The 144,179-nt window shown below is 46.4% G+C and overlaps 1 protein-coding gene and 1 long non-coding RNA gene across 2 annotated transcripts; one reads left to right on the forward strand and one right to left on the reverse strand.

Moving 5' to 3' along the window:
- The first annotated feature begins 776 nt into the window (after positions 1–776).
- On the forward strand, positions 777–99,756 carry LOC135520888 (protein naked cuticle homolog 2-like). The gene is made up of 10 exons (XM_064946713.1): positions 777–1,037; positions 1,163–1,189; positions 1,318–1,409; positions 85,169–85,229; positions 86,867–87,006; positions 90,661–90,756; positions 91,690–91,843; positions 95,484–95,553; positions 95,700–95,818; positions 97,912–99,756. The coding sequence occupies exons 1-10, from the start codon at positions 1,013–1,015 to the stop codon at positions 98,643–98,645; spliced, it is 1,518 nt and encodes a 505-aa protein (XP_064802785.1). The 5' UTR covers positions 777–1,012; the 3' UTR covers positions 98,646–99,756.
- Positions 6,661–8,103, reverse strand: LOC135520887 (uncharacterized). Its single transcript, XR_010452461.1, has 2 exons — positions 7,090–8,103; positions 6,661–6,991 (listed from the first exon to the last, which is right to left on the reverse strand). It is a non-coding gene; the product is annotated as an uncharacterized LOC135520887 (long non-coding RNA).
- Positions 99,757–144,179: the final 44,423 nt, after the last annotated feature.

Consider the following 144,179-nt stretch of genomic DNA (forward strand, 5'->3'; position numbering starts at 1 on the left):
AGATGTTGAGGATAGAGTGTGACACAAAGGCTAACATTACATTCTGACAGATATCATACTCTCTTTGTATATTATACTCCCAAATGAATAAGGGAAAGTTAGTTATCACTATCTTTGTTTGATACTAGCAGGCTTTGATATGGAAACATTAGGAAATTGTCAAGTTACAAGAGCTCACCTATGCTGATTCAACAGTATGGAACAAACATGGCCTAATATCTAAATATGCTGTCGTTTGCATTATTTCGTTTTTTTTGTCTGCTATTTCTTACATTATTAGGCCAGAATTTGTTTGGTGTTATTACGTACTCACCAGCACTACCAGCATTACGCCTGTCCTACTGTATCTAAGTCTATGTCGCTCTGACATTTCTCGCCCACTATTCATATATTCTTAATTCCGTCCATTTACTTTAGATTTGTGTTTGTTGTGAAATTGTTAGATATTACTCTTAGATATTACAGGTCTGTTAGAGCTAGAAACACAAGCATTTCGCTACACCCGCAATAACATCTGCAAAACAGGTGTCATTAAAAAACTAAAAATGTATTTGTTTTTTGTTGTGATACTGGAACAAAATCACCAGAAAAAGTAAATACCTGTTTGAAATCAGTCCAACAGGGGACGGTATTTAGCAGACACTTTGAGGGTGTACCTACAGCCATGCCTACGACTTAGATTGAGTTGAGCGCCTCCTGCTCTGCGCTACACTACCGCCAGACGGACACACATTCTTCCATTCAGTCAGTCAGTTGGCTTGTCTGACGCCAAAGTGCAAGTCGGCTATAGTCTCCCTCTCTCGGGATTTGTTTTGAGAGAAAGAGCGTTGTTTCTGTACAGCAAAAGAAAACGTGTGTATATTGGTTATTTTGAATGCGCTTGGAGAAAGTTACATTTGACATTTTTCTTGCAAAAACGCGGACACAATGTGACAATGTTGACCAGCAGACTGGGTTATCCATGACGGATTGGTAAAGAGCTGTTCATTAATCAAGGAAAAGGGACGTAGAAATGGGGAAACTTCAGTCCAAACATGGTAAGATATATCTCTTATAAACATTTGTATATGAGTATTCCATACTGATTGATCATTGATGAATATTTTGTTCACATTGTAACGAATTTCTCATTTGAATTTCCATATTGTGCTGTGATCTAAAGCGGGCAAACGTAGAGAGAACCCCGAAGGTGAGGATAACCCTCTATCATCCTTTAGAAATAACGCATTAAAGCTTGTTTTAAACCTTACATTATCTTATTATCTAGACACAAGTTAATATCATTGATATTCATTATAATTCCCTCCCGATTTGTAGGAGACAGTTTTGTTGTGAACGCTTTCCTCCGAAGAGCGATGGGGGACTGTGAGATATACAGCTCCTCAGATCACAGACTGAACAACATTCAGGTAAGAAACGAAACACTTGTATTTTTAAATGTTTTCCTATGTGCTTTCGTGGATAAAATGATACAAAAGTAATAATAATTATAAGACCGTGGCTAATAATTATAATGATTTGGATACTGAAAATAATGCTAATAATAATAATAGTTTGATAATAGTCTATTATAATTCAAATACATGACTCTTTAACACAGGTTGAGAAGCTTGTATATTAGATGGTCTATAGATGGTCTACAAATGGGATCAGTTGTGATTAGAAGTTCCTCTAATGCTGCCCCAGGCGGACAAATCAATGAACTCCTTCATGATCCAGACATCATTTTGGGGACTGGAGCTCCATAAAATGCAATTTATTGAAATTAAAGATTTAATGATCGAAATTAAGATTTGTATCCAAAATCTCGAGGTTGTTTTCTAGCATTTATTTTGTATGTTTGCAAGTCATGTTTTTCCCCTCCTAGAAACGTGTACAGATTTGGTAAAGCCTGGCCTAAGAGTTGGTGACTGAAGGGGAAGGTTTGCCCATACTTCATTTAGACAAGGACACAGACTGGGGTGTGGTGTCAGTCTGTCTGGCAGGTCCAGGTTGTCAGAAGGACAGTGTTGTGTCATACCTGTCCCTCTGCCTGTAGATGAAGTGCTCTCTCTACCACACACTAGCAGAACTAAACTAAACACTAGCAGAACTAAACTAAACACTAGCAGAACTAAACTAAACACTAGCAGAACTAAACTAAACACTAGCAGAACTAAACTAAACACTAGCAGAACTAAACTAAACACTAGCAGAACTAAACTAAACACTAGCAGAACTAAACTAAACACTAGCAGAACTAAACTAAACACTAGCAGAACTAAACACTAGCAGAACTAAACTAAACACTAGCAGAACTAAACTAAACACTAGCAGAACTAAACTAAACACTAGCAGAACTAAACTAAACACTAGCAGAACTAAACTAAACACTAGCAGAACTAAACTAAACACTAGCAGAACTAAACTAAACACTAGCAGAACTAAACTAATCACTAGCAGAACTAAACTAAACACTAGCAGAACTAAACTAAACACTAGCAGAACTAAACTAAACACTAGCAGAACTAAACTAAACACTAGCAGAACTAAACTAAACACTAGCAGAACTAAACTAAACACTAGCAGAACTAAACTAAACACTAGCAGAACTAAACTAAACACTAGCAGAACTAAACTAAACACTAGCAGAACTAAACTAAACACTAGCAGAACTAAACACTAGCAGAACTAAACACTAGCAGAACTAAACTAAACACTAGCAGAACTAAACTAAACACTAGCAGAACTAAACTAAACACTAGCAGAACTAAACTAAACACTAGCAGAACTAAACTAAACACTAGCAGAACTAAACTAAACACTAGCAGAACTAAACTAAACACTAGCAGAACTAAACTAAACACTAGCAGAACTAAACTAAACACTAGCAGAACTAAACTAATCACTAGCAGAACTAAACTCACTGTGATCTGCAGTAATTAAGTAAACATTCAAAGGTCTTTGCAAAGACATGTTGATGTGCATGAAGTTGCAGATTTTAGTTGTTGTTGTTTCTGTCATATCTGGCACTGGGACAACAGTGCTGTGGTTATTCCCCTGGCTGGGATGCACACTGGGGAGGTAACAGACTGGCTGGGCTACACACTGGGGAGGTAACAGACTGGCTGGGCTACACACTGGGGAGGTAACAGACTGGCTGGGCTACACACTGGGGAGGTAACAGACTGGCTGGGCTGCACACTGGGGAGGTAACAGACTGGCTGGGCTACACACTGGGGAGGTAACAGACTGGCTGGGCTACACACTGGGGATGTAACAGACTGGCTGGGCTACACACTGGGGAGGTAACAGACTGGCTGGGCTACACACTGGGGAGGTAACAGACTGGCTGGGATGCACACTGGGGAGGTAACAGACTGGCTGGGATGCACACTGTGGAGGTAACAGACTGGCTGGGCTGCACACTGGGGAGGTAACAGACTGGCTGGGCTGCACACTGGGGAGGTAACAGACTGGCTGGGCTACACACTGGGGAGGTAACAGACTGGCTGGGCTACACACTGGGGAGGTAACAGACTGGCTGGGCTGCACGCTGGGGAGGTAACAGACTGGCTGGGCTGCACGCTGGGGAGGTAACAGACTGGCTGGGATGCACACTGGGGAGGTAACAGACTGGCTGGGCTACACACTGGGGAGGTAACAGACTGGCTGGGCTGCACGCTGGGGAGGTAACAGACTGGCTGGGCTGCACGCTGGGGAGGTAACAGACTGGCTGGGATGCACACTGGGGAGGTAACAGACTGGCTGGGCTGCACACTGGGGAGGTAACAGACTGGCTGGGATGCACACTGGGGAGGTAACAGACTGGCTGGGCTACACACTGGGGAGGTAACAGACTGGCTGGGCTACACACTGGGGAGGTAACAGACTGGCTGGGCTACACACTGGGGAGGTAACAGACTGGCTGGGCTGCACGCTGGGGAGGTAACAGACTGGCTGGGCTACACACTGGGGAGGTAACAGACTGGCTGGGCTACACACTGGGGAGGTAACAGACTGGCTGGGCTACACACTGGGGAGGTAACAGACTGGCTGGGCTACACACTGGGGAGGTAACAGACTGGCTGGGATGCACACTGGGGAGGTAACAGACTGGCTGGGCTACACACTGGGGAGGTAACAGACTGGCTGGGCTACACACTGGGGAGGTAACAGACTGGCTGGGATGCACACTGGGGAGGTAACAGACTGGCTGGGCTGCACGCTGGGGAGGTAACAGACTGGCTGGGCTGCACACTGGGGAGGTAACAGACTGGCTGGGATGCACACTGGGGAGGTAACAGACTGGCTGGGCTACACACTGGGGAGGTAACAGACTGGCTGGGCTACACACTGGGGAGGTAACAGACTGGCTGGGATGCACACTGGGGAGGTAACAGACTGGCTGGGCTGCACACTGGGGAGGTAACAGACTGGCTGGGATGCACACTGGGGAGGTAACAGACTGGCTGGGCTACACACTGGGGAGGTAACAGACTGGCTGGGCTACACACTGGGGAGGTAACAGACTGGCTGGGATGCACACTGGGGAGGTAACAGACTGGCTGGGCTACACACTGGGGAGGTAACAGACTGGCTGGGATGCACACTGGGGAGGTAACAGACTGGCTGGGCTGCACACTGGGGAGGTAACAGACTGGCTGGGCTGCACACTGGGGAGGTAACAGACTGGCTGGGATGCACACTGGGGAGGTAACAGACTGGCTGGGATGCACACTGGGGAGGTAACAGACTGGCTGGGCTGCACACTGGGGAGGTAACAGACTGGCTGGGCTGCACGCTGGGGAGGTAACAGACTGGCTGGGCTACACACTGGGGAGGTAACAGACTGGCTGGGCTACACACTGGGGAGGTAACAGACTGGCTGGGCTACACACTGGGGAGGTAACAGACTGGCTGGGCTGCACACTGGGGAGGTAACAGACTGGCTGGGCTACACACTGGGGAGGTAGCAGACTGGCTGGGCTACACACTGGGGAGGTAACAGACTGGCTGGGCTACACACTGGGGAGGTAACAGACTGGCTGGGCTACACACTGGGGAGGTAACAGACTGGCTGGGCTGCATATTGAAGGGGTTATAACAGCCTTGCTGGGCTGCATATTAGACAGGTTATAACAGCCTGACTGGGCTGTATATATTGAAGAGGTTATAACATCCTGGCTGGGCTACATATTGAAGAGGTTATAACAGCCTCGCTGGGCTGCATATTAGACAGGTTATAACAGCCTGACTGGGCTGTATATATTGAAGAGGTTATAACATCCTGGCTGGGCTACATATTGAAGGGGTTATAACAGCCTGGCTGGACTGCATATTAGACAGGTTATAACAGCCTGACTGGGCTGTATATATTGAAGAGGTTATAACATCCTGGCTGGGCTACATATTGAAGAGGTTATAACATCCTGGCTGGGCTACATATTGAAGAGGTTATAACAGCCTCGCTGGGCTACATGCTGGGGAGGCTATAACAGCCTTAAATGGGAAATCTGCAGTTGTTACTTCCATTTTTGGACAGGTAAATGAATGATATGCACCCATTGATTATTGAAGAATATAACTTATAAATGCCTCATGAGCTTAGTTCAACTGTCGTACCCCATCAAAATATAATGGATGGTCAGTCCTTGCATCCATAGCTCTGTCTATGAATTTGAGAGTGGTTAAATTTCTCCAACTCCATTCTTCAGATTTTTAGCAAAACCGTGGCGGGGAGTACATTTTGTTCTAGTTTCAACTGCTGATTGCCGCTTTAAGCCCTCCGGGGAGCTTTGGCTGTGTCTTATTCTCAATGCCTTCTATTATAGTCAGCCTGGCTCCCAGCGGGCAGCCTCCTCTCTCTCTCTCTCTCCATGGCATAATATTACATCACTTCAATTAGCATGTCATGTTGAGGGGTGCGACGGGGCAAAGAGCCTTCATACCAGGGTCCCGGTCTAAAGTAGTGCACTATATAGGGAATAGGGACCCAGTCTAAAGTAGTGCACTCTATAGGCAATAGGGCCCCAGTCTAAAGTAGTGCACTATATAGGGAATAGGGCCCGGTCTAAAGTAGTGCACTATATAGGGAATAGGGCCCCGGTCTAAAGTAGTGCACTCTATAGGGAATAGGGCCCCGGTCTAAAGTAGTGCACTCTATAGGGAATGGGGCTCTGGTCTAAAGTAGTGCACTATATAGGGAATGGGACTCTGGTCAAAAGTAGTGCACTCTATAGGGAATAGGGCCCCAGTCTAAAGTAGTGCACTATATAGGGAATAGGGCCCCGGTCAAAAGTAGTGCACTATATAGGGAATAGGGCCCCGGTCAAAAGTAGTGCACTATATAGGGAATGGGTCCCCGATCAAAAGTAGTGCACTATATAGGGAATGTGGCTCTGGTCTAAAGTAGTGCACTATATAGGGAATAGGGCTCTGGTCAAAAGTAGTGCACTATATAGGGAATGGGGCTCTGGTCAAAAGTAGTGCACTATATAGGGAATAGGGCTCTGGTCTAAAGTAGTGCACTATATAGGGAATAGGGCTCTGGTCTAAAGTAGTGCACTATATAGGGAAAGGGGCTCTGGTCAAAAGTAGTGCACTATATAGGGAATAGGGCTCTGGTCTAAAGTAGTGCACTATATAGGGAATAGGTGTTACAACACAGAGGCGGATGCAAGATGCAAGCAACGATGGTTTTAATGAATGTAGTTCACAGCAGCAACATGACAGACAGACTGTACTCAGAAGGAATCCGACCCAGGAACTCGGGCGCATCTTCCGATCATAACGTGCTGAGAAAACCAGGGGAGTGTGTCCAGATGAGTAGGAAGGAGCACAGCAGATAATCCACACAAGAGAAGAGCACGGACACACGACACAACCTCAGAGAAGAAACAACGATCTGACAACAAGAAACACTGGTAACAGAACATATAAAGGGAAGATAAGTGGTTCCAGCTGGCGCAGACAATCAGGCCGAGATTGGGAAACCACGCCCACACAAACACTGGAGAGAGAGAGAGAGAGAGACGGAGGCAGTGGATTCATGAACCGTGACAATACCCCCCCCTAGGAACGCCTCTTGGCGTTCCCAGGCGAATTTACCTGTCGATTGAAATCATCGATAAGGGAGTGATCCAGAATGTCCCTAGCAGGTACCCAGCTTCTCTCCTCCGGGCCGTAACCCTCCCAGTCCACCAGGTACTGGAATCCGCGTCCCCTCCTTCTAGAGTCCAAAATACGATTGACAGAAAAGGTGGTCTCCCCATCAACAAGTCGTGGCGGCGGGGGAACCGGGACCGGCGGGTTAATGCGTGCCTGAAACACAGGTTTTATTTTAGACACATGAAAGGTAGGATGAATTCTCCTATACGCCGGAGGAAGCTTGAGCCGGACCGCCACCGGACTAATGATCCTGGTGACTCTGAACGGGCCGATAAATTTGGGGGCAAGCTTGTTCGAAACGGATCGGAGTGGAATGTTCTTAGTAGAAAGCCACACTCTTTGGCCAACGACGTATACCGGAGGCTTCGACCGGTGGCGATCGGCCTTAGCCTTGGTGCGCGCCCCCACCCGGAGAAGAGTCTCACGGGCTCTGCTCCATGCGTGACGGCACCTCTGGATGAAAGCGTGAGCGGAGGGAACAGTGACCTCGGACTCCGTACTGGGAAAGATAGGTGGCTGGTAACCTAAACTACACTCAAACGGAGAGAGACCCGTGGCTGCCACTGGCAACGAATTGTGAGCGTACTCAACCATAGAGAGTTGTTGACTCCAGGAAGAGGGATTCTTAGAAACCAAACATCGCAACACTCTCTCCAAATCTTGGTTGGCCCTCTCCGTTTGACCGTTGCTCTGGGGATGAAACCCTGAAGACAGGCTGACACTCGCTCCCAGTAACCTACAAAACTCTTGCCAAAACTTGGACACAAATTGGGGCCCCCGGTCAGAAACTACGTCCATCGGCAGGCCATGTAAGCGAAAGACGTGATCCACGACAGTTACCGCTGTCTCCTTGGCAGATGGTAATTTAGGCAAGGGAATAAAATGAGCCGCCTTCGAGAACCGGTCCACCACGGTCAAAACAACCGTCTTGCCCTGGGAGGGCGGGAGGCCGGTAACAAAATCTAACGCGATGTGGGACCAGGGTCTCGAAGGGACCGACAGCGGTTGGAGTAACCCATCTGGGGGTCGATTAGAAGTCTTCCCAGTGGCACAAACCGAGCAGGCCAAGACAAAACTGTGAATGTCACGAGCCATCAATGGCCACCAAAAGCGTTGCTTAACCAAAAAGCTAGTGCGGCTGACTCCTGGATGACACGCTACGTTGGAGCAGTGCCCCCACCGAATAACATCGGACCGACACCCCTCCGGCACAAACAACCGATTAGGTGGGCAACCGGGCGGAGGCGTGACCCCCTCTAAGGCCGTTTTGACCCTCGATTCAACCTCCCATGTGAGTGTGGAGACCACTAGGGTCCCGGGTAGGATGCACTCGGGAGTGGATGGGCGTTCGGAATGGTCAAAAATGCGAGAAAGGGAATCGGGTTTGACATTCTTGGAACCCGGGCGATACGAGAGAGAGAAGTCAAAACGTCCGAAAAGAGTGCCCACCGCGCCTGCCTGGAGTTGAGTCGCTTGGCGGTTCTGATATACTCCAAATTCTTGTGATCGGTCCAAACTATAAAAGGTACCCCCCGAACCCTCTAACCAATGGCGCCACTCCTCCAGTGCTAACTTCACTGCCAACAACTCTCTGTTGCCAATGTCGTAGTTGCGTTCCGCAGGTGATAACCGATGGGAAAGGAACGCGCAAGGGTGTATCTTGTCGTCAGAAGAGGAACGTTGGGAAAGTACCGCACCTACCCCCACCTCTGAAGCGTCCACCTCCACCACGAACTGACGCGAGGGATCGGGAGCTATGAGGATAGGAGCCGAAACAAAGCGGCTCTTGAGTTTGGCGAATGCAGCCTCGGCTGTATCGGACCACCTGAACGTCACTCTGGGAGAGGTTAAGGCGGTAAGAGGAGCGACTATCTGGCTAAAGTTGCGAACGAAACGCCGGTAGAAATTGGCGAATCCCAGAAACCTCTGTAGGGCCTTACGGGAATCTGGGCTTGGCCAATCCACCACAGCCTTAACCTTGTCGGGATCCATGCGAATACCTTCAGTCGAGACGATGTAACCTAGGAATGGAACGGATTGTGCATGAAAAATGCATTTCTCCGCCTTGACAAAAAGTCCATTCTCCAGCAACCTCTGAAGCACTCGTCTGACGTGTTGAGCGTGTTCCTGGAGAGAAGAAAAAAATCAGTATGTCATCCAGGTAAACATATATGAACTGATCAATCATATCTCTCAGCACGTCATTGACGAGTGCCTGGAAAACCGCTGGGGAGTTGGATAGCCCAAAGGCATGACCAAATATTCGAAGTGCCCTCTGGGGGTGTTAAACGCGGTCTTCCATTCGTCCCCCTCCCTTATGCGAACCAAATGATATGCATTACGTAAATCCAACTTAGTGAACACGGATGCTCCCTGTAACCTTTCAAAGGCGGAGGACATCAACGGTAAGGGATAGGTATTCTTCACTGTGATGTTATTCAACCCACGGTAATCAATGCAAGGACGCAGAGATCCGTCCTTCTTCCCCACAAAGAAGAACCCCGCCCCCGCTGGAGAAGAGGAAGGACGAATGAATTTAGATGCCAGAGAACCAGAGATGTATCTCTCCATAGCCTCCCTCTCAGGAACAGAAAGTGAATATAACTTGCCTTTAGGCGGAGACTCACCTGGCAATAATTCTATTGCACAGTCATAGGGACGATGCGGAGGAAGGGAAGCAGCACGGGACTTACTGAACACCTCCTTCAGGTCGAGGTATTCAACGGGCACGTTAGACAAATCCACTGCCTCCTCTAGAAACACAGAATCAGACACAGACGAACAAGCAGACACTAAACAGGACTCAAGACACTTGTTACTCCACATGGATATAGAGTTATGACCCCAGTCAACTCTGGGGTTGTGTTGGGTGAGCCAAGGGTGGCCGAGAACTAATGGTGCAAGGGGTGAGTCCATGAGTAGGAATGATAGTGTCTCAGTGTGATTGCCAGAAGTGATGAGTGTGATAGGTTCAGTGGTGTGAGAAATGTTGGGGAGTTCTTGACCATTGAGAGCGTTGACGGATATCTTGTGCGTGAGTGAGGTGATAGGGATCTGGAGTTTGTGAGCGAGCTTGAAGTCCATGAAATTACCCTCTGCTCCTGAGTCCAGTAAGGCTTGGGTGTCGTGCGTGTGGGTGGCCCATCTTAGTCTTACCGGGAGGAGAGTAGATGATGAGGTCTTCTCTGTGGTGACACCACCCGATAGTAGCCTCATGTTTACTACCGGGCCTGATCTTTTACCGGGCAGGAGTGGATAAAGTGGCCCGCTCTACCACAGTAGAGACAGAGTCCTTGGGATCTCCGCCTCTCCCTCTCTTCCCGGGAGAGGCGAGCTCTCCCCAGCTGCATGGGTTCGTGAGCGGAGGCTGAACTGGCCGTGTTCCCGACGCTGGCATGCCAGCCCTCCGTGTCGTTATACGGTCTGTTAGGGCATGCTCGGCGGCCAATACGACTCAGACGAGCGTCGACCCTCAGGGCTAGTTCCACTAGTCCATTTAAACTCCTGGGAAGGTCCAGAACATAAATCTCCTTCTGGATCCGGTCCTCCAGCCCATGCAGGAACATGTCCCACTGCGCCTCCTCGTTCCACTGACACTCAGCGGCCAGAGTGCGGAATTGGATGGAGTATTCCGATACTGAATGGTCTCCTTGGCGAAGGTCAGCGAGTAGTCTGGCCGTCTCCCTACCCGCCACGGCCCGATCGAAGACCCTTCTCATCTCCTCGGAGAGTGTCTGGAAAGAGGTGCAGCATGGGTCCTGGTTCGCCCACACCGCCGTTCCCCAGAGAGACGCTTTGCCTGATAGCAGTGTGAGTACGAATGCTACCTTAGACTGTTCACGGTTGAAGGTCCGTGGCTGCAACGAGAAATGCATGGAACATCTCGTAAGAAAGGCTCTGCAATAGTCAGGATCACCTGAATAACCCTCTGGTGTCGGTAGCCGTGGCTCTAGCTGGGAATCCGGCTCTGGCGGGGCGGGTTGAACTGCCGGTGTAGGTGGCGCAGCGGAACCCCTCAGATGTTGCAATTGTTGGGTCAGCTGGGATACCTGCGTCGAAAGAGCTTGTACTGCACGACCTGTGCTGGAGATGTTCTCCTCTTGTTGATCCATTCTCGTGATACTGCGGGAAAGGAATTCGGTCAGACTCGTTGAACTCGCTGCATCCATGGTCTGGTCAGATCGTTCTGTTACAACACAGAGGCGGATGCAAGATGCAAGCAACGATGGTTTTAATGAATGTAGTTCACAGCAGCAACATGACAGACAGACTGTACTCAGAAGGAATCCGACCCAGGAACTCGGGCGCATCTTCCGATCATAACGTGCTGAGAAAACCAGGGAGTGTGTCCAGATGAGTAGGAAGGAGCACAGCAGATAATCCACACAAGAGAAGAGCACGGACACACGACACAACCTCAGAGAAGAAACAACGATCTGACAACAAGAAACACTGGTAACAGAACATATAAAGGGAAGATAAGTGGTTCCAGCTGGCGCAGACAATCAGGCCGAGATTGGGAAACCACGCCCACACAAACACTGGAGAGAGAGAGAGAGAGAGAGACGGAGGCAGTGGATTCATGAACCGTGACAATAGGGCTCTGGTCTAAAGTAGTGCACTCTATAGGGAATGGGGCTCTGGTCTAAAGTAGTGCACTATATAGGGAATAGGGCTCCGGTCTAAAGTAGTGCACTATATAGGGAATGGGGCTCTGGTCTAAAGTAGTGCACTATATAGGGAATAGGGCTCTGGTCTAAAGTAGTGCACTCTATAGGGAATGGGGCTCTGGTCTAAAGTAGTGCACTATATAGGGAATAGGGCTCCGGTCTAAAGTAGTGCACTATATAGGGAATGGGGCTCTGGTCTAAAGTAGTGCACTATATAGGGAATAGGGCTCTGGTCTAAAGTAGTGCACTATATAGGGAATAGGGCTCTGGTCTAAAGTAGTGCACTATATAGGGAATGGGGCTCTGGTCTAACATAGTGCACTATATAGGGAATAGGGCTCCGGTCTAAAGTAGTGCACTATATAGGGAATGGGGCTCTGGTCTAAAGTAGTGCACTATATAGGGAATAGGGCTCTGGTCTAAAGTAGTGCATAGGGTGCCATTTGGAACGGAACCATTCAGACAGGAGTTATGAGCAGTTGGTTCAGTCAGAGGTAGTGACGTGGGTCCCGGTAAGGTGGGTGGCTGTACGGCTGTCATGTCTGTAGTACTGCAGGAGTTCTGGATCAGAGGGTAATTACCGCCCACTCAGGGCAAATTAAAAGACAACTTTCCTCCACTTCACAGAAATTCCTGCTCACACTCCCCCCTGAGGGTGAAAACCACCACAGACAGACAGACGCACACACACACACACACACACACACATGTTTTACCCCTACATACAGTACATAGCTACCTCAATTACCTCGTACCCATGCACATCGACCCAGTACTGATACTCCCTGTATATAGCCATGATATTTTCTACTCCCTGTATATAGCCATGTTATTTTCTACTTCCTGTATATAGATAGCCATGTTATTTTTATTGAAAATAAGAATTTGTTCTTAACTGACTTGCCTAGTTAATAAAGGTAAAATAAAAAATAAATAAAGTGAGCATTTCACTGTTAGTCTCCACCTGTTGTCTACCAAATATATGATATGAGTGGGACCAGCCCACCTCCTAAAGCCTAAGAACATCCCAGCATAAGCTGTGTGTGTGTGTGTGTGTGTGTGTGTGTGTGTGTGTGTGTGTGTCAGTGTGAGTGTGTTGGTAAAGTCCAGTGTGGGTGTCAGTGTAAGTGTGTGGGTGTGGGTGTCAGTGTAAGTGAGTGTGTGGGTAAAGTCCAGTGTGTGTGTGTGCACGGAGTCAGTGCAAGAGAGGGACCTAAAAATGGGTCAATACAGGTAGTCCAGGTAGCCATTTGATTAGCTATTTATCCGTCTTGTTTAGAAGTCTTATGGTTTGGGGGTAGAAGCTGTTCAGGATCCTGTTGGTTCCAGTCTTGGTGTGTTGGTACCGCCTGGCGTGCAGTAGCAGAGAGAACAGTCTGTGGCTTGGGGGTAGAAGCTGTTCAGGATCCTGTTGGTTCCAGTCTTGGTGTGTTGGTACCGCCTGGCGTGCGGTAGCAGAGAGAACAGTCTGTGGCTTGGGGGTAGAAGCTGTTCAGAATCCTGTTGGTTCCAGTCTTGGTGTGTTGGTACCGCCTGGCGTGCAGTAGCAGAGAGAACAGTCTGTGGCTTGGGGGTAGAAGCTGTTCAGAATCCTGTTGGTTCCAGTCTTGGTGTGTTGGTACCGCCTGGCGTGCGGTAGCAGAGAGAACAGTCTGTGGCTTGGGGGTAGAAGCTGTTCAGGATCCTGTTGGTTCCAGTCTTGGTGTGTTGGTACCGCCTGGCGTGCGGTAGCAGAGAGAACAGTCTGTGGCTTGGGTGGCTGGAGTCTTTGACAATTTTCTGGGGCCTACCCCATGTAGCACCTTGCAGTCGAATGCCAAGCAGTTGCCATACCAAGTGGTGATGCAGCCAGTCAAGATGCTCTCGATGGTGCAACTGTAGAACTATTTGAGGATCTGCGGGCCAATGCCAAATCTTTACAGCCTCCTGAGGGGGAAGAGGCGTTGCCGTGCCTTCTTCACGACTGTGTGGGTGTGTTTGGACCATGATATGTCCTTAGTGATGTGGACACAGAGGAACTTGAAGCTCTCGACTCGCTCCACTACAGCCCTGTTGATGTTAATGGAGGCGTGCTCGTAACTCCGTTTCCTGTAGTCCACAATGAGATCCTTTTGACTTTCTGACATTGAGAGAGAGGTTGTTGTCCTGGCACCACACTACTGTAAAGTTTCTGACCTTTTAATCTCATCTAGCCAAGACTTGTTTTTCCTGTTGACTTTGAATTTGCTCTATGTAGGGAGTGGATGAATTGTGTGGATACAGAGGGATTAAATGCAATTTGGTTAGTGCGTAGGTATTGCATAGTACGTCATAGCTTGGTTAGTCTGGACATAGATCCATAGATCTCACACCTGCATATCGATGCTGCACTAAATTGTTTAATTTCTCAACGTTGCTCTTTTTAAAGGGGATAGAGTGCCATCTTCCAGTATCTTTTTGGTTTTTATATTTTTTGGTTGTACAACTGTCTTGAGTTACTTTATTCATACATCTAATTGAATTTGATCAGGGCCTCAAATTCAACTGGTTTTCATAGGTAGGTGCTGTTGTACAACTGTCTTGAGTTACTTTATTCATAAATCTAATTGAATTTGATCAGGGCCTCAAATTCAACTGGTTTTCATAGGTAGGTGCTGTTGTACAACTGTCTTGAGTTACTTTATTCATAAATCTAATTGAATTTGATCAGGGCCTCAAATTCAACTGGTTTTCATAGGTAGGTGCTGTTGTACAACTGTCTTGAGTTACTTTATTCATAAATCTAATTGAATTTGATCAGGGCCTCAAATTCAACTGGTTTTCATAGGTAGGTGCTGTTGTACAACTGTCTTGAGTTACTTTATTCATAAATCTAATTGAATGTGATTAGGGCCTCAAAATCAACTGGTTTTCATAGGTAGGTGCTGTTGTACAACTGTCTTGAGTTACTTTATTCATAAATCTAATTGAATTTGATCAGGGCCTTTCATAGGTAGGTGCTGTGCCTGTCACCTCATATGCTGCACCACTGTTCCATAGAACAAGGAAAGAAGTAACTAACTCACCTCCTGTTTAAATGAAGGACAGCATTAGACATGAGTAGTACTCTGCATCCCCTTTGAAATGTATATTTGCTGAAATAAGAATATGATCTCACCTGGGGTTCCCCTTTATGTGGTGTTATTGTACTTCAAATACCCAACCTTTCTCTAGACTCTGTAGGATTAATACCCAACCTTTCTCTAGACTGTAGGATTAATACCCAACCTTTCTCTAGGCTGTAGGATTAATACCCAACCTTTCTCTAGACTGTAGGATTAATACCCAACCTTTCTCTAGGCTGTAGGATTAATACCCAACCTTTCTCTAGACTCTGTAGGATTAATACCCAACCTTTCACTAGACTCTGTAGGATTAATACCCAACCTTTCACTAGACTGTAGGATTAATACCCAACCTTTCTCTAGGCTGTAGGATTAATACCCAACCTTTCTCTAGACTCTGTAGGATTAATACCCAACCTTTCTCTAGGCTGTAGGATTAATACCCAACCTTTCTCTAGGCTGTAGGATTAATACCCAACCTTTCACTAGACTGTAGGATTAATACCCAACCTTTCTCTAGGCTGTAGGATTAATTCCCAACCTTTCTCTAGACTCTGTAGGATTAATTCCCAACCTTTCTCTAGGCTGTAGGATTAATACCCAACCTTTCACTAGACTCTGTAGGATTAATACCCAACCTTTCTCTAGGCTGTAGGATTAATACCCAACCTTTCTCTAGACTGTAGTATTAATACCCAACCTTTCACTAGACTCTAGTATTATTACCCAACATTTCACTAGGCTCTGTAGGATGTGTTGGTAGAGTACAGGGAAAATAGTCACATTGGAAGGTTGGAGCTCACACACTGTTTACATTAGTTACGCAATGACTCCTCTCACATTTTTGGGTGATGCTGTGTGGTTTTGTCTTTATTTGTAAGTAGTGACAAAACAACAAAATAGAATCAGAGGTCTTGAAGGTTGGGCAACATTCCTTCCTGCTCTTGCTCCCTCTCCCCTCAGACCCCTCTCCCTCCATCCCCCAGGAGAGAGGGAGTTGAGGAATTGAGAAAGAGAGGGAATAGAGGGATTGAGAAAGAGAGGGAATAGAGGGATTGAGAAAGAGAGGGATTGAGGAAGAGAGGGAGTAGAGGGACTGAGAAAGAGAGGGATTAGAGAGGGTTGAGAAAGAGAGGGGGTAGAGGGATTGAGGAAGAGAGGGAGTAGAGGGATTGAGAAAGGGAGGGAGTAGAGGGATTGAGGAAGAGAGGGAGTAGAGGGATTGAGAAAGAGAGGGAGTAGAGGGATTGAGGAAGAGAGGGAGTAGAGGGATTGAGAAAGAGAGGGAGTAGAGGGATTGAGGAAGAGAGGGAGTAGAGGGATTGAGGAAGAGAGGGAGTAGAGGGATTGAGGAAGAGAGGGAGTAGAGGGATTGAGGAAGAGAGGGAGTAGAGGGATTGAGGAAGAGAGGGAGTAGAGGGATTGAGGAAGAGAGGGAGTAGAGGGATTGAGGAAGAGAGGGAGTAGAGGGATTGAGAAAGAGAGGGAGTAGAGGGATTGAGAAAGAGAGGGTAGAGGGGTGAGGGCTCCCTGGCTCCAGTGATATCAAAACCCTTTCATAACTCTGCTCAACTCTTTGAAGTTGAGGCCAGACAGCTAAGGAATCCCCCCCTCCCGCCCTAACCTCCTAGCCTCCTAGCCTCTCTGAAAATGGGGAGGGGAGAGGGGAAGGGGAGAGCCAAACAACAAGCATTTGGCTAGTTAGCTAGCGTCAACAAACCTGGCTAGCTAGCTAGCTTCTACAAACCTGGCTAGCTAGCTTCTACAAACCTGGCTAGCTAGATAGTTGGCTTCCTCAAACCCATTCTGGAACCATGCGCCTTTTGTCTGTCTGTCTGTCTGTCTGTCTGTCTGTCTGTCTGTCTGTCTGTCTGTCTGTCCCCCATAATAATAACAACTAATCAACCTGGTCAATCCAGTCTGACTGAACTATATGATCAAACTGTATATCTGGCCATGCTTCTGTTGAATCAGTGGATGGGTAGAAGAGGTGATTAGAAGGGAGGATGGTTCAGTGTTTATCCAACCATGCCTTTATTCATCTTGATCATTTGTACAGATGCTTGACTATGTGCGTATTCTTTCTACGTCTGCAAGAAGAGAGGACGTCTCTATTGAATCCCTAAGGTTCTCTTTCCGGGTTGTTCAGTGTGCTCTCATTGACCGTTTAGGCCTGATTATTTTATTTTAACGTTTGACCACAACCACTGTAGCCATTGTAAGAAACTTGCACAACTAAGATTGTTAATGCTATAGATCATTTGTATTTTGTTCATCAAACATACTTGGCTGAACCAGTAGTACAGTGATATGTAGTTCGTGAGGACAAACTGTATTCACAAGAGATAGGTATTCAGATTCAAAAACAGGAACTAGTATCTTTAATAATACTCTTGGTGGTTAAATATAGTAAATGAATGACTTGTGATGTATCCATAAATAGTAAACAAGCTATTCATTTAGGTTTTACGACGGCAACACAAACACACGGGGCTAAGTGTTGATTCTGTAGTAGGGTACATGTCAGGGAGGGTTTTAGCTGGCTGGCTCTCAGCCCTAGAAACATAGTCCTCCTCTCCTCCCCAGGCTTCAGTGGAGGGGAAGAAAGAGGATTGTGATGCAGCATGATGATCTGACCCATCTGGGAAACGCAGGCAGACGATATCGTGACGCTTCTTTGCAGGCGTTCAAGACAAGTCCTACATTTCTAGGTACCTGGCATAACAGGGAAATAGCACTGGCCAGATCAAAGTGACAGGTGAATTTGAGAGCCAAGATAAGAGCAGTGACTGTGAGTGAGTACAGTAGACTGCCATTCAAAGTTACCCTCCCCACACTCTTTTTGTCTGTGTCCCAAATGGCACCCTATTCCCTTCATAGAGCACTACTTTTGACCAGAGCCCTATGGAAACATGTAGTTATCCAGCTAGGTCTCTGTACATTCACCAGCCCTGTAGTTATCTAGCTAGGTGTCTATACATTCACCAACCCTGTAGTTATCTAGCTAGGTGTCTATACATTCACCAACCCTGTAGTTATCTAGCTCGGTCTCTGTACAGTCAGTAACCCTGTAGTTATCTAGCTAGGTCTCTGTACAGTCAGAAACCCTGTAGTTATCTAGCTCGGTCTCTGTACAGTCAGTAACCCTGTAGTTATCTAGCTCGGTCTCTGTACAGTCAGTAACCCTGTAGTTATCCAGCTAGGTCTCTGTACAGTCAGTAACCCTGTAGTTATCTAGCTAGGTCTCTGTACAGTCAGTAACCCTGTAGTTACCCAGCTAGGTCTCTGTACAGTCAGTAACACTGTAGTTATCTAGCTAGGTCTCTGTACAGTCAGTAACCCTGTAGTTATCCAGCTAGGTCTCTGTACAGTCAGTAACCCTGTAGTTATCTAGCTAGGTCTCTGTACAGTCAGTAACCCTGTAGTTATCTAGCTAGGTCTCTGTACAGTCAGTAACCCTGTAGTTATCCAGCTAGGTCTCTGTACAGTCAGTAACCCTGTAGTTATCCAGCTAGGTCTCTGTACAGTCAGTAACCCTGTAGTTATCTAGCTAGGTCTCTGTACAGTCAGTAACCCTGTAGTTATCCAGCTAGGTCTCTGTACAGTCAGTAACCCTGTAGTTATCTAGCTCGGTCTCTGTACAGTCAGTAACCCTGTAGTTATCCAGCTAGGTCTCTGTACAGTCAGTAACCCTGTAGTTATCTAGCTAGGTCTCTGAACAGTCAGTAACCCTGTAGTTATCTAGCTCGGTCTCTGTACAGTCAGTAACCCTGTAGTTACCCAGCTAGGTCTCTGTACAGTCAGTAACCCTGTAGTTATCTAGCTAGGTCTCTGTACAGTCAGTAACCCTGTAGTTATCCAGCTAGGTCTCTGTACAGTCAGTAACCCTGTAGTTATCTAGCTAGGTCTCTGTACAGTCAGTAACCCTGTAGTTATCCAGCTAGGTCTCTGTACAGTCAGTAACCCTGTAGTTATCTAGCTAGGTCTCTGTACAGTCAGTAACCCTGTAGTTATCCAGCTAGGTCTCTGTACAGTCAGTAACCCTGTAGTTATCTAGCTAGGTCTCTGTACAGTCAGTAACCCTGTAGTTATCCAGCTAGGTCTCTGTACAGTCAGTAACCCTGTAGTTATCTAGCTAGGTCTCTGTACAGTCAGTAACCCTGTAGTTATCCAGCTAGGTCTCTGTACAGTCAGTAACCCTGTAGTTATCCAGCTAGGTCTCTGTACAGTCAGTAACCCTGTAGTTATCTAGCTCGGTCTCTGTACAGTCAGTAACCCTGTAGTTATCTAGCTAGGTCTCTGTACAGTCAGTAACCCTGTAGTTATCCAGCTAGGTCTCTGTACAGTCAGTAACCCTGTAGTTATCTAGCTCGGTCTCTGTACAGTCAGTAACCCTGTAGTTATCTAGCTCGGTCTCTGTACAGTCAGTAACCCTGTAGTTATCTAGCTAGGTCTCTGTACAGTCAGTAACCCTGTAGTTATCTAGCTAGGTCTCTGTACAGTCAGTAACCCTGTAGTTATCCAGCTAGGTCTCTGTACAGTCAGTAACCCTGTAGTTATCCAGCTAGGTCTCTGTACAGTCAGTAACCCTGTAGTTATCTAGCTCGGTCTCTGTACAGTCAGTAACCCTGTAGTTATCTAGCTCGGTCTCTGTACAGTCAGTAACCCTGTAGTTATCTAGCTCGGTCTCTGTACAGTCAGTAACCCTGTAGTTATCCAGCTAGGTCTCTGTACAGTCAGTAACCCTGTAGTTATCTAGCTAGGTCTCTGTACAGTCAGTAACCCTGTAGTTATCTAGCTCGGTCTCTGTACAGTCAGTAACCCTGTAGTTATCTAGCTCGGTCTCTGTACAGTCAGTAACCCTGTAGTTATCTAGCTCGGTCTCTGTACAGTCAGTAACCCTGTAGTTATCCAGCTAGGTCTCTGTACAGTCAGTAACCCTGTAGTTATCTAGCTAGGTCTCTGTACAGTCAGTAACCCTGTAGTTATCCAGCTAGGTCTCTGTACAGTCAGTAACCCTGTAGTTATCCAGCTAGGTCTCTGTACAGTCAGTAACCCTGTAGTTATCCAGCTAGGTCTCTGTACAGTCAGTAACCCTGTAGTTATCTAGCTAGGTCTCTGTACAGTCAGTAACCCTGTAGTTATCCAGCTAGGTCTCTGTACTATCAGTAACCCTGTAGTTATCCAGCTAGGTCTCTGTACAGTCAGTAACCCTGTAGTTATCTAGCTAGGTCTCTGTACAGTCAGTAACCCTGTAGTTATCCAGCTAGGTCTCTGTACAGTCAGTAACCCTGTAGTTATCCAGCTCGGTCTCTGTACAGTCAGTAACCCTGTAGTTATCTAGCTAGGTCTCTGTACAGTCAGTAACCCTGTAGTTATCTAGCTAGGTCTCTGTACAGTCAGTAACCCTGTAGTTATCTAGCTAGGTCTCTGTACAGTCAGTAACCCTGTAGTTATCCAGCTAGGTCTCTGTACAGTCAGTAACCCTCTAGTTATCTAGCTAGGTCTCTGTACAGTCAGTAACCCTGTAGTTATCCAGCTAGGTCTCTGTACAGTCAGTAACCCTGTAGTTATCTAGCTCGGTCTCTGAACAGTCAGTAACCCTGTAGTTATCCAGCTAGGTCTCTGTACAGTCAGTAACCCTGTAGTTATCTAGCTAGGTCTCTGTACAGTCAGTAACCCTGTAGTTATCCAGCTAGGTCTCTGTACAGTCAGTAACCCTGTAGTTATCCAGCTAGGTCTCTGTACAGTCAGTAACCCTGTAGTTATCCAGCTAGGTCTCTGTACAGTCAGTAACCCTGTAGTTATCTAGCTAGGTCTCTGTACAGTCAGTAACCCTGTAGTTATCCAGCTAGGTCTCTGTACAGTCAGTAACCCTGTAGTTATCCAGCTAGGTCTCTGTACAGTCAGTAACCCTGTAGTTATCTAGCTAGGTCTCTGTACAGTCAGTAACCCTGTAGTTATTATTTTTTTAGTTATCCAGCTAGGTCTCTGTACAGTCAGTAACCCTGTAGTTATCCAGCTCGGTCTCTGTACAGTCAGTAACCCTGTAGTTATCTAGCTAGGTCTCTGTACAGTCAGTAACCCTGTAGTTATCTAGCTAGGTCTCTGTACAGTCAGTAACCCTGTAGTTATCTAGCTAGGTCTCTGTACAGTCAGTAACCCTGTAGTTATCCAGCTAGGTCTCTGTACAGTCAGTAACCCTCTAGTTATCTAGCTAGGTCTCTGTACAGTCAGTAACCCTGTAGTTATCCAGCTAGGTCTCTGTACAGTCAGTAACCCTGTAGTTATCTAGCTAGGTCTCTGTACAGTCAGTAACCCTGTAGTTATCCAGCTAGGTCTCTGTACAGTCAGTAACCCTGTAGTTATCCAGCTAGGTCTCTGTACAGTCAGTAACCCTCTAGTTATCCAGCTAGGTCTCTGTACAGTCAGTAACCCTGTAGTTATCCAGCTAGGTCTCTGTACATTCAGTAACCCTGTAGTTATCCAGCTAGGTCTCTGTACAGTCAGTAACCCTGTAGTTATCCAGCTAGGTCTCTGTACAGTCAGTAACCCTGTAGTTATCCAGCTAGGTCTCTGTACAGTCAGTAACCCTGTAGTTATCCAGCTAGGTCTCTGTACAGTCAGTAACCCTGTAGTTATCCAGCTAGGTGTCTGTACAGTCAGTAACCCTGTAGTTATCTAGCTAGGTCTCTGTACAGTCAGTAACCCTGTAGTTATCCAGCTAGGTCTCTGTACAGTCAGTAACCCTGTAGTTATCCAGCTAGGTCTCTGTACAGTCAGTAACCCTGTAGTTATCTAGCTAGGTCTCTGTACAGTCAGTAACCCTGTAGTTATCTAGCTCGGTCTCTGAACAGTCAGTAACCCTGTAGTTATCTAGCTAGGTCTCTGTACAGTCAGTAACCCTGTAGTTATCTAGCTAGGTCTCTGTACAGTCAGTAACCCTGTAGTTATCCAGCTAGGTCTCTGTACAGTCAGTAACCCTGTAGTTATCCAGCTAGGTCTCTGTACAGTCAGTAACCCTGTAGTTATCCAGCTAGGTCTCTGTACAGTCAGTAACCCTGTAGTTATCTAGCTAGGTCTCTGTACAGTCAGTAACCCTGTAGTTATCTAGCTAGGTCTCTGTACAGTCAGTAACCCTGTAGTTATCCAGCTAGGTCTCTGTACAGTCAGTAACCCTGTAGTTATCCAGCTAGGTCTCTGTACAGTCAGTAACCCTGTAGTTATCTAGCTAGGTCTCTGTACAGTCAGTAACCCTGTAGTTATCCAGCTAGGTCTCTGTACAGTCAGTAACCCTGTAGTTATCTAGCTAGGTCTCTGTACAGTCAGTAACCCTGTAGTTATCTAGCTCGGTCTCTGTACAGTCAGTAACCCTGTAGTTATCTAGCTAGGTCTCTGTACAGTCAGTAACCCTGTAGTTATCTAGCTAGGTCTCTGTACAGTCAGTAACCCTGTAGTTATCTAGCTAGGTCTCTGTACAGTCAGTAACCCTGTAGTTATCTAGCTCGGTCTCTGTACATTCAGTAACCCTGTAGTTATCTAGCTAGGTCTCTGTACAGTCAGTAACCCTGTAGTTATCCAGCTAGGTCTCTGTACAGTCAGTAACCCTGTAGTTATCTAGCTAGGTCTCTGTACAGTCAGTAACCCTCTAGTTATCCAGCTAGGTCTCTGTACAGTCAGTAACCCTGTAGTTATCTAGCTAGGTGTCTGTACAGTCAGTAACCCTGTAGTTATCCAGCTAGGTCTCTGTACAGTCAGTAACCCTGTAGTTATCCAGCTAGGTCTCTGTACAGTCAGTAACCCTGTAGTTATCTAGCTAGGTCTCTGTACAGTCAGTAACCCTGTAGTTATCTAGCTAGGTCTCTGTACAGTCAGTAACCCTGTAGTTATCCAGCTAGGTCTCTGTACAGTCAGTAACCCTGTAGTTATCTAGCTAGGTCTCTGTACAGTCAGTAACCCTGTAGTTATCCAGCTAGGTCTCTGTACAGTCAGTAACCCTGTAGTTATCCAGCTAGGTCTCTGTACAGTCAGTAACCCTGTAGTTATCTAGCTCGGTCTCTGTACAGTCAGTAACCCTGTAGTTATCTAGCTAGGTCTCTGTACAGTCAGTAACCCTGTAGTTATCTAGCTAGGTCTCTGTACAGTCAGTAACCCTGTAGTTATCCAGCTAGGTCTCTGTACAGTCAGTAACCCTGTAGTTATCTAGCTAGGTCTCTGTACAGTCAGTAACCCTGTAGTTATCCAGCTAGGTCTCTGTACAGTCAGTAACCCTGTAGTTATCCAGCTAGGTCTCTGTACAGTCAGTAACCCTGTAGTTATCTAGCTCGGTCTCTGTACAGTCAGTAACCCTGTAGTTATCTAGCTCGGTCTCTGTACAGTCAGTAACCCTGTAGTTATCTAGCTAGGTCTCTGTACAGTCAGTAACCCTGTAGTTATCTAGCTAGGTCTCTGTACAGTCAGTAACCCTGTAGTTATCCAGCTAGGTCTCTGTACAGTCAGTAACCCTGTAGTTATCCAGCTAGGTCTCTGTACAGTCAGTAACCCTGTAGTTATCTAGCTCGGTCTCTGTACAGTCAGTAACCCTGTAGTTATCTAGCTAGGTCTCTGTACAGTCAGTAACCCTGTAGTTATCTAGCTAGGTCTCTGTACAGTCAGTAACCCTGTAGTTATCCAGCTAGGTCTCTGTACAGTCAGTAACCCTGTAGTTATCTAGCTAGGTCTCTGTACAGTCAGTAACCCTGTAGTTATCCAGCTAGGTCTCTGTACAGTCAGTAACCCTGTAGTTATCCAGCTAGGTCTCTGTACAGTCAGTAACCCTGTAGTTATCTAGCTCGGTCTCTGTACAGTCAGTAACCCTGTAGTTATCTAGCTAGGTCTCTGTACAGTCAGTAACCCTGTAGTTATCCAGCTAGGTCTCTGTACAGTCAGTAACCCTGTAGTTATCTAGCTCGGTCTCTGTACAGTCAGTAACCCTGTAGTTATCTAGCTCGGTCTCTGTACAGTCAGTAACCCTGTAGTTATCTAGCTAGGTCTCTGTACAGTCAGTAACCCTGTAGTTATCTAGCTAGGTCTCTGTACAGTCAGTAACCCTGTAGTTATCCAGCTAGGTCTCTGTACAGTCAGTAACCCTGTAGTTATCCAGCTAGGTCTCTGTACAGTCAGTAACCCTGTAGTTATCTAGCTCGGTCTCTGTACAGTCAGTAACCCTGTAGTTATCTAGCTCGGTCTCTGTACAGTCAGTAACCCTGTAGTTATCTAGCTCGGTCTCTGTACAGTCAGTAACCCTGTAGTTATCCAGCTAGGTCTCTGTACAGTCAGTAACCCTGTAGTTATCTAGCTAGGTCTCTGTACAGTCAGTAACCCTGTAGTTATCTAGCTCGGTCTCTGTACAGTCAGTAACCCTGTAGTTATCTAGCTCGGTCTCTGTACAGTCAGTAACCCTGTAGTTATCTAGCTCGGTCTCTGTACAGTCAGTAACCCTGTAGTTATCCAGCTAGGTCTCTGTACAGTCAGTAACCCTGTAGTTATCTAGCTAGGTCTCTGTACAGTCAGTAACCCTGTAGTTATCCAGCTAGGTCTCTGTACAGTCAGTAACCCTGTAGTTATCCAGCTAGGTCTCTGTACAGTCAGTAACCCTGTAGTTATCCAGCTAGGTCTCTGTACAGTCAGTAACCCTGTAGTTATCTAGCTAGGTCTCTGTACAGTCAGTAACCCTGTAGTTATCCAGCTAGGTCTCTGTACTATCAGTAACCCTGTAGTTATCCAGCTAGGTCTCTGTACAGTCAGTAACCCTGTAGTTATCTAGCTAGGTCTCTGTACAGTCAGTAACCCTGTAGTTATCCAGCTAGGTCTCTGTACAGTCAGTAACCCTGTAGTTATCCAGCTCGGTCTCTGTACAGTCAGTAACCCTGTAGTTATCTAGCTAGGTCTCTGTACAGTCAGTAACCCTGTAGTTATCTAGCTAGGTCTCTGTACAGTCAGTAACCCTGTAGTTATCTAGCTAGGTCTCTGTACAGTCAGTAACCCTGTAGTTATCCAGCTAGGTCTCTGTACAGTCAGTAACCCTCTAGTTATCTAGCTAGGTCTCTGTACAGTCAGTAACCCTGTAGTTATCCAGCTAGGTCTCTGTACAGTCAGTAACCCTGTAGTTATCTAGCTCGGTCTCTGAACAGTCAGTAACCCTGTAGTTATCCAGCTAGGTCTCTGTACAGTCAGTAACCCTGTAGTTATCTAGCTAGGTCTCTGTACAGTCAGTAACCCTGTAGTTATCCAGCTAGGTCTCTGTACAGTCAGTAACCCTGTAGTTATCCAGCTAGGTCTCTGTACAGTCAGTAACCCTGTAGTTATCCAGCTAGGTCTCTGTACAGTCAGTAACCCTGTAGTTATCTAGCTAGGTCTCTGTACAGTCAGTAACCCTGTAGTTATCCAGCTAGGTCTCTGTACAGTCAGTAACCCTGTAGTTATCCAGCTAGGTCTCTGTACAGTCAGTAACCCTGTAGTTATCTAGCTAGGTCTCTGTACAGTCAGTAACCCTGTAGTTATCCAGCTAGGTCTCTGTACAGTCAGTAACCCTGTAGTTATCCAGCTCGGTCTCTGTACAGTCAGTAACCCTGTAGTTATCTAGCTAGGTCTCTGTACAGTCAGTAACCCTGTAGTTATCTAGCTAGGTCTCTGTACAGTCAGTAACCCTGTAGTTATCTAGCTAGGTCTCTGTACAGTCAGTAACCCTGTAGTTATCCAGCTAGGTCTCTGTACAGTCAGTAACCCTCTAGTTATCCAGCTAGGTCTCTGTACAGTCAGTAACCCTGTAGTTATCCAGCTAGGTCTCTGTACAGTCAGTAACCCTGTAGTTATCCAGCTAGGTCTCTGTACAGTCAGTAACCCTGTAGTTATCCAGCTAGGTCTCTGTACAGTCAGTAACCCTGTAGTTATCCAGCTAGGTCTCTGTACAGTCAGTAACCCTGTAGTTATCCAGCTAGGTCTCTGTACAGTCAGTAACCCTGTAGTTATCTAGCTAGGTGTCTGTACAGTCAGTAACCCTGTAGTTATCTAGCTAGGTCTCTGTACAGTCAGTAACCCTGTAGTTATCCAGCTAGGTCTCTGTACAGTCAGTAACCCTGTAGTTATCCAGCTAGGTCTCTGTACAGTCAGTAACCCTGTAGTTATCTAGCTAGGTCTCTGTACAGTCAGTAACCCTGTAGTTATCTAGCTCGGTCTCTGAACAGTCAGTAACCCTGTAGTTATCTAGCTAGGTCTCTGTACAGTCAGTAACCCTGTAGTTATCTAGCTAGGTCTCTGTACAGTCAGTAACCCTGTAGTTATCCAGCTAGGTCTCTGTACAGTCAGTAACCCTGTAGTTATCCAGCTAGGTCTCTGTACAGTCAGTAACCCTGTAGTTATCCAGCTAGGTCTCTGTACAGTCAGTAACCCTGTAGTTATCTAGCTAGGTCTCTGTACAGTCAGTAACCCTGTAGTTATCTAGCTAGGTCTCTGTACAGTCAGTAACCCTGTAGTTATCCAGCTAGGTCTCTGTACAGTCAGTAACCCTGTAGTTATCCAGCTAGGTCTCTGTACAGTCAGTAACCCTGTAGTTATCTAGCTAGGTCTCTGTACAGTCAGTAACCCTGTAGTTATCTAGCTCGGTCTCTGTACAGTCAGTAACCCTGTAGTTATCTAGCTAGGTCTCTGTACAGTCAGTAACCCTGTAGTTATCTAGCTAGTTCTCTGTACAGTCAGTAACCCTGTAGTTATCTAGCTAGGTCTCTGTACAGTCAGTAACCCTGTAGTTATCTAGCTCGGTCTCTGTACATTCAGTAACCCTGTAGTTATCTAGCTAGGTCTCTGTACAGTCAGTAACCCTGTAGTTATCCAGCTAGGTCTCTGTACAGTCAGTAACCCTGTAGTTATCTAGCTAGGTCTCTGTACAGTCAGTAACCCTCTAGTTATCCAGCTAGGTCTCTGTACAGTCAGTAACCCTGTAGTTATCTAGCTAGGTGTCTGTACAGTCAGTAACCCTGTAGTTATCCAGCTAGGTCTCTGTACAGTCAGTAACCCTGTAGTTATCCAGCTAGGTCTCTGTACAGTCAGTAACCCTGTAGTTATCTAGCTAGGTCTCTGTACAGTCAGTAACCCTGTAGTTATCTAGCTAGGTGTCTGTACATTCACTGGGCGGTGGGACAGAGAGCTCTGTGAAGGTTCACTGTACCTTATTCACTCCTGGAAACATCAACAGTGTCAACACACACACACTCACACACGCACACAAGCACGCACAGACACACACAGACTTTTGGACTACTTCTTAGGGATATGCTCGTATGCCAAAATAACAACAGACTTATTCATCTTTCCAACATGTTCTTTGTGCCAGACTTCCCAGAGCTCGAGCCCCATTAAGAGGCAGCATGTCAACACTGAGCTCTTACCCCATTCAAGATGAGCTATCCAGGGGCCTCCCGAGTGGTGCAGCAGTCTAAGGCACCGCATCGTAGGTCTTGAGGCGTCACTACAGCCCCGGTTTGATTCCAGGCAGGTGTCACAGCCAGCCGTGACTGGGAGACCCAATTGGCCCAGCGTCGTCCAGGGTAGCAGAGGGTTTGGCGCTCTAGCGACTCCTTGTAGCGGGCCGGGCGCCTACAAACTGACTTTGGTTGCCAGTTGGACAGTGTTTTCTTCAACACATTGGTGCAACTGGCTTCCAGGTTAAGCGAGAAGTGTGTCAAGAAGCAGTGCGGCTTCGCAAGGTCGTGTTTACGGAGGACGCATGGCTCTCGATGTTCGCCTCTCCCGAGTCCGTAGGGGAGTTGCAGTGATGAGACAAGACTGCAACTACCAATTGGATATGACAAAATAAAATAAAAATGTTCTATGCAGAAATCGCTCCGCCATTTCCTGGTTGCGAAAATTCGAATTGTTCAACTGATTTCAGTTTATGTGACAAAACAAGCAAGTATAGTGTAGAGAATCATTGTACCCTCTAAACCATCTAAACCAAAATCTGAACCGAAGTAAAGGATGCAAAAAAGGTAAGACCAGGAAGCATAGAAATAGCGCACATAGAACAGATCTGCCGCTTCTTTGGCTTTGCTTTCAATGAGAATGACAGATCTATAACACACATTTCTATGTGAATTTGGTCAGGTCGCCCAAAAAGGAACATATTTCACCTTTAAGAGGCATTGTGTCAACACTGAGCTCTAACCGCCTTAAAAGGCTTTGTGTCAACACTGAGCTCTAACCACTTTAAAAGGCAGTGTGTCAACACTGAGCTCTAACCACTTTAAGAGGCAGTGTGTCAACACTGAGCTCTAACCACTTTAAGAGGCAGTGTGTCAACACTGAGCTCTATTCACTTTAAGAGGCAGTGTGTCAACACTGAGCTCTAACCACCTTAAAAGGCAGTGTGTCAAGACTTTGAAGCCACAAACAAAGACCATTATTACTCAACTTGAAAGGTGGAGAATGACTACATCCCAAATGACACCTTATTCCCTTTATAGTGCACTACTTTTGACGACGGCCCATTGATTTTCACAAGGCTCTGGTCAAAAGTAGAGCACTAAACACGGAATAGGGTGCCATTTGGGATGCAAACAGTTAGGGATTACTTTCAGTTTTCAGGATGTGCCAATATGGGAAAAGGAACATACCTAAATGTTAAGAGCTTGACAGACTTTTTTTCTCTCATTGAAGATGTACTGTAATTATAGGATAGGACACAGTACAAGATTGAGAGTGTGGTTTGTTCTTTGTAATTGAATTAGGAATAAGTCTATGGGTTAACTTTGATTTATTTTTTTTGTTGGTTTTCAAAAGTCTACAAGTGGTACAAGTCTGTTTTTATGTGCAGGTTACCTGGTCAGGTATAAATACTGCTCTGTTGTTTGAGAATCTTAAATAATATGTGTTTCCCTTTTGGCTTCAACGATGTGCCCTCTTTAAAATGTTCTATGGGGAAGTTTCCCGGACACAGATTAGGCCAGTGGAGTCTGCTGAGGAGAGGACGGCTCATAATAACGGCTGTAACAGAGGAAATGGAATGGCAACAAACACCTGGAAACCATGGAAACCATGTGTTGTATGTATTTGATACCATTTCACTGATTTTTCTCCAGCCAATACCACAAGCCCGTCCTCCACAATTAAGGTGCCACCAACTTCCTGTGGATTATGCCTCGTCCTCGACTAAAAAGTATGTAAAAACAAAAAAAAAAGCATGTTGAGGACGAGGCTGAATCTGTGTCAGAGAAACCAGACAAAGTGTCACAAAGGTGGTTGTTACCAGACAAAGTGTCACAAAGGTGGTTGTTACCAGACAAAGTGTCACAAAGGTGGTTGTTACCAGACAAAGTGTCACAAAGGTGGTTGTTACCAGACAAAGTGTCACAAAGGTGGTTGTTACCAGACAAAGTGTCACAAAGGTGGTTGTTATTACGACTGAGATGCAGCTGCAGAAGAAGCCTTTCCCTTCAGTGAATGAAGATCCGTTTTTTCACCGTTCGCGCTCAAGAAAGGGGATGTTTTGTTTGGACGCTCTTGTCTTCAGGAATTTGCGTCCGTCTTACACTGAAACTGTTCATTTTGAGTTAGCAGTATTTGGTTTGGATATGTCGCAAGGATTTCTGGGTCATTTAAAATCTGTCGCCTGACATCTGACATCTTTTTCCTGACTGTTATAGCACTCTGAGCACTCAGTTGGATTCTGCAATACCTGCACTTATTAATACTGTTCATTACCTGACAACATATAGACCTACTGTAGTGATCTGACAACACGTATTCCTACTGTAGTAATCTGACAATATGTACATATAGTCCTACTGTAGTGATCTGACAACATGTACATATAGACCTACTGTAGTGATCTGACAACACATAGTCCTACTGTAGTGATCTGACAACATGTACATATAGTCCTACTGTAGTGATCTGACAACACATACATTAGTCCTACTGTAGTGTCCTGACAACATACAGTCCTACTGTAGGGACATGACAACATATAGTCCTACTGTAGTGATCTGACAACATGTACATATAGTTCTACTGTAGTGATCTGACAACATATAGTCCTACTGTAGTGATCTGACAACATGTACATATAGTCCTACTGTAGTGATCTGACAACACATACATTAGTCCTACTGTAGTGATCTGACAACATATAGTCCTACTGTAGTGATCTGACAACACGTATTCCTACTGTAGTGATCTGACAACATGTACATATAGACCTACTGTAGTGATCTGACAACATATAGTCCTACTGTAGTGATCTGACAACATATAGTCCTACTGTAGTGATCTGACAACATATAGTCCTACTGTAGTGATCTGACAACATATAGTTCTACTGTAGTGATCTGACAACATGTACATTTAGTTCTACTGTAGTGATCTGACAACATGTACATTTAGTCCTACTGTAGTGATCTGACAACATATAGTCCTACTGTAGTGATCTGACAACATTTAGTTCTACTGTAGTGATCTGACAACACGTACATTAGTCCTACTGTAGTGTCCTGACAACATACAGTCCTACTGTAGTGATCTGACAACATGTACATATAGTTCTACTGTAGTGATCTGACAACACGTACATTAGTCCTACTGTAGTGTCCTGACAACATATAGTCCTACTGTAGTGATCTGACAACATGTACATATAGTCCTACTGTAGTGTCCTGAGAACATATAGTCCTACTGTAGTGATCTGACAACATATAGACCTACTGTAGTGGTTGGGGATAACCTGGATAAACATTGTTCCTCAGAACCATGGTTTGCACTTCAAGTATGTTACAAGACTATAACATCCTAGCTTGATAATATATTGTCCATCCTCAGTACAGCGTTCACACCCTGCTTTAGATGGTCTCCTGTTCTGCTATGAGAAAAGGAAAACGTGTTTCTTTGAGATATCAGAGAGAGACATGGTAGAGAGCCGCGGTAGAGAGACACGGTAACCTCTCTCTACCGCTAACCTCCCCCTCTCTCCCCCCTAATCTCCCTCTCTCTCTCCCCCCTAACCTCCCTCTCTCTCTCCCCCTAACCTCCCTCTCTCTCTCCCCTAACCTCCCCCTCTCTCCCCCTAACCTCCTCCTCTCTCTCCCTAACCTCCCTCTCTTTCCCCCTAACCTCCCCCTCTCTCTCCCCTAACCTCCCCCTCTCTCTCCCCTAACCTCCCCCGCTCTCTCCCCTAACCTCCCCCGCTCTCCCCCTAACCTCCCCCTCTCTCCCCTAACCTCCCCCTCTCTCCCCTAACCTCCCCCTCTCTCCCCCCTAACCTCCCTCTCTCTCCCCCTAACCTCCCCATCTCTCTCCCCCTAACCTCCCCTGCTCTCCCCCTAACCTCCCCCTCTCTCCCCTAACCTCCCCCTCTCTCCCCCTAACCTCCCTCTCTCTCTCCCCTAACCTCCCCCTCTCTCCCCTAACCTCCCCCTCTCTCCCCCTAACCTCCCCCTCTCCCCCTAACCTCCCCCTCTCCCCCTAACCTCCCCCTCTCTCCCCTAACCTCCCCCTCTCTCCCCCTAACCTCCCCCTCTCTCCCCTAACCTCCCCATCTCTCTCCCCCTAACCTCCCCCGCTCTCCCCCCTAACCTCCCCCTCTCTCCCCTAACCTCCCCCTCTCTCCCCCTAACCTCCCTCTCTCTCTCCCCTAACCTCCCCCTCTCTCCCCCTAACCTCCCCCTCTCCCCCTAACCTCCCCCATTCTCCCCTAACCTCCCCCTCTCTCCCCCTAACCTCCCCCTAACCTCCCCCTCTCTCCCCTAACCTCCCCCTCTCCCCCTAACCTCCCCCTCTCTCCCCTAACCTCCCCCTCTCTCCTCCCTAACCTCCCCCTCTCTCCCCTAACCTCCCCCTCTCTCCTCCCTAACCTCCCCCTCTCTCCCCTAACCTCCCCCTCTCTCCTCCCTAACCTCCCCCTCTCCCCCCTAACCTCCCCCTCTCTCCCCTAACCTCCCCCTCTCTCCTCCCTAACCACCCCTCCCCTTTCTTTTCTTTGTAAATTGGCTCCACAAGAAGGCAAGCTGTGAGCCTTCATCTCTGAATGAGAAGCATGTGGGTGGCGTCCAGAACAGCAGGGTCTTTCAGCACAGCCCCGTTCAGCCAGGCTGACATCTGGTACTGGTCTGTACAGCAAAGTCCTGGGATGCGTCCCAAAATGGCACCCTATTCCCTACATAGTGCAATACTTTTGACAAGGTCTCTGGTCAAAAGTAGTGCACTATGTAGGGAATAGGGTATAATTTCGGATGCAGCCCTGGAGCAGGGAGAGGGGCTGTAGTGGGAAAAGGAAGGGAGGAGCCGGCAGAGAGGATAGAACAAGGAGTGAGGAAAGGAGCCAGAAGGGTCAAAGTGTTTCTTCAAGGGGAGATATTTAAGGGGTTTAGGGAGGTAGAGGACGGTCATGGTCAATGTTCCCTCTAAGCTGCGTTCAGGCGCGCAGAAGAAATATCAGCCCGCGCTGAGAAACATGAGATTGAACTTCACTCAACTTTCTACAGTTTCCCCCTTCAGTTAACACTATCAACGTTTCCCTTTACTGTGGGTATTGTGATCGAATCAACGCAACATTAGCCAGTTTCAATGCAACATACCGAAACAAAACAAACTATGCAAGACTTAGTATGCTAAACTAACTATGCAAGAGATTGTCTTGTTGGCAGAGCACATTGGAGTAGGATTCTATTGCATTGACAGGCACGACTCTACACAGACCGGTGCGACATAACCAACCAGAGCTGCAGTTGGACGATATGTAAATAGACCATTGCCGTATATGGATCTGTGCCATTCACTTTGAACTGGACTGTGTTTACAACATGATTAGTCGCGAGTAGATGCACTTGTTTTGAGATCGAAGTTAGAGCTGTATGTGGCCATGTGGGATCGTAGATCAGCTTTAATACTGTAGATAGGTTGAAGCTTCCATCAATGTAAATGTCTGCATCATTTCCAACCCCCCAGATATATTTTTTGTAAATATATATATCTTTTAAAATATATTTTCCTTTTAATATTTTCCCCCTAACCCTACCAGCCCTCCCCTAATTGGAGTAAACTAATGGACAACAACACTTAGGCTTATACTTCCAGTTTATACATACGATATACATTTTACGTACATCATTTATTTTACAATAGTTATCTTTTGTTTGTTTTTACCCCCACCCTTCATCCAACCCCTCCATCTCTCTCTGAACACCATCCATGTTTGATTTCTATTTGCCATATCCTTTTCTACTGTGCTGTGACGTCTCAAAGAAGTTCTGGGCCTTTCTATTCTCATACTTTCTACAGATTGGAAATGAAAGATAAACATGTTTGTTAAAAGTATTATTATATTATTGATGGATGGACTATGACTTTTCAAATCACCCAGTAGTGCTGTCTGCAGAGTTAGCTCCAGGTAAATGTTGCACTTTTCAAATCACCCAGTAGTGCTGTCTGCAGAGTTAGCTCCAGGTAAATGTTGCACTTTTCAAATCACCCAGTAGTGCTGTCTGCAGAGTTAGCTCCAGGTAAATGTTGCACTTTTCAAATCACCCAGTAGTGCTGTCTGCAGAGTTAGCTCCAGGTAAATGTTGCACTTTTCAGATCACCCAGTAGTGCTGTCTGCAGAGTTAGCTCCAGGTAAATGTTGCACTTTTCAGATCACCCAGTAGTGCTGTCTGCAGAGTTAGCTCCAGGTAAATGTTGCACTTTTCAAATCACCCAGTAGTACTATGTGCAGAGTTAGCTCCAGGTAAATGTTGCACTTTTCAAATCACCCAGTAGTGCTGTCTGCAGAGTTAGCTCCAGGTAAATGTTGCACTTTTCAGATCACCCAGTAGTGCTGTCTGCAGAGTTAGCTCCAGGTAAATGTTGCACTTTTCAGATCACCCAGTAGTACTATGTGCAGAGTTAGCTCCAGGTAAATGTTGCACTTTTCAAATCACCCAGTAGTGCTGTCTGCAGAGTTAGCTCCAGGTAAATGTTGCACTTTTCAGATCACCCAGTAGTGCTGTCTGCAGAGTTAGCTCCAGGTAAATGTTGCACTTTTCAAATCACCCAGTAGTGCTGTCTGCAGAGTTAGCTCCAGGTAAATGTTGCACTTTTCAGATCACCCAGTAGTGCTGTCTGCAGAGTTAGCTCCAGGTAAATGTTGCTCTTTTCAAATCACCCAGTAGTGCTGTCTGCAGAGTTAACTCCAGGTAAATGTTGCACTTTTCAAATCACCCAGTAGTGCTGTCTGCAGAGTTAGCTCCAGGTAAATGTTGCACTTTTCAAATCACCCAGTAGTGCTGTCTGCAGAGTTAGCTCCAGGTAAATGTTGCACTTTTCAGATCACCCAGTAGTGCTGTCTGCAGAGTTAACTCCAGGTAAATGTTACACTTTTCAAATCACCCAGTAGTGCTATCTGCAGAGTTAGCTCCAGGTAAATGTTGCACTTTTCAAATCACCCAGTAGTGCCGTCTGCAGAGTTAGCTCCAGGTAAATGTTGCACTTTTCAAATCACCCAGTAGTGCTGTCTGCAGAGTTAGCTCCAGGTAAATGTTGCACTTTTCAGATCACCCAGTAGTGCTGTCTGCAGAGTTAGCTCCAGGTAAATGTTGCACTTTTCAGATCACCCAGTAGTGCTGTCTGCAGAGTTAGCTCCAGGTAAATGTTGCACTTTTCAGATCACCCAGTAGTGCTATCTGCAGAGCTAGCTCCAGGTAAATGTTGCACTTTTCAGATCACCCAGTAGTGCTATCTGCAGAGCTAGCTCCAGGTAAATGTTGCACTTTTCAAATCACCCAGTAGTGCTATCTGCAGAGCTAGCTCCAGGTAAATGTTGCACTTTTCAAATCACCCAGTAGTGCTGTCTGCAGAGTTAGCTCCAGGTAAATGTTTCAATTTTCAGATCACCCAGTAGTGCTGTCTGCAGAGTTAGCTCCAGGTAAATGTTACACTTTTCAGATCACCCAGTAGTGCTGTCTGCAGAGTTAGCTCCAGGTAAATGTTGCACTTTTTAAATCACCCAGTAGTGCTGTCTGCAGAGTTAGCTCCAGGTAAATGTTGCACTTTTCAGATCACCCAGTAGTGCTGTCTGCAGAGTTAACTCCAGGTAAATGTTACACTTTTCAAATCACCCAGTAGTGCTATCTGCAGAGTTAGCTCCAGGTAAATGTTGCACTTTTCAGATCACCCAGTAGTGCTGTCTGCAGAGTTAGCTCCAGGTAAATGTTGCACTTTTCAAATCACCCAGTAGTGCCGTCTGCAGAGTTAGCTCCAGGTAAATGTTGCACTTTTCAGATCACCCAGTAGTGCTATGTGCAGAGTTAGCTCCAGGTAAATGTTGCACTTTTCAAATCACCCAGTAGTGCTATCTGCAGAGTTAGCTCCAGGTAAATGTTGCACTTTTCAGATCACCCAGTAGTGCTGTCTGCAGAGTTAGCTCCAGGTAAATGTTACACTTTTCAGATCACCCAGTAGTGCTGTCTGCAGAGTTAGCTCCAGGTAAATGTTGCACTTTTCAAATCACCCAGTAGTGCTGTCTGCAGAGTTAGCTCCAGGTAAATGTTGCACTTTTCAAATCACCCAGTAGTGCTGTCTGCAGAGTTAGCTCCAGGTAAATGTTTCACTTTTCAAATCACCCAGTAGTGCTGTCTGCAGAGTTAGCTCCAGGTAAATGTTGCACTTTTCAAATCACCCAGTAGTGCTGTCTGCAGAGTTAGCTCCAGGTAAATGTTGCACTTATTCAACCATTCCTGGACCTGCAACCAAAAACATATGGACAGGACTCTCCTAATCTTTGTAAGTGAGTTATTAGCCCAGTTATAATGTAGCTCATTTCTAGCCAGCAATGGGGGGGGGGGGGGGGATGCATTTCCAGCCATCTTTGAAAAGGAGTCAGTGTAAAGAGCTTCTTTTCTGTCTGAAAGGGGCAGTGTGTTCTGAGACAGGCTTGAATAAGCTCAGTAGCCAATAGGCCGAGGGTAGCATCATTTGTCTGATTCACTATAATGATGGTTTGGGAATAATAATGCATTATATTTTGTAAAGTATTTTCTTGCATCAAACAACACATTTTCACTCACCTCCTTGTTTGAAGGACAAGTGGATAAACAGGTCCATGTCAAGCCCTGCATGTTTTTTCTTTTTCAAACGTCTCATGGAATGTAGGCCTACATTGAACACCTCAATTTGTCTGCTACATTCGGCTGAATGATAAAATGTTATGGGGATGCATTTTCTCCATTGTTTTTGATGGTAGGCCACTCTGATAGTCCACTCTGATAGGCCACTCTGATAGTCCACTCTGATAGTCCACTCTGATAGGCCACTCTGATAGTCCACTCTGATAGGCCACTCTGATAGTCCACTCTGATAGGCCACTCTGATAGGCCACTCTGATAGGCCTACACTCTGATAGGCCACTCTGATAGGCCACTCTGATAGGCCACTCTGATAGGGCACTCTGATAGGGCACTCTGATAGGCCACTCTGATAGGCCTACATTCTGATAGGCCACTCTGATAGGCCACTCTGATAGGCCACTCTGATAGGCCTACATTCTGATAGGCCACTCTGATAGGCCTACATTCTGATAGGCCACTCTGATAGGGCACTCTGATAGGCCTACACTCTGATAGGCCTACACTCTCTCACGTCACCCCGCTCCTCCGCTCTCTCCACTGGCTTCCAGTTGAAGCTCGCATCCGCTACAAGACCATGGTGCTTGCCTACGGAGCTGTGAGGGGAACGGCACCGCAGTACCAGGCTCTGATCAGGCCCTACACCCAAACAAGGGCACTGCGTTCATCCACCTCTGGCCTGCTCGCCTCCCTACCACTGAGGAAGTACAGTTCCCGCTCAGCCCAGTCAAAACTGTTCGCTGCTCTGGCCCCCAAATGGTGGAACAAACTCCCTCACGACGCCAGGACAGCGGAGTCAATCACCACCTTCCGGAGACACCTGAAACCCCACCTCTTCAAGGAATACCTAGGATAGGATAAAGCAATCCTTCTCACCCCCCCTTAAATGATTTAGATGCACTATTGTAAAGTGGCTGTTCCACTGATGTCAGAAGGTGAATTTGTAAGTCGCTCTGGATAAGAGCGTCTGCTAAATGACTTAAATGTAATGTAATGTAAATGATAGGCCACTCTGATAGGCCTACATTCTGATACGCCACTCTGATAGGCCTACATTCTGATAGGCCTACATTCTGATAGGCCACTCTGATAGGCCTACATTCTGATAGGCCACTCTGACAGGCCTACATTCTGATAGGCCACTCTGATAGGCCACTCTGATAGGCCACTCTGATAGGCCACTCTGATAGGCCACTCTGATAGGCCACACTGATAGGCCACTCTGATAGGCCACTCTGATAGGCCACTCTGATAGGCCTACATTCTGATAGGCCACTCTGACAGGCCTACATTCTGATAGGCCACTCTGACAGGCCTACATTCTGATAGGCCACTCTGATAGGCCACTCTGATAGGCCACTCTGATAGGCCATTCTGATAGGCCATTCTGATAGGCCACACTGATAGGCCACTCTGATAGGCCACTCTGATAGGCCATTCTGATAGGCCACTCTGATAGGCCACACTGATAGGCCACTCTGATAGGCCACTCTGATAGGCCACTCTGATAGGCCACTCTGATAGGCCACTCTGATAGGCCACTCTGATAGGCCACTCTGATAGGCCATTCTGATAGGCCACTCTGATAGGCCACTCTGATAGGCCACTCTGATAGGCCACTCTGATAGGCCGACATTCTGATCAAATAGCCAAAGTAGCCGACTTGGCCACTGTTATAATTCTAACTGAAAGAGGGTACCACCTAAGTGTTCACAGTAAACGTGGCAGAAGTTGTACAATATTTTCATAACTTTCAAGTTTGTGCTCAGCAGACCTGAAATTTGATGAGTGTCAAAATTAAGTTTTTAGAGGGAACATAGGTCAGGGTGTTTTGTCAGGGGAGATATTTCAGGGCTTTTTGGGAGGTAGAGGGGAAGGTCAGGGTGTTTTGTCAGGGGAGATATCTGAGGAGTTTTGTAAGGTTGAGGGGAAGGTCAGGGTGTTTTGTCAGTGGAGATATCTGAGGAGTTTTGTAAGGATGAGGGGAAGGTCAGGGTGTTTTGTCAGGAGAGATATCTGAGGAGTTTTGTAAGGTTGAGGGGAAGGTCAGGGTGTTTTGTCAGGGGAGATATCTGAGGAGTTTTGTAAGGTTGAGGGGAAGGTCAGGGTGTTTTGTCAGGAGAGATATCTGAGGAGTTTTGTAAGGTAGAGGGGAAGGTCAGGGTGTTTTGTCAGGGGAGATATCTGAGGAGTTTTGTAAGGTTGAGGGGAAGGTCAGGGTGTTTTGTCAGGAGAGATATCTGAGGAGTTTTGTAAGGTTGAGGGGAAGGTCAGGGTGTTTTGTCAGGAGAGATATCTGAGGAGTTTTGTAAGGTTGAGGGGAAGGTCAGGGTGTTTTGTCAGGAGAGATATCTGAGGAGTTTTGTAAGGTTGAGGGGAAGGTCAGGGTGTTTTGTCAGGAGAGATATCTGAGGAGTTTTGTAAGGTTGAGGGGAAGGTCAGGGTGTTTTGTCAGGAGAGATATCTGAGGAGTTTTGTAAGGTTGAGGGGAAGGTCAGGGTGTTTTGTCAGGGGAGATATCTGAGGAGTTTTGTAAGGTTGAGGGGAAGGTCAGGGTGTTTTGTCAGGGGAGATATCTGAGGAGTTTTGTAAGGATGAGGGGAAGGTCAGGGTGTTTTGTCAGGGGAGATATCTGAGGAGTCTTGTAAGGTTGAGGGGAAGGTCAGGGTGTTTTGTCAGGGGAGATATCTGAGGAGTTTTGTAAGGTTGAGGGGAAAGGGAAGTGGAGGACTGGAAAGGCTCATCCGCCTCTTTCAAGTATTGTTTCAAACCAGGAACCAGGAGTTCTGCACTACGTCTGGATCCCAAATGGCACCCTATTCCCCAGTTAGTGAATTACCTCTGACCAGGGCTCATAGGGGTGCCACTTGGGACACATTCTATCCTGATCCTTCTTCCTCTTATGTAGTCTTTAAACAACAACTAAACATGAAGACCAGACAGGTCCTCCGGGAGGTTTTTCTATATCTGTTCTACAGCCATATATCCAAAGTCACCATCTAGTCCTCTGTTAGGTAGTGTTAACATCATCTAGTCCTCTGTTAGGTAGTGTTAACATCACCTAGTCCTCTGTTAGGTAGTGGTAACATCACCTAGTCCTCTGTTAGGTAGTGTTTATTGTAAAGTGGCTGTTCCACTGGATGTCAGAAGGTGAATTCACCAATTTGTAAGTCGCTCTGGATAAGAGCGTCTGCTAAATGACTTAAATGTAAATGTAAATGTAGTGTTAACATCACCTAGTCCTCTGTTAGGTAGTGTTAACATCATCACCTAGTCCTCTGTTAGGTAGTGTTAACATCCCCTAGTCCTCTGTTAGGTAGTGTTAACATCACCTAGTCCTCTGTTAGGTAGTGTTAACATCATCTAGTCCTCTGTTAGGTAGTGTTAACATCACCACCTAGTCCTCTATTAGGTAGTGTTAACATCCCCTAGTCCTCTGTTAGGTAGTGTTAACATCACCTAGTCCTCTGTTAGGTAGTGTGTGTGTGTGTGTGTGTGTGTGTGTGTGTGTGTGTGTGTGTGTGTGTGTGTGTGTGTGTGTGTGTGTGTGTGTGTGTGTGTGTGTGTGTGTGTGTGTGTGTGTGTGTGTGTGTGTGTATTGTATGACCTGTGTTTCATGGATAAGACATTTAGAACACTGAAGGCCAATGGAGTGTTTATTTATCTGGGGATATTTATACTGTACCAGGCCCTTTGAAGCTGTTTGCTACTTTCAGCTAAATCCCCCTCTGAGCACCACTCATCGGGAGGGAGGGAGGGAAGGAGGGGGGAAGGAGGGAATGGGAGGGAGGGAGGGAGGGAGGGAAGGAAGGAAGGAGGGGTTGGGAGCGAGGGAGGGAATGAGGGGAAGGGAGGGGGGAGGGAATGAGGGGAAGGGAGGGGGGGAGCGAGGGAGGGGGAGGGAGGGAGGGAATGAGGGGGAGGGAGGGAAGGAAGGAAGGAGGGGGAGGGAGGGAGGGAGGAAAGGAGGGGGAGGGAGCGAGGGACGGAGGGAAGAAAGATTGAGGACACAACTTGGCATGCAGGAGGAACGAAGGTGTCATCAGCCCTGCTGCCCTTCCTGCTTGTGTCCCAAATGGTACCCGGTCCCCTACATAGTACACTACAGTCCTAATGGCCCTGGTTAAAAGTAGTGCACTATAAAGGGAAAAGGGTGCCATTTGGTGTGCTGCCATGGACTGTGTGTTTACCTGTCATTAGCCACGGTCAATATCTGGTTACTCTGGCAGACTGTCTATGCAGAGTGACTGATGTCCTACAGAAGCTGTTTCAGGTGTGTTTTGTAAACCTTCATACAGAAATATAAACTGTGAAAGTGCATTAGATACCTGTGATAGATTTGCTTGAGAAACGATATGCTTGACGTCTCTTAGCCAATGACTGTAAAGGGAGGCTGGTGATTGGACAGTGTGAGTGGAGTGAGGTTACGAGTCCAACTGTGTGACACGACCAAATATATTGTGTGTAATGTTCTGACAACGACTGCAGCACCATTGGGAGGTTTCATCACATTCTGTGTGATAATCTCAGTGAGATGGCAGGTAGTGTCGTTAGCAGTACCTAGTGTATGTTGTGTAAAAGCGGGGAACGTGATAGTCCCACCGATCTCAGCCTAGTGAGAGATGACAGTTCCCTCCTCTGCCTTCATGTTCCCTCCTTTTATCTCTGGACACGTGAAGCTCCGCTGCTTTAATCACCTCTCCCTGAGCGTCCCAAACGGCACCCTATTCCCAGCCTCTTCTTGAGTGTCCCAAACGGCACCCTATTCCCCAGCCTCTTCTTGAGCCTCCCAAATGGCACCCTATTCCCAGCCTCTTCTTGAGTGTCCCAAACAGCACCCTATTCCCCAGCCTCTTCTTGAGTGTCCCAAATGGCACCCTATTCCCCAGCCTCTTCTTGAGTGTCCCAAACGGCACCCTATTCCCCAGCCTCTTCTTGAGTGTCCCAAACGGCACCCTATTCCCCAGCCTCTTCCCGAGTGTCCCAAACGGCACCCTATTCCCCAGCCTCTTCTTGAGTGTCCCAAACGGCACCCTATTCCCCAGCCTCTTCTTGAGTGTCCCAAACGGCACCCTATTCCCCAGCCTCTTCCTGAGTGTCCCAAACGGCACCCTATTCCCAGCCTCTTCTTGAGTGTCCCAAACGGCACCCTATTCCCCAGCCTCTTCTTGAGTGTCCCAAACGGCACCCTATTCCCCAGCCTCTTCTTGAGTGTCCCAAACGGCACCCTATTCCCCAGCCTCTTCCTAAGTGTCCCAAACGGCACCCTATTCCCCAGCCTCTTCTTGAGTGTCCCAAACGGCACCCTATTCCCCAGCCTCTTCTTGAGTGTCCCAAATGGCACCCTATTACCCAGCCTCTTCCTGAGTGTCCCAAACGGCACCCTATTCCCCAGCCTCTTCCTGAGTGTCCCAAACGGCACCCTATTCCCCAGCCTCTTCTTGAGTGTCCCAAACGGCACCCTATTCCCCAGCCTCTTCATGAGCGTCCCAAATGGCACCCTATTCCCCAGCCTCTTCTTGAGCGTCCCAAACGGCACCCTGTTCCCCAGCCTCTTCTTGAGTGTCCCAAACGGCACCCTATTCCCCAGCCTCTTCTTGAGTGTCCCAAACGGCACCCTATTCCCCAGCCTCTTCCTGAGCTTCCCAAACGGCACCCTATTCCCCAGCCTCTTCCTGAGTGTCCCAAACGGCACCCTATTCCCCAGCCTCTTCCTGAGCTTCCCAAACGGCACCCTATTCCCCAGCCTCTTCTTGAGTTTCCCAAACGGCACCCTATTCCCCAGCCTCTTCCTGAGTGTCCCAAACGGCACCCTATTCCCCAGCCTCTTCCTGAGCTTCCCAAACGGCACCCTATTCCCCAGCCTCTTCTTGAGCGTCCCAAACGGCACCCTATTCCCCAGCCTCTTCTTGAGCGTCCCAAACGGCACCCTATTCCCCAGCCTCTTCTTGAGCGTCCCAAACGGCACCCTATTCCCCAGCCTCTTCCTGAGCTTCCCAAACGGCACCCTATTCCCCAGCCTCTTCCTGAGCGTCCCAAACGGCACCCTATTCCCCAGCCTCTTCTTGAGCGTCCCAAACGGCACCCTATTCCCCAGCCTCTTCTTGAGCGTCCCAAACGGCACCCTATTCCCCAGCCTCTTCTTGAGTGTCCCAAACGGCACCCTATTCCCCAGCCTCTTCCTGAGTGTCCCAAACGGCACCCTATTCCCCAGCCTCTTCCTGAGCGTCCCAAACGGCACCCTATTCCCCAGCCTCAGATTCACGTCATTAGCCACCTGAACGTCTCTTATCACAAGGAATTTTGCTGGCGCCATCTGTTTGTTGTCATTTCTATATGTGGCAGATGGCGATTCTATAAATGCTTTACTTCCACATTTAGCATCTTAAAGTGGTTGAGCTGATCACTAATTGTGAAGCGAGGGATTGTGTCTCTGACTGTCAAAACCCAGTCATTGAGTTCTACATTCTTCAGCTCTAGCAACCATAGAGACTTCACTCTCTGTCTGTCTGTAGACTAGAGGGGTGAATCTGTGACGGTGGTGGTGGTGGTGGAGATGGTGGTGGTGATGATGGTGGTGGTGGTGGTGGCTGTTTGGGGGCACCCCCAGGCCTAGAACCAGGGAGGGTTTACTAACACTGGGTTGCCTTCTCCTTTCTGTTCTCTCCTCTCTGTTCTCCCCTCTCTCCTCTCTCCTCTCCCCTCTCTCTTCTCTGCTCTCTACTCTCTCCTCTCCCTTCTCTACTCTCCCCTCTCTCTTCTCTAGTCTCTCCTCTCTCTTCTCTCCTCTCTACTCTCCCCTCTCTCTTCTCTCCTCTCTACTCTCCCCTCTCTCTTCTCTGCTCTCTACTCTCTCCTCTCCCTTCTCTACTCTCCTCTCCCCCTCTCTCTTCTCTGCTCTCTACTCTCTACTCTCCTTTCTCTTCCCTAGTCTCTCCTCTCTCCTCTCTCCTCTCCTCTCTACTCCCCTCTCCTCTCTCCTCTCTCCTCTCTCCTCTCTCCTCTCTCCTCTCTCCTCTCCCCTCTCTCCTCTCCTCTCCTTTCTCCTCTCTCCTCTCTACTCTCCCCTCTCTCTTCTCTGCTCTCTACTCTCTACTCTCTACTCTCCTTTCTCTTCCCTAGTCTCTCCTCTCCTCTCTCCTCTCTCCTCTCCTCTCTACTCCCCTCTCTCCTCTCCTCTCTACTCCCCTCTCCCCTCTCCTCTCCTTTCTCCTTTCTCCTTTCTCCTCTCTCCTCTCTCCTCTCTCCTCTCTCCTCTCTCCTCTCTCCTCTCTCCTCTCTCCTCTCCCCTCTCTCCTCTCCTCTCCTTTCTCCTCTCTCCTTGCTGCTCTCCCTGCCAGAGGAAAGAAAATACCTGAAGCTGGATATCAGTGCTTAGCGCTGACATTTTTGGCTAAGTATGCTGGATGTGAGTCTGTGTTTGATCTGGTGATACTCCCAGCCAACTAAAACACAGAGGGACTCAAAGGTTATTACATTTTAGTGTGTAAGGTATGTTTCCACATAAACCCCTGTTCCCTCATAGAAAGCTTTAGTTCTTTTCCAAGAGGACTTTTCACAAGCCTTAAAGCAGCCAGGGGAATATTACAGTTTCAGTTCTGGTTGTTATTGGTGTTGTTACATGGTGTCTTTATAGACCGACCGCTGTTAATTGATTGTTTTAATCAGTCATTTGCGTGGTGTTATGTGTAGGGGAGTAGAGTGTTTGAATGTAATGTCGGTGGAAAGTAAGTGAATGAGGCCAACACAGCTGCCCTCACTTACTTCTGCATTTCATTTATTCAGGTTAGAATGTCACGTATTTTCCTGATATATTTTGGTTTAACTGCATTTGATGATCTGTTTTCCACGTCTTTGTGTGACAGGTGAAAGGTGCTATATAACACTGTATAGTCTAACTCAGAGTCAAATATTAGGCCTCTTCTTTTCTTAAAGCCAGCAGCATAGTCTTTCTTCCACTGTGGAATCAACATGAAGGAAATTGAAGTGTTTCTGTGTATAAAGGTCACCCCTCTCTGTGTATAAAGCTCACCCCTCTCTGTGTATAAAGGTCACACCTCTCTGTGTATAAAGGTCACCCCTCTCTGTATATAAAGGTCACCCCTCTCTGTGTATAAAGGTCACCCCTCTCTGTGTATAAAGGTCACCCCTCTCTGTGTATAAAGGTCACCCCTCTCTGTGTATAAAGGTCACCCCTCTCTGTGTATAACGGTCACCCTTCTCTGTGTATAAAGGTCACCCCTCTCTGTGTATAAAGGTCACCCCTCTTTGTGTATAAAGGTCACCCCTCTCTGTGTATAAAGGTCACCCTTCTCTGTGTATAAAGGTCACCCCTCTCTGTGTATAAAGGTCACCCCTCTCTGTGTATAAAGGTCACCCCTCTCTGTGTATAAAGGTCACCCCTCTCTGTGTATAAAGGTCACCCCTCTCTGTGTATAAAGGTCACCCCTCTCTGTGTATAAAGGTCACCCCTCTCTGTGTATAAAGGTCACCCCTCTCTGTGTATAAAGGTCACCCTTCTCTGTGTATAAAGGTCACCCCTCTCTGTGTATAAAGGTCACCCCTCTCTGTGTATAAAGGTCACCCCTCTCTGTGTATAAAGGTCACCCTTCTCTGTGTATATAGGTCACCCCTCTCTGTGTATAAAGGTCACCCCTCTCTGTGTATAAAGGTCACCCCTCTCTGTGTATAAAGGTCACCCTTCTCTGTGTATAAAGGTCACCCCTCTCTGTGTATAAAGGTCACCCTTCTCTGTGTATAAAGGTCACCCCTCTCTGTGTATAAAGGTCACCCCTCTCTGTGTATAAAGGTCACCCTTCTCTGTGTATAAAGGTCACCCCTCTGTATATAAAGGTCACCCCTCTCTGTATATAAAGGTCACCCCTCTCTGTGTATAAAGGTCACCCCTCTCTGTGTATAAAGGTCACCCCTCTCTGTGTATAAAGGTCACCCCTCTCTGTGTATAAAGGTCACCCCTCTCTGTGTATAAAGGTCACCCCTCTCTGTGTATAAAGGTCACCCCTCTCTGTGTATAAAGGTCACCCCTCTCTGTGTATAAAGGTCACCCCTCTCTGTGTATAAAGGTCACCCTTCTGTGTATAAAGGTCACCCCTCTCTGTATATAAAGGTCACCCCTCTCTGTATATAAAGGTCACCCCTCTCTGTGTATAAAGGTCACCCTTCTCTGTGTATAAAGGTCACCCCTCTCTGTGTATAAAGGTCACCCTTCTCTGTGTATAAAGGTCACCCCTCTCTGTGTATAAAGGTCACCCCTCTCTGTGTATAAAGGTCACCCTTCTCTGTGTATAAAGGTCACCCCTCTCTGTATATAAAGGTCACCCCTCTCTGTATATAAAGGTCACCCCTCTCTGTGTATAAAGGTCACCCCTCTCTGTGTATAAAGGTCACCCCTCTCTGTGTATAAAGGTCACCCCTCTCTGTGTATAAAGGTCACCCCTCTCTGTGTATAAAGGTCACCCCTCTCTGTGTATAAAGGTCACCCCTCTCTGTGTATAAAGGTCACCCCTCTCTGTGTATAAAGGTCACCCCTCTCTGTGTATAAAGGTCACCCTTCTGTGTATAAAGGTCACCCCTCTCTGTATATAAAGGTCACCCCTCTCTGTATATAAAGGTCACCCCTCTCTGTGTATAAAGGTCACCCCTCTCTGTGTATAAAGGTCACCCCTCTCTGTGTATAAAGGTCACCCCTCGACATATAAGGGAGGGAGGGAGGTGCATCCCAAATGGAACCCTATTCTATGCCCTTTATAGGTCAAAAGCAGTGCACTATAAAGGGAATAGGGTGCCATTTGGGATGCAGGGGACCCCCCCCCCACCCCCAGGAGGGAGTCCCTCCCCTGAATGCTTTAGAAACTTCATCCTCTCTCCACATTCCAGACACTGATGTCCCGCTAGGTCTGCTGTGAGCTAGAGAGAGGAGACACAGCCTCAACTAGGTCTGCTGTGAGTTAGGGAGGGGAGACACAGCCTCAACTAGGTCTGCTGTGAGCTAGAGAGGGGAGACACAGCCTCAACTAGGTCTGCTGTGAGTTAGAGAAGGGAGACAGCCTCAACTAGGTCTGCTGTGAGCTAGAGAGAGGAGACACAGCCTCAACTAGGTCTGCTGTGAGTTAGGGAGGGGAGACACAGCCTCAACTAGGTCTGCTGTGAGTTAGGGAGAGGAGACACAGCCTCAACTAGGTCTGCTGTGAGTTAGGGAGGGGAGACACAGCCTCAACTAGGTCTGCTGTGAGTTAGGGAGGGGAGACACAGCCTCAACTAGGTCTGCTGTGAGCTAGAGAGAGGAGACACAACCTCAACTAGGTCTGCTGTGAGTTAGGGAGGGGAGACACAGCCTCAACTAGGTCTGCTGTGAGTTAGAGAGGGGAGACACAGCCTCAACTAGGTCTGCTGTGAGCTAGAGAGAGGAGACACAACCTCAACTAGATCTGCTGTGAGTTAGGGAGGGGAGACACAGCCTCAACTAGGTCTGCTGTGAGCTAGAGAGAGGAGACACAACCTCAACTAGGTCTGCTGTGAGTTAGGGAGAGGAGACACAGCCTCAACTAGGTCTGCTGTGAGTTAGGGAGGGGAGACACAGCCTCAACTAGGTCTGCTGTGAGTTAGGGAGGGGAGACACAGCCTCAACTAGGTCTGCTGTGAGTTAGAGAGAGGAGACACAGCCTCAACTAGGTCTGCTGTGAGTTAGGGAGAGGAGACACAGCCTCAACTAGGTCTGCTGTGAGTTAGAGAGAGGAGACACAGCCTCAACTAGGTCTGCTGTGAGTTAGGGAGAGGAGACACAGGCTCAACTAGGTCTGCTGTGAGTTAGGGAGGGGAGACAGCCTCAACTAGGTCTGCTCTGAGTTAGGGAGAGGAGACACAGCCTCAACTAGGTCTGCTGTGAGTTAGAGAGGGGAGACACAGCCTCAACTAGGTCTGCTGTGAGTTAGAGAGGGGAGACACAGCCTCAACTAGGTCTGCTGTGAGTTAGAGAGGGGAGACACAGCCTCAACCTGGACTTCCTTTCTGTCTGTCTGTCTGGCTGTTGTGCTGTCGTGCTGTCTGTCTGTTGTGCTGTCGTGCTGTCATGCTGTCTGTCTGTTGTGCTGTCTGCCTGTCTGAGCACAAAACAAACACTAGGGCCAGGAAGAAAATAAGTGGAGGACACAGACAGATAGAGAGATGGAGGGAGGGGGAGGCAGATTAGGAAACAGGAGACAGAGCAAAAGAGAGGGGGATAGAGATATATGAGAGAGCGCGAGAGAGAGAGAACGAGAGAGATCTGAGAGAGCGTGAGAGAGAACGAGAGAGAGAGAGCGAGAGAAAGAGAACGAGAGAGCGTGAGAGAGAACAAGAGAGAGAAAACGAGAACGAGAGAGAGAGAACAAGAGAGAGAACGAGAGAGAGAGAGAGAGAGAGAGAGAGAGAGAGAGAGAGAGAGAGAGAGAGAATGAGAACAAGAGAGAGAACAAGAGAGAGAACAAGAGAGAGAACAAGAGAGAGAACAAGAGAGAGAGAGAGAGAGAGAGAACGAGAGAGAGAGAGAGAAAGAGATCTAATGGGCTGGTTGTTGACACATGATTTGGATGCTGCTGAACCTCTTTTGAAGACAGCAGGCTGCATGGAAGTCCCACTGGGGCTGAAACACTACACCGCTCACTACACCTTTAAAGGGACGATCTGGGATTGGTACATACATTTAGGGATGTGTGTGGCAGGGTGTGGCTTTGTTGTTGTTTGAACCTCAGATTGCCCCTTTATTAACTGTAGAGAAAGCATCCCTACTCAGGCTGTGCTGTTGATGCACAGTGTATAATGTGATGGGTCCCTTGAGAGGCTATGGGGAGGTATTGCAATGACTTTTAATGGAGGGGTCCTTCAAAGCTACAATGTCTTAAGAGTTAGAGAACACATTGATTTGACCGCAGAGGAAACCTTGAAACATAACTGTGGAAAATAGAAAACAGAACGTGTCTTTAATATGCTAATGTAGTTCTTCAGCAAATACCCACATTCCCCCCTCTTTAATATGCTAATGCTGCTAATGTAGTTCTTCAGCAAATACCCACATTCCCCCCTCTTTAATATGCTAATGCTGCTAATGTAGTTCTTCAGCAAATACCCACATTCCCCCCTCTTTAATATGCTAATGCTGCTAATGTAGTTCTTCAGCAAATACCCACATCTCCCCCCTCTTTAATATGCTAATGCTGCTAATGTAGTTATTTAGTAAAATACCCACATCTCCCCCCTGTCCTTCATTTTTTGTTTCCAGAATATAAATTAGTGTTGGTTTCAAACAAAAAGACTAATCCCACATCCCGTTCAGTCCAAGTTCAATGTCTCCTTCTCTCCTTCTTTCCTTCTCTCTTTCTCTCTTTCTTTCTTTCTCTCCTTCTTCTTTAGTAAAATACCCACATCTCCCCCCTCTTTAATATGCTAATGCTGCTAATGTAGTTCTTTAGTAAAATACCCACATCTCCCCCCTCTTTAATATGCTAATGCTGCTAATGTAGTTCTTCAGCAAATACCCACATTCCCCCCTCTTTAATATGCTAATGCTGCTAATGTAGTTCTTCAGCAAATACCCACATCTCCCCCCTCTTTAATATGCTAATGCTGCTAATGTAGTTCTTCAGCAAATACCCACATCTCCCCCCTCTTTAATATGCTAATGCTGCTAATGTAGTTCTTTAGTAAAATACCCACATCTCCCCCTTCTTTAATATGCTAATGCTGCTAATGTAGTTATTTAGTAAAATACCCACATCTCCCCCCTGTCCTTCATTTTTTGTTTCCAGAATATAAATTAGTGTTGGTTTCAAACAAAAAGACTAATCCCACATCCCGTTCAGTCCAAGTTCAATGTCTCCTTCTCTCCTTCTTTCCTTCTCTCTTTCTCTCTTTCTTTCTTTCTCTCCTTCTTCTTTAGTAAAATACCCACATCTCCCCCCTCTTTAATATGCTAATGCTGCTAATGTAGTTCTTTAGTAAAATACCCACATCTCCCCCCTCTTTAATATGCTAATGCTGCTAATGTAGTTCTTCAGCAAATACCCACATTCCCCCCTCTTTAATATGCTAATGCTGCTAATGTAGTTCTTCAGCAAATACCCACATCTCCCCCTCTTTAATATGCTAATGCTGCTAATGTAGTTCTTCAGCAAATACCCACATCTCCCCCTCTTTAATATGCTAATGCTGCTAATGTAGTTCTTTAGTAAAATACCCACATCTCCCCCTCTTTAATATGCTAATGCTGCTAATGTAGTTCTTTAGTAAAATACCCACATCTCCCCCCTCTTTAATATGCTAATGCTGCTAATGTAGTTCTTTAGTAAAATACCCACATCTCCCCCTCTTTAATATGCTAATGCTGCTAATGTAGTTATTTAGTAAAATACCCACATCTCCCCCCTCTTTAATATGCTAATGCTGCTAATGTAGTTCTTTAGTAAAATACCCACATCTCCCCCCTCTTTAATATGCTAATGCTGCTAATGTAGTTCTTTAGTAAAATACCCACATCTCCCCCCTCTTTAATATGCTAATGCTGCTAATGTAGTTATTTAGTAAAATACCCACATTCCCCCCTCTTTAATATGCTAATGCTGCTAATGTAGTTCTTTAGTAAAATACCCACATCTCCCCCCTCTTTAATATGCTAATGCTGCTAATGTAGTTCTTTAGTAAAATACCCACATCTCCCCCCTCTTTAATATGCTAATGCTGCTAATGTAGTTATTTAGTAAAATACCCACATCTCCCCCCTGTCCTTCATTTTTTGTTTCCAGAATATAAATTAGTGTTGGTTTCAAACAAAAAGACTAATCCCACATCCCGTTCAGTCCAAGTTCAACGTCTCCTTCTCTCCTTCTTTCCTTCTCTCTTTCTCTCTTTCTTTCTTTCTCTCCTTCTCTCTTTCTCTCCTTCTCTCCTTCTCTCTTTCTCTCTGCTCTAAAACGTCGAGCCTGCCCCTCTTTTGGACCCCAAGCCTGCACATGTGTAGGTATAGCTATGATTCAGCTCATAAACCACGGTGGTCACACATCTGAAAGTGGTTAGCTGTTGAAACACACTGGCAGCTTCAAAGCATAGTGTGGAGGATCTGGGCTGAGCAGAGCTGGGGTGGGGTCTGCTCTCAGACACAGTCCCCCTGGCCTACCTGACTGGCTGGTCCACCTCCCTCCCTCCTTCTCTTTACCCTCCCTCCCTCCTTCCCCCTTTCTCTCTCTCTCTCGGTCTCCCCGAGAGAGAGAGAGAGAGAGAGAGAGAGAGAGAGAGAGAGAGAGAGAGAGAGAGAGAGAGGTGACTCCTGAAAGAATAGCTGTTCTTGCTTTTTCTTTGTGTTTTCTGGGTGGTTGTTTTCTAGGTGGTTGTTTTCTGTGGGGTTGTTTTCCAGTTGGCACGTCTTTAAGTCAGTTGTTTAAGTAGAGGTGTGAAAAACAGACAGATCTAATGGACACTATATGTATTAGAAGCGTTGCGTCAGCATCTAATGGTTTTCACATCCTTACGGCGACAACATATACAGCTACATGCCTTTGTGTGTTTGGCTGTTAGCTGTACTTGACAGAAAGGGAGGTCGAGGAAAGAGACTGAGAAGTGCTGAAAGAGACCACTGTTCCCATTTCCTCTGAAGGCTTCCCCCCTCCACCCTCTTCCCCCCTCCACCCTCTTCCCCCCTCCATCCCCTCAACTCATTTCTTCCCCCCTCCACCCTCTTCCCCCCTCCATCCCCTCAACTCATTTCTTCCCCCTCCACCCTCTTCCCCCTCCATCCCCTCAACTCATTTCTTCCCCCTCCACCCTCTTCCCCCTCCATCCCCTCAACTCATTTCTTCCCCCCTCCACCGTCTTCCCCCCTCCATCCCCTCAACTCATTTCTTCCCCCCTCCATCCCCTCAACTCATTTCTTCCCCCTCCACCCTCTCCCTCTCCATCCCCTCAACTCATTTCTTCCCCCTCCACCCTCTTCCCCCTCCACCCTCTTCCCCCTCCATCCCCTCAACTCATTTCTTCCCCCTCCACTGTCTTCCCCCTCCATCCCCTCAACTCATTTCTTCCCCCTCCATCCCCTCAACTCATTTCTTCCCCCTCCACTGTCTTCCCCCTCCATCCCCTCAACTCATTTCTTCCCCCTCCATCCCCTCAACTCATTTCTTCCCCCTCCACCCTCTTCCCCCCTCCACCCTCTTCCCCCTCCATCCCCTCAACTCATTTCTTCCCCACGCCCGTCCACTTCAAAAGCTGACCTGAGCCTGTGTGCCCTGTTACATGTTTACCCAAAGGCTGGTTTAAAAGAAACAGCAGGTCTCATTGAGGTAGCTAGCTGGCCCATGTTACTGTGGCTCATTCACAGACAGGGAGAGGGAAAATACTCATATCTGGCTGCCCATGGTTGTATCCCAAATGGCACCCTATTCCCTAGATAGAACAGGGAGAACTAGCAATATGTCTTCAGAAACATGTCACATGTCTCAGGCAGCACCACACGTCAGGAGATACACACACACACACACACGTACGCACACACACACACACACACGTACGCGCACACACACACACACACACGTACACACACACACACACACACACACACACACACACACACACACACACACACACACACACACACACACACACACACACACACACACACACACACACACACACACACACACACACACACACACACACACACACACTCCTCAGTGCTAGAGCAGCAGCCAGTCCTTCATGTTAATGTGAGCCTGACCGATCTCCTGAAGAATGTCAGTGTATCATAACATCTGACCTTTAACCCCCTAGCGCTGCCACTCTGAGCAGCTCTCACAACTCAACTGGCCCACTGGCTGACAGCGGGACTGTGTGTGTTATACGTGTGTGTGTGTTATACGTGTGTGTGTGTTATACGTGTGTGTGTGTTATAGGTGTGTGTGTGTTATGTGTGTGTGTTATGTGTGTGTGTTATGTGTGTGTGTGTGTGTTATACTCTTAGTGTATTACCTAACCACTCATGAGGGTGTTGTTACACATGACCAAGGTCTTTTCTCTTATTCTCTGGAAAGAAAAGCAGCTTCAACAACCCCTCCTCTCTTTATCACACTGTGGAGTGTTACTCCAAGTGCTTCTAAGTGGGCTCTCTCCTCCTTAACCTCCACCCTCCCTCATTCTCTGCTGCTACTGTCCTCCTCTAACAGAACCACTATCAAAATGTACGACTATATCTTAGATAATAAACCCTCTGTCAATATGTACGACTATATCTTAGATAATAAACCCTCTGTCAATATGTACAACTATATCTTAGATAATAAACCCTCTATCAAAATGTAGGACTATATCTTAGATAATAAACCCTCTATCAAAATGTACGACTATATCTTAGATAATAAACCCTCTGTCAATATGTACGGCTATATCTTAGATAATAAACCCTCTGTCAATATGTAGGACTATATCTTAGATAATAAACCCTCTATCAAAATGTAGGACTATATCTTAGATAATAAACCCTCTGTCAAAATGTAGGACTTTATCTTAGATAATAAACCCTCTGTCAAAATGTAGGACTATATCTTAGATAATAAACCCTCTGTCAATATGTAGGACTATATCTTAGATAATAAACCCTCTGTCAAAATGTACGACTATATCTTAGATAATAAACCCTCTGTCAAAATGTACGACCATATCTTAGATAATGAACCCTCTGTCAAAATGTAGGACTATATCTTAGATAATAAACCCTCTGTCAATATGTACGGCTATATCTTAGATAATAAACCCTCTGTCAATATGTAGGACTATATCTTAGATAATAAACCCTCTATCAAAATGTGCGACTATATCTTAGATAATAAACCCTCTGTCAATATGTAGGACTATATCTTAGATAATAAACCCTCTGTCAAAATGTAGGACTATATCTTAGATAATAAACCCTCTGTCAATAAGTAGGACTATATCTTAGATAATAAACCCTCTATCAATAAGTAGGACTCTACATGTAATTGCCAAAATAATGGAACCACTTGTATATTGAAAGCAGGTGCGTCCACACAGATGTGGTTCCTGAGTTTATTAAGCAATTGACATCCCATCATGATTAGGGTCATGTATAAGAATGCTGGGCAGGCCGTTATTTTGGCGACCATGGCTATGCCCCCATAGGATGACAATGCTCCCATCCACAGGGGACACGTCTCAGCCACCAACGAAATTGAACACTTCTGGAAGATTCTGGAGGGGTGCCTGAGACTGTTTTCTCCACCACCATCATCAATACACCAAATGATGGAATTTCTCATGGAAGAATGGTGTCACGTCCCTCCAGTAGAGTTCCAGACACTATGCCAAGGTGCATTGAAGCTGTTCTGGCTCGTGGTGCCCGACGTCATATTAAGACACTTTATGTCGGGGGTTTCCTTTATTTTGGCAGTTACCTGTAGCTTAGATGAGAACCCTACATTCTATTCAGTCATGGATAATGCATTGGGTAGCTGGGGCTACGTCCCTATATAGTGCACCACTTTTGACCAGAACCCTATAGGCCGTGTGTGTGTGTGTGTGTGTGTGTGTGTGTGTGTGTGCATGAAGGAAGAGGGTGGTGAGGGGGAAGAGGGGGAGGAGGAACAGGGGGAGGAGGAAGAGGGGGAGGGGGAAGAGGGGGAGGAGGAAGAGAAGAGGGGGAGGAGGACGATGGAAGAGGGGGAAGAGGGGAAGAGGGGAAGGGGAGGAAGAGGGGGAGGAAGAGAAGAGGGGGGAGGAGGACGATGGAAGGGGGGGAAGAGGGGAAGGGGAGGAAGAGGGGGGAGGAAGAGAAGAGGGGGAGGAGGACGATGAGGGAGGGGGAAGAGGGCTGCCCTTTGCACTGTAGCCTTTTGATCTCTGCTTGTGCTATGGATGAATTACGTTCCAGAACTCCACACTGGGGAACAGTGTTTCAGACACACACAGACGGTCTGTCAGGTCACTGAAGTGCACACATGGCCATGCTCAGTCTGTCTGTCTGCCCCTCTCTCTCTGTGAGTGTGTGTGTGTGTGTGTGTGTGTGTGTGTGTGTGTGTGTGTGTGTGTGTGTGTGTGTGTGTGTGTGTGTGTGTGTGTGTGTGTGTGTGTGTGTGTGTGTGTGTGTGTGAGAGAGAGAATTTAAGCTTTTTTGTTTCTGTGGAATGTTACTTTTTTAAATCTTCTATTTCTGACTGACTCAAGCGCGGACTTTATTTCAGAATGGTTTTATGACTTGTAGCGTTTCCATTTGTCTTTCTTTCTGAGCTGTGGAATTGTTTTCCGTTTTCATTCCAAGATCTTCTATTGCTGCAATTAACGGTTTCCATGCATTGTTATGGAGAGCTTTCCCCCACACCACCTATTACGTCTCGCGTTTATATCCTCGCCCCAGCTAACCAACATTGGTTCTGTGAAGGTTCACAGAACATTCGTTAGGTCGCGGTAAATGTTCTCATAACAACAAAACTGTCCAGCCGTGCTGGTGATTATAGAATGTATGAGGACAAAGGGAGTACGAAGAACACGCAGCCGAAACGTGTCACAGTATTTACATGTTGTTGACATTCAACATGCCACACAAATAAAGGCATTTTAATTCATTATATGAAGAGTGACTCGGTCCTCCTTTCTTCTTGATGACCAATTTATCCCTTTTACCAAAGAGCCCCTTCTATCTACCAAAACCTACCATTATATACCTTAGCATCTTCTATCTACCAAAACCTACCATTGTATACCTTAGCCCCTTCTATCTACCAAAACTTACCATTATATACCTTAGCCCCTTCTATCTACCAAAACTTACCATTATATACCTTAGCCCCTTCTATCTACCAAAACCTACCATTATATACCTTAGCCCCTTCTATCTACCAAAACCTACCATTGTATACCTTAGCCCCTTCTATCTACCAAAACTTACCATTATATACCTTAGCCCCTTCTATCTACCAAAACCTACCATTATATACCTTAGCCCCTTCTATCTAGCAAAACCTACCATTATATACCTTAGCCCCTTCTATCTACCAAAACCTACCATTATATACCTTAGCCCCTTCTATCTACCAAAACCTACCATTATATACCTTAGCACCTTCTATCTACAAGCAGAATGGAGCCTCTTCCACTTCCTGTGCCCAGAAGGGTGTATCTTTAGGAATCCCCAAAATGGAAGGTGGGTGTTGACCTTACAACGACCCCCTGTCCAGTTCCAGGACTGCGAGGAACTTCACAGCTTGGAATTAAACCTGTTTTTTCACCAGTGTCAAGAATGCTTTGTGGTCTGGGTCTTGCTGGCTGACTAGCTGACCTGCTGCCTGGCTGACTGACTGGTGGTCAGTCTCTCCCTACAGGCTACAGGAGACAGCAGTGGATAGAACATAGAGAGGGAGAGAGAGAGAGAGAGAGAGAGATATAAGGGAGAGAGAGAGATATAAGTGAGAGAGAGAGAGAGATATAAGGGAGAGAGAGAGATATAAGGGAGGGAGAGAGAGAGATATAAGGGAGAGAGAGAGAGAGATATAAGGGAGAGAGAGAGATATAAGGGAGGGAGAGAGAGAGAGAGGAAATTCGGGAAACATCTATCCCGAGTATCTGGACATCCTGGGAATTTTACCAGAATTGTTCAACTCTAATTGTGGGTCTGTCTGTCAGGTTTGCTCAGCTCAACGTAACACACATTTAATGTTTGGATTTGGTCTCTGAATGACTTCCCTGGGTAGTGTTCTCTGAATGGCTGCCCCGGGTTGTGGTCTCTGAATGGCTGCCACGGGTTGTGGTCTCTGAATGGCTGCCCCGGGTTGTGGTCTTTGAATGACTGCCCCGGGTTGTGGTCTCTGAATGACTGCCCCGGGTTGTGGTCTCTGAATGGCTGCCCCGGGGTGTGGTCTCTGAATGACTGCCCCGGGTTGTGGTCTCTGAATGACTGCCCCGGGTCGTGGTCTCTGAATGGCTGCCCCGGGTCGTGGTCTCTGAATGACTGCCCCGGGTAGTGGGCTCTGAATGACTGCCCCGGGTTGTGGTCTCTGAATGGCTGCCCCGGGTTGTGGTCTCTGAATGACTGCCCCAGGTTGTGGTCTCTGAATAACTGCCCCGGGTTGTGGTCTCTGAATGACTGCCCCGGGTTGTGGTCTCTGAATGACTGCCCCGGGTAGTGGTCTCTGAAGGGCTGCCCCGGGTTGTGGTCTCTGAATGACTGCCCCGGGTTGTGGTCTCTGAATGACTGCCCCGGGTTGTGGTCTCTGAATGACTGCTCCGGGTAGTGTTCTCTGAATGACTGCCCCGGATTGTGGTCTCTGAATGACTGCCCCGGGTAGTGTTCTCTGAATGACTGCCCCGGGTAGTGGTCCCCGGGTTGTGGCCTCTGAATGACTGCCCCGGGTAGTGGTCTCTGAATGACTGCCCCGGGTTGTGGTCTCTGAATGGCTGCCCCGGGTTGTGGTCTCTGAATGACTGCCCCGGGTTGTGGTCTCTGAATGACTGCCCCGGGTTGTGGTCTCTGAATGACTGCCCCGGGTAGTGTTCTCTGAATGACTGCCCCGGGTTGTGGTCTCTGAATGACTGCCCCGGGTAGTGTTCTCTGAATGACTGCCCCGGGTAGTGTTCTCTAAATGACTGCCTCGGGTAGTGTTCTTTGAATGACTGCCCCAGGTAGTGGTCCCTGGGTTGTGGTCTCTGAGTGACTGCCCCGGGTTCTGGTCTCTGGGTAGTGTTCTCTGAATGACTGTCCCGGGTAGTGTTCTCTGAATGACTGCCCCGGATAGTGTTCTCTGAATGACTGCCCCGGGTAGTGTTCTCTGAATGACTGCCCCCGGTAGTGTTCTCTGAATGACTGCCCCGGGTAGTGGTCCCTGGGTTGTGTTCTCTGAATGACTGCCCCGGGTATGGTCTCTAAATGACTGCCCCGGGCAGTGTTCTCTGAATGACAGCCCCGGGTAGTGGTCCCTGGGTTGTGCTCTCCGAAGGACTGCCCCGGGTAGTGTTCTCTGAATGACTGCCCCTTTAGCAATAGAAATGGGTTATGGTACAGGACCAGTCAGAGCCTTGTCCCTGTCCCTGTCCCTGTCCCTGCCCCTGTCCCTGTCCCTGTCCCTGCCCATGTCCCTGCCCCTATCCCTGCCCATGTCCCTGCCCCTGCCCCTATCCCTGTCCCTGCCCCTGTCCCTGTCCCTGTCCCTGCCCCTGCCCCTGCCCCTGCCCCTGCCCCTGTCCCTGTCATTGTCCCTGTTCCTGTCCCTGTCCCTGTCCCTGTCCCTGTCCCTGTCCCTGCCCCTGTCCCTGTCATTGTCCCTGTTCCTGTCCCTGTCATTGTCCCTGTCCCTGTCCCTGTCCCTGCCCCTGCCCCTGCCCCTGTCCCGAGCCCCTGTCCCTGTCCCTGCCCCTGTCCCTGTCCCTGTCCCGAGCCCCTGTCCCTGCCCCTGCCTCTGTCCCTGTTCCTGTTCCTGCCCCTGTCCCTGCCCCTGCCCCTGTCCCTGCCCCTGTCCCTGTCCCGAGCCCCTGTCCCTGTCCCTGCCCCTGCCCCTGCCTCTGCCTCTGTCCCTGTCCCTGTCCCGAGCCCCTGCCCCTGTCCCTGTCCCTGTCCTTGTCCCGAGCCCCTGTCCCTGCCCCTGCCTCTGTCCCGAGCCCCTGCCCCTGTCCCTGTCCCTGTCCTTGTCCCGAGCCCCTGTCCCTGCCCCTGCCTCTGTCCCTGCCCCTGTCCCTGCCCCTGCCCCTGCCCCTGTCCCTGTCCCTGTCCCTGTCCCTGTCCCTGTCCCGAGCCCCTGCCCCTGTCCCTGTCCTTGTCCCGAGCCCCTGTCCCGAGCCCCTGCCCCTGTCCCTGTCCCTGTCCTTGTCCCGAGCCCCTGCCCCTGCCCCTGTCCCTGTCCCTGTCCCTGCCCCTGTCCCTGCCCCTGCCCCTGTCCCTGCCCCTGTCCCTGCCCCTGTCCCTGTCATTGTCCCTGTTCCTGTTCCTGTCCCTGTCATTGTCCCTGTCCCTGTCCCTGCCCCTGCCCCTGCCCCTGTCCCGAGCCCCTGTCCCTGTCCCTGTCCCTGTCCCGAGCCCCTGTCCCTGCCCCTGCCTCTGTCCCTGTTCCTGTTCCTGCCCCTGTCCCTGCCCCTGTCCCTGTCCAGAGCCCCTGTCCCTGCCCCTGCCCCTGCCCCTGCCTCTACCTCTGTCCCTGTCCCGAGCCCCTGCCCCTGTCCCTGTCCCTGTCCTTGTCCCGAGCCCCTGTCCCTGCCCCTGCCCCTGCCTCTGTCCCTGCCCCTGTCCCTGTCCCTGTCCCTGTCCCTGTCCCTGTCCCTGTCCCTGTCCCGAGCCCCTGCCCCTGTCCCTGTCCTTGTCCCGAGCCCCTGCCCCTGCCCCTGCCTCTGTCCCTGCCCCTGTCCCAGCCCCTGCCCCTGTCCCTGTCCCTGTCCCGAGCCCCTGCCTCTGTCCCTGTCATTGTCCCTGTTCCTGCCCCTGTCCCGAGCCCCTGCCCCTGCCTCTGTCCCTGTCCCGGGCCGCTGTCCCTGTCCCTGCCCCTGTCCCTGTCCCTATCCCTGTCCCTGTCCCTGTCCCGGGCCGCTGTCCCTGCCCCTGCCCCTGCCCCTGCCCCTGTCCCTGTCCCTGCCCCTGTCCCTGTCCCTGTCCCTGTCCCTGTCCCTGCCCCTGTCCCTGTCCCTATCCCTGCCCCTGCCCCTATCCCTGCCCCTGCCACTGCCCCTATCCCTGTCCCTGTCCCTGTCCCTGCCCCTGTCCCTGTCCCTGTCCCTGCCACTGCACCTATCCCTGCCCCTGTCCCTGCCTCTATCCCTGCCCCTGCCCCTGCCCCTGTCCCTGCCCCTGTCCCTGCCCCTGTCCCTGTCCCTGTCCCTGTCCCTGTCCCTGTCCCTGTCCCTGTCCCTGTCCCTGTCCCTGCCCCTGCCCCTGTCCCTGCCCCTGTCCCTGCCCCTGTCCCTGCCCCTATCCCTGTCCCTGCCCCTGCCCCTGTCCCTGCCCCTGTCCCTGTCCCTGCCCCTGTCCCTGTCCCTGTCCCTGTCCCTGCCACTGCACCTATCCCTGCCCCTGTCCCTGCCTCTATCCCTGCCCCTGCCCCTGCCCCTGTCCCTGCCCCTGTCCCTGTCCCTGTCCCTGCCCCTGCCCCTGCCCCTGCCCCTGCCCCTGCCCCTGCCCCTGCCCCTGCCCCTGCCCCTGCCCCTGTCCCTGCCCCTGCCCCTGTCCCTGCTCCTGTCCCGGCCCCTGTCCCTAACATGATGTTTCTAAGGAAGTAGTGAGTTGTCCCTTAGTGAATTGTAATACTAGTAGTAGTAGTGAGCTCGGGGACTCTGGTCTGCTGCCAAATCACCAACTGAGGGCTCTCATGCCGCAGCACCTCAACCAGAATCAGACCTGCTGTTTGTACTATGTGATCACAGAAGCACATTCAATAAAATGTCATTCGTCACGTAGACTGTTTACGTCGTGGAGAAAAGGTGCAGTGAAATACTTGCAGAAGTTGTCCAGGTGCCTAGCAACAGGTGTCTGTCGGTGCCATCTTGTTCTCAGAGGAAGAGGGGACTGGTTTGCTTCAATCACTGCTTCTATGCTTGAAAAACATGCGTAACATAAGTGGAACAACGTCACCATGTATGTCACAATGACGTGCCGCTAATCCTCAGCGCTGCCCCCACCCCCAACAGTGATGAAGACTGTACATGGAGGAGGGGGGTGATGAAGACTGTACATGGAGGAGGGAGGGGGTGATGAAGACTGTACATGGAAGGGGTGGTGGTGGGGGGGCAGTGATGAAGACTGTACATGGAGGAGGGGGGGGGGTGATGAAGACTGTACATGGAGGAGGGGGGGGGTGATGAAGACTGTACATGGAAGGGGGGTGGTGGTGGGGGGCAGTGATGAAGACTGTACATGGAAGGGGGGTGGGGGACAGTGATGAAGACTGTACATGGAAGGGAGGGGGGTGGTGGGGGGTGATGAAGACTGTACATGGAAGGGGTGGGGACAGTGATGAAGACTGTACATGGAAGGGAGGGGTGGTGGTGGGGGTGATGAAGACTGTACATGGAAGGGGGGGGACAGTGATGAAGACTGTACATGGAAGGGGGGGGACAGTGATGAAGACTGTACATGGAAGGGGGGACAGTGATGAAGACTGTACATGGAAGGGAGGGGTGGTGGTGGGGGGTGATGAAGACTGTACATGGAAGGGGGGGGGACAGTGATGAAGACTGTACATGGAAGGGAGGGGGTGGTGGGGCAGTGATGAAGACTGTACATGGAAGGGAGGGGTGGTGGTGGGGGGTGATGAAGACTGTACATGGAAGGGAGGGGTGGTGGTGGGGCAGTGATGAAGACTGTACATGGAAGGGAGGGGTGGTGGTGGGGCGGTGATGAAGACTGTACATGGAAGGGAGGGGTGGTGGTGGGGACAGTGATGAAGACTGTACATGGAAGGGAGGGGGTGGTGGGGCAGTGATGAAGACTGTACATGGAAGGGAGGGGGGGGGTGGGGCAGTGATGAAGACTGTACATGGAAGGGAGGGGGGGTGGTGGGGCAGTGATGAAGACTGTACATGGAAGGGAGGGGTGGTGGTGGGGGGGGTGATGAAGACTGTACATGGAAGGGAGGGGTGGTGGTGGGGACAGTGATGAAGACTGTACATGGAAGGGAGGGGGTGGTGGGGCAGTGATGAAGACTGTACATGGAAGGGAGGGGGGTGGGGCAGTGATGAAGACTGTACATGGAAGGGAGGGGGGTGGTGGGGCAGTGATGAAGACTGTACATGGAAGGGAGGGGGTGGTGGGGCAGTGATGAAGACTGTACATGGAAGGGAGGGGGGGTGGTGGGGCAGTGATGAAGACTGTACATGGAAGGGAGGGGTGGTTTGGGGGGCAGGAGTAGTGTAGCGGCTGCAGCCCCCCCCCCCCCCCCTCCAACCACAGAACAGGATCAGCCCCTATAGCTGCTTTGGTTTCCCCTCCTTCTCAAAGGCTTGACGTAGAGCTGTTGTCCTAAACCCTGGGGGAAGGTCAAGCAGTTGAGAGGTGGTGATAGTAGCTCTCACACTCACAGGTGAGGACAGAGACGAACCGACATCTCAACACCGGACAGGAGGTTGAGGAAACCGACACGTTTCAACACACACCGCCTTGACAAGAGAGAGAGAATGTGGTGAAAGAATATTCACCTCCACAGTAGAACATGCTTGTTTACAGCATGAAGGAACAAAGAGGAAAGGTGTTGGGTATAGTACTATAGTACAGTTATATATTATAGTTATATAGTATAGTTATATAGTATAGTTATATAGTACAGTTATATAGTATAGTTATATACTATAGTATAGTTATATAGTACAGTTATATAGTATAGTTATATACTATAGTATAGTTATATAGTACAGTTATATATTATAGTTATATATTATAGTACTATAGTATAGTTATATAGTACAGTTATATAGTACAGTTATATAGTATAGAATAGTTATATACTATAGTATAGTTATATAGTACAGTTATATAGTATAGTTATATAGTATAGTTATATAGTACAGTTATATATTATAGTTATATAGTATAGTTATATAGTATAGAATAGTTATATACTATAGTATAGTTATATAGTACAGTTATATAGTACAGTTATATATTATAGTTATTTAGTATAGTTATATAGTATAGAATAGTTATATACTATAGTATAGTTATATAGTATAGTTATATAGTATAGAATAGGTATATACTATAGTATAGTTATATAGTATAGTTATATAGTATAGAATAGTTATATACTATAGTATAGTTATATAGTATAGTTATATATTATAGTTATATAGTATAGTATAGTTATATAGTATAGTTATATAGTATAGTTATATAGTATAGTTATATAGTATAGTTATATAGTATAGTTATATAGTTATAGTACTATAGTATAGTTATATAGTATAGTTATATAGTATAGTTATATAGTATAGTTATATAGTTATAGTACTATAGTATAGTTATATAGTATAGTTATATAGTATAGTTATATAGTATAGTTATATGGTATAGTTATATAGTACAGTTATATATTATAGTTATATAGTATAGTTATATAGTATAGAATAGTTATATACTATAGTATAGTTATATAGTACAGTTATATAGTACAGTTATATATTATAGTTATTTAGTATAGTTATATAGTATAGAATAGTTATATACTATAGTATAGTTATATAGTATAGTTATATAGTATAGAATAGTTATATACTATAGTATAGTTATATAGTATAGTTATATAGTATAGAATAGTTATATACTATAGTATAGTTATATAGTATAGTTATATATTATAGTTATATAGTATAGTATAGTTATATAGTATAGTTATATAGTATAGTTATATAGTATAGTTATATAGTATAGAATAGTTATATACTATAGTATAGTTATATAGTACAGTTATATATTATAGTTATATAGTATAGTTATATAGTATAGTTATATAGTATAGTTATATAGTACAGTTATATAGTATAGTTATATAGTATAGTTATATAGTATAGTTATATATTATAGTTATATAGTATAGTATAGTTATATAGTATAGTACTATAGTATAGTTATATAGTATAGTTATATAGTATAGTTATATAGTATAGTTATATAGTTATAGTACTATAGTATAGTTATATAGTATAGTTATATAGTATAGTTATATAGTATAGTTATATAGTTATAGTACTATAGTATAGTTATATAGTATAGTTATATAGTATAGTTATATAGTATAGTTATATAGTATAGTTATATAGTACAGTTATATATTATAGTTATATAGTATAGTTATATAGTATAGAATAGTTATATACTATAGTATAGTTATATAGTACAGTTATATAGTACAGTTATATATTATAGTTATTTAGTATAGTTATATAGTATAGAATAGTTATATACTATAGTATAGTTATATAGTATAGTTATATAGTATAGAATAGTTATATACTATAGTATAGTTATATAGTATAGTTATATAGTATAGAATAGTTATATACTATAGTATAGTTATATAGTATAGTTATATATTATAGTTATATAGTATAGTATAGTTATATAGTATAGTTATATAGTATAGTTATATAGTATAGTTATATAGTATAGAATAGTTATATACTATAGTATAGTTATATAGTACAGTTATATATTATAGTTATATAGTATAGTTATATAGTATAGTTATATAGTATAGTTATATAGTACAGTTATATAGTATAGTTATATAGTATAGTTATATAGTATAGTTATATATTATAGTTATATAGTATAGTATAGTTATATAGTATAGTACTATAGTATAGTTATATAGTATAGTTATATATTATAGTTATATAGTATAGTTATATAGTATAGTTATATAGTATAGTTATATAGTATAGTTATATAGTATAGAATAGTTATATACTATAGTATAGTTATATAGTATAGTTATATAGTATAGTTATATATTATAGTTATATAGTATAGTATAGTTATATAGAATAGTACTATAGTATAGTTATATAGTATAGTTATATAGTATAGTTATATAGTATAGTTATATAGTATAGTTATATAGTATAGAATAGTTATATACTATAGTATAGTACTGTAGTATAGTTATATAGTATAGTTATATATTATAGTTATATAGTATAGTTATATAGTATAGTTATATAGTATAGAATAGTTATATACTATAGTATAGTTATATAGTATAGTTATATAGTATAGTTATATAGTATAGAATAGTTATATACTATAGTATAGTTATATAGTATAGTTATATAGTATAGAATAGCTATATACTATAGTATAGTTATATAGTATATAATAGTTATATACTATAGTATAGTTATATATTATAGTTATATAGTATAGTGTAGTTATATAGTATAGTTATATAGTATAGTTATATATTATAGTACTATAGTATAATTATATAGTATAGTTATATACTATAGTATAGTTATATAGTATAGTTATATAGTATAGTTATATAGTACAGTTATATATTATAGTTATATAGTATAGTTATATATTATAGTACTATAGTATAATTATATAGTATAGTTATATACTATAGTATAGTTATATAGTATAGTTATATAGTATAGTTATATAGTACAGTTATATATTATAGTTATATAGTATAGTTATATATTATAGTACTATAGTATAATTATATAGTATAGTTATATAGTATAGTTATATAGTACAGTTATATATTATAGTTATATAGTATAGTTATATATTATAGTACTATAGTATAATTATATAGTATAGTTATATACTATAGTATAGTTATATAGTATAGTTATATAGTATAGTTATATAGTACAGTTATATATTATAGTTATATAGTATAGTTATATAGTATAGTTATATAGTATAGTTATATAGTACAGTTATATAGTATAGTTATATAGTATAGTTATATAGTATAGTTATATATTATAGTTATATAGTATAGTATAGTTATATAGTATAGTACTATAGTATAGTTATATAGTATAGTTATATATTATAGTTATATAGTATAGTTATATAGTATAGTTATATAGTTATAGTACTATAGTATAGTTATATAGTATAGTTATATAGTATAGTTATATAGTATAGTTATATAGTTATAGTACTATAGTATAGTTATATAGTATAGTTATATAGTATAGTTATATAGTATAGTTATATAGTATAGTTATATAGTACAGTTATATATTATAGTTATATAGTATAGTTATATAGTATAGAATAGTTATATACTATAGTATAGTTATATAGTACAGTTATATAGTACAGTTATATATTATAGTTATTTAGTATAGTTATATAGTATAGAATAGTTATATACTATAGTATAGTTATATAGTATAGTTATATAGTATAGAATAGTTATATACTATAGTATAGTTATATAGTATAGTTATATAGTATAGAATAGTTATATACTATAGTATAGTTATATAGTATAGTTATATATTATAGTTATATAGTATAGTATAGTTATATAGTATAGTTATATAGTATAGTTATATAGTATAGTTATATAGTATAGAATAGTTATATACTATAGTATAGTTATATAGTACAGTTATATATTATAGTTATATAGTATAGTTATATAGTATAGTTATATAGTATAGTTATATAGTACAGTTATATAGTATAGTTATATAGTATAGTTATATAGTATAGTTATATATTATAGTTATATAGTATAGTATAGTTATATAGTATAGTACTATAGTATAGTTATATAGTATAGTTATATATTATAGTTATATAGTATAGTTATATAGTATAGTTATATAGTATAGTTATATAGTATAGTTATATAGTATAGAATAGTTATATACTATAGTATAGTTATATAGTATAGTATAGTTATATAGAATAGTACTATAGTATAGTTATATAGTATAGTTATATAGTATAGTTATATAGTATAGTTATATAGTATAGTTATATAGTATAGAATAGTTATATACTATAGTATAGTACTATAGTATAGTTATATAGTATAGTTATATATTATAGTTATATAGTATAGTTATATAGTATAGTTATATAGTATAGAATAGTTATATACTATAGTATAGTTATATAGTATAGTTATATAGTATAGTTATATAGTATAGAATAGTTATATACTATAGTATAGTTATATAGTATAGTTATATAGTATAGAATAGCTATATACTATAGTATAGTTATATAGTATATAATAGTTATATACTATAGTATAGTTATATATTATAGTTATATAGTATAGTGTAGTTATATAGTATAGTTATATAGTATAGTTATATATTATAGTACTATAGTATAATTATATAGTATAGTTATATACTATAGTATAGTTATATAGTATAGTTATATAGTATAGTTATATAGTATAGTTATATAGTATAGTTATATATTATAGTTATTTAGTATAGTTATATAGTATAGTTATATATTATAGTTATTTAGTATAGTATAGTTACATATTATAGTTATTTAGTATAGTATAGTTATTTAGTATAGTTATTTAGTATAGTTATATATTATAGTTATATAGTATAGTTATATATTATAGTTATTTAGTATAGTATAGTTATAAATTATAGTTATTTAGTATAGTATAGTTATATAGTATAGTTATATAGTATAGTTATATAGTATAGTTATATATTATAGTTATTTAGTATAGTATAGTTATATAGTATAGTTATATAGTATAGTTATATATTATGGTTATTTAGTATAGTATAGTTATATAGTATAGTTATATAGTATAGTTATATATTATAGTTATATAGTATAGTTATATATTATAGTTATATATTATGGTTATTTAGTATAGTATAGTTATATAGTATAGTTATATATTATAGTTATTTAGTATAGTTATATAGTATAGTTATATAGTATAGAATAGTTATATAGTATAGAATAGTTATATAGTATAGTGTAGTTCTATAGTATAATTATATAGTATAGTTATATAATATAGTTATACAGTATAGAATAGTTATATACTATAGTATAGTTATATAGTATAGTTATATAGTATAGCATAGTTATATACTATAGTATAGTTATATAGTATAGTTATATAGTATAGAATAGTTATATACTATAGTATAGTTATATAGTATAGTTATATATTATAGTTATATAGTATAGAATAGTTACAGTGCCTTGCGAAAGTATTCGGCCCCCTTGAACTTTGCGACCTTTTGCCACATTTCAGGCTTCAAACATAAAGATATAAAACTGTATTTTTTTTGTGAAGAATCAACAACAAGTGGGACACAATCATGAAGTGGAACGACATTTATTGGATATTTCAAACTTTTTTAACAAATCAAAAACTGAAAAATTGGGCGTGCAAAATTATTCAGCCCCTTTACTTTCAGTGCAGCAAACTCTCTCCAGAAGTTCAGTGAGGATCTCTGAATGATCCAATGTTGACCTAAATGACTAATGATGATAAATGCAATCCACCTGTGTGTAATCAAGTCTCCGTATAAATGCACCTGCACTGTGATAGTCTCAGAGGTCCGTTAAAAGCGCAGAGAGCATCATGAAGAACAAGGAACACACCAGGCAGGTCCGAGATACTGTTGTGAAGAAGTTTAAAGCCGGATTTGGATACAAAAAGATTTCCCAAGCTTTAAACATCCCAAGGAGCACTGTGCAAGCGATAATATTGAAATGAAAGGAGTATCAGACCACTGCAAATCTACCAAGTCCTGGCCGTCCCTCTAAACTTTCAGCTCATACAAGGAGAAGACTGATCAGAGATGCAGCCAAGAGGCCCATGATCACTCTGGATGAACTGCAGAGATCTACAGCTGAGGTGGGAGACTCTGTCCATAGGACAACAATCAGTCGTATATTGCACAAATCACTGTTGACGTTGAGACTGGCGTCCAGCTACAATAGTAATTTACAACATTAACAATGTCTACACTGTATTTATGATCAATTTGATGTTATTTTAATGGACCAAAAATGTGCTTTTCTTTCAAAAACAAGGACATTTCTAAGTGACCCCAAACATTTGAACGGTAGTGTAGGTAGGGGTAAAGTGACGAGGCAACAGGATCGATAATAGACGGTAACAGCAGCGTATGCAAAGAGTGTGAAAGTGTGTGTGTGCTCGCGTGTTTGTCTCCCGCGTCTCGTGTTTTTGCCCCGGGCCTGAACACGATGCACTCGTAGCACGACAGAAACTGTTGTGAAAAAATAAGGGCGAAATGACTCAGTGAGTGTTCTGACCTGCAGAACAAGTAAAGCTATGCAGGTCTTGATGTCTGGCGTTGCTAGGTGTCGTACATCTGCCAAGATCCACTGGTGGTGCTGTGTCCCAAATGGCACCCTATTCCCTATGTCGTGGCCTGTGACCCCTGGTCAAACGTAGTGCACTACATAGGGAATGTGATGCTGTTTGGGAGGCAGCCGTAGTCCTGTGTGTTATCAGACGTGTCTGTCAGACGTACCCAAGTCCTTACTTCTCCTATTCGCTTTTGAAAAGTAGCCCCATAAATGTTAGAGTTCTACTTTATTGGTCGTATAAAAGGCTCACCAAGAGAGTATCATATAACAGAACTGAGTCCTGGGAACTATTGGAATTAAACTGCAAACTACATGACATATAGAGTATTAGAGCCAACGAGGGGATAGCTGAGAGAGAGAGAGAGAGAGAGAGAGAGAGAGAGAGAGAGAGAGAGAGAGAGAGAGAGAGAGAGAGAGAGAGAGAGAGAGAGAGAGAGAGAGAGAGAGAGAGAGAGAGAGAGAGAGAGAGAGAGAGAGAGAGAGAGAGAGAGAGAGAGAGAGAGAGAGAGACTGAGAGAGACTGAGAGAGAGAGACTGAGAGAGACTGAGAGAGAGAGACTGAGAGAGAGAGACTGAGAGAGAGAGACTGAGAGACTGATGACAGGTTGCAGGGGGGTCATCCAGTGATACAAATCTCTGTTTATCCAGTAGGTCATAATCAAAGAGAGAACAGAGATTAGTGATAGGAGGAGGATGTGGGGGAGGAGGGGAGGAAAAGAGGGGAAGGACTTCAAACGGCCAGGCCAGGGATGTTCTGACACAGACGGACGAGCTCATCCCTCTCCCTCTCTCAGCTGTTGTTTTGGTGGTGACCTAACAGGCTTCTCCCCCAAGCCGACTCATGTCCTGCCAACAGAGGGGCTTTGACATCTGGGTTGAGAATTCCCCCCGTCCCTCTGCTGTACGGTCAAGCAGGCATGGTCATATCAGGGCCATACTGGACCATATCGGGGCCATACTGGGCCATATCAGGGCCATACTGGGCCATATCAGGGCCATACTGGACCATATCAGGGCCATACTGGACCATATCAGGGCCATACTGGGCCATATCAGGGCCATACTGGGCCATATCAGGGCCATACTGGACCATATCAGGGTCATATCAGGGCCATACTGGGCCATATCAGGGCCATACTGGACCATATCAGGGACATACTGGGCCATATCAGGGCCATACTGGACCATATCAGGGTCATATCAGGGCCATACTGGGCCATATCAGGGCCATACTGGACCATATCAGGGACATACTGGACCATATCAGGGCCATATCAGGGCCATACTGGACCATATCAGGGTCATATCAGGGCCATACTGGGCCATATCAGGGCCATACTGGGCCATATCAGGGACATACTGGGCCATATCAGGGATGTACTGGACCATATATCAGGGCCATACTGGGCCATATCAGGGCCATACTGGGCCATATCGGGGCCGTACTGGGCCAAATCGGGGCTGTACTGGACCATATCAGGGCCATACTGGACCATATCAGGGCCATACTGGGCCATATCAGGGCCATATCGGGGCCGTACTGGACCATATCAGGGCCATACTGGACCATATCAGGGCCGTACTGGACCATATCAGGGCCGTACTGGACCATATCAGGGCCATACTGGGCCATATCAGGGCCATTTAACAGTCATATTAGAGCCATATTAGAGCCATATCAGAGCCATATTAGAGCCATATTAGAGTCATATTAGAGTCATATTAGAGCCATATTAGAGCCATATCTGGGCCATATTAGAGTCATATTAGAGCCATATTAGAGCCATATTAGAGTCATATCAGAGTCATATTAGAGCCATATTAGAGTCATATTAGAGCCATATTAGAGTCATATTAGAGCCATATTAGAGTCATATTAGAGCCATATTAGAGTCATATTAGAGCCATATCAGAGTCATATTAGAGCCATATTAGAGTCATATTAGAGCCATATCAGAGTCATATTAGAGCCATATTAGAATCATATTAGAGTCATATTAGAGCCATATTAGAGTCATATTAGAGCCATATTAGAGTCATATTAGAGCCATATTAGAGCCATATTAGAGTCATATTAGAGTCATATTAGAGCCATATCAGAGTCATATTAGAGTCATATTAGAGCCATATTAGAGTCATATCAGAGTCATATTAGAGTCATATCAGAGTCATATTCGAGCCATATTAGAGCCATATCTGTGCCACTTCTCTTTGTATTGTTGACATCTACTCATCAATCTATGAGCTGTGGCCAGTCTATTTACTGTGGCCAGTCTATTTACTGTGGCCAGTCTATTTACTGTGGCCAGTCTATTTACTGTGGCCAGTCTATTTACTGTGGCCAGTCTATTGTCTGTGGTCAGTCTATGAGCTGTGGCCAGTCTATTTACTGTGGCCAGTCTATTTACTGTGGCCAGTCTATTTACTGTGGCCAGTCTATTTACTGTGGCCAGTCTATTTACTGTGGCCAGTCTATTGTCTGTGGTCAGTCTATGAGCTGTGGCCAGTCTATTTACTGTGGCCAGTCTATGAGCTGTGGCCACTCTATGAGCTGTGGCCAGTCTATGAGCTGTGGCCAGTCTATTGTCTGTGGCCAGTCTATTGTCTGTGGCCAGTCTATGAGCTGTGGCCAGTCTATTGTCTGTGGTCAGTCTATGAGCTGTGGCCAGTCTATTGTCTGTGACCAGGCTATTGTCTGTGGCCAGTCTATGAGCTGTGGTCAGTCTATTGTCTGGGGCCAGTCCATGAGCTGTGGCCGGTTTATTGTCTGGGGCCAGTCCATGAGCTGTGGCCAGTCTATGGGCTGTGGTCAGTCTATGGGCTGTGGTCAGTCTATGGGCTGTGGTCAGTCTATGGGCTGTGGCCAGTCTATGGGCTGTGGTCAGTCTATGGGCTGTGGTCAGTCTATGGGCTGTGGCCAGTCTATGGGCTGTGGTCAGTCTATTGTCTGTGGTCAGTCCATGAGCTGTGGCCAGTCTATGGGCTGTGGTCAGTCTATGGGCTGTGGTCAGTCTATGAGCTCTGGTCAGTCTATTGTCTGTGGTCAGTCTAGCCCTCTGGCTCTAGGCGTTGTAATCATCAGTTGAACTGTGGAAGCTCCATCTTGGCCAAAGGATCAGCAACACACACACACACACACACACACACACACACACACACACACACACACACACACACACACAATCAACAGGAGACCAACGTGTTGTTTCATTGTGCCAGAGAGAGACAGAGGTTGTGCAACTCCCCCACACTCCAGTCTCCTTGGCTTCCCTCCTTGTTGTACTGTACGTTCCAGAGGAGTCTGCAATCAGCCCATCCTCCTATAGCTCCTCACACCAGCCTCCTCTGTTTCACTGTCTTGCTGGTTCTCTCATTCTCTCTCTCTCCTCCTCTCCCTCTCTTTCTCCCCTCTCCCTCCCTCTCGCTCTCTCTCCCCTCTCCCCCTCTCTCTCTCTCCCCTCTCCCCCTCTCTCTCTCCCCCTCTCCCTCTCGCTCTCTCTCCCCTCTCCCCCTCTCCCTCTCTCTCTCCCCTCTCCCCCTCTCTCCCTCCCCATCTCCCTCTCGCTCTCTCTCCCCTCTCCTCTCCTCTCTCTCCCCCTCTTCCTCTCGCTCTCTCTCCCCCTCTCCTCTCTCTCCCCCTCTCCCTCTCGCTCTCTCTCTCCCCTCTCCTCTCCTCTCTCTCCCCCTCTTCCTCTCGCTCTCTCTCCCCTCTCCTCTCTCTCCCCCTCTCCCTCTCGCTCTCTCTCCCCTCTCCCCCTCTCTCTCTCTCTCCCCTCTCCCTCCCCTCTCTCTCTCCCCCTCTCCCTCTCGCTCTCTCTCCCCTCTCTCCCTCTCTCTCCCCTCTCCCCCTCTCTCCCTCCCCATCTCCCTCTCGCTCTCTCTCCCCTCTCCTCTCCTCTCTCTCCCCCTCTTCCTCTCGCTCTCTCTCCCCTCTCCTCTCTCTCCCCCTCTCCCTCCCTCTCTCTCTCCCTCTCACACTCCCTCTCTCTCCCCTTCTCCCTAGCTCTTCCCTCCCTCTCTCTCTGTCTCTCTCTCCCCTCCCCTCTCTCTCCCCCTCTCCCTCTCTCTCTCCCCTCTCACACTCCCTCTCTCTCCCCCTCTCCCTAGCTCTTCCCCTCCCCTCTCTCTGTCTCTCTCCCCTTCTCTCTCTCCCCTCCCCTCTCTCTCCCCCTCTCCCTCTCTCTCTCCCCTCTCACACTCCCTCTCTCTCCCCTTCTCCCTAGCTCTTCCCCCCCTCTCTCTCTTGCTCTCTCCTCTCTTTCTCCTCCTCCCTTCCTCTCTCAGCATAAAAACTTGTATTTAGTTTTGAGTCAAGGCCAGGTTGATTTCTTCTGCAATTAAGGGCTTTTGTTTTTCAATGGTTCCACTTCCTCCCTCTCTAGTTTCATACTACTCTAATGAACAGAATCGTTGTTTACAGTGGTGCTTTCAACACGCTGATATTCCTCAGTCTTCAACACAACGACTGGTTTTAAGGGGAGACAGTGTTGTTTCTCCCTCCATGGTCACTGGGAGCAGGAGTCATGGGACAGCAGGAGTCACCAAGCTATACAATTACACCCCAAAATGGCACCCTAATCCCTATATAGAGCACTACTTTTGATAATCTAGTGCACTATGTTTGACAAGGGTCTATAGGGCTCTGGCTAAAGGTATTGTACTAAATAGGGAATTTGAGATCCTACCGTCCTCTGACTGACTGACTGACAGACAGACAGACAGACAGACAGACAGTACCTCCTCCACTCTAGAGAACCCCCACTCTGTGTCCTGTCACTCCCCCTCTGTGTCGAAAGACACTCTGTGAACCCTTCACTGTCTCTCTGTTCCAGATTTACAGGGACCCTTGTTGCTCTGTGATTCCTCACACACACACTTTTCCATCTCTTTGCCCTGAGGCACCTTCAGTACTTGGACCAGCCATCATCTTAGCTCCCCCGTGGTCCGGTGTTTTTTATGTTTCACATCAGACGTATTGGAGTCACCTGAAGAATACACTTTCAAATGTGTGTCTACTTACGTTTCGGGGCGAGGAGCGAGAGAACAAAGATGCCCAGTGTTTTCCAGAAGGAGGAAGAGGAGGTACAGAGGCTGTACCATGTCTGATGTCACTTGCACGTGTGTGTGTGTGCATGTGTGCGTGTGTGTGCGTGTGTGCGTGTGTGCGTGTGTGCGTGTGTGCGTGTGTGCGTGTGTGTGTGTTTAGAGGTTACCTAATCCTGTAGCAGTGGTCTTTAATAAAATAGAGAAGCAGGTCACAGATAGACTGGGCCAGAGTGGGTAACATCAGAGAGATGACAGATAGACTGGGCCAGAGTGGGTAACATCAGAGAGATGACAGAGAGTCTGGGCCAGAGTGGGTAACATCAGAGAGATGACAGATAGACTGGGCCAGAGTGGGTAACATCAGAGAGATGACAGATAGACTGGGCCAGAGTGGGTAACATCAGAGATATGACAGACAGACTGGGCCAGAGTGGGTAACATCAGAGAGATGACAGAGAGTCTGGGCCAGAGTGGGTAACATCAGAGAGATGACAGATAGACTGGGCCAGAGTGGGTAACATCAGAGAGATGACAGATAGACTGGGCCAGAGTGGGTAACATCAGAGATATGACAGACAGACTGGGCCAGAGTGGGTAACATCAGAGAGATGACAGATAGACTGGGCCAGAGTGGGTAACATCAGAGAGATGACAGATAGACTGGGCCAGAGTGGGTAACATCAGAGAGATGACAGATAGACTGGGCCAGAGTGGGTAACATCAGAGAGATGACAGATAGACTGGGCCAGAGTGGGTAACATCAGAGAGATGACAGATAGACTGGGCCAGAGTGGGTAACATCAGAGAGATGACAGACAGACTGGGCCAGAGTGGGTAACATCAGAGAGATGACAGATAGACTGGGCCAGAGTGGGTAACATCAGAGAGATGACAGATAGACTGGGCCAGAGTGGGTAACATCAGAGAGATGACAGATAGACTGGGCCAGAGTGGGTAACATCAGAGAGATGACAGACAGACTGGGCCAGAGTGGGTAACATCAGAGAGATGACAGACAGTCTGGGCCAGAGTGGGTAACATCAGAGAGATGACAGATAGACTGGGCCAGAGTGGGTAACATCAGAGAAATGACAGACAGTCTGGGCCAGAGTGGGTAACATCAGAGAAATGACAGATAGACTGGGCCAGAGTGGGTAACATCAGAGAGATGACAGACACTACTAAAGGTCCAGACAGTCATACCCCTCCCACTACTAAAGGACCAGACAGTCATACCCCTCCCACCACTAAAGGACCAGACAGTCATACCCCTCCCACCACTAAAGGTCCAGACAGTCATACCCCTCCCATCACTAAAGGACCAGACAGTCATACCCCTCCCACTACTAAAGGTCCAGACAGTCATACCCCTCCCACCACTAAAGGTCCAGACAGTCATACCCCTCCCAATACTAAAGGTCCAGACAGTCATACCCCTCCCACTACTAAAGGACCAGACAGTCATACCCCTCCCACTACTAAAGGACCAGACAGTCATACCCCTCCCACTACTAAAGGACCAGACAGTCATACCCCTCCCACTACTAAAGGTCCAGACAGTCATACCCCTCCCACTACTAAAGGTCCAGACAGTCATACCCCTCCCACTACTAAAGGTCCAGACAGTCATACCCCTCCCACCACTAAAGGACCAGACAGTCATACCCCTCCCACCACTAAAGGTCCAGACAGTCATACCCCTCCCACTACTAAAGTTCCAGACAGTCATACCCCTCCCACCACTAAAGGACCAGACAGTCATACCCCTCCCACCACTAAAGGTCCAGACAGTCATACCCCTCCCACCACTAAAGGTCCAGACAGTCATACCCCTCCCATCACTAAAGGACCAGACAGTCATACCCCTCCCACTACTAAAGGTCCAGACAGTCATACCCCTCCCACCACTAAAGGACCAGACAGTCATACCCCTCCCACCACTAAAGGTCCAGACAGTCATACCCCTCCCACTACTAAAGGACCAGACAGTCATACCCCTCCCACTACTAAAGGTCCAGACAGTCATACCCCTCCCACTACTAAAGGTCCAGACAGTCATACCCCTCCCAATACTAAAGGTCCAGACAGTCATACCCCTCCCACTACTAAAGGTCCAGACAGTCATACCCCTCCCACCACTAAAGGTCCAGACAGTCATACCCCTCCCAATACTAAAGGTCCAGACAGTCATACCCCTCCCACTACTAAAGGACCAGACAGTCATACCCCTCCCACTACTAAAGGACCAGACAGTCATACCCCTCCCACTACTAAAGGACCAGACAGTCATACCCCTCCCACTACTAAAGGTCCAGACAGTCATACCCCTCCCACTACTAAAGGTCCAGACAGTCATACCCCTCCCACTACTAAAGGTCCAGACAGTCATACCCCTCCCACCACTAAAGGACCAGACAGTCATACCCCTCCCACCACTAAAGGTCCAGACAGTCATACCCCTCCCACTACTAAAGTTCCAGACAGTCATACCCCTCCCACCACTAAAGGACCAGACAGTCATACCCCTCCCACCACTAAAGGTCCAGACAGTCATACCCCTCCCACCACTAAAGGTCCAGACAGTCATACCCCTCCCATCACTAAAGGACCAGACAGTCATACCCCTCCCACTACTAAAGGTCCAGACAGTCATACCCCTCCCACCACTAAAGGACCAGACAGTCATACCCCTCCCACCACTAAAGGTCCAGACAGTCATACCCCTCCCACTACTAAAGGACCAGACAGTCATACCCCTCCCACTACTAAAGGTCCAGACAGTCATACCCCTCCCACTACTAAAGGTCCAGACAGTCATACCCCTCCCAATACTAAAGGTCCAGACAGTCATACCCCTCCCACTACTAAAGGACCAGACAGTCATACCCCTCCCACTACTAAAGGTCCAGACAGTCATACCCCTCCCACTACTAAAGGACCAGACAGTCATACCCCTCCCAATACTAAAGGACCAGACAGTCATACCCCTCCCACCACTAAAGGTCCAGACAGTCATACCCCTCCCACCACTAAAGGACCAGACAGTCATACCCCTCCCACCACTAAAGGTCCAGACAGTCATACCCCTCCCACTACTAAAGGTCCAGACAGTCATACCCCTCCCAATACTAAAGGTCCAGACAGTCATACCCCTCCCACTACTAAAGGTCCAGACAGTCATACCCTCCCACCACTAAAGGTCCAGACAGTCATACCCCTCCCACCACTAAAGGTCCAGACAGTCATACCCCTCCCACTACTAAAGGTCCAGACAGTCATACCCTCCCACCACTAAAGGTCCAGACAGTCATACCCCTCCCACCACTAAAGGTCCAGACAGTCATACCCCTCCCACCACTAAAGGACCAGACAGTCATACCCTCCCACCACTAAAGGTCCAGACAGTCATACCCCTCCCACTACTAAAGGACCAGACAGTCATACCCCTCCCACCACTAAAGGTCCAGACAGTCATACCCCTCCCACCACTAAAGGTCCAGACAGTCATACCCCTCCCACTACTAAAGGTCCAGACAGTCATACCCCTCCCACCACTAAAGGTCCAGACAGTCATACCCCTCCCACTACTAAAGGACCAGACAGTCATACCCCTCCCACCACTAAAGGTTCTTGGTGGTGTGGTGTTGAAACACAGTTTGCAGCAGTTTAAAGTCTTAACACACTGTACACACTGTACACACTGTACACACACACACACACACACACACACACACACACATACTGTACATACACACACACACACATACAGATGCTGCATACACACACACACACACACACACACACACACACACACACACACACACACACACACACACACACATGTTCCACACACACACACATACACATGCTGCACACACACACACATACACATGCGCGCGGCATCCCCATCCACCCGTCCCTCCATCCATCCGACTCTCCCACAGTGTGGTCTGGCTCGGCCCACCGTCTGCCCTCCACGTGTAATTATCTAAGCTTATGGTAGAGAAATTAACATTCAATTCTGTGGCAAGAGCTCTGGTGGACATTCCTGCAGTCAGCGTGCCAATTGCACTCTCCCTCAGAACTTGAGACATCTGTGACATTGTGTTGCTTGACAAAACTGCACATTTTAGAGTGGCCTTTTATTGTCCCCAGCACAAGGTGCACCTGTGTAATGATCATGCTGTTTAATCATGGATCATGGATTATCTTGAGAAAGGAGAAATGTTCACTAACGAGGATGTAAACTCATTTGTGCATAACATTTGAGAGAAATATTTTTTTGTGTGTACGGAACATTTCTGGGAGCTTTTATATCAGTTCATGAAACATGGGACCAACACTTTACATGGTGTGTTTATATTTAAATTCAATACACATCAACACTCACCCTCAATTCAACCATTCAATTAAGATTAAGTCAATAGCACGACATGTCAGTTTTGGGGGATATATGAAGACAAATAGCTGGGAGAATCAGAGATTAAGCATGGTGAATGTGTGTGTGTGTGTGTTTGTGTTTAGTGTGACCTGATTAAAGACAGCTGCTTGTTTGGGGCCCAGGGAGGGAGGTAGTGGGAGGGAGGTGTAGTGGGAGGTGTTTGAAGGAGGTGTGGGAGGGAGGTGTGTGACTGTCTTTAGTAGTGGGAGATGTGGGAGGGAGGTGTGTGACTGTCTTTAGTAGTGGGAGATGTGGGAGGGAGGTGTGGGAGGGAGGTGTGTGACTGTGTTTAGTAGTGGGAGATGTGGGAGGGAGGTGTGTGACTGTCTTTAGTAGTGGGAGATGTGGGAGGGAGGTGTGTGACTGTCTTTAGTAGTGGGAGATGTGGGAGGGAGGTGTGTGACTGTCTTTAGTAGTGGGAGATGTGAGATGGAGGTGTGTGACTGTGTTTAGTAGTGGGAGGTGTGGGAGGGAGGTGTGTGACTGTGTTTAGTAGTGGGAGATGTGGGAGGGAGGTGTGTGACTGTCTTTAGTAGTGGGAGGTGTGGGAGGGAGGTGTGGCCTCTGTCAGAAGCTGTTTATAGTTAAAACCTGCCTCCTCCATCTCTCCTCCTCCTCTCCTCCTCTCCTCCAACTCTCCTCCACCTCTCCTCCTCTAGTCCTCCTCTCCTCCACCTCTCCTCTATCCTCCACCTCTCCTCCTCCTCTCCTCCACCTGTCCTTCTCCTCTCCTCCTCCAACTCTCCTCTCCTCCTCCTCCTCACCCTCCATCTCCTCCTCAACCTCTCCTCTCCTCCTCCACCCTCTCCTCCTCCACCCTCTCCTACTCCACCTCTCCTCCTCCTCCTCCTCCTCCTCTCCTCCTCCATCGCTCCTCTCCTCCTCCACCTCTCCTCTCCTCCTTCACCTAGCCTGTCCTCCATCTCTCCTCTTCACCGCTCCTCCTTCGCCATCTCTCCTCCACCTAGCCTCTTCTCTATCTCTCCTCTCCAACTATGTTCCACCTAGCCTGTCTCCCACCTCTCCTCCTCCTCCTCATCTCCTCTCCTTCTCCTCCACCTCTCCTCTACCTCTCCTCCACCTAGCCGCTCCTCCTCCACCTCTCCTCCTTCTCCACCTCTCCTCCACCTGTCCTCCTCCACCTCTCCTCCACCTCTCCTCTCCTCCTCCACCTCTCCTCCAGCTCCCCTCTCCTCCTCCACCTCCATCTCTCCTCCTCCTGTCCTCCTCCTCTCCTACTCCACCTCTACTCCACCTCTCCTCTCCTCCTCCTCCTCCTCCTCTCCTCTCCTCCTCCACCTCCCCTCCTCTCCACCTCCCCTCTCTTCCTCCTCCTCCTCTCCTCCTCCACCTCTCCTCCTCTCCTCCACCTCTCTTCCACCTCTCCTCCACCTCTCCTCCTCTCCTCTCCTCCTCCACCTCTCCTCCTCTCCACCTCTCCCCTCCTCCTCCTCTCCTCCTCTACCTCTCCTCCTCCTCTCTTCCACCTCTCTTCCACCTCTCCTCCACCTCTCCTCCTCCTCCTCCTCTCCTCCCCTCCTCCACCTCTCGTCCTCTCCACCTCCCCTCTCTTCCTCCACCTCTCCTCCTCCTCTCCTCATCCAACTCTCCTCCTCTCCTCCACCTCTCCTCCACCTCTCCTCCTCCTCCTCCTCCACCTCTCCTCTCCTCCTCCACCTCTTCTCTCCTCCTCCACCACTGCTCTCCTCCCCCACCTCCTCCTCCTCCCTTCCTTCTCCACATCTCCTCTCCTCCTTCACCTAGCCTGTCCTCCATCTCTCCTCTCCATCTCTCCCCCACCTCTCCTCCTTCTCCACCTCTCCTCCACCTAGCCTCTCCTCCACCGCTCCTCTCCTCCACCTCTCCTCCTCCTCTCCTCCTCCATCTCTCCTCCTTCTCCACCTCTCCTCCACCTAGCCTCTATTCTACCTAGCCTCTCCTCCTCCACCTCTCCTCCTTCTCCTCCAACTCTCCTCCTCCTCCTCCTCTACTCCTCTCCTCCTCCTCTCCTCCACCACCTCTCCTCTCCTCCACCTCTCCTCTCTATCCTCTCTTCACCACTCTCCTCCCATCTTTCCTCTCCTCACCACTCTCCTCCCATCTTTCCTCCCTTCACCACTCTCCTCCTCCTCTCTTCACCACTCTCCTCCCATATTTCCTCTCTTCAACACTCTCCTCCCATCTTTCCTCTCTTCACCACTCTCATCCTCCTCTCTTCACCACTCTCCTCCCATCTTTCCTCTCTTCACCACTCTCCTCCCATCTTTCCTCCCTTCACCACTCTCCTCCCATCTTTCCTCTCTTCACCACTCTCCTCCCATCTTTCCTCCCTTCACCACTCTCCTCCCATCTTTCCTCCCTTCACCACTCTCCTCCCATCTTTCCTCTCTTCACCACTCTCCTCCCATCTTTCCTCTCTTCACCACTCTCCTCCCATCTTTCCTCCCTTCACCACTCTCCTCCCATCTTTCCTCCCTTCACCACTCTCCTCCCATCTTTCCTCTCTTCACCACTCTCCTCCCATCTTTCCTCTCTTCACCACTCTCCTCCCATCTTTCCTCCCTTCACCACTCTCCTCCCATCTTTCCTCCCTTCACCACTCTCCTCCCATCTTTCCTCCCTTCACCACTCTCCTCCCATCTTTCCTCTCTTCACCACTCTCCTCCCATCTTTCCTCCCTTCACCACTCTCCTCCCATCTTTCCTCCCTTCACCACTCTCCTCCCATCTTTCCTCCCTTCACCACTCTCCTCCCATCTTTCCTCCCTTCACCACTCCTCTCCCATCTTTCCTCTCCTCACCACTCTCCTCCCATCTTTCCTCCCTTCACCACTCTCCTCCCATCTTTCCTCCCTTCACCACTCTCCTCCCATCTTTCCTCTCTTCACCACTCTCCTCCCATCTTTCCTCCCTTCACCACTCTCCTCCCATCTTTCCTCCCTTCACCACTCTCCTCCCATCTTTCCTCTCTTCACCATTCTCCTCCCATCTTTCCTCCCTTCACCACTCTCCTCCCATCTTTCCTCCCTTCACCACTCTCCTCCCATCTTTCCTCCCTTCACCACTCTCCTCCCATCTTTCCTCTCTTCACCATTCTCCTCCCATCTTTCCTCTCTTCAACACTCTCCTCCCATCTTTCCTCTCTTCAACACTCTCCTCCCATCTTTCCTCTCCTCACCACTCTCCTCCCATCTTTCCTCTCTTCAACACTCTCCTCCCATCTTTCCTCTCTTCACCACTCTCCTCCCATCTTTCCTCCCTTCACCACTCTCCTCCCATCTTTCCTCTCCTCACCACTCTCCTCCCATCTTTCCTCTCTTCAACACTCTCCTCCCATCTTTCCTCTCTTCAACACTCTCCTCCCATCTTTCCTCTCCTCACCACTCTCCTCCCATCTTTCCTCTCTTCACCACTCTCCTCCCATCTTTCCTCCCTTCACCACTCTCCTCCCATCTTTCCTCCCTTCACCACTCTCCTCCCATCTTTCCTCTCTTCACCACTCTCCTCCCATCTTTCCTCTCTTCACCACTCTCCTCCCATCTTTCCTCTCTTCACCACTCTCCTCCCATCTTTCCTCCCTTCACCACTCTCCTCCCATCTTTCCTCTCTTCACCACTCTCCTCCCATCTTTCCTCTCTTCACCACTCTCCTCCCATCTTTCCTCTCTTCACCACTCTCCTCCCATCTTTCCTCCCTTCACCACTCTCCTCCCATCTTTCCTCCTTCTCCTTTCTCCACATCTCTCCCTTTCTGTCTCTCCCCATCCCTCTCTCCTCCTCTCTCTCCCTCCCTCCCCCTTCTCTCCCTCTTCCTCTCTTTCTCCCTCCCTCTCTCTCCTCCTCTCTGCTGGGTAATATACAGTGTGTTTCAAGTCTAACCCTGACACCCAGCAGAGAGGGAGAGAGAGAGGGAGAAAGGGGGAAGGGAGGGAGAGAGAGAGGGAGAAAGGGGAGGAGGGAGAGAGAGAGAGAGAGGGAGAAGGAGAGGGACGGGCTACGCTCGCACACCTAAACGCATGCAGATGTGCCTCAGATTCCTCTTGAGTTGAGCATAGTTTCTTTCTTGTCAAAGGTTCTTTTTTATTTTTCTGTGTTATGGGTAAATATGTTTTCCTGCACCTTATTTGTGGAAAAATCTTCAAAATGTTTTGGTGCCTTTAGGGCCATTCAGAGAGCTGATAGAGGACCTTATTACTGATGAATGTGTTTGTGATTCTTCCTGCTTGCATTTTCTATGTATAATTTGCAGTGTGGACTTCTGTAGTGTTGGTCATTCAGGACTCATCTGTAAAACAGACCTTGGTCTCAGTATGACTCCCTGGAAAAATAAAAGGTTAAAAATAAAAAAATAATTTAAAAAATGATTATTTATGCTGATGCTTGTGACATCATACTCTCATACCCCGTTTGGGTTCCATCTGAGACCAGACCAGACCATGTGAGTCAGTGGGGAGATTCAGGTAGAGACCAGACCATGTGAGTCAGTGGGGAGATTCAGGTAGAGACCAGACCATGTGAGTCAGTGGGGAGATTCAGGTAGAGACCAGACCATGTGAGTCAGTGGGGAGATTCAGGTAGAGACCAGACCCTGTGACTCAGTGGGGAGATTCAGGTAGAGACCAGACCAGACCATGTGACTCAGTGGGGAGATTCAGGTAGAGACCAGACCAGACCATGTGACTCAGTGGGGAGATTCAGGTAGAGACCAGACCATGTGAATCAGTGGGAAGATTCAGGTAGAGACCAGACCATGTGACTCAGTGGGGAGATTCAAGTAGAGACCAGACCAGATCATGTGAGTCAGTGGGGAGATTCAGGTAGAAACCAGACAAGACCAGACCAGACCAGACCATGTGAGTCAGTGGGGAGATTCAGGTAGAGACCAGACCAGACCATGTGAGTCAGTGGGGAGATTCAGGTAGAGACCAGACCATGTGAGTCAGTGGGGAGATTCAGGTAGAGACCAGACCAGACCATGTGAGTCAGTGGGGAGATTCAGGTAGAAACCAGACAAGACCAGACCAGACCAGACCATGTGAGTCAGTGGGGAGATTCAGGTAGAGACCAGACCAGACCATGTGAGTCAGTGGGGAGATTCAGGTAGAGACCAGACCATGTGAGTCAGTGGGGAGATTCAGGTAGAGACCAGACCAGACCAGACCATGTGAGTCAGTGGGGAGATTCAGGTAGAGACCAGACCATGTGAGTCCGTGGGAAGATTCAGGTAGAGACCAGACCATGTGAGTCAGTGGGGAGATTCAGGTCGAGACCAGACCAGACCATGTGACTCAGTGGGGAGATTCAGGTAGAGACCAGACCATGTGAGTCAGTGGGGAGATTCAGGTAGAGACCAGACCAGACCAGGCCATGTGAGTCAGTGGGGAGATTCAGGTAGAGACCAGACCAGACACCAGACACTACTTAAAGTGGATTGTTTGTTAAAAGTCCCCCAGATAGAACAGGGAGCAACAGCACCCTATTCTCTCGATAGAACAGGGAGCAACAGCACCATATTCTCTAGGTAGAACAGGGAGCAACAGCACCCTATTCCCTAGATAGAACAGGGAGCAACAGCACCCTATTCTCTAGATAGAACAGGGAGCAACAGCACCCTATTCCCTAGATAGAACAGGGAGCAACAGCACCCTATTCTCTAGGTAGAACAGGGAGCAACAGCACCCCATTCTCTAGATAGAACAGGGAGCAACAGCACCCTATTCTCTAGATAGAACAGGGAGCAACAGCACCCTATTCTCTAGATAGAACAGGGAGCAACAGCACCCTATTCTCTCGATAGAACAGGGAGCAACAGCACCATATTCTCTAGGTAGAACAGGGAGCAACAGCACCCTATTCCCTAGATAGAACAGGGAGCAACAGCACCCTATTCTCTAGATAGAACAGGGAGCAACAGCACCCTATTCCCTAGATAGAACAGGGAGCAACAGCACCCTATTCTCTAGGTAGAACAGGGAGCAACAGCACCCCATTCTCTAGATAGAACAGGGAGCAACAGCACCCTATTCTCTAGATAGAACAGGGAGCAACAGCACCCTATTCTCTAGATAGAACAGGGAGCAACAGCACCCTATTCTCTAGATAGAACAGGGAGCAACAGCACCCTATTCTCTAGATAGAACAGGGAGCAACAGCACCCTATTCTCTAGATAGAACAGGGAGCAACAGCACCCTATTCTCTAGATAGAACAGGGAGCAACAGCACCCTATTCTCTAGGTAGAACAGGGAGCAACACTACCCTATTCTCTAGATAGAACAGGGAGCAACAGCACCCTATTCTCTAGATAGAACAGGGAGCAACAGCACCCTATTCTCTAGATAGAACAGGGAGCAACAGCACCCTATTCTCTAGATAGAACAGGGAGCAACAGCACCCTATTCCCTAGATAGAACAGGGAGCAACAGCACCCTATTCTCTAGATAGAACAGGGAGCAACACTACCCTATTCTCTAGATAGAACAGGGAGCAACAGCACCCTATTCTCTAGATAGAACAGGGAGCAACAGCACCCTATTCTCTAGATAGAACAGGGAGCAACAGCACCCTATTCCCTAGATAGAACAGGGAGCAACAGCACCCTATTCTCTAAATAGAACAGGGAGCAACAGCACCCTATTCTCTAGATAGAACAGGGAGCAACAGCACCCTATTCTCTAGATAGAACAGGGAGCAACAGCACCCTATTCTCTAGATAGAACAGGGAGCAACAGCACCCTATTCTCTAAATAGAACAGGGAGCAACAGCACCCTATTCTCTAGATAGAACAGGGAGCAACAGCACCCTATTCTCTAGGTAGAACAGGGAGCAACAGCACCCTATTCTCTAGATAGAACAGGGAGAACTAGCAATACGTCTTCAGAAACATGTCACATGTCACATGTCTTAGGCAGCACCACACGTCAGGACACACACACACACACACACACGCACACACGCACACACGCACACACACACACACACACGCACAAACTCCCTCCTCCAGTGGTGCATGTTTTTGTAATTGTGTCTTTAATCAGTCCCATCCTATCCGACTGGACGTTTCCATCCTGCAAACACACACACATGCTCTTGTTGCAAAGCACCTGAAAAGTTTATTCCTTCGTGTTTGGCAGTTTAAAAAAAAAGATGACATGACTTTTCATCAAGTTATCTTTTCTATTAACGATTTAGATCAACTTCAATGCTTCTGCAGCTAAAAATCACCCAATCACAATCCTCTGTAGCTCCCTATCAAACCGTGCCATGTGGAACCCCAAGCCTCCATCTCTCAATGCCCAAGTAGAATCAGAACACATGTGAAGTACATCTTAAATGGCACCCTATTCCCTTTATAGTGCACTATACTTTTAACCAAAGCCCTATGGGGTTCCGTTTGGGATTCAGCCTCTCTCCTGGAACAGGTCAAGATGACAGAACACATATGTCTGTTTGATAGATGCATGAGTGACTATTGTGGGAGTTTGGAGGCAGCTTGAAAGCTTGGCAGTGGTGTCTCTTTCTCTGTCCGCCCTTGACAGTAAAGCATTATAAGCATGCAAATGTTCTAAGTGTTTGTTCTTCTCTCTCTCTCTCTCTCTCTCTCTCATCCCTCTCTCTCCCTCTCTCTCTCTCTCTCTCTTGCTCTCTCTCTCTCTCGCTCTCTCTCCCTCTCTCTCTCTTCCCTCTCTCTCTCTCTCTCTCTCTCTCTCTCTCTCATCCCTCTCTCTCCCCCTCTCTCTCTCTCTCTCTTGCTCTCTTCTCTCTCTCTCCTCCCTCTCTTTCTCCTCCCTATCTCTACCCCTCTGTCCTGCCTCTCTTCCCTTCCTAGGAGTTTCCACATAGTGAGCTGAAGGGGAGACAGCTCTTAGACCATCACTGTCCTCTAGAGGGTAAGTATAAGAATACATGTTTCTATGTTTCAGACTGGTAAGATATGAGTAAATGCTTTCATCTGCAGAGCACAGATCTGGGCCCGTCATCCACAAAGCGTCTCAGAGTAGTAGTGCTGATCTAGGATCTGTCCATATAATGTGATCTAAAAGGCTAAACTGATCCTCGGTTGCAAGTTCAATGACCCCAGGAAGACTAGCTGTCATCATGTCTGTTACGTCTCTGTGTTGTTGGGTTCATGACCCCAGGAAGACTAGCTGTCATCATGTCTGTTACGTCTCTGTGTTGTTGGGTTCATGACCCCAGGAAGACTAGCTGTCATCATGTCTGTTACGTCTCTGTGTTGTTGGGTTCATGACCCCAGGAAGACTAGCTGTCATCATGTCTGTTACGTCTCTGTGTTGTTGGGTTCATGACCCCAGGAAGACTAGCTGTCATCATGTCTATTACGTCTCTGTGTTGTTGGGTTCATGACCCCAGGAAGACTAGCTGTCATCATGTCTGTTATGTCTCTGTGTTGTTGGGTTCATGACCCCAGGAAGACTAGCTGTCATCATGTCTATTACGTCTCTGTGTTGTTGGGTTCATGACCCCAGGAAGACTAGCTGTCATCATGTCTGTTATGTCTCTGTGTTGTTGGGTTCATGACCCCAGGAAGACTAGCTGTCATCATGTCTGTTACGTCTCTGTGTTGTTGGGTTCATGACCCCAGGAAGACTAGCTGTCATCATGTCTGTTACGTCTCTGTGTTGTTGGGTTCATGACCCCAGGAAGACTAGCTGTCATCATGTCTGTTACGTCTCTGTGTTGTTGGGTTCATGACCCCAGGAAGACTAGCTGTCATCATGTCTGTTACGTCTCTGTGTTGTTGGGTTCATGACCCCAGGAAGACTAGCTGTCATCATGTCTATTACGTCTCTGTGTTGTTGGGTTCATGACCCCAGGAAGACTAGCTGTCATCATGTCTGTTATGTCTCTGTGTTGTTGGGTTCATGACCCCAGGAAGACTAGCTGTCATCATGTCTATTACGTCTCTGTGTTGTTGGGTTCATGACCCCAGGAAGACTAGCTGTCATCATGTCTGTTACGTCTCTGTGTTGTTGGGTTCATGACCCCAGGAAGACTAGCTGTCGTCATGTCTGTTACGTCTCTGTGTTGTTGGGTTCAGGAAGACTAGCTGTCGTCATGTCTGTTACGTCTCTGTGTTGTTGGGTTCATGACCCCAGGAAGACTAGCTGTCGTCATGTCTGTTACGTCTCTGTGTTGTTGGGTTCATGACCCCAGGAAGACTAGCTGTCATCATGTCTGTTATGTCTCTGTGTTGTTGGGTTCATGACCCCAGGAAGACTAGCTGTCATCATGTCTGTTACGTCTCTGTGTTGTTGGGTTCATGACCCCAGGAAGACTAGCTGTCATCATGTCTGTTACGTCTCTGTGTTGTTGGGTTCAGGAAGACTAGCTGTCGTCATGTCTGTTACGTCTCTGTGTTGTTGGGTTCATGACCCCAGGAAGACTAGCTGTCATCATGTCTGTTACGTCTCTGTGTTGTTGGGTTCATGAAGACTAGCTGTCGTCATGGCGTCAGCTAATGTGGATCTGAATAAAGATGAAGATGTGTGTTGTTGTGTTGTGCCAGTGGATCTCCCTCCAGAGAAGGCTGCTGAGGGCTGTGACAGTTACCTGCAGTCCCCCCACACAGACCCAGGGCCAGACAGGCAGCTACCGAGAGGAGGGGACGCAGGCAAAGTCTCTGGGAAGAAACGCATCAGCCTGGATGTAAGTTAGACGCTGGTCTTTTTTACATCTTCCTATGGATCTTATATGAGGAATGTAGTGTACACTACATGCTATGGATCTTATATGAGGAATGTAGTGTACACTACATGCTATGGATCTTATATGTTGAATGTAGTGTACACTACATGCTATGGATCTTATATGTTGAATGTAGTGTACACTACATGCTATGGATCTTACATGTTGAATGTAGTGTACACTACATGCTATGGATCTTATATGTTGAATGTAGTGTACACTACATGCTATGGATCTTATATGTTGAATGTAGTGTACACTACATGCTATGGATCTTATATGTTGAATGTAGTGTACACTACATGCTATGGATCTTACATGTTGAATGTAGTGTACACTACATGCTATGGATCTTACATGTTGAATGTAGTGTACACTGCATGCTATGGATCTTATATGTTGAATGTAGTGTACACTACATGCTATGGATCTTACATGTTGAATGTAGTGTACACTACATGCTATGGATCTTATATGAGGAATGTAGTGTACATTATATGCTATGATCTTATATGTTGAATGTAGTGTACACTACATGCTATGGATCTTATATGTTGAATGTAGTGTACACTACATGCTATGGATCTTATATGTTGAATGTAGTGTACACTACATGCTATGGATCTTATATGTTGAATGTAGTGTACACTACATGCTATGGATCTTATATGTTGAATGTAGTGTACACTACATGCTATGGATCTTATATGTTGAATGTAGTGTACACTACATGCTATGGATCTTTTATGTTGATTGTAGTATACACTACATGCTATGGATCTTATATGTTGAATGTAGAGTAAACTAGATGTAGTGTACACTTCATGCTATGGATCTTATATGTTGAATGTAGAGTAAACTAGATGTAGTGTACACTTCATGCTATCGATCTTATATGTTGAATGTAGAGTAAACTACGTGCTAGATGTAGTGTACACTACATGCTATGGATCTTACATGTTGAATGTAGTGTACACTACATGCTATGGATCTTATATGTTGAATGTAGTGTACACTACATGCTATGGATCTTAAATGTTGAATGTAGTGTACACTACATGCTACGGATCTTACATGTTGAATGTAGTGTACACTACATGCTATGGATCTTACATGTTGAATGTAGTGTACACTACATGCTATGGATCTTACATGTTGAATGTAGTGTACACTACATGCTATGGATCTTACATGTTGAATGTAGTGTACACTACATGCTATGGATCTTACATGTTGAATGTAGTGTACACTACATTCTCTCTCTATGCCTGCAGCACAGCCTCTCTGCCCGCCTGTCGCTCCCAACGTTTATTTTCCCAGTTACAGTCCTGTTACCAGATACCTCTGAATCAAAGTTACTTCCAGAAAAGCTGTAACTGAGAATTGTGGTTAACGTCTTTTTCCTGGACCAGGAAGAAAGACATGATGTTATATTGTGGTGGCAGGGCATTCCTCCTCCCCCTTCCCTCTCTTCTCCTTTTCTCCCTCTCTTCTCCTTTCCTCCCTCTCTTCTCCTCCCCCTTCCCTCTCTTCTCCTTTCCTCCCTCTCTTCTCATTTCCTCCCTCTCTTCTCCTTTTCTCCCTCTCTTCTCCTTTCCTCCCTCTCTTCTCCTTTCCTCCCTCTCTTCTCCTTTTCTCCCTCTCTTCTCCTTTCCTCCCTCTCTTCTCCTCCCCCTTCCCTCTCTTCTCCTTTTCTCCCTCTCTTCTCCTTTCCTCCCTCTCTTCTCATTTCCTCCCCCTCTTCTCCTTTCCTCCCTCTCTTCTCCTTTCCTCCCCCTCTTCTCCTTTCCTCCCCCTCTTCTCCTTTCCTCCCTCTCTTCTCCTTTCCTCCCTCTCTTCTCCTTTTCTCCCTCTCTTCTCCTTTCCTCCCTCTCTTCTCCTTTCCTCCCTCTCTTCTCCTTTTCTCCCTCTCTTCTCCTTTCCTCCCTCTCTTCTCCTCCCCCTTCCCTCTCTTCTCCTTTTCTCCCTCTCTTCTCCTTTCCTCCCTCTCTTCTCATTTCCTCCCCCTCTTCTCCTTTCCTCCCTCTCTTCTCCTTTCCTCCCCCTCTTCTCCTTTCCTCCCCCTCTTCTCCTTTCCTCCCTCTCTTCTCCTTTTCTCCCTCTCTTCTCCTTTCCTCCCTCTCTTCTCCTTTCCTCCCTCTCTTCTCCTTTTCTCCCTCTCTTCTCCTCCCCCTTCCCTCTCTTCTCCTTTCCTCCCTCTCTTCTCCTTTCCTCCCTCTCTTCTCCTTTTCTCCCTCTCTTCTCCTTTCCTCCCTCTCTTCTCCTTTCCTCCCTCTCTTCTCCTCCCCCTTCCCTCTCTTCTCCTTTTCTCCCTCTCTTCTCCTTTCCTCCCTCTCTTCTCATTTCCCCCCCCTCTTCTCCTTTCCTCCCTCTCTTCTCCTATCCTCCCTCTCTTCTCCTTTCCTCCCTCTCTTCTCCTTTCCTCCCTCTCTTCTCCTTTCCTCCCTCTCTTCTCCAACTGCAGGTCGTCACGGCAGTTCAAGGGCTTTTGCTGAATGTGATTATTTGACTGGTTTTATATTCCTGCTTTGAAAAGCAGCCAGGAGGGGAGGGTGAGTGACTGTGGAAAGGCAGCCAGGAGGGGAGGGTGAGTGACTGTAGAAAAGCAGCCAGGAGGGGAGGGTGAGTGATTGTGGAAAAGCAGCCAGGAGGGGAGGGTGAGTGAATGTAGAAAAGCAGCCAGGAGGGGAGGGTGAGTGACTGTAGAAAAGCAGCCAGGAGGGGAGGGTGAGTGACTGTAGAAAAGCAGCCAGGAGGGGAGGGTGAGTGACTGTAGAAAAGCAGCCTGGAGGGGAGGGTGAGTGACTGTGGAAAAGCAGCCTGGAGGGGAGGGTGAGTGACCGTGGAAAAGCAGCCAGGAGGGGAGGGTGAGTGACTGTGGAAAAGCAGCCTGGAGGGGAGGGTGAGTGACTGTGGAAAAGCAGCCAGGAGGGGAGGGTGAGTGACTGTGGAAAAGCAGCCAGGAGGGGAGGGTGAGTGACTGTGGAAAAGCAGCCTGGAGGGGAGGGTGAGTGACTGTAGAAAAGCAGCCAGGAGGGGAGGGTGAGTGACTGTGGAAAAGCAGCCAGGAGGGGAGGGTGAGTGACTGTGGAAAAGCAGCCAGGAGAGGAGGGTGAGTGACTGTGGAAAAACAGTCAGTAGTGGAGGGTGAGGGACTGTGTAAAAACAGTCAGTAGTGGAGAGTGAGTGACTGTGTAAAAACAGTCAGTAGTGGAGGGTGAGTGACTGTGTAAAAACAGTCAGTAGTGGAGAGTGAGTGACTGTGTAAAAACAGTCAGTAGTGGAGAGTGAGTGACTGTGTGGAGAGAATACATTTTTGCAGTAGGAAAGGAAAGGTTTGACTCTGCTTCCCTCTACTGGTTGTCAAAGTCACTGTTTTTGTGTTTCCAGGCAAAAAGGATCACCTCGGATTCATCCCAAATAGCACCCTATTCTCTATATAGTACACACATTTTGCCCAGGACCCATAGGGGTGTATTTTTGTTATTAACTAAGCCTTGTCCCAGCCAGAACGGCCTTGTAGCGTGAAGCAGTCTGATGTATAAATACACTTCCTGGACAGGATGCTGTCTTTGTCATTAACCAGGAGTATTCCTTGTGTCTCCATGGCGACAGGACCTCGAGTGTGACGTATCAGTGGAGGAAGATAATCGTCAGGAATGGATCTTCACCCTCTATGATTTTGACAACAGTGGCAAAGTTACTAAGGAGGTAAGGCTTCTTTTCATTTATTCAACCCTTATTTTACCAGGTCAGTTGACTGAGAACATTGTCATTTACAGCAACGACCTGGGGAATAGTTACGGGGGGGGGGGTGAATGAGCCAATTGGAAGCTGGGGATGATTAGGCCATGATGGTATGAGGGCCAGATGTCAGGACACCAGGGTGAACACCATATGTCCGCATCCCAAATAGCACCCTCCTCCCGACATAGTGCACTACTTTTGACTACAGCCCTATAGATCCTGGTCAAAGTTAGTGCCCTATATAAGGAACAGTGGAGCCTTTATCTCTGTCCTTAATGGGAAGGTTATAATGTGTTATAACATGTGTAATAATAAGCTGTGTTTGTCCACTCCTCCTCCTCCTCCTCCTCCTCCTTCCCCTCCCCCTCCTCCTCCTCCCCCTCCCCCTCCTCCCCCTCCTCCTCCCCCTCCCCCTCATCCCCCTCCTCCTTCTCCTCCTCCTCCTCCTGCTCCTCCTCCACCACCTCCTCCTCCTCCCCCTCCACCTCCTCCTCCAACTCCTCCTCCCCCTCCTCCACCACCTCCTCCTCGTCCCTCCTCCTCCCCTCCTCCCCCCTCCTCCACCTCCACCTCCTCCCCCTCCTCCACCTCCACCTCCTCCCCCCTCCTCCACCTCCACCTCCTCCACCCCTCCTCCACCACCTCCTCTTCCCCCCCCCCTCCTCCTCCTCCTCCCTCCTCCTCCCCCCCTCCTCCACCTCCACCTCCTCCCCCCCTCCTCCACCTCCACCTCCTCCTCCACCTCCTCCACCCCTCCTCCACCACCTCCTCTTCCCCCCCCCTCCTCCTCCTCCTCCTCCTCCTCCCTCCCCTCCTCCCCCTCCTCCCCCACCACCTCCTCCTCTTCCTCCTCCCCCTCCTCCTCCTCCACCTCCTCCACCTCCTCCTCCTCCCCAGGACATGTCCAGTCTGATGCACACCATCTATGATGTGGTGGACGCTTCGGTCAATCACTCGTCCTGCCACAGTAAGAGGAGGACCCTACGGGTCAAGCTGACCGTCGCCCCAGAGCCCAGTGCTCGGAGGAGAGACCACATCTCCACTGGCCCAGGTAAGAGACACGGAGGGAGAGATGTATATATGTAGAGAGAGAACCTGACGCCCTGTCATGGTTTGTCCTTTTGGTGAAAGAGAGTCGGACCAAAATGCGGCGTGTCTATTGCGATCCATGTTTAATAAAACTGAAGTAAACACGAATCAATATACAAAACAAACGTAACAAGAAAACCGAAACAGCCTAATACTGGTGCAAACTAGCACACGACAGACCGAAGGACAAAAGGACAATAAGGACAATCACCCACAAAACCCAACACCAAACAGGCTACCTAAATATGGTTCCCAATCAGAGACAATGACTAACACCTGCCTCTGATTGAGAACCATATCAGGCCAAACACAGAAACAGATAAACTAGACACACAACATAGAATGCCCACTCAGATCACACCCTGACGAAACAAAACATAGAAACATACAAAGCAAACTATGGTCAGGGTGTGACACACCCTCAGCAAACAGGGGGACAAACACCTACCTGGAGGTGACAGCATTCCCTCCCCCATGTGCCCCCCTAGGCACAACTACAAAACATAACCAACAAAAACGTGTCAAAACTCCAGCAGCTCTGTCGCACGCTGGGTATGTATATAATCAATGGTAGGCTTCGAGGGGACTCCTACGGTAGGTACACCTATAGCTCATCTCTTGGCAGTAGTACTGTAGACTACTTTAACACTGACCTCAACCCAGAGTCTCTCAGAGCGTTCAGTCAGCCCACTGACACCCCAGCAAAATCACAGTCTTCTTGAACAGAGCAATATTCAATCATGAGGCATCAAAGCCAAAGGAACTGAGGGGGTGTCAGCGGGCTGACTGTGCCACTAGAGATTCTGGGTTCGAGTCCAGGCTCTGTCGCAGCCAGCCGGGACCGGGAGGCCCATGGGGCGGCGCACAATTGGCCCAGCGTCGTCCGGGTTAGGGGAGGGTTTGACCGGCAGGGATGTCCTTGTCTCATCTCGCACTAGCTGCTCCTGTGGCGGGTCGGGCGCAGTGCAAGCTGACACGGTCGTCAGGTGTACGGTGTTTCCTCCGACACATTGGTGCGTCTGGCTTCCGGGTTAAGTGGGCATTGTGTCAAGAAGCAGTGCGGCTTGGGGAAGCTCGGCTCTCAACCTTCGCCTCTCCCGAGTCTGTACGGGAGTTGCAGCGATGAGACAAGACTGTAACTACCAATTTGATACGAAATTGGGGAGAAAAAAGGGGTGAAAATACCCCCCAAATAATGTATTTAAAAAAAGAAAGGTGAGGAAAGGAGAGTAGTGTGGAAACCAAAAAACTATTAGGCAACAATAAATTCAATCCCTTTTACACAACTTCCTGGACAAAATGTTTCACTGTAATAGTGATGGTGTAAACTCTAAACAGTATATTTGACCTCTCAGCTTTCCTATCAAATCTCAACATTTCAAACAGAAAACCGAAGAAAATTAATAACAATGACAAATGGTTTAATGAAAAATGCTAAATCCTATGAAAGAAATTACGAAATCTATCCAACAAAAAACATAGAGACCCAGAAAACCTCTACGCCTTCACTATGGTGATTCACTAAAACAATACAGAGATACTCTACCTGGGCCCTGACAGTAAATCTCAGTAAGACCAAAATAATGGTGTTCCAAAAAAGGTCCAGTTGCCAGGACCACAGATACAAATTCCATCTAGACACTGTTGCCCGAGAGCACACAAACACGATACATACCTCGGCCTAAACATCGGGGCCACAGGTAACTTCCACAAAGCTGTGAACGATCTGAGAGACAAGGCAAGGGCCTTCTATGCCATCAGAAGGAACATAACATTTGACATACCAATTAGGATCTGGCTAAAACTACTTAAATCAGTTATAGAACCTATTGCCCTTTATGGTTGTGAGGTCTGGGGTCCGCTCACCAACCAAGAATTCACAAAATGTGACAAACACCAAATTGAGACTCTGCATGCAGAATTCTGCTAAAATATCCTCTGTGTACAACGTAAAACACCAAATAATGCAAGCAGAGCAAAATTAGGCCGATACCCGCTACTGATCAAAATCCAGAAAAGAGCTGTTAAATTCTACAACCATCTAAAAGGAAGCGATTCCCAAACCTTCCATAACAAAGCCATCACCTACAGAGAGATGAACCTGGAGAAGAGTCCCCTCAGCAAGCTGGTCCTGGGGCTCTGTTCACAAACACAAACACACCCCACAGAGCCCCAGGACAGCAACACAATTAGACACAACAAGATGATGAGAAAACTAAAAGATAATTACTTGACACATTGGAAATAATTAAAAAAACAGAGCAAACTAGAATGTTGACTGACCCTAAACAGAGAGAACACACTGGCAGAATACTTGACCACTGTGACTGACCCTAAACAGAGAGTACATAGTGGCAGAATACCTGACCACTGTGACTGACCCTAAACAGAGAGAACACACTGGCAGAATATATCTGACCACTGTGACTGACCCTAAACAGAGAGTACATAGTGGCAGATACCTGACCTCTGTGACTGACCCTAAACAGAGAGTACACAGTGGCAGAATACCTGACCTCTGTGACTGACCCTAAACAGAGAGTACATAGTGGCAGAATATACCTGACCACTGTGACTGACCCTAAACAGAGAGTACATAGTGGCAGAATATACCTGACCACTGTGACTGACCCTAAACAGAGAGTACATAGTGGCAGATACCTGACCTCTGTGACTGACCCTAAACAGAGAGTACACACTGGCAGAATACCTGACCACTGTGACTGACCCTAAACAGAGAGTACACAGTGGCAGAATACCTGACCTCTGTGACTGACCCTAAACAGAGAGTACACAGTGGCAGATACCTGACCTCTGTGACTGACCCTAAACAGAGAGTACATAGTGGCAGAATATACCTGACCACTGTGACTGACCCTAAACAGAGAGTACACACTGGCAGAATACCTGACCACTGTGACTGACCCTAAACAGAGAGTACATAGTGGCAGATACCTGACCACTGTGACTGACCCAAACTCAAGGAAAGCTTTGACTATGTACAGACTCAGTGAGTATAGCCTTGCTATTGAGAAAGGCCGCCGTAGGCAGACATGGCTCTCAAGAGAAGACAGGCTATGTGCTCACTGCCCACAGAATGAGGAGGAAACTACACATATCTCCCTCAGATCACACAGACCCAGAAAGAATGAAAACAAACCCGATTCTGATCAACTCCCATATCTACTGGGTGAAATACCACAGTGTGGCATCACAGCAGCAAGATTTGTGAACCTGTTGCCACAAGAAAAGGGCAACCAGTGAAGAACCAACACCATTGTAAATACAACCCATATTTATGTTTATTTATTTTCCCTTTTGTACATATTATGACATTTGTAATGTCTTTAATCTTTTGGAACTTCTGTGAGTGTAATGTTTACTGTTCATTTGTATTGTTTATTTCAGGACGGACGGAGGGAGGGAGGGAGGGAGGGAGGGAGGGAGGGAGGGAGGGAGGGAGGGAGGGAGGGAGGGATCTATGTGAACTTTATCATGGCTGTATACAGTCTCTCTCTATGGGTTGTAGCTAGTTGTTTGTACAGGGCTGTTTTTGTTTATGTTGTAGTTGTTTATGTTTATATGTTGTTGTCTCTCATCAGACCGGGAGTCAGGACGCCTTCACCAGGAGGAGGGACGATCAGCAGACAGACGGCTTTCTTCTCATATCAGGTCAACTCACACACACACACACACACACACACACACACACACACACACACACACACACACACACACACACACACACACACACACACACACACACACACACAACCCTACCACACACACCCTGACAGACGCCTGTCCTCCTACACCAGGCCAGCCCTCCCAGGCCAGAGCAGTGAGGGACAGCATTACTGTGTGGATGAGAACACTGAGAGGAGGAATCACTATCTGGACCTAGCTGGTATAGAGAACTACACCTCCAGGTTTGAAGGTTGGTACCACTCAGCTTATCTCTCTCCCTGTACTAACAATTACAATGTGTTGGAGCCAGATAGCCAACTAAACCTCATGAGAATAAAGTGGCCTTGTAGTGAACTTGTCTATTATACAACATACACTGCCTTCAGAGAGGATTCACACGCCTTGACTTTTTTCCACATTTTGTTGAGTTGGATTAAAATAAATTTAATTGTGATATTTTTGTCAACGATATACAGAAAATACTCTGTAATGTCAAAGTGTAAGAAAATTTTGAACATTTGTATAAAAATTTAAAAAAAACATGAAAAAATATATACAAATATATCTTAGTTTAGATAGGCATTCAACCCCCTGAGCTATGAGTCTTTCTGGGTGAGTCTTTCTGGGTGAGTCTTTCTGGGTGAGTCTTTCTGGGTGAGTCTTTCTGGGTAAGTCTTTCTGGGTAAGTCTTTCTGGGTAGATTTCTACACCTGGATTGAGCAACATTTGTCCACTCTTCTTTTCAAAATTCTCTAAGCTCTGTCAAATTGGTTCTTGATCATTTCCAGACAACCATTTTCAGGTCTTGTCATAGACAGTCCAAACTCATTTTCAAACAGTCCAAGTCCAAACTGTAACTCTACCACTAAGGAACATTCACTGTCTTCTTGGTAAGCAATTCCAGTGTAGATTTGACCTTGTGTTGTAGGTTATTGTCCTGCTGAAAGGTGAATTCATCTCCCAGTGTCTGGTGGAAAGGAGACTGAACCAGGTTTTTCTCTAGGGTTTTGCCTGTGCTTAGCTCCACTCCGTTTTCTTTTTTATCCTGAAAAACTCCCCAGTCCTTAACGATTACAATCATACCCATAACATGATGCTGCCGCCACTATTCCTGAAAATATGTCAAGTGATACTCCTTAATGTTGCATTGGACTTGCTCCAAACATAACACTTTGTATTCCGGACAAAAAGTGAATAGCTTTTTCACATTTTTACTTTAGTGCCTTGTTGCAAACAAAATGCATGTTCTGGAATATTTTTTATACTCTACATGCTTCCTTCTTTTCACTCTGTCATTTCGGTTAGTATTGTGGAGTAACTACAATGTTGTTGATCCATCCTCAGCTATCTATTATCACAGCCATTAAACTCTGTAACTGTTTTAAAATCAGAATTGGCCTCATGGTGAAATCCTTGAGCGGTTTCCTTCCTCTCTGGCAACTGAGTTAGGAAGGACACCTGTATTTTTATAGTGACTGGGTGTATTGATGCACCATCCAAAGTGTAATAACTTCACCATGCTCAAAGGAATATTCAATGTCTGCTTTTTTTATTTTGACCCATCTACCAATAGGTGCAAAAGCTCCCTGGTCTTTGTGGTTGAAGCTGTGTTTGAAATGCACTGCATGACTGAGAGACCTTGCAGATAATTGTACAGTATGTGTCATTAAAACATCATGTTAAACGCTATTATTGCACACAGAGTGAGTCCATAGAACTCATTATGGGATTCCCTCTCTTTCTCTGTCATCTTTCTCTCTCTGTGTCATCTCTCTTTCTCTCTCTCTCTCTCTCTCTTTCTCTGTCATCTCTCTCTCTCTCTCTCTCTCTCTCTCTCTCTCTCTCTCTCTGTGATGTCCCTGTCTCTCACTCTCTGCAATCTCTTTCTCTCTCTCTTTCTCTGTCATTTTTCTCGCTCTCGCTCTCTCTCTCTCTCTCTTTCTCTGTGATGTCCATGTCTCTCGCTCACTGTATTCTCTCTCTTTCTGTGATCTCTCTCTCTCGCTCACTGTATTCTCTCTCTCTTTCTGTGATCTCTCTCTCTCGCTCACTGTATTCTCTCTCTCTTTCTGTGATCTCTCTCTCTCGCTCACTGTATTCTCTCTCTCTTTCTGTGATCTCTCTCTCTCTCGCTCACTGTAATCTCTCTCTCTCTTTCTGTGATCTCTCTCTCTCGCTCACTGTAATCTCTCTCTCTCTTTCTGTGATCTCTCTCTCTCTCTCGCTCACTGTAATCTCTCTCTCTCTTTCTGTGATCTCTCTCGCTCTCTGTAATCTCTCTCTCCGCCTATCTCTCTTTCTCGCTCTGTGTTTCTCTCTCTCTATTCTCTCTCCTTCCTCCAGGATCCACCCCTCCCCCCCCCCCCCAGGAGACCCATCTGCAGACCTCCCAGTCCCAGAACCGCTCCCGTTCCCAGGAGCCCGAGGCCCACGCCGCCCACGCCCACCAGCGCCGCTCGCAGGTCATCAGTGAGAACTACACCCCTCTAGAAGCCCGGGGTCGGGGCGCGTCACACTTCCTGAAGTCCCCCAGAGGAACATCTAAAGGATCCGGCATCGGAGGGACCACTGGGGGACTTGAAAGGGCCAAGTCTAGTAAATACCACGCTGGGGGTCATTACCCTCCTCAGCCTCCTCCTCTCCAGACCCTGCTGCATACAGGGACCTCCTCATCTGGGGGTCATTACCCTCCCCAGCCTCCTCCTCTCCAGACCCTGCTGCATACAGGGACCTCCTCATCTGGGGGTCACGGAGGTCAGGATGTGTACCATCTCCCCTCCTCCAGCCACCACCAGCACCCTCTGCAGCACAGCCACAGCAAACGGCTCCGGGCCAAAGCCAGGGAGGGTCAGGGCCTGTCGCCGTCCAAAACGCCCCTGTCACCTCACTCCAATCCCCAGCATCAGCATCAGGGTCCCCCTCCTCCCTGTCTGGAGAGGGAGAAGGAGAGGGAGCAGGGGTCTGGGCTGCCCGGCAGCCCTGGGTCCTTTGTGTTGCCTCTGGTGCAGCGTCACGAGCACCGACACCACCACGAACACCACCATCACCACCACTACCACCACCACCACCAGACATGACCCAATAGGACGCCAGTCACAGTAACAGTCAGAGACTGAGAGACCTTTAAAGGGCCGACTGACCACACCCGTCTGTCTGAAGAAGGACTCAACCTCCTCGCCCAATGGGAATGTCTCCACTTCTGTCCTGAGGCTGCCCAATCTGAGGTGGCACCCTATTCCCTATATAGTGCACCACTTTTGACCAGAGCCCTATTGGTTAGCCCTAACTCTAACCCTGTAGACGTTTGCCAAATGTGGTGCACTATATAACAAGGTGCCATTCAGACAGCCCAGGATCTGAACCCTCCTCCATTTCGTGCCAGGCAGGCTGCCAGAGCCAGACAGTTTCCCTGAGATATCCTGGGATCAGACACACTGATGGAAACTGGAGTGTGGCTGACTTGACTGCTGTGGTTATTCCATTGTAAAGGGTTGCTGAAGACACGGTGGTGCAGTTTTGTAAGACGTTTTCTATGGCACAGTTCTGAATCTGAATCAAATGAGGTTAAACGTCCTGCTGGACCAAGCTACTCCTCTCTACGCGTGGACCTTCACAAAGGGAGAACAGATACAGTACAGCTCTATGTGGACAGAGGTCAGAGGTCATCAAAAGTGACATCATTTCCTCCTTGGTGTTGACCCATAGATTTTCTTGTTCCCAGAAGCTAGGTACTGTCTCCTTCGTCCCAAATGACACACTATTCCATTTTATAGTATACAACCTTTAACCAGGGATCATAGGACTCTAGTCTAAAGTAGTGCACTATTTAGGGAATAGCGTGACATTTGGGACACTGCCTCTCCGTGTGTCTTGTGTGTAGGAGAGCTTTCCTCCCAACGGTGTATCTCAGGTGTTAGGTGCTGCTCCTTAGCTGTTCTCTCTACTACTTCCTCATTGGAACCGGAACCCTGCTGTTGGGGTTCCAGAACCAGAGGAACGATATCAAATCACCACTGACAGTTTTAATGCAAGAAATATCTAGCTATGTAAGCATTCACATCTGTATATGTATACACATTTTACTGTAATAATACTGTATTTATATGCATGTTATTTCATCATGAATTATAATGATGCATATATGTCTTTTGTCGTTGATGTATTTTAATAAACATTATATATACTGTATATTGATATTGTTACGTTTCCTAGCCCTGTTATGTCCCAGAATGCTTCATGGTTGTTTGTACCATGCGTCAAAGAATGGTGCTCTGCTGCCGCAGTGTGGTTAGAGACAGCAGAATACAATGTCCAGGGAACGGACGAGGCCACGAGAGGACACCTGTTGCTGTCAGGAGGGATAGTGCATTCTGGAACTGTCTGCATTGTGATTGTTTGTCAATGAAAAAATCGAATGTTACAAATCGAATGTATAATCTATATATATCCGATGCGTACAACGGCAGATAGCAAAACTAGTGACACCATTTTATTTAGGAGGGATTGAAATGAGCAATCTGGGATTTTTTTTTTTACATACATTTTTAGATTGTTTCAATTAATTATATATAGCCATTGGTTCTTGAAAAATATAACTTATAAATGCCTCATACAATTTATACATGTTTCATGAGCTGTTTTACCCCAGAACCCTGGGGTGTCAATATTTCCCTTGTCAATATTGGCACCCCATTTGGAATCCCCTCCTTTGTAGGCGTATTGTCTCTCTGTCTTCTTAAATGATCCAGAGATTCGATTAGCGCATAGATGAACGGTCTATAGTAAACTAATGTTGTGTTTCATACCACTACATATACGACATTGTAATTACAGAGTAGCACAACTCCCGGGTGCGCTACCCTTTTTGAGCTCTGGCCATCACGGATTTGTGTGGGAGCCAAATAAGAACCCGGGCTGTGACAAACAATGGTAGCGATGAAAGGCGAGGGGAGGGTTGGCTAAATGCAAATATCCACTTTGTGCTGTTGAGAGAACCTCCTCCAACACTGACAACTGGCAATTTCCATCCTAAGAATCCTACGCTGTAGGCTGAGAATAATGCACCTACAATTCTGCCACGTCCCTTCTTTACAGCGACGTTACAACTTCTTGTAACTACGATTTAATTCACAACTTTGAAACGTGTTCGGTTCATTCCATCGAGCAAGAGTTGGACAACGGTCAGTGAAGATGGACATTTGATGACCTCGGGTGTGTCGCGGGAGGGACAGGAAGCGTCTGTGCACCTGTGAGAACTAAACCAAAAGGTAAGCGACGCGTCGATCCGCTTGACATTCAAACAGGTACATTTGATTTATCTAAAAAAAAACGTTGTTTTTAATTTGTGTTCAAAATGCACTTGTCAAACTTTCCATTTTAACAACACCGATTTAAATCACCCCAAACCCATGTTTGTTGGCCGCTATATGGGCAATATAGTTTTGCATTGCTCTAAACGTTTTGTTCTGAGTTGCATGCTCTCACATAGCCTATCCACATTCCCGAACATCTCATTTGAGACTCCTGATGTTTTTCTCCACAGTAAAACAATAATAGTGCTTGAGACAAGAGGCAGAAACACAGCGCAGCTTCGTTTAGAGACGCTAAGCCTTTCTAAACGTGATTATCCTTAGCCCGTCGATACGCTGGCTTTCATTCAAGACATGCATGAGAAAGGCTTTGCGACACAATGGACCAGTGGGAGCTTGTCTGCTATTATAGAGGCACTGGGAAAGAGAGGAGGACTCTTTCGTGAATATTGATATTGTCATGAGAGTGGGGGAGAGGGAGAGAGAGAGAGAGGGGGGGAGAGAGAGAGAGAGGGGGGAGAGAGGGGGGGAGAGGGAGAGAGAGAGGGAGGGAGAGAGAGAGAGAGGGGGGGGAGAGAGAGAGGGGGGAGAGGGAGAGAGAGAGAGAGGGGGGGGGAGAGAGAGACATAGAAACAGAGAGACAGAGAAACAGAGAAACAGAGAGACAGAGAGTGAATGAATGACATGGATGGAACACATTACAGATCAGTGGATGGGGGGGAGAGAGAGAGACATAGAGACAGAGAGACATAGAGACAGAGAGACATAGAGACAGAGAGACATAGAGACAGAGAGTGAGTGACATGGATGGAACACATTACAGATCAGTGGATGGGGGGAGAGAGAGAGAGAGACAGAGAGTGAATGACATGGATGGAACACATTACAGATCAGTGGATGTTGAGTAATTCAGCTATTTAAAAACATTTTGTGGAAAATGCCTCATACCTGACAATTATAAATAATAAATTAATGTTGTAAATTAGTCCACAAACTTGTCAAGTTACAATTAATTTAAAGTGCATTTCACAACATACTTTACAGAGAAAGTAAGAATTTTCTCCAAACAATTTGCTAGTAATCTGCAAACAGAAATTGGCTTTGGGGTTGAATGCTACTGTTGAAATGAACTCTATCCCTGCAGGAAGACATCAAAGCAGACTCGACATGAGGGCTTTCTTGACAACAATTGCCCCATTCTACTACCCTACTACCCTACCCCTGGCCTGGCCTGGCCACCCCCACACTCCCCATCCCCTGTTTCCACTTCATTAAGCCCCAAGCTCCTGAGTCCAATCTGGAGGGAAAATGCTTCACTAATTCTAACGTCAGTCCCAAATGGCTCCCTGTTTAGTGCACTAACGTTTAACCACTACCCATAGGAAAACCATATATGGAATAAGGTGCCATTTGGAAACACGTTAAGACTCCTTTTCCCAACAAATGAGGAAGACATTTTGTCTCTGCTTTCATTTGAGTCAGACCCTGACAAGCTGTCAACAGTTGTACTTTTTCCTCTCTCATTTACTGACCACCATATTGTTGGGGAAACGGAGTGAGTGAAACAGGACGCAGAGAGTTGAATTGTCGCCATGGCAGGCTGCACTGGTTTCTGAGTGACAGAGTTTAGAGTTCTGCTGTCTGATTGGCAGGGTTTAGAGCTCTGCTGTTTGATTGGCAGGGTTTAGAGCTCTGCTGTCTGATTGGCAGGGTTTAGAGCTCTGCTGTCTGATTGGTAGTGTGTAGAGCTCTGCTGTCTGATTGACAGGGTTTAGAGCTCTGCTGTCTGATTGACAGGGTTTAGAGCTCTGCTGTCTGATTGGCAGGGTTTAGAGCTCTGCTGTCTGATTGACAGGGTTTAGAGCTCTGCTGTCTGATTGGCAGGGTGTAGAGCTCTGCTGTCTGATTGGCAGGGTGTAGAACAGTGGGTCATGGGGATGGTTGACCCCTGTGGCCAGCGAGTTGGACTGCTCTTGTAACTGCACATCAATACGGAGCATAGCATGTTTGTGTTATCTGTCTTGTGTTAGCAACAACTTGCCAACAAGAGGTTTGAAAGAGAGGTTTTTATCTGGTAGTATTTGCCTCTATAAATATGGATACCAAAATTACATTTAGGACTACATGTTCACAAGCCTAAAGGTATGGAAGGGAAGTCTGCAGAGTTAGAGACTAGTGTACTATCTGAAGGGTATGGAAGGGAAGTGTGCAGAGTTAGAGACTAGTGTACTATCTGAAGGGTATGGAAGGGAAGTCTGCAGAGTTAGAGACTAGTGTACTATCTGAAGGGTATGGAAGGGAAGTGTGCAGAGTTAGAGACTAGTGTACTATCTGAAGGGTATGGAAGGGAAGTCTGCAGAGTTAGAGACTAGTGTACTATCTGAAGGGTATGGAAGGGAAGTCTGCAGAGTTAGAGACTAGTGTACTATCTGAAGGGTATGGAAGAGAAGTCTGCAGAGTTAGAGACTAGTGTACTATCTGAAGGGAAGTCTGCAGAGTTAGAGACTAGTGTACTATCTGAAGGGTATGGAAGGGAAGAGTGCAGAGTTAGAGACTAGTGTACTACCTGAAGGGAAGTCTGCAGAGTTAGAGACTAGTGTACTATCTGAAGGGTATGGAAGGGAAGTGTGCAGAGTTAGAGACTAGTGTACTATCTGAAGGGAAGTCTGCAGAGTTAGAGACTAGTGTACTATCTGAAGGGAAGTCTGCAGAGTTAGAGATTAGTGTACTATCTGAAGGGTATGGAAGGGAAGTGTGCAGAGTTAGAGACTAGTGTACTATCTGAAGGGAAGTCTGCAGAGTTAGAGACTAGTGTACTATCTGAAGGGAAGTCTGCAGAGTTAGAGATTAGTGTACTATCTGAAGGGTATGGAAGGGAAGTGTGCAGAGTTAGAGACTAGTGTACTATCTGAAGGGAAGTCTGCAGAGTTAGAGATTAGTGTACTATCTGAAGGGTATGGAAGGGAAGTCTGCAGAGTTAGAGACTAGTGTACTATCTGAAGGGTATGGAAGGGAAGTCTGCAGAGTTAGAGACTAGTGTACTATCTGAAGGGTATGGAAGGGAAGTCTGCAGAGTTAGAGGCTAGTGTACTATCTGAAGGGTATGGAAGGGAAGTGTGCAGAGTTAGAGACTAGTGTACTATCTGAAGGGAAGTCTGCAGAGTTAGAGACTAGTGTACTATCTGAAGGGTATGGAAGGGAAGTCTGCAGAGTTAGAGACTAGTGTACTATCTGAAGGGTATGGAAGGGAAGTCTGCAGAGTTAGAGACTAGTGTACTATCTGAAAGGTATGGAAGGGAAGTCTGCAGAGTTAGAGACTAGTGTACTATCTGAAGGGAAGTCTGCAGAGTTAGAGACTAGTGTACTATCTGAAGGGTATGGAAGGGAAGTGTGCAGAGTTAGAGACTAGTGTACTATCTGAAGGGAAGTCTGCAGAGTTAGAGACTAGTGTACTATCTGAAGGGTATGGAAGGGAAGTCTGCAGAGTTAGAGACTAGTATACTATCTGAAAGGTATGGAAGGGAAGTGTGCAGAGTTAGAGACTAGTGTACTATCTGAAGGGAAGTCTGCAGAGTTAGAGACTAGTGTACTATCTGAAGGGAAGTCTGCAGAGTTAGAGACTAGTGTACTATCTGAAGGGAAGTCTGCAGAGTTAGAGACTAGTGTACTATCTGAAGGGTATGGAAGGGAAGTCTGCAGAGTTAGAGACTAGTGTACTATCTGAAGGGTATGGAAGGGAAGTCTGCAGAGTTAGAGACTAGTGTACTATCTGAAGGGTATGGAAGGGAAGTGTGCAGAGTTAGAGACTAGTGTACTATCTGAAGGGTATGGAAGGGAAGTGTGCAGAGTTAGAGACTAGTGTACTATCTGAAGGGTATGGAAGGGAAGTGTGCAGAGTTAGAGACTAGTGTACTATCTGAAGGGAAGTCTGCAGAGTTAGAGACTAGTGTACTATCTGAAGGGTATGGAAGGGAAGTGTGCAGAGTTAGAGACTAGTGTACTATCTGAAGGGTATGGAAGGGAAGTGTGCAGAGTTAGAGACTAGTGTACTATCTGAAGGGAAGTCTGCAGAGTTAGAGACTAGTGTACTATCTGAAGGGTATGGAAGGGAAGTGTGCAGAGTTAGAGACTAGTGTACTATCTGAAGGGAAGTCTGCAGAGTTGCAGAGAGACTAGTGTACTATCTGAAGGGAAGTCTGCAGAGTTAGAGACTAGTGTACTATCTGAAAGGTATGGAAGGGAAGTGTGCAGAGTTAGAGACTAGTGTACTATCTGAAGGGTATGGAAGGGAAGTGTGCAGAGTTAGAGACTAGTGTACTATCTGAAGGGTATGGAAGGGAAGTGTGCAGAGTTAGAGACTAGTGTACTATCTGAAGGGAAGTCTGCAGAGTTAGAGACTAGTGTACTATCTGAAGGGTATGGAAGGGAAGTGTGCAGAGTTAGAGACTAGTGTACTATCTGAAGGGAAGTCTGCAGAGTTAGAGACTAGTGTACTATCTGAAGGGAAGTCTGCAGAGTTAGAGACTAGTGTACTATCTGAAAGGTATGGAAGGGAAGTGTGCAGAGTTAGAGACTAGTGTACTATCTGAAGGGTATGGAAGGGAAGTGTGCAGAGTTAGAGACTAGTGTACTATCTGAAGGGTATGGACACACTGGTAGCGTTTGCTGGCCGAGAGTACAACAGAGTGCCATAATTGGAAAACCGAGTACAAGCAGATGTACAATCATGCGAACATGACGTCAGTCAGACGCACAGCAGTGAGCGGGTGGTCCCTAAAACCCACTGCGGCGAACGAACGGGGAACGAACTACAGATGACAGGCAGATGGACATTCGGTGCGGTGTGTGTGTGTGTTCCCTTACTGCAGGTAGATGGTTCCTCTCTTTGGAAGTGAACCCTAGTTCTCTGGGTCTGGTGTGAATATGTACATAGTTTATGACAGCCGTTTACCGTAGAAGACACAGCTTTGACATCTCACTGGACCGCCTCTTCATGAGTCATTTATTAGGGCTGTTAAACCCACCGGGCTATAGTCTATATTTCAGGATGGGGCTCAATGTCGTAGGGTTGGGGCTCAATGTCATGGGGTTGAGGCTCAATGTCATAGGGTTGGGGCTCAATGTCATAGGGTTGGGGCTCAATGTCATAGGGATGGGGCTCAATGTCATGGGGTTGGGGCTCAATGTCATAGGGTTGGGGCTCAATGTCATGGGGTTGGGGCTCAATGTCATGGAGTTGGGGCTCAATGTCATAGGGTTGGGGCTCAATGTCGTAGGGTTGGGGCTCAATGTCATGGGGTTGGGGCTCAATGTCATAGGGTTGGGGCTCAATGTCATAGGGTTGGGGCTCAATGTCGTAGGGTTGGGGCTCAATGTCATGGGGTTGGGGCTCAATGTCATAGGGTTGGGGCTCAATGTCATAGGGTTGGGGCTCAATGTCATAGGGATGGGGCTCAATGTCATAGGGTTGGGGCTCAATGTCATGGGGTTGGGGCTCAATGTCATGGGGTTGGGGCTCAATGTCATAGGGTTGGGGCTCAATGTCATAGGGATGGGGCTCAATGTCATGGGGTTGGGGCTCAATGTCATGGGGTTGGGGCTCAATGTCATGGGGTTGGGGCTCAATGTCATAGGGTTGGGGCTCAATGTCATAGGGTTGGGGCTCAATGTCATGGAGTTGGGGCTCAATGTCATAGGGTTGGGGCTCAATGTCGTAGGGTTGGGGCTCAATGTCATGGGGTTGGGGCTCAATGTCATAGGGTTGGGGCTCAATGTCATAGGGTTGGGGCTCAATGTCATAGGGATGGGGCTCAATGTCATAGGGATGGGGCTCAATGTCATAGGGTTGGGGCTCAATGTCATGGGGTTGGGGCTCAATGTCATAGGGTTGGGGCTCAATGTCATAGGGTTGGGCTCAATGTCATGGGGTTGGGGCTCAATGTCATGGGGTTGGGGCTCAATGTCATAGGGTTGGGGCTCAATGTCATAGGGTTGGGGCTCAATGTCATAGGGTTGGGGCTCAATGTCATAGGGTTGGGGCTCAATGTCATAGGGTTGGGGCTCAATGTCATAGGGTTGGGGCTCAATGTCGTAGGGTTGGGGCTCAATGTCATGGAGTTGGGGCTCAATGTCGTAGGGTTGGGGCTCAATGTCGTAGGGTTGGGGCTCAATGTCGTGGGGTTGGGGCTCAATGTCATAGGGTTGGGGCTCAATATCATAGGGTTGGGGCTCAATGTCATGGGGTTGGGCTCAATGTCATGGGGTTGGGGCTCAATGTCATGGGGTTGGGGCTCAATGTCATAGGGTTGGGGCTCAATGTCATAGGGTTGGGGCTCAATGTCATGGGGTTGGGCTCAATGTCATGGGGTTGGGGCTCAATGTCATGGGGTTGGGGCTCAATGTCATAGGGTTGGGGCTCAATGTCATAGGGTTGAGGCTCAATGTCATGGGGTTGGGGCTCAATGTCATAGGGTTGGGGCTCAATGTCATAGGGTTGGGGCTCAATGTCGTAGGGTTGGGGCTCAATGTCATGGGGTTGGGGCTCAATGTCATAGGGTTGGGGCTCAATGTCATAGGGTTGGGGCTCAATGTCATAGGGTTGGGGCTCAATGTCATAGGGTTGGGGCTCAATGTCATGGGGTTGGGCTCAATGTCATGGGGTTGGGGCTCAATGTCATGGGGTTGGGGCTCAATGTCATAGGGTTGGGGCTCAATGTCATAGGATTGGGGCTCAATGTCATAGGGTTGAGGCTCAATGTCATGGGGTTGGGGCTCAATGTCATAGGGTTGAGGCTCAATGTCATGGGGTTGGGGCTCAATGTCATAGGGTTGGGGCTCAATGTCATGGGGCTGGGGCTCAATGTCATAGGGTTGGGGCTCAATGTCATAGGGTTGGGGCTCAATGTCATAGGGTTGGGGCTCAATGTCATAGGGATGCATCCCAAATGGCCTGCTATTCCCTATATAGTGAGCTACTTTTGACCAGAAGCCTATAGGGAATAGGGTGCTATTAGGGACTTTACCATAATCATCTAGTCTGCTGCTCTGTGTTTAGCACACAGAACACGGTTCAATCTTTTCTACTTTTAATTCAATTTAAACATGTGCTTTGGACCACCCCCCCCCCCCAAAATGTTTGTGAGCAATTAAAACAATTAGTGTGATTGCAAAGAGCCACCCAAACAGTCACAGTCCACATGCAGACCAGACCACTGTGGGGTTGCCTAGCGATGTACACTCTTTTTCTCTCTTCTCTTTCCCTCTCTCTCTCTCCCCCTCTCTCTTTCTTTCTTTTTCCCCTCTCTCTCTCTCTCTCTCTCTCTCTCTCTCTCTCTCTCTCTTTCTTTCTTTCTCCCCCTCTCTCTCTCTCTCTCTCTCTCTCTCTTTCTCCCCCCCACCTCTCTCTCTCTCTCTCTCTTTCTTCCCCCCCACCTCTCTCTCTCTCTCTCTCTCTCTCTCTCTCTCTCTCTCTCTCCCCACTCCCCTTCCCTCTCCTGCATACTAATAGACAGACTGAAAGCTGCTTTCAAATCAGATCTGTCAGACTCCTTATTAATATCCCCCACTTCTTCACTTTGTGTCTGTTCTCTGTCTCTCTCTTCCTGTTTCTGTCTGTTCTCTGTCTCTCTCTTCCTGTTTCTGTCTGTTCTCTTTCTCTCTCTTCCTGTTTCTGTCTGTTCTCTTTCTCTCTCTTCCTGTTTCTGTCTGTTCTCTGTCTCTCTCTTCCTGTTTCTGTCTGTCCTCTGTCTCTCTCTTCCTGTTTCTGTCTGTTCTCTTTCTCTCTCTTCCTGTTTCTGTCTGTCCTCTGTCTCTCTTTTCCTGTTTCTGTCTGTTCTCTGTCTCTCCCTGTTTCTGTCTGTTCTCTTTAGCTCTCTTCCTGTTTCTGTCTGTCCTCTGTCTCTCTCTTCCTGTTTCTGTCTGTTCTCTGTCTCTCTCTTCCTGTTTCTGTCTGTTCTCTGTCTCTCTCTTCCTGTTTCTGTCTGTTCGCTCTCTCTCTTCCTATGTCTGTATGTTCTCTGTCTCTCTCTTCCTGTTTCTGTCTGTTCGCTCTCTCTCTTCCTATGTCTGTCTGTTCTCTGTCTCTCTCTTCCTGTTTCTGTCTGTTCTCTCTCTCTCTTCATATTTATGTCTGTTCTCTGTCTCTCTTCCTGTTTCTGTCTGTTCTCTCTCTCTCTTCTTATTTCTGTCTGTTCTCTGTCTCTCTCTTCCTGTTTCTGTCTGTTCTCTGTCTCTCTCTTCCTGTTTCTGTCCTCTTTCTCTCTCTTCCTGTTTCTGTCTGTTCTCTTTCTCTCTCTTTCTGTTTCTGTCTGTTCTCTGTCTCTCTCTTCCTGTTTCTGTATGTTCTCTGTCTCTCTCTTCCTGTTTCTGTCTGTTCGCTCTCTCTCTTCCTGTTTCTGTCTGTTCTCTGTCTCTCTCCCTGTTTCTGTCTGTTCGCTCTCTCTCTTCCTATGTCTGTCTGTTCTCTCTCTCTTCCTATTTCTGTCTGTTCTCTGTCTCTCTCTTCCTGTTTCTGTCTGTTCTCTGTCTCTCTCTTCCTGTTTCTGTCTGTTCTCTGTCTCTCTTTTCCTGTTTCTGTCTCTTCTCCGTCTCTCTCTTCCTGTTTCTGTCTGTTCTCTGTCTCTCTCTTCCTGTTTCTGTCTGTTCTCTGTCTCTCTTTTCCTGTTTCTGTCTCTTCTCCGTCTCTCTCTTCCTGTTTCTGTCTGTTCTCTGTCTCTCTCTTTCTGTTTCTGTCTGTTCTCTGTCTCTCTCTTCCTGTTTCTGTCTGTTCGCTCTCTCTCTCTTCCTATGTCTGTCTGTTCTCTCTCTCTTCCTATTTCTGTCTGTTCTCTGTCTCTCTCTTCCTGTTTCTGTCTGTTCTCTGTCTCTCTCTTCCTGTTTCTGTCTGTTCTCTGTCTCTCTTTTCCTGTTTCTGTCTCTTCTCCGTCTCTCTCTTCCTGTTTCTGTCTGTTCTCTGTCTCTCTCTTTATATGGGTTGGGCTGATGTGTTCTATTCTATCTATCTTTGTACTCTAATGGAAAAGTCCTATTGTACACCTAGAGATGAATGTACGTTTCCCTTTATTTCTGGTAATGTTTTTCCCGGTGTTATATTTCCTTTCATGGCCACTAGTGGTGTTTCTAATGGCCACTAGTGGTGTTTCTAATGGCCACTAGTGGTGTTTCTAATGGCCACTAGTGGTGTTTCTAATGGCCACTAGTGGTGTTTCTAATGGCCACTAGTGGTGTTTCTAATGGCCACTATTGGTGTTTCTAATGGCCACTAGTGGTGTTTCTAATGACCACTAGTGGTGTTTCTAATGGCCACTAGTGGTGTTTCTAATGGCCACTAGTGGTGTTTCTAATGGCCACTAGTGGTGTTTCTAATGGCCACTAGTGGAGTTCTCATCGGACCTGAAAATTTGCGCCCGGTCCGACCCCAAGCCAGGTGAACTGAAGCCCTAGCTCAGGCCCGGTCCAACCCCGGTTAGCTGAAGCTAGCTTAGGCCCGGTCCGGCCCCAAGCCCGGTGAACTGAAGCCCTAGCTCAGGCCCGGTCCGACCCCAAGCCCGGTGAACTGAAGCCTAGCTCAGGCCCGGTCCGACCCCAAGCCCGGTGAACTGAAGCCCTAGCTCAGGCCCGGTCCGACCCCATGCCCGGTGAACTGAAGCCCTAGCTCAGGCCCGGTTCGACCCCAAGCCCGGTGAGCAACTCACCTTAGTTTAGATCAACTGAATGACGACAAGGTATGAAACATGTCTCACTCACTACTGTAAGTTGCTCTAGATAAAGACTCTGCTAAATTACTAATATGTCAAATGTAAAAATTAAAATAGTGGAATAAAGTATGCTAATGAACCTGAGGGCATGTATAAAACTGTTGCTTATACTGAAACGCCCCAAAGTCATATCCAACCGTTATATTAATTAAAGCAGTAGTGGTGTGTGGTCATAGGCGGAAATCCCAGGGGGACGGGGGACACACGACCCCCCCCCCCCCATCCTTGGAAAAAATATGATTTGACCCCCCCAATAAATCACTGTAAACATAACTATGTCATTTCAATTATATTAATAATACGCAATGAAAGTACTTGTGCTGATTATAGACACTTAATAGCGCGTTTGTAAGTTTCAAAGAATTGCGATCTCCCGCCCTTTGCCTCACATTGGTTTGATCCACTGCCAGTTCCTTAGCTGGTCTGGTAACAGAAGGTTCGTATCTACAGTCTGAAAGGCGCGTAACTAACGTGAAGTTGATCCAGTCAATCGCACCATAGCAATGTTTTTTTTTATATGTTGGCAGGGTTCACGCACGAGCTGAATTTGCAGATTTAGCGCGCAAACTAGAGCAAACATGAACTATCAAGCTAGCTAGTACCTATTGCATTTATGTAGCGTCGTCAAAGATGGAATCTTCGTTTCTTCCAAGATCAGCATGTAGCTGTAGTGCTTCAAAGTCCCTGTGATAAGGTTAGCGATAAACTGAACAGAACTACACCCTCTTCTACCATTGGCTGAAATATATTTAATGGTCTCGTTGCAAAAGCTAAATTGTGGCCAGGGAACTTTTACATTTTTTATTTCACCTTTATTTAACCAGGTACATACTGGACTGATAAGGAACACTGCTATAACTATTATTATTAGTGGTATTATAATGATTTAAACATTTGAACAAGTTGGGACAACCCTTCAGTTAACTACTGTACCTATCAATTATCCAGTAGTAGTGATATGGTTCCTCAATATACATTTAACATATTACAACGTAGGCTATGTGTTACAGCACTACTTTTGGTGTCCCCCTCAGGAATTGCTCTTGAGAAAATGTCATGTAATTGTCCCCTCCGAAGTTGATATCAGATTTTCGCGCCTGTTTGTGGTCACCTAGATAATCATTTTGATTGTTTTGAGACAAGCGTAGGGGGACTCTTCTTGATAAATCAATCAATGTCCGATTTCTGATTTCAGTGAATCTCCGTTTAGATATTGTGTAACAATTAGGCCGGGGAAATGTTAGCTAAATTGAGCTGATCTCCTAGTAACCTGTCCTACTCCCTACCTTATGAAGCTCTTCACTCTCCTAGTAGCCTGTCCTACTGCCTACCTTATGTAGCTCTTCACTCTCCTAGTAGCCTGTCCTACTGCCTACCTTATGTAGCTCTTCACTCTCCTAGTAGCCTGTCCTACTGCCTACCTTATGTAGCTCTTCACTCTCCTAGTAGCCTGTCCTACTCCCTACCTTATGTAGCTCTTCACTCTCCTAGTAGCCTGTCCTACTGCCTACCTTATGAAGCTCTTCACTCTCCTAGTAGCCTGTCCTACTCCCTACCTTATGTAGCTCTTCACTCTCCTAGTAGCCTGTCCTACTCCCAACCTTATGTAGCTCTTCACTCTCCTAGTAGCCTGTCCTACTCCCTACCTTATGTAGCTCTTCACTCTCCTAGTAGCCTGTCCTACTCCCTACCTTATGTAGCTCTTGTCTGATAATCAACATGTTGTTTCTCTGAATCTCTGTCTGTATATTTGGTTATTTGATCTCTGGCCGGGCAGGTGGAAGAGGTAACTCATGTATCACTGATCAGAAACATTTAGCATGCCATAATTTAGCCTGAATAAAGTGTTATTTTTCTCTTGACTCACATAGTAGCCTTATATAATCTACTGCATCCACCATGGAGCTGTGACATCACATCCTGTTTTATCTGTCTTAACCTGACTTAGCCTTCTTCAATACAATAAATTCATCATTTATGTCATTACACAGCATACGAGGTATTCATGTCATTACACAGCATACGAGGTATTCATGTCATTGCACAGCATACGAGGTATTATGTCATTACACAGCATACGAGGTATCCATGTCATTACACAGCATACGAGGTATTCATGTCATTACACAGCATACGAGGTATTCATGTCATTACACAGCATACGAGGCGTTCATGTCATTACTCAGCATACGAGGTATTCATGTCATTACACAGCATACGAGGTATTCATGTCATTACACAGCATACGAGGCATTCATGTCATTACACAGCATACGAGGTATTCATGTCATTACTCAGCATACGAGGCGTTCATGTCATTACACAGCATACGAGGCGTTCATGTCATTACACAGCATACGAGGTATTCATGTCATTTCACAGCATACGAAGTATCCTTGTCATTACACAGCATACGAGGTATTCATGTCATTACACAGCATACGAAGTATCCTTGTCATTACACAGCATACGAGGTATTATGTCATTACACAGCATACGAGGCATTCATGTCATTACACAGCATACGAGGTATTCATGTCATTACACAGCATACGAGGTATTCATGTCATTACACAGCATACAAGGTATTATGTCATTACACAGCATACGAGGTATCCTTGTCATTACACAGCATACGAGGTATTTATGTCATTACACAGCATACAAGGTATTATGTCATTACACAGCATACGAGGCATTAGGTCATTACACAGCATACGAGGTATTCATGTCATTACACAGCATACGAGGTATTCATGTCATTACACAGCATATGAGGCATTCATGTCATTACACAGCATACGAGGTATTATGTCATTACACAGCATACGAGGTATTATGTCATTACACAGCATACAAGGTATTATGTCATTACACAGCATACGAGGTATCCTTGTCATTACACAGCATACGAGGTATTCATGTCATTACACAGCATATGAGGCATTCATGTCATTACACAGCATACGAGGTATTATGTCATTACACAGCATACGAGGTATTATGTCATTACACAGCATACAAGGTATTATGTCATTACACAGCATACGAGGTATCCTTGTCATTACACAGCATACGAGGTATTCATGTCATTACACAGCATACGAGGTATTCATGTCATTACACAGCATACGAGGTATTATGTCATTACACAGCATACGAGGTATTCATGTCATTACACAGCATACGAGGTATTTATGTCATTACACAGCATACGAGGTATTCATTTCATTAAATGCAATCAAGCATATATTTTTTTTCATGAAATAACAAAGGGAGCCTTGAATGTTTAAACATAAAAAAATTTCTGCCAAACATCCATTTGAATATCTGATCAAAAGCCCCATGTGTTTTGAGTGGATGTTTGATTCAGGAAAACATTTGGATCAGTTACGGGTCTACTTTCGATATGTCCAGCAACGCACATTAGCAGGGCAGTCATAGGTGTGTTTTGTTAGGATGTATCGGCATTCACATTGGAATGTGTAGCCTAGTGGTTAGAGCATTGGACTAGTAACCGGCAGTTAACCCACTGTTCCCAGGCCGTCATTGAAAATAAGAATTTGTTCTTAACTGACTTGCCTGGTTAAATAAAGGTAAAAAAAAAAAATATGGGATGGTTCGGATACTGGTCTTGTGGATCATCATTGTCCCCAGTGCACTGCAGTCTATTATGGGATGGTTCTGATACTGGTCTTGTGGATCATCATTGTCCCCAGTGCACTGCAGCCTATTCGTATTGTAACGTGATTTCAATCATCAGTAAAATAGGTTTCATCATGGCCACACATTTCTCTGGCCCAGCCAATGTTGGAAGCCGAGCACGACTAGTGTCTGTAGCTTCTGTGGTTGAGAGTGACATGTAGCAGGTTAAAAAGGTGTACAGACACAGCACGTTGAGGCCGAAACCGGCCCGTTGTGTTCAGGCTGAGAAAGGTGCAATTTAGGACCCAGTTTCCGTGTTTTCTCTCCTGTCATCAGTAGTTGTGTTATCCCATGCCGTAGGGACGCTCACGGATCTCATGTTGTTTAGCAGGAATGCATCTCTCTCTGGTTATAAGAGACATTTGATCCAGACTCAAAAGCTTTGAAAACACAGATCATTCCAGGAATCTGTGTACAAACAGGAAGGAGTCATTATACTGATAAAGTCTACCCTCACAAACAACCGTGTTTAGAAGACGAACAGTCGCTCTTCAAGCTCAAAACTAAATGAATTATTCATGTGGCAACACACTCAGCTGTCAGACAATTTGAGTCATGGTCAAGTAGTGACAAAATTGATTATTTTGAAAATCAGACTTACCCCAAAATCTGTAGTCTCTGAGTTTGGTTGTGTGATAGACTTGAAGTCGCCCTGATGCTACTGTATAGTCTCTGAGTTTGGTTGTGTGATAGACTTGAAGTCGCCCTGATGCTACTGTATGGTCTCTGAGTTTGGTTGTGTGATAGACTTGAAGTCGCCCTGATGCTACTGTATAGTCTCTGAGTTTGGTTGTGTGATAGACTTGAAGTCGCCTTGATGCTACTGTATAGTCTCTGAGTTTGGTTGTGTGATAGACTTGAAGTCGCCTTGATGCTACTGTCTGGTCTCTGAGTTTGGTTGTGTGATAGACTTGAAGTCGCCCTGATGCTACTGTATGGTCTCTGAGTTTGGTTGTGTGATAGACTTGAAGTCTTTCCTGATGCTACTGTATGGTCTCTGAGTTTGGTTGTGTGATAGACTTGAAGTCGCCCTGATGCTACTGTCTGGTCTCTGAGTTTGGTTGTGTGATAGACTGGAAGTCGCCCTGATGCTACTGTGTGGTCTCTGAGTTTGGTTGTGTGATAGACTTGAAGTCGCCCTGATGCTACTGTATGGTCTCTGAGTTTGGTTGTGTGATAGACTGGAAGTCGCCCTGATGCTACTGTGTGGTCTCTGAGTTTGGTTGTGTGATAGACTTGAAGTCGCCCTGATGCTACTGTATGGTCTCTGAGTTTGGTTGTGTGATAGACTGGAAGTCGCCCTGATGCTACTGTGTGGTCTCTGAGTTTGGTTGTGTGATAGACTTGAAGTCGCCCTGATGCTACTGTATGGTCTCTGAGTTTGGTTGTGTGATAGACTTGAAGTCGCCTTGATGCTACTGTATAGTCTCTGAGTTTGGTTGTGTGATAGACTTGAAGTCGCCTTGATGCTACTGTCTGGTCTCTGAGTTTGGTTGTGTGATAGACTTGAAGTCGCCTTGATGCTACTGTATGGTCTCTGAGTTTGGTTGTGTGATAGACTTGAAGTCGCCTTGATGCTACTGTCTGGTCTCTGAGTTTGGTTGTGTGCTAGACTTGAAGTCGTCCTGATGCTACTGTGTGGTCTCTGAGTTTGGTTGTGTGATAGACTTGAAGTCGCCCTGATGCTACTGTATGGTCTCTGAGTTTGGTTGTGTGATAGACTTGAAGTCGCCCTGATGCTACTGTATGGTCTCTGAGTTTGGTTGTGTGATAGACTTGAAGTCGCCCTGATGCTACTGTCTGGTCTCTGAGTTTGGTTGTGTGATAGACTTGAAGTCGCCCTGATGCTACTGTATGGTCTCTGAGTTTGGTTGTGTGATAGACTTGAAGTCGCCCTGATGCTACTGTATGGTCTCTGAGTTTGGTTGTGTGATAGACTGGAAGTCGCCCTGATGCTACTGTGTGGTCTCTGAGTTTGGTTGTGTGATAGACTTGAAGTCGTCCTGATGCTACTGTATGGTCTCTGAGTTTGGTTGTGTGATAGACTTGAAGTCGCCCTGATGCTACTGTATGGTCTCTGAGTTTGGTTGTGTGATAGACTGGAAGTCGCCCTGATGCTACTGTGTGGTCTCTGAGTTTGGTTGTGTGATAGACTTGAAGTCGTCCTGATGCTACTGTATGGTCTCTGAGTTTGGTTGTGTGATAGACTGGAAGTCGCCCTGATGCTACTGTGTGGTCTCTGAGTTTGGTTGTGTGATAGACTCTAAGTCGTCCTGATGCTACTGTATGGTCTCTGAGTTTGGTTGTGTGATAGACTTGAAGTCGCCTTGATGCTACTATATGGTCTCTGAGTTTGGTTGTGTGCTAGACTTGAAGTCGTCCTGATGCTACTGTCTGGTCTCTGAGTTTGGTTGTGTGATAGACTTGAAGTCGCCCTGATGCTACTGTATGGTCTCTGAGTTTGGTTGTGTGATAGACTTGAAGTCTTCCTGATGCTACTGTATGGTCTCTGAGTTTGGTTGTGTGATAGACTTGAAGTCGCCCTGATGCTACTGTCTGGTCTCTGAATTTGGTTGTGTGATAGACTTGAAGTCGTCCTGATGCTACTGTCTGGTCTCTGAGTTTGGTTGTGTGATAGACTTGAAGTCACCCTGATGCTACTGTATGGTCTCTGAGTTTGGTTGTGTGATAGACTTGAAGTCGTCCTGATGCTACTGTATGGTCTCTGAGTTTGGTTGTGTGCTAGACTTGAAGTCGTCCTGATGCTACTGTCTGGTCTCTGAGTTTGGTTGTGTGATAGACTTGAAGTCGCCCTGATGCTACTGTATGGTCTCTGAGTTTGGTTGTGTGATAGACTTGAAGTCTTCCTGATGCTACTGTATGGTCTCTGAGTTTGGTTGTGTGATAGACTTGAAGTCGCCCTGATGCTACTGTCTGGTCTCTGAATTTGGTTGTGTGATAGACTTGAAGTCGTCCTGATGCTACTGTCTGGTCTCTGAGTTTGGTTGTGTGATAGACTTGAAGTCGCCCTGATCCTACTGTCTGGTCTCTGAGTTTGGTTGTGTGATAGACTTGAAGTCATCACTGTATGGTCTCTGAGTTTGGTTGTGTGATAGACTTGAAGTCATCACTGTATGGTCTCTGAGTTTGGTTGTGTGATAGACTTGAAGTCGCCCTGATGCTACTGTATGGTCTCTGAGTTTGGTTGTGTGATAGACTTGAAGTCGCCCTGATGCTACTGTCTGGTCTCTGAGTTTGGTTGTGTGATAGACTTGAAGTCGTCCTGATGCTACTGTATGGTCTCTGAATTTGGTTGTGTGATAGACTTGAAGTCGTCCTGATGCTACTGTATGGTCTCTGAGTTTGGTTGTGTGATAGACTTGAAGTCGCCCTGATGCTACTGTATGGTCTCTGAGTTTGGTTGTGTGATAGACTTGAAGTTGTCCTGATGCTACTGTATGGTCTCTGAGTTTGGTTGTGTGATAGACTTGAAGTTGTCCTGATGCTACTGTCTGGTCTCTGAGTTTGGTTGTGTGATAGACTTGAAGTCGCCCTGATGCTACTGTATGGTCTCTGAGTTTGGTTGTGTGATAGACTTGAAGTCTTCCTGATGCTACTGTATGGTCTCTGAGTTTGGTTGTGTGATAGACTTGAAGTCGTCCTGATGCTACTGTATGGTCTCTGAGTTTGGTTGTGTGATAGACTTGAAGTCGCCCTGATGCTACTGTCTGGTCTCTGAATTTGGTTGTGTGATAGACTTGAAGTCGTCCTGATGCTACTGTCTGGTCTCTGAGTTTGGTTGTGTGATAGACTTGAAGTCGCCCTGATGCTACTGTCTGGTCTCTGAGTTTGGTTGTGTGATAGACTTGAAGTCATCACTGTATGGTCTCTGAGTTTGGTTGTGTGATAGACTTGAAGTCATCACTGTATGGTCTCTGAGTTTGGTTGTGTGATAGACTTGAAGTCGCCCTGATGCTACTGTATGGTCTCTGAGTTTGGTTGTGTGATAGACTTGAAGTCGCCCTGATGCTACTGTCTGGTCTCTGAGTTTGGTTGTGTGATAGACTTGAAGTCGTCCTGATGCTACTGTATGGTCTCTGAATTTGGTTGTGTGATAGACTTGAAGTCGTCCTGATGCTACTGTATGGTCTCTGAGTTTGGTTGTGTGATAGACTTGAAGTCGCCCTGATGCTACTGTATGGTCTCTGAGTTTGGTTGTGTGATAGACTTGAAGTTGTCCTGATGCTACTGTATGGTCTCTGAGTTTGGTTGTGTGATAGACTTGAAGTTGTCCTGATGCTACTGTCTGGTCTCTGAGTTTGGTTGTGTGATAGACTTGAAGTCGCCCTGATGCTACTGTATGGTCTCTGAGTTTGGTTGTGTGATAGACTTGAAGTCTTCCTGATGCTACTGTATGGTCTCTGAGTTTGGTTGTGTGATAGACTTGAAGTCGTCCTGATGCTACTGTATGGTCTCTGAGTTTGGTTGTGTGATAGACTTGAAGTCGCCCTGATGCTACTGTATAGTCTCTGAGTTTGGTTGTGTGATAGACTTGAAGTCGTCCTGATACTACTGTATGGTCTCTGAGTTTGGTTGTGTGATAGACTTGAAGTCGCCCTGATGCTACTGTATAGTCTCTGAGTTTGGTTGTGTGATAGACTTGAAGTCGTCCTGATGCTACTGTATGGTCTCTGAGTTTGGTTGTGTGATAGACTTGAAGTCGCCCTGATGCTACTGTATGGTCTCTGAGTTTGGTTGTGTGATAGACTTGAAGTCGCCCTGATGCTACTGTCTGGTCTCTGAGTTTGGTTGTGTGATAGACTTGAAGTCGCCCTGATGCTACTGTATAGTCTCTGAGTTTGGTTGTGTGATAGACTTGAAGTCGTCCTGATGCTACTGTATTTTGTACATAATGTTGCTGCTACTGTCTCTTTTGACTGAAAAGAGCTTCCGGACATCAGAATAGCGATTTCTCACCTCGAACTGGATGAAGATTTTTTCTTTAATGATATCGATGCGAAGGACATACTGCTTTGTCAAGACCAGGCCCAAATCCCTGTCATCAGCGTGAAGAAAAGACAGAGAAAAAGGGGGAGGAAGGCGGGGTGCCTGGTGAGAATTAGCCGGCGAGTAGGTAGACCACCACTACCACGTGTGATCATTGAAAAATAAACTGGACCATCTACAATTAAAACTGTAATATCTTATGTTTCACCGAGACGTGGCTGAACAATGACATGGATACTGTAGAGCTGGCTGGGTTTTCCGTGCATGGGCAGGACAGAGCAGCTACATCTGGTAAGACGAGGGGCGGGGATGTGTGTCAATAACTGCTGCTGCGCAATGTCTAATATTAAAGAAGTCTCGAGATATTGCTCGCCTAAGGTAGAATACCTCATGATAAGCTGTAGACCCCACTATCTACCAAGAGAGTTTTCATCTATATTATTCGTAGCCGTCTATTTACCACCACAAACCGATGCTGGCACCAAGACCGCAGTCAATGAGTTGTATAAGGCCATAAGCAAACATGAAAAAGCTCATCCAGAAACAGCGCTCCTACCTTCATGTCACATGTGCAACCAGAGGAAAAACACTCCAGACCACTTTTACTCCACACACAGAGTTATACAAATCTCTCCCTCGTCCTCCTATTGGCAAATCTGACCATAATTATATCTTGATTCCTGCTTACAAGCAGAAACAAAAGCAGGGAGTACCAGTGACTCGCTCAATATGGAAGTGGTCAGATGACGTCGATGGATTACAGGCAACATCCGTACCGAGCTAAAGTCTAGAGTTGCCGCTTTCAAGAAGCGGGACACTAATCCGGACGCTTATAAGAAATCCCGCTATGCCCTCAGACGAACCATCAAGCAGGCAAAGCGTCAAGACTAAAGTTGAATCCTACTACACCAGCTCTGATGCTTGTCGGATGTGGCAGGACTTGAAAACTATTTACAGAATACAAAGGGAAACCTAGCCACGAGCTGCCAAGTGACGCAAGCCTACCAGTCAAGCTAAATGCCTTTTATGCTCACTTTGAGGCAAGCAACACTGAATCATGCATGAGAGCACCAGCTGTTCCGGACTACTGTGTGAACACACTCTCCGCCATCGATGCGAGCAAGACCTTTAAACAGGTCAACGTTCCCAAAGCCACAGGCCAGATGGATTACTAGGACGTGTACTGAAAGCATGCGCAGACCAACTGGCAAGTGTCTTCACTGACATTTTCAACCTCTCCCTGACCATGTTTGTAATACCTACATGTTACCTACATGTACTCACTGCTTATTATCTATGCATAGTCACTTTACCCCTACCTACATGTACAAATGACCTCAACTAACCTGTACCCCCGCACATTGACTCGGTACCGGTACCCACTACATATAGCCTCGTTATTGTTATTCTTATTGTGTTATTATTTAAAAAACATTTTTTTAACTTACGTTTATTTAGTAAATATTTTCTTAACTCTTTCTTGAACTGCATTGTTGGTTAAGGGCTTGTAAGTAAAGCATTTCACGGTAAGGTCTACCTACACCTGTTGTATTCGGCGCATATCACAAATAAAACTCTATTTGATTTGTTTTTGTCACGGTGTTATGCTGTAGTGATCTCACACTGTCTGTCTGTAGTAGTTCTTCCTGAGATATAGACTAGTCCATCCTTTACAGAGGTGTATAATTAGCCCCAATGGAAACAGGAAAGGCCTCTCTCTCTCTCTCTCTCTCTCTCTCTCTCTCTCTCTCTCTCTCTCTCTCTGTCTCTCTCTCTCTCTCTCTCTCTCTCTCTCTCTGTCTCTCTCTCTCTCTCAATTCAATTCAATTCAAGGGGCTTTATTGGCATGGGAAACATGTGTTAACATTGCCAAAGCAAGTAAGGTATATAATATATAAAGTGAAATAAACAATAAAAATTAACAGTAGACATCACACATACAGAAGTTTCAAAACAATAAAGACATTACAAATGTCATATTATATATATATATATACAGTGTTTTTACAATGTGCAAATGGTAAAGGACACAAGATAAAATAAATAAGCATAGATATGTGTTGTATTTACAATGGTGCGTGTTCTTCACTGGTTGCCCTTTTCTCGTGGCAACAGGTCACAAATCTTGCTGCTCTGATGGCACACTGTGGAATTTCACCCAGTAGATATGGGAGTTTTTCAAAATTGGATTTGTTTTCGAATTCTTTGTGGATCTGTGTAATCTGGGGGAAATATGTCTCTCTAATATGGTCATACATTGGGCAGGAGGTTAGGAAGTGCAGCTCAGTTTCCACCTCATTTTGTGGGCAGTGAGCACATAGCCTGTCTTCTCTTGAGAGCCATGTCTGCCTACGTCGGCCTTTCTCAATAGCAAGGCTATGCTCGCTGAGTCTGTACATAGTCAAAGCTTTCCTTAATTTTGGGTCAGTCACAGTGGTCAGGTATTCTGCCGCTGTGTACTCTCTGTGTAGGGCCAAATAGCATTCTAGTTTGCTCTGTTTTTTTGTTAATTCTTTCCAGTGTGTCAAGTAAATATCTTTTTGTTTTCTCATGATTTGGTTGGGTCTAATTGTGCTGCTGTCATGGGGCTCTGTAGGGTGTGTTTGTGAACAGAGCCCCAGGACCAGCTTGCTCTCTGTCTCTCTCTCTCTCTCTCTCTCTCTCTCTCTCTGTCTCTCTCTCTCTCTCTCTGTCTCTCTCTCTCTCTGTCTCTCAGTCTCTCTCTCTCAGTCTCTCTCTCTCTCTCTCTCTCTGTCTCTCTCTCTCTCTCTCCCAGTCTCCCTCTCTCTCTCTCTCTCTCTCTCAGTCTCTCTCTCTCTCTGTCTCTCTCTCTCTCTCTCTCTCTCTCTCTCTCTCTCTCTCTCTCTCTCTCTCTCTCTCTCTCTCTCTCTCTGTCTCTCTCTCTCTCTCTCTCTCTCTCTCTCTCTCTCTCTCTCTCTCTCTCTCTCTCTCTCTCTCAGTCTCTCTCTCTCAGTCTCTCTCTCTCTCTCTCTCTGTCTCTCTCTCTCTCTCTCCCAGTCTCCCTCTCTCTCTCTCTCTCTCTCTCAGTCTCTCTCTCTCTCTCTGTCTCTCTCTCTCTCTCTCTCTCTCTCTCTCTCTCTCTCTCTCTCTCTCTCTCTCTCTCTCTCTCTCTCTCTCTCTCTCTCTCTCTCTCTCTCTCTCTCTCTCTCTCTCTCTCTCTCTCTCTCTCTCTCTCTCTCTCTCTCTCTCTCTGTCTCTCTCTCTCTCTCTCTCTCTCTCTCTCTCTCTCTCTCTCTCTCTCTCTCTCTCTCTCTCTCTCTCTCCAGATGTGCATTGAGTTTCAGTCAGAGATATAGAACAGGATAATGTTCAGAGGAGGAGCATGTCCCCTGATGAGTCCCTTGATGCCAGCCTCTATGTCGTACAGGAAATGAGGGCGGGTGTGTGTGTGTTACAACTTCTTGAAAAACAGCCCAATTAGCTGCTCTTAATTATAAAGTACCTTGTTTTAGTAATGATCATTGACCATGGATCTTCTTGTGCCATTTTACATGTTAGTCATTTAGCAGACGTTCTTATCCAGCGTGATTTACAAGCGCAATTAGGGTTAAATGCCTTCCTCAAGGGCACATCGGCAGATTTTTCCTCTAGTCAGCTGTGGGATTCAAACCAACAAGCTTTCAGTGACTGGCCCAACGCTCTTAACCGCTCGTCTAGCTGCTGCCCAGAAAGCCTTTGCCTAACTCCACGCACGTATTCAAATGTCATTCTTATTTCTTTTTTTACGTAAAAGTTCCAAACCAAAATGCCTTGTTCGGTAGGAACACAACACCTAAGAAGATGTATAAGGTGAAGAAAATGTAATGACAGAAGTTCATCGGTACAGCACATTGTGTATCAGAAAACACTTGTCTTGTTGTAATAGAAGGTCAAGACATTGTCTTCATATGGTTCCAGTTATAATAAGGCATTTCTTAACCGGCTCAAGTTCTGCAGCAGTGTGTTGAGTAGCGTTTTAGGATCATACTTGGCAAGTCATCTGCTCCTGGTGTTTTACCATACAGCCCTGTCATTAACCCTGTCCTTGATGTCTCAAAATTATTGCAACTTTTCCCAAATTCCCTAAATGTTTTCCAGAAAGACCAGTTAGAGGATTCCAGATGTCCTGCTTATGCCTGTTGATTGTGGTAATCTTCAAATAAATCTTCAAATATTGTGGAAGGCACCAGAATTTTGCAACCGTAGACTCTGCATTCTAGAAGCCCATCATTGTGCATCACATCACATCGCCGTGGTTACGTTCGATTGTCTGTCTGTCTGTCTGTCTGTCTGTCTGTCTGTCTGTCTGTCTGTCTGTCTGTCTGTCTGTCTGTCTGTCTGTCTGTCTGTCTGTGATTCATTTGTGGTGAATGTTGTCCCGCCCCCGGGTGGTGTGTCTGACATGAGGGATCAGTGACAGGCAGGGCCTTTCATTTCTGTCCCTTCCTCCTCCCTCCTCTTCCTCCTCAGATTAAAGAGTGAATATAGACCAGGTGTATACTAGCAGACCTGCCATTACAGCCCCTCCCTCCCTCCCTCCCTCCCTCCCTCCCTCCCTCCCTCCCTCCCTCCCTCCCTCCCTTCCTTCCTTCCTTCCTTCCTTCCTTCCTTCCTCCCTCCCTCCCTCCACCTCCGTCCTCCTCCCCCTCCGTCCTCCTCCCCCTCCTCCTCCGTCCTCCTCCCTCCTCCGTCCTCCTCCCTCCCTCCTCCTCCCCCTTCCTCCTCCTCCCTCCCTCCTCCCCTCTCCCTCCTCTGTCCTCCCTCCTCCCTCCTCCCTCCTCTGTCCTCCTCCGTCCTCCCTCCTCCCTCCTCCACTTCATCTCACCCTGCCTCTCTAGCTCCATATCTCAGCCCTGTGAAGTAGCACAGATTTGTCAGACAGTGTTTTTGTTGTAGAAAGCAAGTTGTTTTCTCTGGTCTTGACTCACCAGTTTACTTGATGGGTTAAAGAGGGGCTAGTGGTCCACTGTGATGCACTTAACCCAGTTCTAAGCCTACGGCCTTGCTCCTGTCCCGTGAGACCAAGGGTGCATCTAAAATGGGGCCTGATCCCCTATATAGTGCACTACTTTTGACCAGGGCACATAGGACTGCTCCCATAGGGCATTACCATATTCCCTATATATAGTGCACTACTTTTGACCAGGGCACATAGGACTGCTCCCATAGGGCAGCACCATATCCCCTATGTAGTGCACTACTTTTGACCAGGGCACATAGGACTGCTCCCATAGGGCAGCACCGTATCCCCTATATAGTGCACTACTTTAGACAAGGGCCCATAGGACTGCTCCCATAGGGCAGCACCGTATCCCCTATGTAGTGCACTTCTTTTTGTGCACGGGTCAAAAGTAGTGCACCATGTAGGGTAGAGGATTCCATTTGGGACGCAGACAAACCCAGGGAAGGGGAGCACCTAGAGGGGAAACTGTGTTTTTATTGGTGCAGAGGAGGGGCTCCCACCTCAGTTAGGCCCAGAGAGGAATGCACACCTGGTGGTGTTTGCTGAGTGCTGCTTGTAGTCCATGTGGCAATGCAACCTGACATCTGGTGGATGGAGGGAGGGAGAGAAAGAGAGAGACAGAGAGAGAAGGGGGGAGAGAAAGAGAAACAGAGAGAGAGAGTGTGAGAAAGACAGAGAGAGAGAAGGGAGAGAGAGAAAGAGAGACAGAGAGAGAGAGAGAGAGAAGGGGGGGAGAAAAAGAGAGACAGAGAGAGAGAGAGAAGGGGGGAGAGAAAGAGAAACAGAGAGAGAGTGAGAAAGACAGAGAGAGAGAAGGGAGAGAGAGAAAGAGAGACAGAGAGAGAGAGAGAAGGGGGAGAAAAAGAGAGAGAAGGGGGAGAGAAGAGAGAGAGAGACAGACAGAGAGAGACAGAGAGAGAGACAGAGAGAGAGAAGGGGGAGAGAAAAGAGAGAGAAGGGGGGAAGAGAGAGAGACAGACAGAGAGAGAGAGAAGGGGGGGAGAAAAAGAGAGAGAAGGGGGGGGGAGAAAGAGAGACAGACAGAGAGAGAGAGAGAGAGAGAGAGAGAGAGAGAGTGGCATTCTCCTCCTGACTGTGTCATCATTGTCTCCAGAGGTATTTACTTTCATGGGTCAGTTGTTTGCCAGCTTTTAGCTTCAGTTATTTTTGTCCTATTGTTGTCTGAGGTTTCTTTCAGTCTTTGATGCTGTGGAAATATTCAGTCCTCTAACACTGACACTGAGATAACATCAGTCATGTAAGTGGCGTGTGATTTGGCTAAATAGCACTACATAACAATATTAAACATGTGATTTGACTAAATTGCACTACATATCAATATTAAACATGTGATTTGGCTAAATAGCACTACATATCAATATTAAACATGTGATTTGGCTAAATAGCACTACATAACAATATTAAACATGTGATTTGACTAAATAGCACTACATAGCTGGTATCTACAGCTTTCTCCTGTTTGACCCTAATGTGGCATGGCTGGTATCTACAGTTTTTCTCCTGTTTGACCCTAATGTGGCATTGCTGGTATCTACAGCTTTCTCCTGTTTGACCCTAATGTGGCATGGCTGGTATCTACAGTTTTCCTCTGTTTGACCCTAATGTGGCATGGCTGGTATCTACAGTTTTGTCCTGTTTGACCCTAATGTGGCATGGCTGGTATCTACAGCTTTCTCCTGTTTGACCCTAATGTGGCATGGCTGGTATCTACAGCTTTCTCCTGTTTGACCCTAATGTGGCATGGCTGGTATCTACAGTTTTCCTCTGTTTGACCCTAATGTGGCATGGCTGGTATCTACAGCTTTCTCCTGTTTGACCCTAATGTGGCATGGCTGGTATCTACAGCTTTCTCCTGTTTGACCCTAATGTGGCATGGCTGGTATCTACAGTTTTCTCCTGTTTGACCCTAATGTGGCATGGCTGGTATCTACAGTTTTTCTCCTGTTTGACCCTAATGTGGCATGGCTGGTATCTACAGCTTTCTCCTGTTTGACCCTAATGTGGCATGGCTGGTATCTACAGTTTTTCTCCTGTTTGACCCTAATGTGGCATGGCTGGTATCTACAGCTTTCTCCTGTTTGACCCTAATGTGCATGGCTGGTATCTACAGTTTTCTCCTGTTTGACCCTAATGTGGCATGGCTGGTATCTACAGCTTTCTCCTGTTTGACCCTAATGTGGCATGGCTGGTTTCTACAGTTTTCCTCTGTTTGACCCTAATGTGGCATGGCTGGTATCTACAGCTTTCTCCTGTTTGACCCTAATGTGGCTTGGCTGGTATCTACAGTTTTCTCCTGTTTGACCCTAATGTGGCATTGCTGGTATCTACAGCTTTCTCCTGTTTGACCCTAATGTGGCATGGCTGGTATCTACAGTTTTCTCCTGTTTGACCCTAATGTGGCATGGCTGGTATCTACAGCTTTCTCCTGTTTGACCCTAATGTGGCATGGCTGGTATCTACAGCTTTCTCCTGTTTGACCCTAATGTGGCATGGCTGGTATCTACAGCTTTCTCCTGTTTGACCCTAATGTGGCATGGCTGGTATCTACAGTTTTTCTCCTGTTTGACCCTAATGTGGCATGGCTGGTATCTACAGCTTTCTCCTGTTTGACCCTAATGTGGCATGGCTGGTATCTACAGCTTTCTCCTGTTTGACCCTAATGTGGCATGGCTGGTATCTACAGTTTTTCTCCTGTTTGTATCTAAATCCACCTGTATCTGACTGTCTGTATTTTCACTACACATGTTAATCACCAGAGTATCTTCACTACACATGTTAATCACCACAGTATCTTCACTACACATGTTAATCACCACAGTATCTTCACTACACATGTTAATCACCACAGTATATTCACTACACATGTTAATCACCACAGTAGCCTAGTGGTTAGAGTGTTGGACTAGTAACCGGAAGGTTGCGAGTTCAAACCCCCGAGCTGACAAGGTACAAATCTGTCGTTCTGCCCCTGAACAGGCAGTTAACCCACTGTTCCCAGGCCGTCATTGAAAATAAGAATTTGTTCTTAACTGACTTGCCTAGTTAAATAAAGGTAAAATTAAAAAAAAAAAAACTACACATGTTAATCACCAGAGTACCTTCACTACACATTCCTTCTTAATGCATTTGAGCCGATCAGTTGTGTTGTGACAAGGTAGGGGTGGTATACAGAAGAGAGCCCTATTTGGTAAAAGACCAAGTCCATATTATGGTAAGAACAGCTCAAAAAAGCAAAGAGAAACAACAGTCCATCATTACTTTGAAGGTCAGTCAATACGGAAAATGTCAAGAACTTTGAATGTTTCTTCAAGTGCAGTCGCAAAAACCATCAATTGCTATGATGAAACTGGCTCTCATGAGGACCGTCACAGGAAAGGAAGACCCAGAGTTACCTCTGCTGCAGAGGATATGTTCATTAGAGTTAACTGCACATCAGATTGAAGCCCAAATAAATGCTTCACAGAGTTCAAGTAACAGACACATCTCAACATCAAGTGTTCAGAGGAGACTGTGTGAATCAGGCCTTCATGGTCAAATTGCTGCAAAGAAACCACTACTAAAGGACACCAATAATAAGAAGAGACTTGCTTGGGCCAAGAAACATGAGCAATGGACATTAGACTGGTGGAAATCTGTCCTTTGGACATTTTTGGTTCCAATCTCTCTGTCTTTGTGAGACGCAGAGTAGATGAACGGATGATCTCCACATGTGTGGTTCCCACCGTGAAGCATCGAGGAGGTGTTATGGTGTGGGGGTGCTTAGCTGGTGACACTGTCTGTGATTTATTTAGAATTCAACGCTCACTTAACCAGCATGGCTACCAAAGCATTCTGCAGCTATACGCCATCCCATCTGGTTTGGGCTTAGTGGGACTATCATTTGTTTTTCAACAGGACAATGACCCAAAACATACCTCCAGGCTGTGTAAGGGCTATTTGACCAAGAAGGAGAGTGATGGTGCTGCATCAGATGACCTGGCCTCTACAATCACCCAACCTCATCCCTCCTTGAGATGGTTTGGGATGAGTTGAACTGCAGAGTGAAGGAAAAGCAGCCAACAAGTGCTCAGCATATGTGGTAAATCCTTCAAGACTGTTGGAAAAGCATTCCTCATGAAGCTGGTTGAGAGTGTGCAAAGCTGTCATCAATGCAAAGGGTGGCTACTTTGAAGAATCAAAAATATTAAATATATTTTGATTTGTTTAACACTTTTTTGGTGTTACTACATGATTCCATATGTTATTTCATAGTTTTGATGTCTTCACTATTATTCTACAATGTGGAAATAGTAAAAATAAAGACAAACCCTTGAATGAGTAGATATGTCCAAACTTTGGACTGCTACTGTATATAGGGAAAAGGTATTGCACTAAATAGGGAAGAGGGTACCATTTGGGACTCGGGCTAGAACGAAGGGCCATTATTTCTTTCCTGTGTTGTGTGTCAGGGAAGAGGGAGGGCTGGGTGGGGGGCAGGAGGGCAGAGTGGTGGTATTCAGGGGTTCAGGAGAGAAGAGGGGGGACAGGGGGGGGGCGGAGGACGAGCAGGGGAAGGCAGGAGGGCTGGCAGTTAGTCAAACAGGAGAGGGCTGAGTCACGCCCCACTGAAGAATTGAGATGCCTGGAGGGCAGAGTGGCTGATGGGACCTGTCAGGCTCCTCCAGGACTAGGGGAGATTCACAGAGCAGAGTGGCTGATGGGACCTGTCAGGCTCCTCCAAGACTAGGGGAGATTCACAGAGCAGAGTGGCTGATGGGACCTGTCAGGCTCCTCCAGGACTAGGGGAGATTCACAGAGCAGAGTGGCTGATGGGACCTGTCAGGCTCCTCCAGGACTAGGGGAGATTCACAGAGCAGAGTGGCTGATGGGACCTGTCAGGTTCCTCCAGGACTAGTGGAGATTCACAGAGCAGAGTGGCTGATGGGACCTGTCAGGCTCCTCCGGGACTAGGGGAGATTCACAGAGCAGAGTGGCTGATGGGACCTGTCAGGCTCCTCCGGGACTAGGGGAGATTCACAGAGCAGAGTGGCTGATGGGATTTTTATTTTACTAGGCAAGTCAGTTAAGAACAAATTCTTATTTTCAATGACGGCCTAGGAACAGTGTGTTAACTGCCTGTTCAGGGGCAGAACGACAGATTTGTACCTTGTCGGCTCGGGGATTCGAACTCGCAACCTTTCAGTTACTAGTCCAACGCTCTAACCACTAGGCTACCCTGCCGCCCCTGAATAAAAAGAGACTCTCCTTCTTCATTGGCACGTCATGACGTCTCCAGGGTTGGAATCCATATGAAATGTATTAAGTAGTAAAAAGACATGTAGCTGGTTGTGCTAGACATGTTATAGATATAGTACTTAGTAGGATATTGTTTTTAAATATGTGCATGCTTTCTTCCTCAGAGTAAACAACAACTGATTCAAAGGCGGCGTGGCGGATCTCAAAACTCTTTGGCGAATGACTCAGGTATGATACTCTTGTGCTTCCTCGGGGGGAGGAGGTTATCAATGAGGTGAGGACACCCCTCAGTTCGCTTACTAACTAATTGACACTCTCCTCCACTCTCCACTCTCCTCTACTCCACCTCTTATCGGTGTCCGGGTCACGGAGGAGTCGAGGAGAGGACAAGCTTTTGAGAATCTCCCTGGGTCTTTGGGGGCTGGTCCTCTCTGGGTTACAATTTTTCCATTATCCATTTTTATTTCACCTGTCAGGAAAGATAGGGGAGACCGTGTGCCTGAATAGCAGTGTGTTGGATTATAACCCACACGTGCACTAGTACATGTATTCTGGGGGCAGTGGTTTAGACAGCTAGACCACCTCAGGCCACTTGGGTTAGATGGTTAGACAGCTGTCAGCTGAGCACAATAGAGGAAGCCAACCGTGAAACATCTCACCTCCTCCTCGAACTCCTCTTCCTCGTCCTCCAACTCCACCTCCAACTCCTCCTCGTCCTCCAACTCCTCCTCCACTTCCTCCCCCTTTTCCTCCGCCCCCATCCCCCTCTGCCTCCTCCTCCTTCTCCTTCACCTCCTCCTTCTCCTTCACCTCCTCCTGCACCTCCTCCTCCATGTGTTGTTTTAGGCTGAGACTTCAAAGCAGAGCAACAGAATAAGGTGAGTGGTAATATTTCTGGCTGATTGAACAGAACTTCTTTTAAATCAGTCAGATTAGTTTGGGCTTTAGTTTGGCTTCAGATAGATTGGTGGTGTTGTTGAGACAAGTCTGTAATGTGGAAGTTATTGTTGAAAGGTTCTCTTGGACGACCTGGTGGTTATGCTTGGTGAGATTGAAAGACTCATTAATTGCTGTTCAAGCGAATGTCGAGGAAGAGTTGTTTTAGGTAAAGGCAGTGAGGACAGTCACTCATGTGTAATTTCTTACCTCTTGTTTAGGCCTATACCTTAAAAAGCATTTTTTGATTGAGATTCTCCATTGAGCATGCTTTTAAGTCCAAGACAAGACTTAATCTGTGTCTGAGAAGGCCATTCCTCAACAAATGATTGTTGCTCTATCAGTGGTCCAGTAAAGATAAAAGGTTTGTAGTGTTCTGAGAAAAGTCTAGCTAAGAACAGGATATTGTAGTGTGAAGTGTCCTTGTGGTTGTCATCTTATCAAGTGGACAGCTTCCTCTCACTGGAGTGTGATAGAGTCTGACCAAAGCACTGCCATCATAGGACAGGCTGTCTTTAATATTCATTTATTGGTCTTTAGTAGCTACTGACCAGCCTGTCTTCAGAAGCTACTGACCAGCCTGTCTTCAGAAGCTACTGACCAGCCTGTCTTCAGAAGCTACTGACCAGCCTGTCTTCAGAGGCTACTGACCAGCCTATGTCTTCAGTAACTACAGACCCGCCTGGGTCTTGGTCTTCAGTAACTACAGACCAGCCCGTCTTCAGAAGCTACTGACCAGCCTGTCTTCAGTAGCTACTGACCAGCCTGTCTTCAGAGGCTACTGACCAGCCTGTCTTCAGAAGCTACTGACCAGCCTGTGTCTTCAGAGGCTACTGACCAGCCTGTGTCTTCAGAGGCTACTGACCAGCCTGTCTTCAGAAGCTACTGACCAGCCTGTGTCTTCAGAAGCTACTGACCAGCCTGTCTTCAGTAGCTACTGACCAGCCTGTCTTCAGAAGCTACTGACCAGCCTGTGTCTTCAGAGGCTACTGACCAGCCTGTGTCTTCAGAGGCTACTGACCAGCCTGTCTTCAGAAGCTACTGACCAGCCTGTGTCTTCAGAAGCTACTGACCAGCCTGTGTCTTCAGTAGCTACTGACCAGCCTGTCTTCAGAGGCTACTGACCAGCCTGTCTTCAGAAGCTACTGACCAGCCTGTGTCTTCAGAAGCTACTGACCAGCCTGTGTCTTCAGTAACTACAGACCAGCCTGGGTCTTGGTCTTCAGTAACTACAGACCAGCCTGGGTCTTGGTATTCAGTAACTACAGACCAACCTGTGTCTTCAGTAACTACAGACCCGCCTGGGTCTTGGTCTTCAGTAACTACAGACCAGCCTGGGTCTTGGTATTCAGTAACTACAGACCAGCCTGTGTCTTCAGTAACTACAGACCAGCCTGGGTCTTGGTCTTCAGTAACTACAGACCAGCCTGGGTCTTGGTCTTCAGTAACTACAGACCAGCCTGGGTTCAGTAACTACAGACCAGCCTGGGTCGGGTTCTTCAGTAACTACAGACCAGCCTGGGTTCAGTAACTACAGACCAGCCTGTGTCTTCAGTAACTACAGACCAGCCTGTGTCTTCAGTAACTACAGACCAGCCTGGGTCTTGATATTCAGTAACTACAGACCAGCCTGGGTCTTGATATTCAGTAACTACAGACCAGCCTGTGTCTTCAGTAACTACAGACCAGCCTGGGTCTTGGTCTTCAGTAACTACAGACCAGCCTGGGTCTTGGTCTTCAGTAACTACAGACCAGCCTGGGTCTTGGTATTCAGTAACTACAGACCAGCCTGGGTCTTGGTCTTCAGTAACTACAGGCCAGCCTGGGTTCAGTAACTACAGACCAGCCTGGGTTCAGTAACTACAGACCAGCCTGGGTCTTGGTCTTCAGTAACTACAGACCAGCCTGGGTTCAGTAACTACAGACCAGCCTGGGTTCAGTAACTACAGACCAGCCTGGGTCTTGGTCTTCAGTAACTACAGACCAGCCTGGGTCTTGGTATTCAATAACTACAGACCAGCCTGGGTTCAGTAACTACAGACCAGCCTGGGTTCAGTAACTACAGACCAGCCTGGGTCTTGGTCTTCAGTAACTACAGACCAGCCTGGGTCTTGGTATTCAATAACTACAGACCAGCCTGGGTTCAGTAACTACAGACCAGCCTGGGTTCAGTAACTACAGACCAGCCTGGGTCTTGGTCTTCAGTAACTACAGACCAGCCTGGGTTCAGTAACTACAGACCAGCCTGGGTTCAGTAACTACAGACCAGCCTGGGTCTTGGTCTTCAGTAACTACAGACCAGCCTGGGTCTTGGTATTCAATAACTACAGACCAGCCTGGGTTCAGTAACTACAGACCAGCCTGGGTTCAGTAACTACAGACCAGCCTGGGTTCAGTAACTACAGACCAGCCTGGGTCGGGTTCTTCAGTAACTACAGACCAGCCTGGGTCTTGGTATTCAGTAACTACAGACCAGCCTGTGTCTTCAGTAACTACAGACCAGCCTGGGTCTTGGTCTTCAGTAACTACAGACCAGCCTGGGTCTTGGTCTTCAGTAACTACAGACCAGCCTGGGTCTTGGTATTCAGTAACTACAGACCAGCCTGTGTCTTCAGTAACTACAGACCAGCCTGGGTCTTGGTCAAAGTAGCACACTATATAGGGCATAGGGTGTGATTTGGAACAGAGCCTGTGAGTGTGATCTGAGGGAGTCAGTCTATGCTGTAACTCCACCTTGCCTCCTCCTGCCACCTGTGCTGCTGCCGCGTGGGGAACACAGTGTCTTTTGTGTTTCCAAAGAGGCCGGAGCTGAGTCGTCCCCACAACAGGGGGTGGAGGTACATGTAGGGGTCACGACAGGTGGCTTCTACACTTCCTGAGGGTGTGTAGTAAAATACATGTGTGTGTCTGTCTGTCTGTCTGTCTGTCTGTCTGTCTGTCTGTCTGTCTGTCTGTCTGTCTGTCTGTCTGTACGTACGTACGTACGTACAGGCTGTTCTACTGTATGTATGTATGTATGTATGTATGTATGTATGTATGTATGTATGTATGTATGTATGTATGTATGTATGTATGTATGTATGTACAGGCTGTTCTAGGAACAGCTGGGGCTAGGTCCCCCTTACCTCCGGACTGTGTCTGTTCACAGTGCCACCAGAGACAGTATGTATGTATGTATGTATGTATGTATGTATGTATGTATGTATGTATGTGTGTGTGTGTGTGTGTGTGTGTGTGTGTGTGTGTGTGTGTGTGTGTGTGTGTGTGTGTGTGTGTGTGTGTGTGTGTGTGTGTGTGTGTGTGTGTGTGTGTGTGTGTGTGTGTATGTATGTATGTATGTATGTATGTATGTACAGGCTGTTCTAGGAACAGCTGGGGCTAGGTCCCCCTTACCTCCGGACTGTGTCTGTTCACAGTGCCACCAGAGACAGTCAGTATGTATGTAACAGACTGGGCAGTTTGATATACTCTGTATTGATTGTATGATATTAGTTTCATTGAGAGGTTCTCCCTGATGAGTAAAGACCAAGTAAAAACACCTTTGAATAGTTGAATGTCGACTAAGTTGGTCCTACCGTTTTGCACTCATTATCAACATGTGGTTTCTAAACACTCCAAAGTAGAGGATAGTGTGTGTGTGTGTGTGCTTGTGTGTATAGCTGTGTGTGTGTGTGTGTGTATAGCTGTGTGTGTGTGTTTGTTCATGAGGTTATCAATCTAGTGATCTCGGTGCCCAAAATACATCACACCATGGGTGAGAAAGAGAAGAGGAGAGACCAAACTAGAGTCATGTCTGAGACCGGGGAACAAGTCTCTGAAGAGGAGAGACCAACTAGAGTCATGTCTGAGACCGGGGGAACAAGTCTCTGAAGAGGAGAGACCAAACTAGAGTCATGTCTGAGACCGGGGGAACAAGTCTCTGAAGAGGAGAGACCAACTAGAGTCATGTCTGAGACCGGAGGAACAAGTCTCTGAAGAGGAGAGACCAACTAGAGTCATGTCTGAGACCGGAGGAAGAAGTCTCTGAAGAGGAGAGACCAACTAGAGTCATGTCTGAGACCGGGGTAACAAGTCTCTGAAGAGGAGAGACCAACTAGAGTCATGTCTGAGACCGGGGGAAGAAGTCTCTGAAGAGGAGAGACCCAACTAGAGTCATGTCTGAGACCAGGGAACAAGTCTCTGAAGAGGAGAGACCAACTAGAGTCATGTCTGAGACCGGGGAACAAGTCTCTGAAGAGGAGAGACCAAACTAGAGTCATGTCTGAGACTGGGGGAAGAAGACTCTGAAGAGGAGAGACCCAACTAGAGTCATGTCTGAGACCAGGGAACAAGTCTCTGAAGAGGAGAGACCAACTAGAGTCATGTCTGAGACTGGGGGAAGAAGTCTCTGAAGAGGAGAGACCAACTAGAGTCATGTCTGAGACCGGAGGAACAAGTCTCTGAAGAGGAGAGACCAAACTAGAGTCATGTCTGAGACCGGGGGAAGAAGTCTCTGAAGAGGAGAGACCAACTAGAGTCATGTCTGAGACCGGGGGAACAAGTCTCTGAAGAGGAGAGACCAACTAGAGTCATGTCTGAGACCGGGGGAACAAGTCTCTGAAGAGGAGAGACCAACTAGAGTCATGTCTGAGACCGGGGGAACAAGTCTCTGAAGAGGAGAGACCCAACTAGAGTCATGTCTGAGACTGGGGGAACAAGTCTCTGAAGAGGAGAGACCAACTAGAGTCATGTCTGAGACCGGGGAACAAGTCTCTGAAGAGGAGAGACCAACTAGAGTCATGTCTGAGACTGGGGGAACAAGTCTCTGAAGAGGAGAGACCAACTAGAGTCATGTCTGAGACTGGGGTAAGAAGTCTCTGAAGAGGAGAGACCCAACTAGAGTCATGTCTGAGACCGGGGGAACAAGTCTCTGAAGAGGAGAGACCCAACTAGAGTCATGTCTGAGACCGGGGGAACAAGTCTCTGAAGAGGAGAGACCAACTAGAGTCATGTCTGAGACCGGGGAACAAGTCTCTGAAGAGGAGAGACCAACTAGAGTCATGTCTGAGACCGGGGAACAAGTCTCTGAAGAGGAGAGACCAACTAGAGTCATGTCTGAGACCGGGGGAACAAGTCTCTGAAGAGGAGAGACCAACTAGAGTCATGTCTGAGACCGGGGGAACAAGTCTCTGAAGAGGAGAGACCAACTAGAGTCATGTCTGAGACCGGGGAACAAGTCTCTGAAGAGGAGAGACCAACTAGAGTCATGTCTGAGACTGGGGGAACAAGTCTCTGAAGAGGAGAGACCAACTAGAGTCATGTCTGAGACCGGGGAACAAGTCTCTGAAGAGGAGAGACCAACTAGAGTCATGTCTGAGACCGGGGGTAACAAGTCTCTGAAGAGGAGAGACCAACTAGAGTCATGTCTGAGACCGGGGGAACAAGTCTCTGAAGAGGAGAGACCCAACTAGAGTCATGTCTGAGACCGGGGGAACAAGTCTCTGAAGAGGAGAGACCCAACTAGAGTCATGTCTGAGACCGGGGGAACAAGTCTCTGAAGAGGAGAGACCCAACTAGAGTCATGTCTGAGACCGGGGGAACAAGTCTCTGAAGAGGAGAGACCAACTAGAGTCATGTCTGAGACCGGGGGAACAAGTCTCTGTCTTCCTCCTAAATTGCACCCTATTCCCTTTCTACTGCACTCATTTGGACCAGGGCCCAGAGGTCAACAGTCTGGTCAACACTACTGCACTATTTATAGGGAATAGGGTGCTGTTTGGGATGTCGTCCTTGACTTCTTCTGCTGTATCTTATCAGACTGCTGGGTTAGATGTGCAACTCTCCCACTAATGTGTAGCTGACTCCCAGGCTCCCTGGTGGGGGATGGAAGGGATAGGAGGGGTAGCAGGAAGGCCAGAGGGGGAAGGAGGGAGGCGAGAGGGGGTAGGAGGGAGGCAAGAGGGTTAGGAGGGGTTAGCAGGAAGGCCAGAGGGGGAAGGAGGGAGGCAAGAGGGTTAGGAGGGGTTAGGAGGGAGGGTAGAGGGGGGTAGGAGCGAGGTAAGAGGGTTAGGAGGGAGGGTCGAGGAGATAGGAGGGAGGGGGCAGGAGGGAGGGTAGAGGGGGTAGGAGGGAGGGTAGAGGGGGTAAGAGGGAGGGTAGAGGAGATAGGAGGGAGGGAGGGGGTAGGAGGGAGGGTAGAGGAGAGGGAGAGAGGGGGTAGGAGGAAGGGTAGATGAGGAAGGAGGGAGGGTAGAGGAGAGGGAGGGAGGGGTAGGTGGAAGGATAGAGGAGAAAGGAGGGAGGGTAGAGGAGAGGGAGGGAGGGGGTAGGAGGAAGGGTAGATGAGGAAGGAGGGAGGGTAGAGGAGAGGGAGGGAGGGGGTAGGAGGAAGGGTAGATGAGGAAGGAGGGAGGGTAGATGAGGAAGGAGGGAGGGAGGGGGTAGGAGGAAGGGTAGATGAGGAAGGAGGGAGGGTAGATGAGGAAGGAGGGAGGGTAGATGAGGAAGGAGGGAGGGTAGATGAGGAAGGAGGGAGGGTAGATGGGGCAGAAGTCAAGACGCCAGAGGAGTCCTATGTTGTGTTGTGTGTTCTCAAGGCTATGAGAGAGAGAGAGAGAGAGAGAGAGAGAGAGAGAGAGAGAGAGAGAGAGAGAGAGACGGAGAGAGACGGAGAGAGAGAGAGATAGAGAGAGACGGAGAGAGAGAGAGAGAGAGAGAGTCTCTGCTCTGTACACTGCAGACACTGCAGCCTACCGCTGCCGTAAGGATCTGTTATTCAAGACTTGACCTGTAAGTAGAAGCAAGTTATTACTCTTGTTTTGTTGTATACTAGTGTATATTTGCTGTTGATTTCATCATGCCTACAGTACGTTGAATTATACAAAGGTGGCTTTATGGTTTTAGACTGATTCCTGGAAACTGGTGAGTATATTATGGTGTGTTGTGGCTGTACCAGGAAGCTTTTGTAGCGTGTGATGTATGGTGTTCATACACATTTAGTCAGAGAGAGTCTCTCCTCTACTCTCTCCTCCTGTGTTATTTGAGTGGAGAAGCAGAATGTGTTGAGACGCTGTTAAGACAAAGGGTCTGTTCTGGGTTTCTTCAGCTGTTGGCTTCAAATCCCACTGTCTACTGGCAACAATGACTCTCTTATGGTTCTGGACCGGGAGATCTGCTCCTGTGTCCTCTGACTGAGGAGTTCACACTACTGACATCGAACTCATTTCTCCACTTCTGGTGGTCTGGGGAGATTTTCATGGTCACTGTGTTTTTCCTTCTGCTTTGTTTGCACTGTGGGGTCCAGGCAGGGTCTCTGTAAAGTCTGTGTGACAATGGCAGTTGGGTGGCCCGGCCGGGTGGCTCACTGTGCGGCTAATAACTGAGGTGGGACCAAGGTGTCACATTCCACAGCTGTGTGTGTGTGTGTGTGTGTGTGTGTGTGTGTGTGTGTGTGTGTGTGTGTGTGTGTGTGTGTCGTGGCTAAACAGCGGTGGTCTGGCCACTTCACCGCTAACTGACCCTAGAACACTTCCATGGGCCTATGAAGTAATGCAGTAGTGGTGTGGTGTGTGTGTGTGTGTGTGTGTGTGTGTGTGTGTGTGTGTGTGTGTGTGTGTGTGTGTGTGTGTGTGTGTGTGTGTGTGTGTGTGTGTGTGTGTGTAGACCACTTGTAATTTACTGGAAAATAGAAAAATAAACATTTAGCTACCAACGTACCTTCCTCTACTGTATAAATGTCTCTGTCTGATGTCCCCACCAGTGTTGTCTTCCTCTACTGTATAAATGTCTCTGTCTGTTGTCTCCACCAGTGTTGTCTTCCTCTACTGTATAAATGTCTCTGTCTGATGTCTCCACCAGTGTTGTCTCCACCAGTGTTGTCTTCCTCTACTGTATAAATGTCTCTGTCTGTTGTCTCCACCAGTGTTGTCTTCCTCTACTGTATAAATGTCTCTGTCTGTTGTCTCCACCAGTGTTGTCTTCCTCTACTGTATAAATGTCTCTGTCAGATGTCTCCACCAGTGTTGTCTTCCTCTACTGTATAAATGTCTCTGTCTGATGTCCCCACCAGTGTTGTCTTCCTCTACTGTATAAATGTCTCTGTCAGATGTCCCCACCAGTGTTGTCTTCCTCTACTGTATAAATGTCTCTGTCAGATGTCTCCACCAGTGTTGTCTTCCTCTAATGTATAAATGTCTCTGTCAGATGTCCCCACCAGTGTTGTCTTCCTCTACTGTATACATGTCTCTGTCTGATGTCTCCACCAGTGTTGTCTACCTCTACTGTATAAATGTCTCTGTCTGATGTCTCCACCAGTGTTGTCTCCACCAGTGTTGTCTTCCTCTACTGTATAAATGTCTCTGTCTGATGTCCCCACCAGTGTTGTCTTCCTCTACTGTATAAATGTCTCTGTCTGATGTCCCCACCAGTGTTGTCTTCCTCTACTGTATAAATGTCTCTGTCAGATGTCTCCACCAGTGTTGTCTTCCTCTACTGTATAAATGTCTCTGTCTGATGTCTCTACCAGTGTTGTCTTTCTCTACTGTATAAATGTCTCTGTCTGTTGTCCCCACCAGTGTTGTCTTCCTCTACTGTATAAATGTCTCTGTCAGATGTCCCCACCAGTGTTGTCTTCCTCTACTGTATAAATGTCTCTGTCTGATGTCTCCACCAGTGTTGTCTCCACCAGTGTTGTCTTCCTCTACTGTATAAATGTCTCTGTCAGATGTCTCCACCAGTGTTGTCTTCCTCTACTGTATAAATGTCTCTGTCAGATGTCCCCACCAGTGTTGTCTTCCTCTACTGTATAAATGTCTCTGTCTGATGTCTCTACCAGTGTTGTCTTCCTCTACTGTATAAATGTCTCTGTCTGATGTCCCCACCAGTGTTGTCTTCCTCTACTGTATAAATGTCTCTGTCAGATGTCCCCACCAGTGTTGTCTTCCTCTACTGTATAAATGTCTCTGTCTGATGTCTCCACCAGTGTTGTCTCCACCAGTGTTGTCTTCCTCTACTGTATAAATGTCTCTGTCTGTTGTCTCCACCAGTGTTGTCTTCCTCTACTGTATAAATGTCTCTGTCTGTTGTCTCCACCAGTGTTGTCTTCCTCTACTGTATAAATGTCTCTGTCAGATGTCTCCACCAGTGTTGTCTTCCTCTACTGTATAAATGTCTCTGTCTGATGTCCCCACCAGTGTTGTCTTCCTCTACTGTATAAATGTCTCTGTCAGATGTCCCCACCAGTGTTGTCTTCCTCTACTGTATAAATGTCTCTGTCAGATGTCTCCACCAGTGTTGTCTTCCTCTAATGTATAAATGTCTCTGTCAGATGTCCCCACCAGTGTTGTCTTCCTCTACTGTATAAATGTCTCTGTCTGATGTCTCCACCAGTGTTGTCTACCTCTACTGTATAAATGTCTCTGTCAGATGTCCCCACCAGTGTTGTCTTCCTCTACTGTATAAATGTCTCTGTCAGATGTCTCCACCAGTGTTGTCTTCCTCTACTGTATAAATGTTTCTGTCAGATGTCCCCACCAGTGTTGTCTTCCTCTACTGTATAAATGTCTCTGTCTGATGTCTCCACCAGTGTTGTCTCCACCAGTGTTGTCTTCCTCTACTGTATAAATGTCTCTGTCAGATGTCTCCACCAGTGTTGTCTTCCTCTACTGTATAAATGTCTCTGTCAGATGTCCCCACCAGTGTTGTCTTCCTCTACTGTATAAATGTCTCTGTCTGATGTCCCCACCAGTGTTGTCTTCCTCTACTGTATAAATGTCTCTGTCAGATGTCCCCACCAGTGTTGTCTTCCTCTACTGTATAAATGTCTCTGTCTGATGTCTCCACCAGTGTTGTCTCCACCAGTGTTGTCTTCCTCTACTGTATAAATGTCTCTGTCTGATGTCTCCACCAGTGTTGTCTCCACCAGTGTTGTCTTCCTCTACTGTATAAATGTCTCTGTCAGATGTCTCCACTAGTGTTGTCTTCCTCTACTGTATAAATGTCTCTGTCAGATGTCCCCACCAGTGTTGTCTTCCTCTACTGTATAAATGTCTCTGTCTGATGTCCCCACCAGTGTTGTCTTCCTCTACTGTATAAATGTCTCTGTCAGATGTCCCCACCAGTGTTGTCTTCCTCTACTGTATAAATGTCTCTGTCTGATGTCTCCACCAGTGTTGTCTCCACCAGTGTTGTCTTCCTCTACTGTATAAATGTCTCTGTCTGTTGTCTCCACCAGTGTTGTCTTCCTCTACTGTATAAATGTCTCTGTCAGATGTCCCCACCAGTGTTGTCTTCCTCTACTGTATAAATGTCTCTGTCAGATGTCTCCACCAGTGTTGTCTTCCTCTACTGTATAAATGTCTCTGTCAGATGTCCCCACCAGTGTTGTCTTCCTCTACTGTATAAATGTCTCTGTCTGATGTCTCCACCAGTGTTGTCTCCACCAGTGTTGTCTTCCTCTACTGTATAAATGTCTCTGTCAGATGTCCCCACCAGTGTTGTCTTCCTCTACTGTATAAATGTCTCTGTCTGATGTCCCCACCAGTGTTGTCTTCCTCTACTGTATAAATGTCTCTGTCAGATGTCCCCACCAGTGTTGTCTTCCTCTACTGTATAAATGTCTCTGTCAGATGTCTCCACCAGTGTTGTCTTCCTCTACTGTATAAATGTCTCTGTCAGATGTCCCCACCAGTGTTGTCTTCCTCTACTGTATAAATGTCTCTGTCTGATGTCTCCACCAGTGTTGTCTCCACCAGTGTTGTCTTCCTCTACTGTATAAATGTCTCTGTCAGATGTCCCCACCAGTGTTGTCTTCCTCTACTGTATAAATGTCTCTGTCAGATGTCCCCACCAGTGTTGTCTTCCTCTACTGTATAAATGTCTCTGTCAGATGTCCCCACCAGTGTTGTCTTCCTCTACTGTATAAATGTCTCTGTCACATGTCTCCACCAGTGTTGTCTTCCTCTACTGTATAAATGTCTCTGTCTGATGTCTCTACCAGTGTTGTCTTCCTCTACTGTATAAATGTCTCTGTCTGATTTCCCCACCAGTGTTGTCTTCCTCTACTGTATAAATGTCTCTGTCAGATGTCCCCACCAGTGTTGTCTTCCTCTACTGTATAAATGTCTCTGTCTGTTGTCTCCACCAGTGTTGTCTTCCTCTACTGTATAAATGTCTCTGTCTGATGTCCCCACCAGTGTTGTCTTCCTCTACTGTATAAATGTCTCTGTCAGATGTCTACTGTATAAATGTCTCTGTCTGTTGTCTCCACCAGTGTTGTCTTCCTCTACTGTATAAATGTCTCTGTCTGTTGTCTCCACCAGTGTTGTCTTCCTCTACTGTATAAATGTCTCTGTCTGTTGTCTCCACCAGTGTTGTCTTCCTCTACTGTATAAATGTCTCTGTCTGATTTCCCCACCAGTGTTGTCTTCCTCTACTGTATAAATGTCTCTGTCTGTTGTCTCCACCAGTGTTGTCTTCCTCTACTGTATAAATGTCTCTGTCAGATGTCTCCACCAGTGTTGTCTTCCTCTACTGTATAAATGTCTCTGTCTGATGTCTCTACCAGTGTTGTCTTCCTCTACTGTATAAATGTCTCTGTCAGATGTCTCCACCAGTGTTGTCTTCCTCTACTGTATAAATGTCTCTGTCTGATGTCCCCACCAGTGTTGTCTTCCTCTACTGTATAAATGTCTCTGTCTGATTTCCCCACCAGTGTTGTCTTCCTCTACTGTATAAATGTCTCTGTCTGATGTCTCCACCAGTGTTGCCTTCCTCTAATGTATAAATGTCTCTGTCTGATGTCCCCACCAGTGTTGTCTTCCTCTACTGTATAAATGTCTCTGTCTGATTTCCCCACCAGTGTTGTCTTCCTCTACTGTATAAATGTCTCTCTCAGATGTCCCCACCAGTGTTGTCTTCCTCTACTGTATAAATGTCTCTGTCTGATGTCTCCACCAGTGTTGTCTTCCTCTACTGTATAAATGTCTCTGTCTGATGTCTCCACCAGTGTTGTCTTCCTCTACTGTATAAATGTCTCTGTCTGATTTCCCCACCAGTGTTGTCTTCCTCTACTGTATAAATGTCTCTGTCTGTTGTCTCCACCAGTGTTGTCTTCCTCTACTGTATAAATGTCTCTGTCTGATGTCCCCACCAGTGTTGTATTCCTCTAATGTATAAATGTCTCTGTCTGATGTCCCCACCAGTGTTGTCTTCCTCTACTGTATAAATGTCTCTGTCAGATGTCCCCACCAGTGTTGTCTTCCTCTACTGTATAAATGTATCTGTCTGATGTCTCCACCAGTGTTGTCTTCCTCTACTGTATAAATGTCTCTGTCACATGTCCCCACCAGTGTTGTCTTCCTCTACTGTATAAATGCCTCTGTCAGATGTTTTCCTCAGTAGGCTGCAGTTAACTTCAGTTATGGTGAAGATGATGATGATGATGATGATGATCAGGGTTAAGTCTTAAATGGCACCTTATTCCCTATCGAGTGCACTACTTTTGACCAGGACCCATATGGTAAATGTAGTGCTCTTACATAGGGAATAGGGTGCCATTTGGTGGGATGTACCCCAGGCTATGTCTCTCTTGTCATCTGTGTAATTTGTCCCCAAGATAACTATCAGATCCTCTGTCCCCCCCCCCCCCACCCCCACGGGACGGCACTATCTGCTGTTTCCCATCTCACAAATACTGTTTACCAGAAGGAGACGGTGTAAATTAGGTTTATTTTGAGCAGAACTTTGAAATGTTTGACGGGAACTTCTAATGTTTGTCTTGTACAGGGCATTCGGAACGTATTTAGACCCCTTCCCTTGTTCCACATGTTGTTACGTTACAGCCTTGTTCTACAATGGATTCCATTCATTGTTGTCCTCATCAATCTACACAGAATATCCCATCATGTCAAAGCGAAAACAGGTTTTTAGAAATGTTTGCTTATTTATTAAAAGTAAGAAACAGAAATACATTATTTACATCAGTGTTCGGACCCTTTGCTATGCGACTCGAAATGGAGCTCAGGAGCATCCTGTTTCCATTGATCAGCCTTGAGATGTTTCTACAGCTGTGGTAAATTCAATTGATTGGACATGATTTGGAAAGGCTCACACCTTGCTATTTTAGGTCCCACAGCTGATTGTGCATGTCAGAGCAAAAAGCAAGCCATGAGGTTGAAGGATTTGTCCGTAGAGCTCCGAGACAGGATTGTGTCGAGGCACAAATCTGGGGAAGGATACCAAAAATGTTCTGCAGCATTGAAGATCCCCAAGAACACAGTGGCCTCCATCATTCTTAACCCTTGTGCTTTGCTGGGAAAAAATGATGTCCATTGTGGTATGTGTCAGATTGACCCACACCGCTTAAACACTCAACACAGTCAAAGAATCAATTAGAAACAGCCCAAACTTTATTTTGTCTTGTCAAACATTTCAGAAAGATGAAATACAAAAACATATGATTTAAAAACTCTAAAACTAAATTTATAGAACTATTTGTTAAACATATTTCCTTCTCACAAACAAGCATTTTCTGTTTCCCCAAGTAGGCATTTTTCTTGTATTTCCTAGTAACAGTAAGACTTAGGTGTGAGTTGATCCTATTGGTCAAAATGATTCCTTCAGTGTTTCCCTCAAATCAAATCAAATCAAATTTATTTACATCGCCCTTCGTACATCAGCTGATATCTCAAAGTGCTGTACAGA

This window comes from Oncorhynchus masou, chromosome 29, assembly GCF_036934945.1.
Source record: "Oncorhynchus masou masou isolate Uvic2021 chromosome 29, UVic_Omas_1.1, whole genome shotgun sequence".
Taxonomy (NCBI): Eukaryota; Metazoa; Chordata; class Actinopteri; order Salmoniformes; family Salmonidae; genus Oncorhynchus; species Oncorhynchus masou.

What these genes read in the sequence shown, in the direction of transcription:
- LOC135520888 (XM_064946713.1), top strand. Translation starts at nt 1,013, where the DNA reads ATGGGGAAACTTCAGTCCAAACATG. An exon ending in CGGCTTTCTTCTCATATCAG is followed by an intron (nt 95,554 to 95,699) that starts GTCAACTCACAC and finishes CTCCTACACCAG; the next exon opens with GCCAGCCCTCCCAGGCCAGA. An exon ending in CTACACCTCCAGGTTTGAAG is followed by an intron (nt 95,819 to 97,911) that starts GTTGGTACCACT and finishes TCCTTCCTCCAG; the next exon opens with GATCCACCCCTCCCCCCCCC.